Raw genomic sequence first — 144,179 nt, 5'->3', positions numbered from 1 at the left:
TCACCTTACCAACTCCTCAGCCAATCCTGTTTCCTCAGATGGGAAGCCTCTGAGTCCTCACCCAAAAGTGTCTCCACTGAACTGCTTAAGAGCCCCTAGTTTCTCATCCTCATGCCTTATATACCATGTATCTGTTTCCTGCCTTCACTTCATGGGATTAAAGGCATGTGTTCTTCCCAAGCAAACACATGAGATCTCACAAGCTGGCATTAAAGGTGTGTGCCACCACTTATGACTCTGTTCCCCGGGTGGCCTTGAACTCACAGAGATCCAGATGGATCTCTGCCTTCCAAGTGATAGGATTAAGGGTGTGGGCCACCACTGTCTGGCTTCTATGTCTAATCTAGCGGCTGTTCTGTTCTCTGATCCCCAGATAAGTTTTATTGGGGTGCATAATATATCAACCACAGCAGTCAGTGGTCTTAACCACTGAGCCACCTCTCCAGCCCCTTCGTCTCGCTCTTCATCACTGACTCTTCCTTTGTGAGCTTCCTCTTGCCTTCCCCTAATTCCACACATGTGTGCCCCTGTCTTCTTTGCACTATGAAGCCAACAATCTTCTTCATCTGAACTTACACAGTTATTCCATCCACACTGCTCACACTGTGATGCACCAAGACCTTTCAAGTTGTTGGGAATCCGAGGAGTTTGCAAACTCTGCCAAGGCCCTGCTGGGCCTGGGACAAGATGGATGTTCAGAACGGCAGTGGACAGTACCTAATCCCCAGACCTGAGGTCACCTCTATCAAAGTCTCTTTATTCACCTTACGAGGGAGCCTCTAGGGTTGTGAGATTCAGTGATATGCAAGCTAAAGAGTCCACTGGACTGTGGAACTGAGGAAAGACTTGGTGGGTTCCCTAATAATCAAAAGAGAAATCTTTCTGATGGTTAAAGGTGCCAGTCACCCTCTTGGGGAGCAGAGCTCTTGGCCCAAGGGCATTCAGTTGTTGGACCTGGACCCTGACATGGAACTTGGCAACTGATGTCAGTCATCTGACTTTTTGGCATCTCCCTCCCTTGGAGATTTATCTGGCCCACCTGTCTCCCTGAGCTTGATTCAGAGCTCAGGGTACTACCGGGGTGCAGGGTTTAGGTTCCCATGTGGTTGGAAGCTGTTGCTCAAATTATCAGCTTCCGTGTCCCTTCCTTCACGGTCATTTGGGATAGAGCAAGAGATGTGCTTATCTGCTGCAAAGAGCATCCAGTTAATGAGCACGCAATTAAATGAGGCACTCAGGTGCAGCACACGCAGCATTAGAGCCTCCTAACAGCACATTGTTTTTGTTCTCTCTTTCATGAGCGGGGACTTCAAAGCCACGTTATGTCATAACGAGCATGAAAGGGAGCTCTGTTCAGAAAGTGGGTTTCATTAGGAACTTCACCACGGGTAAGCCGAGTGCCAAGAGTAACATACCAGCTGAAGGTCCTGGTAACTCACTGTCCTTTAATATATGCCTAGAGCCCACCCTGCACGAAGAGATGGCGAGAACACACACGCAGCCCCTTCCCAACTGGACACTGTGGCCAAAACTGGCAAGGTCCACATCTCGTGTGTGTTTTCCACCGGAGTATAAAAATACCCTCATAACAAAAGTAATTAGAGAAAAGAGGCCGTGAATTTTAAAGGAATTGGGAAGAGGGGACCCGGGAGGGGTTGGAGGGATGAGAGAGAGCAAGGAAGGTTCTGATTATAGTTTAATTTTTAAAATTGAAAAAGAAAGAGCCACGGTAGCATGGGCCCCTATAAACCTTAGTGTTTGGTAAGTGTAAGTTCTCACTACCTCTTCCTACTCTATGTTGAGACACTTCCTGGAGACTTAAAAAGGATGATTGTATTCTCCCTTCTGTCTCTCTGACAACTCAAAGACTGCTCCCCGGAAGTCTGTTCCACAGCAAACGCTCTGCTGGGCAGAGAGAGAAATGTATGGAGCACACTCTGAATAGTGTCCATTGGAAGGGAAGGGAGGAGGGACAAGAGCACAAGGGGGACCAGGTATGGTGCCGCACACCTTTAATCTCAGAATTCCGGAGGCAGAGGCAGGTAGAACTTGGTGGGTTTGAAACCAGCCTAGTCTACATAGTGAGTTCCAGGACAGCCAGGGCTGTGTCGAGAGACGCTGTCTCAAAAAAAAAAAAAAAAAAAAAAGTAAATGACCTGTGTCCAGCTGATCAGGAGCTGTATCATAAAGGGAGCATCAACATTTTGGATGCTGCACACAACAGAGGTATTCTAAAGGAAATAGGTGGGAAGGGAGGATGTTGGCAGTGGCCTGTTTGTAAAGGAGGAAAATGGACCAACTTGTCAGCAGAGATGAAAGCTCGAGGACCAGGTGGGGAATGGATCAGAAGAACTAATGTAGAGGCACGGCAAACAGGAATGGATGTTGCGACGGCCCAAGCCGAAGTTGAGAGGGTTGAACTCAAAGAGATGGGGATGTGAACCCTGGTGGCTTTGACTCCTTCGACCTCTCTCTGAACTCAGTCTGCCTGGTTTTGAGTTGGTTCTTGTGTAAAGAATGATGCATGGGCCAGGGTTCAAATGCATTCAGAGGGACATCTAATTGGACCAATACAGTTGGTAGGAACATGGTTTCTTAAGTGGAGGTGATAAGTTCTGACACTCGTACCTGAGTCTTATTATAGAGCATCATGAGTGACGCGTCAATCTGCTAATGCTAGTGTTCCCGATGTGCCTGAAATCATATGTCTGTCTGCCAAGCTTTTAGATTATGATGACACACTTTGGGGAAAAGCGTGATGGTGTTGGGGGATTATATCAGTTTTCAGACACATATTAGGGGCTACATAAGCAATGTGAACGTCTAGGCTGTGTGGGGGAAATGTTTGCCTGCCATAGAAGCAAAAGGAATAGAGTTTGTACCTCTCGAACCCACATAACTGTCTAGTGGCTGCCATTACTCAAGGATAATTCCAGCCTTAGAAGGCAAGGCCCAATCAGAAGATGCTTCAAGCAAGCTGGCTAGTGAGATCAGCCATATAGGCAAGCTCTGTGGTTTATTGAGAGGCCAACCCCCAAAGAATGTGGTGAAGAGTGAGGAATATTCTTAACACAGGCCTTAAGCTTCCCCCCACACACACATATGAACACACACATGCTCATGTGTAACCCCCCCACACACACACATAAAAAAGAAAGAAAGGAAGGAAGAAAGAAAGAAAGAAAGAAAGAAAGAAAGAAAGAAAGAAAGAAAGAAAGAAAGAAAGAAAGAAAGAAAAATATATATAGATCAGTCTTCAGCATTGGTAGGAGAAATAGAAAGGGATTTACTACAAAATTCTTGTCCTCCTGAAGTTAATACTTTGGCATCAGTAGAAAGAAGAGTTCAGGAAAGAAATAAATGACTAATTTGCCTGCCTTTAATTTTGACACTCAGGAGCTAGAGTCAGGCACATCTTTGTGAGTTCAAGGCCAGGAAGAGTGCCTTCTCTGGCTAAAAGCACAGCTGAAAATAGCCTGGAACCCTAATAAAAGTATTTACTGGGCCTAGGGAGATGGCTCAGTAAGAGCAATGGCTTACGGGAGCATGGGGACCTGAGTTCCAGTCCCCAGCATCCATGTCAAAGCCAGGCATGGCTACAGGTGTCTAACTCCAGCACTGGGAGGTGAGGAGAGGCCGATCCTGGGAGCTCTCTGACCAGCCAGTCTAGCAGAGACAGTAGACCTTGGGTTCCGTGAGAGACTGTCGTCACAAGGAAAGGTAGAGAAGACATCTGAATAGCTCTTCTGTCTTCCAAATGTGTGCGCATAGATACATGCACACATGCACATATCACACACCTACAACACACACCATATGCACACATGCCAAATTAACTGTTACACTTTATTTACTTACTTAATATTTCTTTCTTGATGCACCATTGCATGAAGTATATAAAACCCCACACAGTCATTTCTAGAAATAGTCACTTTCGTGGTTTTCCAAGTTTCAGTTATCAGTTATAAGTTTTGTTCATTACAATATCAGACATAAACATGGACAAGACAACCTATAGAAACTTACCTTTGGCATCCAGGGACTTCAAGAGAGAAGAAGAGTTCATGAGTGTTACCCATGTAGTGATATGCATGGAAAATGGCCTGTCTGTGGCTTGATCTGTCACTACTGTCCTGGACAACATTCTTTTCCACGCGGCCTCCTGAAGAGACACCTCCATTCCTTGGGTCCTGCTCTGGGCCTCCCTGCCTAGCAGCCATGCCTCTGAAATGTTTCTCCCCTTTGATATTTTCCATATCACTACTAGACTGAATTGTGAGTGCCCTCCACCCTTGGCCCCAATGCTTTGCCAGATGTGGCTGGACCTACTAGAGCCTCTAAGGATTTCCCTGTTAAATCATACGGTCCGTACTGCACACATGTAGTTCCTTCCTAAGGAACTAAGTCACGGGACCATTTGTTTTAAGACCACAAAATCTGTCATGGACAGTGTTATTCCCACCGAGAGAGGAGGGCCATTCTCCAGGTCTTCTAACATGGGGTCTCCCAGGATGTCCTACGGGTGTGGCTCAGCATATATTGTGTTCAGACAGGTTCTGGGTTCAAATATTCTTCCACTTTTTAAATGCACGCTCCTGAATCATCCCCCCCCCCCTTTTTTTCTCTCCCATCCCAACCTCAGGTGAGGGTACATTTATCTTGTAGAGTGGGGGATGGGGTGAGTTACGGCAGTTTGCCCTATCTCTTAAGGTGCCTAACGTAGTTGAAAGATCACAGGGCTTTGAGCTCTGTAGGCAGACTGTCTGAGCTCCCTCTGGACATCCCTCCTTTTTTCCAGACAATGCCTGGATCTGCTCTCGGCCCATCTGGCAGGGACACGGCAATGGAGGGAGATGGGAACCCCTCGTCGATACTTCACATGTTCCTCGACTACATGAATTTTATCCAACATACACCCTGGGTATGACCTACAATGTGCCAGTTTCTATTAAAACTTGCCTGCCTCCCGGTCTGATTGCTTCTGGCCCGGAGTCATCTTCCAGACACGGTGTTGTGGACACAAGCTATCTGAGCACATTAAAGCTGCCACAGAGGCAGCAGGCACAGGCCACACACCCCTGGCCTGAGGCGAGCTACTTAGCTCCCCTAGAGTCTCAGAAACCCAAATCTCCCTACACAGCAGGGGAGCAAGGATGGAGAGTGAGAGCAGGCGGTTGGTCTCCCCGTGGCCTGTCCACATCAGGATGGAAACCGGCCAGGATCAACAGTGTGGCTCCTGGCAAAGCCCTGCTGAGTTCCCTCAGCACTGTGGTCACCAAGGGCTTGTGTTTTTTTTCTGAAGTGTGGGTTTAAAACCCGATCTCCTGAGGCCTGGCACGCAGCTGGAGTTCTTACAGGATGAGAGAGACTCCACTGGAAGCTGAAGCGTCTCTACTAGGGGGCTAAGAAAACAGAGCAGCCATTGTTCCTGGGAAGGATCCTGGGACAGCCCACATACCTCAGCACCTACCTCCACGGGACCACTCAAGAGCCAGTGACATGGAATTGAGTCTTGGGAATGTCCCACAAAGGACCCAAAAACTACTGAATCTGAACTTTCACTCTACAAGACAGGAAAGCCAATCAGAATGCTGCCAGGCACCAGCCCTAGAGAGGCCCACCTTTCTGTTCATCATTTTTTTTGTGTATTTTGCTTCCTTCTAAAGCTAGAAAAGACATTTGGGATAGGATTTATCTAAGCCTAGAAAATCTAAATAATAAATAATTTCAGTCTATCAGACCTGTCAGAAATACATGCACTGAATCTCGCTTAGCCGATGTAAATCAGTTTTCATGTATTTTATCGCAATAGTTTGAGTTTACAGTTAGTTGTTCAGTAATTATATCATAAATATTGTTGTGGGAGAGAGCTGGAGAGACAGCTCAGGGGTGTTGCTTTTGTAGGAGGTCCAAGTTTCATTCACAGCGCTCATATCAGGATGCCTCAACCACCTGTAATCCCCACTCCGGGGGATCTGATGGCCCCTCTGGCTTCCACTGACATAGGAAGGCCACACGTTTGTGGGTGCCAACCTGTACCCACAGGTGCACACACACACACACATACACACACATACATACACACATACACACACATACACACATACACACACATACATACACACATACACACACATACACACACATACACACACATACACACATACACACACATACACACACATACACACACACACATACACACACATACACACACATACACACACACATACACACACACACATACACACACATACACACACATACATACACACATACACACATACACACATACACACATACACACACACATACACACATACACACACATACACACACATACACATACACACACACATACACACATACACATACACACACATACACATACACACACACATACACACATACACATACACATACACACACATATACACACATACACACACATACACACACACATACACACACATACACACACATACACACATACACACACATACACACATACACACACACATACACACACATACACACACATACACATACACATACACACATACACACATACACACATACACATACACACACATATACACACATACACACACACACACACACACACACATAACAACTTTTTACATCTAAGTGCTGGAGAGACGCCTCAGTAGTTCGGAGCACATATTGCTCTTCCAGAGGACCCGAGTTTGGTTCCCAGTACCCACATGGTGGCTCAGAACCACCTGTAACTGCAGTTCTAAGAGCTCTGACACTCTCTTCTGGGCTCCAAGAGCGCTGCATGAACCTGGTGCAGAGACGTCCATGCAGGCAAAACACCCAAACACACAAAATAAAAATAAAGGTTGACTTTTAAAATTTGTTTTAAGCCTTTAAAAAGGATTTAGATAGAATTGACCAAAGAGAAGGCTAGCAAACCACAGGCCTTCGTGGCTTGCTTCTCTCGGGTCTGGATTAGACTCTGCTACCTTGGGCAGGCATGCTTAGGAAGAAAGATCCTTAAACAGGGTACAGGAGAGGTAAGTGGACAGTCGTCCCTGTTGTGGTGGATTTAAGGGTGCCAGCTCCTAACCACCATCTGCATCAGGGGGCTTGTGGGACCAGGAAACATTTTGTGATCCGATAATGAGTTTCACACTGGGTCAAGTTATCCAACCGTGGCCATGTTCAGACAGGTTTGCCCATGAGCCACAGCGGGTAGAGATAGGGTGTGCTGCAAGAAAGGCACTGAAACCTTAGATGGAGGGGTCGCGGCCCTCTGATTATGAGAATGAACAATTCCAGAAGCGTCCTGGGTCCAGTTGGTTCAGCTGAGGAGTGTGATAGGCCACTGTGTTCTTCAGAAGAAGACAAACTCTGTATAATGGAAAAGGGTCTCAAACGTGTGACCTTCCTGCCTCAACTTTCTGAGCACTGCGATTAAAAGGTGTACCCCCACTCCCAGCTCTAGTTTCTTCTCCCTACTACATGTACCTAAGAGATAACCCCATCACTACTGAATCTCACCATCCCCAAATCAAAATTCCAGTGTGACTGTAACTCATGTTTCCAATAACCCAAACATTCACATCTGTAGCATCAGAGTTTTGCTTTATGATAATGTCAGTCTCCCTAAATGACCACACAATTTTCTTCTAACACGCCAGACCCACAGTTCAGGGTTCTGTTTGCCGGGGCCTGAGCCAATGTGCTCTAGTTCTATCCCCTCTCCCTCACCTCTGTGGAGGAATGTGCTCTCTGCTCCTTTCTCAGCCTTCCTGTCCTGTTCCTCCAGCTGTCTCCTGTTGTGACCTCCCGCTTTACAGACAAGCCAAGTTTTAAAGACACTTTGAAATTTTATAGACATTTGAGCCTCCAAAGAGGACCCTAGCCAAGCCTGTGTTCTTTGTGCTGGGCCCTGGCCAGCCTCAGCTGTCTCCCTCTCTGTGGAATGGAAATTCTGCAGGGTTAAAAGAACTTGACCCCTCCCCCAAGAAACTTCACCCTCTTTCCATCCAAATATGATCATGCTGTCCCTCCCTGTGATGGTCTTGTAGGCAGCTTACGGGGTCTACACTTTCTTCTTCACGGGGTCACAAAGCTGTTATATTAACCCCAGCTTTGGTGTTGAGGAAGCAAAGCATAGGCATATGGAACTGGAAATCCCCACAAATGCTCCTGTGGCTTCTTGAGCAACCAGGAGTCTGTATTTTTTTTGTATGTCAATGCTCTGCAGTAGAACCCTGAAGGCTCCAGGAATCCAGATTCCTTCCAACCCATTAAGAAAGTATACTTGTTGACCTTAGAAAGCAGGGCATTTCCCCCACTCAGTATTCATTCGCGTTTTAGCTTGATTTATAACTTTAAAAGAAAGAAGTATTGAGGAGAGCCTCTCCTTGCCACTGGTACCCAGAGCTTCGCACACAAGGGGATAGGTAACCTGAGGCTGAGTACCACATTGGGAGTTTTGTTCACCTAGATTTGTCCACTCTTTTCTTATAAAGACACGTGAACCCCTCAAAGATAAACTTGACTGGCTTGGAGTTGAGAGTTCAAGTGTAAGCCAGCTTTCACGGGGCAATAGCCCTGTGGGTTTGTTCTGCCTCTTCTGTTCTTCGAACCCAAGTTCTTGAGATGTTTGCAGACCTCTTCTATGTCCATCAAACCCAAGGTCTAGAGCCAACAAAACTCAAATGCTTCTCAGGGCCTCCTTTAATCCTTCCCTCCCTGCTCAGATCTGAAGTGTAACTAACTTCAAAGTGTGTGCTTGAGGAATTCCTGGCCTATTGACAGCGAGGGAGGAGGGAGGTTGGCTTCCCTGAGTTCCCTTGATTTCCAAAGGAGACATCTGGCTGAGCTTCCTTGTACGGCCAGCCTTCCATTTCCCGTGGAAGGGGAGCCTGCTGGTGTCTAGTGGTCCACACCACTATGGACTCGCAATAAAAAGTGATTTGCCAGCAAGCAAAAGCTGCTACAGGAGGAGTGCTTCTCAGACATGAATTTACACTTAACAAAAGTGTAGTTGAGCAACACGTGGCAGTGACCTTGGCGGGCCTGAGGTGGGAGGAGCAGTTGATCTCATGAGTTTAAGAGCAGCCTGGAAGAATAGTCAAGAAAATGACTATTAATTCTCATGAGGTAGAAGTTTCTGAGAACTAATTTCCATGTTGCAAAGATGCTTTGAATTTATAATAACATCCTTGAAAGATAGACCATACAATTTATACACCACAATTGTAAAATTGTTCATGCGCGCGCGCGCGCGCGCACACACACACACACACACACACACTCCTTTGATATATTGTTTTGGGGAGGGTATAGAAGGCCTACTTCTTCCTTGTTTGTGAGATTCAAGTGTCTCATACCTAGATTCTGAAATGATGAACTGCCTTTGCTATGACTGGCTTTAGAAAAATGTAATAAATTATCTTTATAGTCTGGGGGCAGTAAACAGTCCAGCCATTGGCTGAAACCTCAGACGAAGTGTTTGAACTTTCTGAAAGCCAATGACCTCACGTGTGAAATGGGGGTGATGGTTCCCACTACATGATGCCAGGCATGGGGACCTCTGGGCACAGAGCCTGGTTCATCAGACACACAAAAGTGAAGGGTGCATCCACAGTGTACTGACGTTGCTTTTTGATTATTAGTTTCCTAAATTTGCTACTGTTGAAATGTTATCAACTCTGCACTTGTTCTGTTTTTCTTTTCTTTTTCTTTTTTCAAAAGCAGTATCTGGAGTAATTTTTCAAAACAAGTGTTTAGTTTCATAGACCTTAGTTGACTCTTCCTGCCTCCTCGGTTGAGTTCATTAGATAGAGCAAATGATTTTGGGTAGCACGCGATTCTTCAACAGCCTCAACACTACAGAAAAGCGGGAGCGGGGGCTCATGAGAAGTGGAGGCAGATTCCTCTGTTTCCAGTAGGATACAGTATGATTATTTCCAATCCAGTAGAATGGCCATTTAGGCTCCAGTGGCTGTTTCCCCAAAGACAGGAACAACACTGCCATCTAGTGTTCACATTCTCAATCGCCGAGCAGAAACTGCTCTTAAAGCGGAGACCTTGGAAAGTTCTGATTTTTTTTTTTCCCACCTTATAAAACCAACAATTCCATTTCTATTTGTCTTCCAGAATAAGTCTTGTTGTACACAATTTCAGTGTTTGAGAATTCTCAGGAGGGTCCTAAACTGGCTCCAGAATGGGCATGCACCCTGATTACATTTAGTCAAATATCTCCCAAATTGTCTAGCGTGCAACTAACCTCAAATTTTCGCCCGTAACTTAGGTCCATTTATAAAGAGAGGCAATTTGTATGTATTTTACTGCCTCCACTCTGCAAGTTGGAGAGTCGGGGAGGGCAGGGAGAGTGAGAAATACTGAGAAGCAAATACTGGCGGTCTCTGCTCAAAAGGAAGTTGTCTTTGCTTGATAGAAATAAACACGAGCCTACAAACAGACTCAGCTCCCTGACTCAGTCCCTGGGATCCCTGTCACATCTACCTGACAGCAGTATCATCAGCTAGAATGTTTTCCTTTGTCTTTGGGGTGACTTATATTGTACCCTAACAACCAGCGGGTGCTGGACTTTCTCATTTTTTATTGAAGCAGGTCCCCATGTATCTCAGGCTGACCTCCATCATGCTGTGCAGCCTAGGATGACTTCAAACTTCTAATCCTCCTTTGTCCATCTCCCAAGGAATCGGGATTACAGGTGTGGCCCCATACACCCATTTTATGTGGTGCTAAGGATTGAACCCAGGGCTTCACGCAGTCAGGAGAAGCAGTCGTCCAAACTGAGCTACGTTCCCAGCCCCAAGCCGAGCTTTTTATTAAGTGTAAAGTGGTTTTGGAAGCGGTTTTCATGAAAGGCACTTTGCAAAGTCAAGTGCTGCACAAATCAGCGAGGAGGCTCCATTCTGTATCGGTCTGTGTACATACTTGTCCGGCATTTTATTTTTCCATCGCCTCACTCCACACAGGAAAGTACCTTTCATCTTGTTATGGCTCCCTTCCACGTGTCAGTGCTAGATGGGTCCTTAGTGGGCTGTTCTGGCTGCAGGGTGTGTTCCTCATACACTAAGCAAAACTATAAGAATCCTGTGCAATCCGGGAGGCGTCAGCTCATTTTGCACAGACAATAAAATAATATAAAGTGCCTTTACCTCATTCTGGAATGGACCCACAAAGAACAAGGCCGCTTTTCATACCACAGGTAGGAAGCAAGGTGGCTTCCACAGAGTGGGAGTTCTCACATCTCTGAAACTGTGTTTGTCTCCACCACAGGACCAGATGGCAGCCCTTCGAAATTTCAGCTCCCTTTCGGGGTCATTTCCCCTCAGGAATCAAGATCAAAGTGGTCGGAGTACAGGGCCAGGCTGCAGTACACTCTCCGGAGAGGTGGTTTGGTTTACTTTAGACCCACACGAGGGACTTTCCAAAACCAGAATTACTAGGGAAAGCAGGAAGGGGAATGTTTGGGGAAAGTGCTGTTAACACCTGATGCATGCATTTTTTCCTCCTCCGCGGCTGCTCATAATCACTCACAGACGTGGGCTGTGTGGGAATGCAGGGGATGCTCGGACTCACGTAGTCCGGGAACACAAAACCACAGAAGCTTCAGCCAGACCCTGCATTTAGTGTAGTGAGAATTATATATTTAAATTTGGGGAACTAATTTAAATTGAAGTCAAACACAATCCTACCAGTATTTTCTTCTCTGTGTGTTTCTTTGCAAGTTTCTCTTTTTCTACTAATAACAAAAGGAGGTCTGTTAAAAAAAAAAAAAAAAACAAACAAACAAGAAAAACTAATGTTGTAGGGCTGTAGACAGAGCTCAGTCAGAGTGCTGGGAAAGGCTTTGTGCTCTATTCTGTCCCCAATAACATCCCAAATAGTCTTAGCAAACTATCCATATGTCAGGGGATTAATATCTAGAAGATATAAAGAACTCCAAAAAGTAAACACCTAAACCTATCCACTCAATAAATGGTTATCAAAAGAAGAAATACAGTTTGTTGGGGAAAAGGCTAAAGATTCTTAGCTATCAGGGAAATAAATGTAAGTTTAAACTTCTCTGAGATGCAGGAGAGATGCCTCAATGGTTGAGAACAGTTTCAATTCCAGCACCCACATGGTAACTCACAATCATCTGTAATCCCAATCCCAGGGGATCAGATGCCCTCTTTTGACCTCCATGGGCACTGCCTGCACACATGTGATTCACAGACTTTTACATGCAGACAAAATATCTGTATACATAAAATTAAAGAAATTAAATTAAGTAAATAAATTAATTTAATTAAAATTAACTTTCTTAAAAACAACAGCAACAACCACACACTTCTTTGAGATTCCATCTTACCCAATCAGAATGGCTAACATCAGGAAAATAAGAGAAAACAAATGCTGTCCAAAACACAGGCAAAGAGAAACACACACACACACACACACACACACACACACACACACACACACACATACACTTACACATACATATGCCGATGACCTCATTGTGAACTGGTGCAGTCCCTTTGGAAATTAGTGTGATGATTTTTCAAAAAACAGAAAATAGAAAGGCAGGCAGATAGATCTCTCTGAGTTCCAGGCCAACCAGGACTACAAAGAGACCCTGTGTCAAAAAAAAAAAAAAAAAAGGAGGAAAAGAAGGAAGGAAGGAAGGAAGGAAGGAAGGAAGGAAGAAGGAAGGAAGGAAGGAAGGAAGGAAAGAAAACAGAGCCATCACATGACAGAGCTACGCCACTCCTGGCACATACAGGAAGGGCTCTGGGTCACATTGCCACACATGTACCTGCATATCTGGTTATATGCTCATTGAACTATTAACAGCAACCGAGACAAATAATCAACCCAGATGGCCATCAGTAGATGAGTGGCGATGAAGATGCGGAATGCATACACACCAGGGTTTTTTTACTCAGCTAGAAAGAAGAATAAAATGAAGTTATTTGTAGGGAAATGGATAGAGAACGTGAAAAAGAATGATAAACAAACTAAGCAGGCTCAAATATCATGGTTTTTTTTCTCAGTTGTGAAATTTAGATACACACACACACACACACACACACACACATATAGCATGAAAGTTGACGGGAGACTATGAGGGAACAGAAAGATTTACAAGTCGGGGAGGGGACAAGAGAGGTCATTAAGGAAGAAAGACAAGTGATCACATTTTCTCTCATAGGTGAAATATGGATTTAAATATATATGTATGAATATACATTTACATATATGACAGGAATTTACAATAGGACATATATCGGGGTAGGAAAGAACTAGAGAGAGGGTGGTAGGAGGAACAGGTCATGATTCCATAAAGGAGCACATATGAGAAATATACAATGATGTATGCATTAAAATGCTATAATGAAACCAATTATTCCATGTGTCGACTAACTATTAAGAAAAATTTCAAACCTCTGCTATAGTTTTAGTGGCTGTCTATGTTAGCAATTAGGTCTGTAGGCCTTTACTTATTTGCTTAGAAACTATGTTATTTAATGCAGGTAAATTCCGTTTATTTCCTTATTTATGTAGTTATTTCTCTCATGGAACGTTTATTTTCCAGCTTCCAAGAGGGATGATTGACATCTGAAACTCCACTGTGCATAATGGGATGCTTCTGATATATATATATATATCCTCCTCCTTCTTCGGATCATCAATCTCTCCCCCTCTCCAGTTTTCTCCTCTCCAGTTTTCTCCTTCTATTTATTCTCTCTGCCTGCCAACACCACCTATCCTTTCTCCTGACTCGCTATTGGCCATTCAGCTCTTTTTTAGACCATCAGGTGTTTTAGACAGGCACAGTAATACAGCTTCACAGAGGTAAACAAATACAACATAAACAGAAGTAGTACACCTTAAAATATTCTACCACACCCATCAAATGCCTGTGTGTTTGTACACTTTGCCAGATGCTTCTCTAGTTCCCTGACTTTTGCATTCTGGGCGTCACCATTTTGCTTACTTGTAAATTCCACATATAAGTTAGAGAATACAATATTGATCATTTTTGTCTGATTTATTTCAGCTAGCACAATGCCCTCAAGTTTTACCCAGGTTGTCACAAACGACTTTCTTCTTAAACGTCTGAATGTTTCATTGTGTATGCCACAGTTTCTTTGCCCATTCATGTGTCAACAAACACCCAGAGAGTGTTCGTATCCTGACCACTGTGAACAGTGCTGCTGTGAATGGCACTGTTGCGCTTTGAATGTTTGGTATTTGTGAGTACTTTGAATCGTCTCTCCTTATACAATAGATGGTTGAGGCTTTGCTTATTCTAGCCGACATATATTCTTCTATTAGCTGGAGTACAGATTTCCTTGAAGATACTGTTTGCTTTGGAGATGCATTCGTTATTAAGTGCATGGAAAGTTCAAGAATGCTAGATGTTGTATAAAATCGAATCTATTAAGATCAAGTTGCTTAGCTATTTAATCAGGCTTCTTGCGGGAAAGCTTTGACATCTGATAGTAACAGAGTTATAGGACCCCTTTTTCTTTAGTCTCCTGAGCTACGCATTCCCATCCTTTTGCTTTCAGCACCTTCTGTTGTAACGATTCACATTAATATCTCTCTCTGTCTCTCTCTCTCTCTCTCTCTCTCTCTCTCTCTCTCTCTCTCTCTCTCATCTCTAAGATTTATTTATTTATTATGTATCCAGTGTTCTGTCTGCATGTCTGCCTGCAGGCCAGAAGAGGGCGCCAGATCTCATTACAGAGGGTTGTGAGCCACCATGTGGTTGCTGGGAATTGAACTCAGGACCTTTGGAAGAGCAGCCAGTGCTCTTAACCTCTGAGTCATCTCTCCAGCCCAGTTTGTCTCTTGTTACACAACACTTCCTTAAGGTGTTCTTCTTCTAGTTTCGTTTTTGTTTTTTCTTTTTTTTTTTTGTTCTGACTGGAGGATTCTTTTTTATAGAGAAGTTTCTTTGTATTTATTCTTTGTGTCTTTCACATCATGCATCGGGATCCCATTCATTTCCTGTCCCTTTGTATCTGCTCTCTGCCCTTGCAAATCCCCCCCCACCCCCGTCGCCAACAAAATAAAATAAAATTTTTTTAAAATATTTTTATTTTAAAATTAATTTAATTTTACATATCAGACACAGATTCCCCTGTCCTCCCTCCTCCCACCCCCAAACTTCACCCTCAATCCACCCCCCATTCCCACCTCTTCCAAGGCAAGGTCTCCCCTGGGGCGTCAGCCCAGCTTGGTGGATTCAGTTGAGGCAGGTTCAGTCCCCTCCTCCCTACACCAAGGCTGAGCAAAGTGTCTCAGCATAGGCCCTAGGTTCTAAAAAGCCAGCTTATGCATCAAGGACAGGTCCCAGTCCCACTGCCTGGGGGCCTCCTAAACAGTTCAAGCTAGTCAACTGTCTCACTTATCCAGAGGGCCTTGTCCAGTTCCACGGTGGTTCCTCTGCCATTGATTCACAGTTCATGTGTTTCCACTAGTTTGGCTATTTGTCCCTGTGCTTTTTCCAATCATGGTCTCAATATCTCTTGCTCATATAATCAATCCCTCCTCTCTCTCACCAATTGGACTCCTGTAGCTCCACCTGGGGCTTGGCCCTGGATCTCTACATCTGCTTCCATCAGTCACTGGATGAGTTCTATCATGACAATTTGGGTGTTAGGCCATCTGATCACCAGACCAGGTCTGCTCAGGCACTTTCTCGACCATTGCCAGTCGTCTATAGTGGAGGTATCTTTGTGGATTTCTGGGGTCCTCTCTAGCACTCTGCTTCTTCCTATTCCCATGGGTCTTCATTTATCATGGTCTCTCTTTCCTTGTTCTCCCACTCCGTTCCTGATCCAGCTGGGACCTCCCACTCCCCTAAGCTCTTGCCCTCCATTACTTCCCCACCCCCAGTTTACTCATGTAGATCTCATCCATTTCTCTATCACTGGACGATCCCTGTGTCTTTCTTAGGGTCCTCTTTACTAGGTAGCCTCCCTGGAGTTGTGAGTTGCAGTCTGGTTATCCTTTGCTTTACATCTAGCATCCACTTCTGAGTGAGTACATACCATGTTTGTCTTTCTTGTCATGGAAGCTGCAGTGTGACACAGTGAGACACGCAGTGAACTCCTTTGTCCATATATCTTTACTTGCAAGTATTCATTGCAGAGTCATTGGTCTGTTTGAGCCTCTGGTTTCTGCTACACTATCGATGCTGGGCCCTCACTGGGACTCTTCTTGGATATCCTGTTGTCCTGTGTTGTGGAGATCCTGCAGCTTTGGGTCTGCAGGACTGACCTCTTAGATGGGGTGGTTGTTGGGGTGGGCCAACTCCTAACCCTGGTTCTGAGCCTGGGTAGTTGCAGGGCTGGTCAGTCTGACAGCTTTCCCTTGTCCTCACCACTAGGGGGAGCTCTCTAGCATTGCCCTGGCTAGTGCACCCTTGCAACAATGAGCATGGGGTGTGGCCAGCTCTCCTGCTTTCATGCCCTCAGGGTCAGCTTTCCCACACCTACTGCTTCAGAGCCAGCTTTACCATGCTGCCCAGGAGAGGTGTGGGGGCCTCTCTCCTAAGTGTTGTAGCTGGTAAGGGGCAGGAACAGCGGTTCTTACTTCTGCCTTGAATACACTCCACAAATTTCTTTTGTGAAGTCTGCTGGTCTGTGCTGCCACTGGAAGCCATGTTGATGTCCACGATCCTTGCTGCTGCCGAGGACTATGTGTATGAGTCTGTGGTCATGCTGTGCTGTGCTGATGTCTGTGGCCCATATTATCAGCAAAGGCCATGCAGATGTCCATGATCTGTGCCACCACCTGAAGCCATGTTGATGTCCATAGTCAATACTACCACTGGAGACCATGCTGAGGTCCATGGCATGTGCTGATGCCAGAGACCATGTGCATGTCTGCAGTTGGAGCTATCACTGGAAACTGTAGCTAGAGTTTTCCTGCCTGGCCCACAGTCAGGACAAATCTTTGTCACCTGCCAGTCCCATAGCCGCTCAGACCCAACCAAGTAAACACAGAGACTTACATTGTTTATAAACTGTATGGCCGTGGCAGGCTTCTTGCTAACTGTTTTTATAGCTTAAATTAACCCATTTCCATAAATCTATACCTTGCCACGTGGCTCGTGGCTTACCAGCATCTTCACATGCTGCTTGTCATGGTGGCAGCTGGCAGTGATTCCTTCTGCCTTCCTGTTCTTTCTTTTCTCCTCTCTGTTAGTCCCACCGATACTTCCTGCCTAGCCACTGGCCAATCAGTGTTTTATTTATTGACCAATCAGAGCAACACATTTGCCATACAGAACATCCACAGCAGGAAACCATGTGGAACTCCATGATCCATGCTCTTGCTGACTGTAAAAGGCAAGAAAGCTACTTTTTCAGTGGCATCAATGACTGCAGATTCACAGTGGAGAAAGGGGACATAGAAGGCTTTGGTGACAACCCCACCTCCAAAAAAGCAACAGCCTAAACAAGAAACCACCAAAGGGAACTCTTAATAAATTGTGACAAGGATGATGAAGTGCAGCTCTCCACAATTCAGGGCTTCTGGCAGGGTGGGGGTGGGGAAGGAGTCAATTTTCTTTAAGGGGTTGGCTACCAGGAATTTGACCATGCTTCAGTGATTATATAGGCAACACAAATTGCAATTATGAGCTTCTTCTTCTTCTTCTTCTTCTTCTTCTTCTTCTTCTTCTTCTTCTTCTTCTTCTTCTTCTTCTTCTCCTTCTTCTTCTTCTTCTTCCTTTTCCCCTTCTTCCTCCTCCCCCTCCCCCTCTTCTTCTTCTGGAGGTCACAAGGATTGGAGGCAGACCTGAGAGGACTTAGTGTGTGTGATCAGTTAGTGTGATCAGGCTGACATGATGATGTGAAATTTCCAAATAATCATTTGAGCGGGAAGGTGGGAAGACTGATGGACGTTTTTCTTTTCTTTTTCCTGTTAGTGCCTGTACTTCATCCCCATCCTTAAAAGGTATTTTGGCTATGTATAGATTCCAGGTCAGCACTTACATGTTTCTTCACACATTCAATGCCTTCTATTATATGCTTCCATGGCAGCTGTTGAAAAGATGTCTGTGATACTATTGTCCCCTTCTAGGTCATCTCTCTTCCTCCATGGCCCCCACTGATGCTTCCTTCATCCTTTTCTCTCTCTTTTTTCCCTCTCCCTTTACCTCCATCCCCTTTCATTGTCCTCCTTTAAAAAAAAGCCTTTCTAAATTATTTCCTTATTCTGCTTTGCATTTTTGAATGCCGAGGGTCTTTGCTGAACCCTCCACCAGCCCCCTTTTCTCACAGCCCCTTTCCTGCTGTCTCCAACCCCTGACAAGTGTGTCTGGCTTCCCCTTCTCCCCTTGCAGTCTTTGTTGCTGTTTCCATCTCTTGTCTGTGCCCTGGCTCTGCCTCAGTGTTTCCCAGTCTCCCCCATCTCTGTTGGATCTGAGGTTACACCTACCATGCTACTTAAAAGTCTAAAGCATTTTATGACTTCAAGAAGCTCAGTTCTTTCTTGGTCTTCTTTTCTTATAGTTTTCTCTTCCCTCGAGGTTTCTCTAGGTTATCTTTTTTGTTCAAAAAAGTAACAAAGATTCCTAGTCTGAGTCTGAGAACTCCTGCAGGAGGCTCTCCTGGGGTTCTATGTGCTTTTGTTTCTACAAGTTCTGGATGGTGAGTCTAGTTATTTTTAGTGTCCTGAGAGATCCACAGGTGGGGAATCCGTGGAGCAGTAGAACTGAACATCCTCCAGGAAGAATAGTGTTGCTTTTTCCTAACACTCGAGGCATCAATATTCTTAAGCCATTGTGAACTAAGTTCATAGATAGATGGAGATTTTTAGACCACATAGATACTGAACATTTGGATTGTAAAGCCTTGTCAAGATGGCTTTCTGGTTGCCGTTTGGATTTTGCTGGTTTCCCTTTTCACCATGTTCAGGCAATCATCCATCATTCACTTTCCACGGTTAACAGTTGGGTAAACTTCCTTCTGACCCGCTCTTACCTGACAGTTTGGCTGAGACCTAAGCGGTCTGTACACAAGACTCCTGTCTGTCATGTGCCCTGAGCTGCATCCACCATCCTATGTCCTGTCTGGGGCTCTGACAGCTGTGCTCTGGCTGACTTTATGCTTTTCCTATAGATAAGCAAGTACATCCACAAACAGTGTGCACCACTGCTGAGCACTTAGAGTCTTTCTTAAGTGTAATCACAATGTGTACAGGGCTTTCTAACCTCATTTTATAAACTTGGCTACATTGACGCACGGAATTTGAGTTCTCTAATCACACATCGCAGTTTGCCTCTTCTTTTGAGACATTTGGTTTTATTTTTAAATTAAAAATAGATTTTTTTTCATGCAATATAATCTGATTATGATTCCCCCCAGCTTCTCCCAGCTCCTACCCATTTCCCCACACACCTAAATCCATATCCTCTCTTTGTTTCTCTCATTAGAAAGCAAACAGACAAGTTAAAAAAGAAACAGACAAAGCATTGTGAGAAACACTCCCCACCACAAAACGAAACCCTCCATTGAGTTGATCATGTGTTGGCCATCTGCTGCTGAGCATGGCCTTTGGAATGGTTTGTATACCAATGAGACTCTGTTGGAGAAAACTAATTTTTCATTTGCAAGTGGTTATCAGAGATAACAAATGGTTGGAGATAGTTCTGGGTTAGGGTTGGGGGCTTATGTCCACTTCCCCTCTCAACACTGGGACCCCCTCTGGCTTAGACCTGAGCAGGCCCTGTGCATGCTGCGACCATTTCTGAGAATTCGTATGTGTGTAGGTCCTGCATGTCTAGAAGGTCTTGTTTTCTTGGTATTCACCATCGTCTCTGCCTCTTAGAATCTTCCTGATTCTTCTTGCGTGGGTTTTCCTGAGCCCTGGGGGGATGAATTTGATAGATTCATTCCATTTAGGACCAGCTGTTCTAAGGTCTCTCCCTCTCTGCACACTGTCCACCTGCGGGTCTTTGTGTTTGTTCTCATACTGCAAGAGGGAGTTTCTCTGAGGAAGGCTGAGCGGGACACTGACTTACGAGTACAGCAGAACGTCCTTAGCGGCCATTTTATTGCTATGCTCCTTTGGCAGAACCGCAGTTTGAGATGTTTGTAATGGGAAGATTTTCAGATGAGTAAGTTAGCACAATTGCCAGGAGCGGAAGCCCTCAGCATCTTTACTTATAATTTTTAACTTCTTTTGCACATTGGCCTTCAGAAAAGAAAAATCTCTGAAACAGATTATAAGATAGTAACTTTCGTTGGTACGCAGGGCCAATGTTTACATGGTGGAACTTGGCTACACCCTTTAGCACACACAATTAGCATTGTCATATTGACCTCAAGACAGCTCAACAAATAAATCAGATTCAGTAGAAGAATGTTAGCATATATTATTTTCATGTTGAGATTTTTTTCCTAACTTACTTGTGAATAACATATTCAATTTGATTTCTTTTTCTTTGAATTTGTGCCAGGGAGTATATTTTTTCCTGGATAAACATTTGTGTTTGCTTACTTACATGAACTAGCATTTAATTCTCTAAAGATAGCTCTAAATTGACTCAATCTTTGGTGTGATTTCTCAAGAAAATCGCCATTCTTATTTGCAAGGAGCATTTCACAATAGTCAAATAAATTCCTAATGAAATACCAGGGATGGGGCTACACAAGGCAAGAAATGACCTTGTCCTTGTTTTCAGAAGCCAAAGAGGGGTGTGAACAGTTACATGAAGGACACCACAAACCTGCTTTTTCTACATCATGAAACGGGATCAAGTATGTGAAGTCAGATTTGGGGTTTAATTCACAACAGTGAAATTAACTGAGAATTATCAGAAAATAATGCAGGAAGCAAGGAGCTTGCACTCTTGGAGCTGCATCAGGAAAGATGGAGGATTACCTCCCTAAAATGGTCTTTCCAGGTGTGTCCCAGTTCCACGGGACAAATGATAGGGGGGAAAGGGGCGCCGCACAACAACAGCTTTTCACCTACGTGCAGCTAGTTGCCTGCCCCGGGAGTGGTGAAGGCATGAATTCCCTTGGGTGGCTGGTGGCTATCAGTTGTTCTTGAACCCGACTCAGCAGTAGGGCTGCTTGCCACAGAACGGCCCTCCAAGATGAGCTGAGGGAGTCCGGTTCCTTGGTGAACGAGATGGAGAAACTGCAGCCCTTTTTCCTTCTAAGTCGAGCAAGTGCTGCATCCTACACTGAACATATTGTCCTAGCCTGACGGTCCTGTGAAAACATGGCTCAGACAGTATTTAGGTCCAAAGATATGATGACCTACAGCAGAGAGCAATTACAAGGGAGTTTTTCAACACTCTGAGCCAAAAAAAAAAAAAAATAAAAAAAATAAAATAAAATAAAATAAAATAAAATAAAATAAAATAAAATAGACCTCCCTCCCTGGCCTTAACTCCTGAACTTAGGTACATGCCAAGGATGGTGCACAAAAAGTGTTCAGGTTCCTTTGACTCAGAATATAAATAATACAAATAATTATATTTAAAATACAATCCCGGGGGCTGGAGAGATTGCTCTGTGCTTAAGAGCACTGCTTGCTTTCTCAGAGGATCTGGGTTCAATTCCCAGCACCCAGATGGCAGTTCACAGCTGTCTGTAACTACAGTTTCAGGGGATCCAACACCCTCACACAGACATATGTGCAGGTAAAACATCAATGCACATCAAAATAAAAGTAACTTTTAAAAAAAAGCAATATCAAAGTGGGCTTCTCAGCTGGGCTGGGGGGCTGCCAATCTATCATCACCATGGCTGCTTGTCTTACCTTGTGATTGTGGCTTCCAATTCATGCTCTCTTTGGGATCACAATTGGAGCTGTGGACTACCTAAGATTTTCCTGTGTGTTGCCTTTCTGTTCCTCTGGTTTTCAGTTGTCTTAACACTTCCTTATTCTCAGGGCTCTTCCTCTTTGTCTCCTGAGAACACAGTCCCCTTACTGATCTCAACTCTTCCCATTTGCAGAGACAGAAAAGGAGGAAGCTTCATTCACCACCTCAGCTTCTAGCCATGGTCATTATTTCTTCGGGTTCAAATGCAAATTCTAAAACTTAAAGAAAAATAAAACAGCCCCAGAAGTGACTTAGCTGCCAAGCCTGATAGTCTGAGTCTGGTCTCTGAGGCCCCCATGGTAGAAAAAGAGAACCCACTCCTTCAAGGGTCCACACTCAGCCACGGCACACACATGCCCCCCCTGAAACCCCCACACAAATCAATACATATAAACACAGATAAAATATTCGCTGTGCACATCTCCCACGTGAAAGCTCTTTGTCAACACAACTGAATGCTTTTCCCCATTCTTAGTTTGGATGAAGCCATTCATGACACAGTCCAGTATTGTTTAGCATTCTTACAATCCCCAAACCATGAATCAGCAGAAGTAAGGGAAAGGAAGATTGGGTAGTTCTACAAATACTCACTTGTGTATGTGTTTGTGTGTGTGTATTCATAGCCAAGCTTGTACCGCTTGGCACCAAGTGTCCGTTCCCTCATCTGTATCTCTCCCCCTCCACTCACTTGAATGGTAAAGAGTAGCCAGGCGTCCTACGGTGCTTCTGCCCCCAACTGTCTTCCAAGCTGGAGGATGTCTCTTGAAGTTAGGTGACATTAGAGAAAACTGAAAAGCTCTTCTACTCCTAGGAAGACAGAGGCGTTAGGGCTAAGGAGGAATGGGGGTGACAAGAAGGGACATAAGAAGGAAGAGAAGAAAGACAGAGAGAGAGGAAAGTGGGAGGGATCAGTAACAGAGAGAGGAGGAGAGACAGAGGAGAAGGAGAGGGGGTAAGGAGCAGAAAGAAGAGAGAAAAAAGAGGGAAGGAGAGAGGTATGTAGAAAGAGGGATGGGATGAGAGGGAGAAAGAGAGGAGTAGAAGAGACCTAGGAAGGGAGAGACAGAGGGATGGAGGAAGGGAAGTAGGGAAGAGATTGAACCATTATGTCTTCTGTTTGTACTGAGGTATGTATGTCCCTTGGTCCCCTAGTCAGCATCCAAGATGCAGAGTTAATATCTGCTGGCACCACACGGGGGCGCACCCTGGCAGTGATTCTGAGCCCTTGGTCCTGCAAACTGGTGAGCGAAAGATTTGCATTCCAGGGAGCTTTAGCGACCTGTGGGTCAAGTCTTCTCTCCACAAGCTGCATTCAGTCAAACTGAAGACAAAATAGGAAAGGAAGATGCTTTTTAAAAAGTTGAAATAAGGGGCTGAAAAGATGCCTCAGTGATTAATAGTGAGTCCTGTTCTTCCAGAGGACTGAAATTCTGTACCTAGCACCCACATCCAGCAGGTCGCAGCTTCCTATAACTCCAGCTCCCAGGGATCTGACACTCCCTTCTGGACTCTGCAGACATCAGCACTCACATGCACATACCCACATGTAAACACACATCCATACTGAAGAGTTAAAATGAAAAACTAATTTTTAGAAGTAATTAAAAATAAAATTTTAAACATTTTTCAAGTCACACCATGCCCTCAAAACACATTCCTGTGTCCCAAACCATGAAATATCAAACAGAAGACAGAAGGGAATAATTTAGAATTGCAGCTACAGTAACCCCTAAAGAAGAACGGGAACAGAGTGGGAAGGGAAGGATGGAGGAGAGGACAGAGAAAGGAAGGGAACAGGGTGGGAGCAGAGGAGACACATTTTACTGGCGTGAACCTTAGTAGGGGGGCAACCGCAGTTTTAGCAAACTGTCCCGGTTCTGTTTAGAACTGTGGGGTTCTGTCAAATCTCAGTGTCAGCTGCCTCAGCAGGGGACTCCTTGAAAAAACGGCAGGTGCCCAGCCTCAATAGAAGGGCTTTTGTCTTGTCATATTGTATCTTGGTTTGTCCTGTTGTCTCTCGGGGACAAGCTCTTTTCTGAAGAAAAAAAAAATGGAGGCAGGGAATCTGAGGGAGAGGAGAGCTTAGGGGAAGCTGAGAAAAGTAGAGGAAGGGAAAACAGTGGTTGGGGTGTATTGTATGAGAGAAGAATCTGTTTTCAATGATAATAATAAATAAAAAGATGGCAGGTTGAACAGCAACTGAGGATTTACTTCCATTCGACTGCTTTGTAATGCAAAGTTTTCTCAAAACAGTAGGCACCTGTAGGGCTGGATTATCCAATAATCCTCAAAGAACAAAAGGCACCAAGAAGCCTTTGAAGGTGCCCAAACTTGGACAAGCAGGTAGCTAATTCCTTAAGCAAACACTCAGGCACCTAGCTAAATACTACCTCCCTTCCTTCTTGACTTGAGGCATTTCAAACCAAGTCCCAGTGTTCCTGGAGTTTGGGGAGGCAAAACCCTGACTTTGACAACCCCAATAAGCAAGGTCCCTCTGCTAAGTCCCTAAGGCACCGATTAAAGAGAAAGAAATATTGAAAAGCACAAGGAGATATATACAATGAGAATACATACACTGGGAAGAGAAACGAGGAGGCCCAGTGATTCCCCCCAAGTCTGTTTTGGGGTACCAACAGGAAGTTTGTGTTTAACTAAAGGGCAAGAGATATGCATATCTCAACAGTCCTGGTTCAGGACCTACCAGTCACTGAGCAGCCATTGTCTCAATCCCGGGTGCTCCTGAAAAGTGGTTTCAGTGGTCGGAACTGTGTTAAATCTTTCCCAGAGGACAGTTCCTCCTCTGACTGAAGACTTCGGGCTTTTCCTTCCCCTCAACAAGGGACTCCAGGGGAATGTACAGTTGTCCAGGGTCCATTGATTCAACAGTCTGGTGGCTATAGAGGGCTGTGAGTGTCTCTTTAGAAGATCTAGTCTCCTGCCCAAGTGGTTACATCTACACCTTCACTTGCTGGGGTCCTTGGGGTCCTGGGGACACCTAGGCCAGTACAACTGTGAAAAGGTTGTCTTTACGGAAGCCTGTGGCCTGGCTCCCTGCCCCAGATGCCCCCACCCAGATGCCCCTGCCCCAGATGCCCCCATCCAGCCTCCTCCTCCCGATTTTCTCAGCCTCTCTTCTGTAGTCCCTCAGTTCCCGTGGCCTCTACCCCTCCTCTGTTCCCTCCACCGCTCCCCTCTCCTTTCTCCTATCCAGGCAGCTCTGTGACTGCTCTCCTCACCTCGCTGCCTCTCCACCTCTCTACCCTACTTTTCTTCTAGTCTTTGAGACTGGACAGGGAAAGAGATTCAAGGCCATCCCCATCTTTTGTTTTGTTTTGGTTTTTTGTTGTAATTTTTTTTGTTTAAGATGGGGTTTCACTATATAGCTCTGACTGTTCTCATGTGCTATGAAGACAAGGCTAGCCTTGAACTCACAGAGATTCCTCTGCCTCCTTACGATTGGGATTAAAGGCATCCATCCATCAACACTCTTGGCTCCACCCCTATCTCTTAATGTGAAGACTACACACTTTGCCCTGGCACAACTGGTCTCAGGGTTGGGCAGTCCCAGCCTGTCCTCAAGCCTAGATCCTGAGGAATCTGGATGCAAGACATCCACAGCTAGGCCCCGGTGGAGCGCCAGGAGTCTAATTAGCGAGAAAGAGGAGGGTTTATATGAGTGAGAATTGTTGAAACCAAGGTTGGATAAAGCACAGGGACAAATAGCCAAATGAATGGAAACACATGAACTATGAACCAAAGGCTGAGGGGCCCCCAACAGGATCAGGCCCTCTGAATAGGTGAGACAGTTGATTGGCTTGATCTGTTTGGGCAGAATCTAGGCAGTGGTACCAGGTCCTGGGCTCATTGCATGAGTTGGCTGTTTGAAACCTGGGACTTATGCAGGGACGCTTGGCTCAATCTGGGAGGAGGGGACTGGACCTGCCTGGACTGAGTCTATCAGGTCAATTCCAGTCCTCAGGGGAGACCTTGATCTGGAGGAGGTGGGAATGGCGGGTGGGCTGGGGGGGAAGGGGAGGGGGGCAGGAAGGGGGAGAACAAGGGAATTTGTGGCTGTTATGTAGAACTGAATAGTATTGTAAAATAAAATAAAATTAAAAAAAAAAAACCTAGATCCTCAAGCACTCTCTTGCAAGAGGTGTTCCCAAGCCTGCAGCACCAGAACTGAGGTGCCTAGAAGCATGCCACCCTCATTTTCCCCTGAGATGGGAATAAGGGCCATCACCGATTCTGGAAGCTGCTTTCCCTGTGTGAAACTGGGCAGTAACACAGTAATGGGAACTTGGAGGTCAGGGGTTTCTGTGAAATAGTACATGGGCACAGTAGCTGGCTGTTCCTGGGTCCCTGTGTCCGTGTCTAGCAGCCCACTGGACTTTGTGTCCCCAGTTTGTGAACCTGGTAAACAGAAAAGGTAACCTGAATTCCTGAGGTCTGTGCGTACCTCTCAAAGCCAAGTGTTCTGACCTTTTCTTCCAACAAGTGTTTTTCTACAAAAACCTTACTTTTGCTGTGCTTGGGTGTTGACATCAGCTGCAGCTATTTATAGCAGGAGGTTGTGACTTTCTCAAAGTTAGGACAGTGGCCTCTTCCTTTCCATTCTGTAGCAACTGACATGGCATTTGTCATGTGGTGGTTCAATAAATCTTTGCAATATTAATTAAGTTGATTATTTACATAGGTCATACACATTGTTGTGCGGTATTCGTACACTGTGATTGTTAGGATTTTGCCACTCCAGCTGCATGATCACACATGCACAGTTCAGTAGCTAAGCAAGGTTTTTTGTTTGTTTGTTTGTTTGTTTGTTTTGAGACAGGGTTTCTCTGTGTAGCTTTGCGCCTTTCCTGGATCTTGCTCTGTAGTCCAGGCTGGCCTCAAACTCACAAAGATCTGCCTGCCTCTGCCCCCCACCCCACCCCCACCCCGAGTGCTAGGATTAAAGGCATGCACCGCCACTGCCCGGCTAAGTAAGGAGTCTTAAGGAGTCTTACGTCCTACATCAGTGTGCTGCATGATTGTGCAAATGCATGAGGCATGGTCATGCAATCAACGCATGCATGGCATGTCTCCGTAAGCCCACCTGCACATGTGCAGCGGAATCCTTAAAAAGCTGGACACAGACTCCTACCCTCTCTTCTCTCTGTTCTCTCCTTCCCCCACCTCTCTCTCTCTTTCTGCATGTGTGTCTCCCCCAGGCCTGGTTACTCTCTTCTGTCCTCCCCCCACCCTGTTTCCTCCTAATAAAGCTCTGATACTGGGTTTTGTCATGTCTCATGACCTTTTTGCCCAGTAACAGCACCCCTATATTTTTAAAACAACCGTGATGACGTATTGCTGTGGTTGGTGTAATAAAAAGACGAATGGCCAATAGCTAGGCAGAAGAGATAGGTGGACTTCCAGGCAGAAAGAGAATGCTGGGAAGAAGAAAGTGAGTCACCAGCCAGATGTTGAGGAAGCAGGGTGGGCAGTGCAGAGTAAGGTAACCAAGCCATGTAAAAGAACATAGACTAAAAGATATGGGTTAATTTAAGTTATAAGAACTAGCTAGGAACAAGCCTAAGCTAAAGCTGTGCTTTGGTGATTAATAAGTCTCTGTGTTGGCTGGTTTTACATATCATCTTGATACAGCTTAGAGTCATCATAGGAAGGAACCTCAGTTGAGGAAATGCCTCCATGAGACCCAGATGTAGGGCATTTTCTCAATTAATGATCAGTGCGGGAGGGCCCAGCCCACGGTGTGTGGTGCCATCTCTGGGCTGCTGGTCCTGGGTTCTATAAGAAGGTAGGCTGCTAAAGCCATAGCAAGCCAGTAAACAGCAACCCTCCATGGCCTCTGCATCAGCTCCTGCCTCCAGGATCCTGCCCTGTTTGAGTTCCTGTCCTGACTTCCTTCAGTAATGAAAGACAATGCCAAAGTGTAAGTAAAACAAACCCTTTCCTCCCCAACTTGCCTTTTGGTCTTGGTGTTTTGTTGCAGTAATGGAAACCCTAACTAAGACAAATTTGGTACTGGCAAGAGTGGGGTATTGCTGTGACAGACCTGACCATGTTTTAGGGGAGATTGGGGAAGGACTTTGGAACACTGGGCTAGAAATGCCATTAAGTGTTACAACCTCAGTGGGGTGATCTATGAGAGCTTGGAAGATAAGAATATTGAGAGAGGTGCAGAGGATGGAGGCCTGGCTTGTGAAGTTCAGAGGGAAGTTATCAGGTGCACACCTTTAATCCCAGCACTTGGGAGACAGAGCCAGGCAGATCTCTTTGAGTTCAAGGCCAGCCTGGTCTACAGAGTGAGATCCAGGACAGGCACCAAAACTACACAGAGAAACTCTGTCTCAAAAAAAAAAAAAAAAAAAAAAAAAAGAAAGAAAGAAAAGAAAAGAAAAAAAGAAAGAAAACTCTATCAGGACCATTTGCTATGGGAGGGCCTTTCTGTATGCTGTGAATATGTGTTGCTACCATTGGTTAATAAAGAAGCTGCCTTGGCCTATAGCAAGATGGGTTACAGCCAGGCGGGAAATCCAAGAGAGATACAGGAGAAGAAAGGCAGGGTCAGAGGAGATGCTGTGAGCCACTGCCTGAGAAACAAAATGTAGTAGAACTCAGGTAAAGCCACGAGATATGTGGCAATACATACAGTAACAGAAATGGGTTCATTTAAGATGAGTGAGCTCATTAGTAATAAGGCTGGGCCATAGACCAAACAGCTTGTAATTAATATAAGCCTCTGTGTGTTTATTTGGGACCAAACAGCTGTGGGACACAGAAAAACTTTCATCTACAGATTTAAGATCCTGTGATTCCAGTTAGCTGGGACTGAAGAATCGACTGTGATTAACAAGATACCTGAACTAATGCAGTGAAATCTTTACGTTACTGGGACAACTGATGTTGGTCGGCTAGAGCTAAGAAATTGGTGATGATTAAGTAGAAACCAGCGTCACTGAGGTGAAATCTTCTGGGAAGTGTTTCTTGAGAGCACAGAGAAGCTGTGTTCCAGAGGTGGCCAAGGTTGTACCTTGTGCTGGCAGCTAGACTTGGTAATGCATAAGAGTCACCCAGGTGGTACTTGTTTTGAAGGCATGAAGGGGTCATGGAGAGCAGCTGAGGCTTGACACTGTGAGAGACCAGGAGAGGCCATTGGTGAAGGTGCAGTCTCAGTGGCAGTTGAAGGGCCAGGACTGAAGGAGTCATACAAAGAAGTTAAGGCTTGGCACCATGAAGAGAGCCTATGAGAGCCTATTGGTGAAAGTGCAGCCCAGTTGCAGCTGAAGATCCCAGAGTTTTGGAGATGCCGGTGCCATGGCTGACCACCAAGAACAGCAGCAGCAGAGGTGGAGCCTGCCTGAACTTAGAAGACAAGTTGTGTGTGCTGCAGAGGGCAGAGCTGGTGAAGTGACCCAAACCTTTTGGAGGAGTCCAGAAGGGCGCAAATGGATCCCAGATATTGGATGGTTGGAATTTCGTTTTGCTTTGATTTGATTGTGACGGTGCCCTGATTCTTCTCTTTTGAAGTAAGAGTGTAATTTACTGGATCCCACAGTTGAGAGACTTTGAATTTTAAAAAACTTTGGATTTTAAAGGAGATTGGTTAACAAGAGACTGAAGTGTTAATGTGTTTGAGTTTGTAAAGACTGTGAGACTTTTAACACCACTTCGGATCTTGGGGATGAATAAGGAAGGAAGGGTTGTGGCATAATAGTGATGTGTCTGACAGGGGGTCAGCATGCTGGCTGGTTTTGTGTGTGTCAACTTGACACAAGTTAGAGTCATCAGAAGGAAGGAGCCTTAGTTTCATTGCAGCAATTGAAAGCCAAACTAAGACCGTCTCTGTGTCGTTCATTATTTGTGAGCTGGCAGCCCAAGGAAAAATCCATTTACAATACATAGTGACGTACCCTATGCGCAGAATGAGAACCTGCAAATGGAGTATGAGGAGCCCTGACAGAAAGCCAGTGCCTAGCCCAGCACCCTACCTCTTTGAGCTCCTTGTCCAAAAGCCAAGAGCTGATGGGAAATGAGGTAAAGGAGATGCTTCTGGCTTAGATGGTGTATTAGCTCTTGTTCAGACTCATGTGGACTAGTGTAGTAAATCGGCTTCTATTTTTAAATGAGTTGATTTTGTTTATTTGCTCAAAAAAATGTTTATGGAGTGCCTAGTATGTAGCAGATATTGTACGAAGTGGTAGGCATGTTAGACCAGTACATATTCATTAGATCACAGTTTATTAAATAACCCCTTCTTGAAATAGTAGTATCCTAGCAAGAAGCTAAAATAAGTGGCACATGCTGTATTAGATACTTTAAACTCAATACTTTGAAGGCAGGCCAATAAAGGCATCTATCAAATTAGGATCCTTAATTAACCAGATCAGAACAAACAAATGGATTTTCAATCAAGCTAAGGAAAGTCCAGAGCCTGATTCAAATGGGTCCATGAAGGCACCTGCCTTCCATTCAGGTGATTACCTCTGTTAAAATATGGGGGAGCAATCCAATCTCATGTGCCTCACCCTGACTTAGTGTAGGACAGTTCCGAATGGGTAGTGGGAGGAAACAGATTCATTAGAATCTTTTTTACTCACATGAGAAAATATTGAAATTGGTCAATCTACAAATCCCCAATCAGAATTGGAGTACTAAAATGATTTATGCTTAGTTTCTTAGACCCGTGCTTAAGTTTGCTGAGAAACCAGCAAAGGAGCACTGAGGAGGAGCCACAGAATAACACCAGGTTGGCACACAGCTCTGAATTCTCCTGGGTACACTGCCGTGGACAAGGCAGATGGGTGGAAGGCTCTAGGGAAAGAGGAGCCGTGGCTTAGCCAGTCCCTGGGCTGGATATCTGATATGAAGGCATAGCCAAAAGGATGGATAAAGGGAAGGAGGGAGAAGAAAACAACAGGATCCGGTAAGGGACCACTCCTGGCTGTAAACTAGAAGTTGGAGTCTGTGGTCAAGAACTCCACTGATTCCCTAGGATTCCAGAGACATGGGAAGCAGGGAGAGCTCATAGAAATTACTAGTGACTGTGCCAGCCCCGTTGGCCTATTGAAGCCTCTTAGAATCTCCTCTGATGGGGAGATAGCATCCTCATGCTAGACTTGAAGAGTTCACAAAGGCCAAGGAACATGCCCCTGGCCATGGGGACTAGTGAGGTCAGCATGAGACTGAGGTCAGTTTCCTGTAAAGCCTCTCTCTTCTCTCCCAGGTGGGATTTGGGGTATTTTAATGCCCCACCTCTTACTGTCTTCAGAGGAAGATGAATGGCCTTGGGTTGCAAAAGAAAGTAATGCTGCCTTCTTACACAGGTCTAGGCTGCTGCATTCTATCTCCTCACTCTTTAAATGTTCAGGAGAAAACCGATCATTAGCTCGTCTGGGTCAAGCACGTCCAACGGAACATGTGAACTCTCAGTGTGATCTGAGCCTAAGCAGCTAACTTGTCCCATCCTTTTAGAAACAGACTTACTTTGATGTTGTGAAATGGTTAAGCCTGTTTAAGATGTAAGGTCAGCTCCACTGATACCACAGATCATGATGTGCAAGACAGTGAGGACTTGGGGAAAGCCATGGTTATCTCCAGGGACCTCTCTTAATGTTCAGGCATGGACTTTTTCTGGGATCGAGTTGAATAAAAAATATCCCATGTAATTTGCATAATTTCTAATAAGCGGGGAACTCAGTTGAAAGTCTCTGTCAATTTCATCAGCCATCACGACTGAGAAAAGCAGGGTTCAGTACAAAATCATCTCTTTCAGAAAACAGAAACAAATCTAAGTAATAAATGTAAAAATGGGGAAATGAATAGGCATCAGGTATGCGGAAACATGAAACCACAGTGTCTAAGACAGCATGCTCTGCTCAATTGCTTCACGGTTTAACTTTTGGAAAATTCCATTTTGACACTGGAGCTAAACATTGGAACCAGTGCTCCTACTCCTTCACATCCCGACTAACCTCACCAGACCCTTTTCTTCTACAATCCAGTGATAATCAGGTGATGTTTTCTTTTGTCTTCCTTTTTCTAGTTCCTCCCAACTCCACAACAGTCTACTCTACCATTAATCCTGTTTTTTTTTTTCCCTTATCAAAAGTTTGGTGATCAACACAAGGGCCTCTGGCCCAATGCCTCCCTCACCTGTGTGTGTGGTATGTCAGAACTACAGGAGGGTAACTCACCAGTGTCCAGAGGGGCCCTGCACAGAGATGCATCATTTGACCACAGACCTCCACTTATGAGGGAAATGCTGAGCAGACTGTAATCATCTTGTCCTGTATAAGCTACTGGATTCAGCCTGGGAGAGATGGCCCTCTTTGAACTACACTCCCTTCAAGAACCTGCTCTTAGTGAGAAAGCTATTTCCACTGTGGCAGCTTGGGTAGTTGGCCTCCATGGTAACAGCATACTTTTGGCTATTCTGGTGATCCTACCAGTTTTCTGTAAGCACAGGTGGATGTTGGCTTTTGTGAAGGACAAAGGGCAAAATGTGGTTTTGCCAAGAGCTCTCCAGCTAGCAAACATAATTAGATATCAAACAAAAGGTTTTCGGTATTTAAAACCCCAGTGGTCAGTTGTGAGCCAAAGAAGTAAAGAGTGGAAATTCAAAACATAGGCAGATTCAGGAGGTGCCTGAGGCCAGGACTCCTGGCCATCTCAACCTCAGTGTGTCCTGTTCTGCACACCCCTCTGACCAAAGCAGTGTGGTCTGGTTGTAACAAGTGTGGACTGGATTGAGGCACAGATGTTCTGCTGGAAGACAATGGTGATGTTGGTGATGAGCACAAGGCCGAGAAGAAAATGGCAGCAGAAACTCTGTAGAGATTCCATTGTCCTGAAGGAAGAGATGGGAAGAGCCAAGCCTTCAAATCCTCCAGGGGTGTGGGATTCTCACAGTGGAACGCCAGGGTTTATGTGTCATTTGAACAATAGGCTTCCAAAGTGAGCATGCAGGCAAAAAACATCAGTCTTGTCTCAAGAGGAATAACAGATGGTTTATTCTAGAGCCAAATATGAATGACCAGGGCTGGGACATGGGCTCTGTTCTCAGCACCCATGTGATGGTTCACATCCATCTGTAACTCCATCTTCAGCAGATCCAACATCTTCTTCTGACCTCTAAGGACACCCACACTGATAGGCACAAACACTACCAACCATAATTTTAAAATTATTTGTGTATGTGTGTGTGTGTGTGTGTTTGTGTATGTGTGTGTGTGTGTATGAGCACGTATGGGTATATGCCTCCAAAAGAGGACATCAGATATGTTATAAAAATTTTTAAATTAGTGTGTGTATGATCAGAAAATATTAAAAGTCCTCTTTTCCCATTATACAACCGCAGTGTTTCTACTGAACAGAAAACTTTGTATGTACACTAAAAACAGTAAATTTTTAACGCTCAATAGTCTTGAATCTGAGCCACACTGCTTCTGGCAGTATTTCTTGGCATCATGCAGCATGATGGCATGCACAATGCAAAGTACATGCTGTGTGTTCAGAACCAAGACTGCGGGGCAGTGAGACACAACCCTGGTGCTGCTAGACACTCCTTGGAGTCTTGTGTGTGCGAGGAGCTAGTCTTCAGTTGTTGCTTGTTCAGAAATCGTTTACTGTTGCCGAATTGCCCGTGGCATTCCGTTACCAGGAATGAGACTCAGTTTCTGAGGCAAGGCACTGCAGAACAGGTCTCTTGTGGAGGACAGAGCACACAGCTAAGTCCTTGGAGCTCTGATCTACTACTGCGTGCCCTTCACCAACTAATTCTGCTAGACATTTACTTTGGCACTAAGCATAGCAGTTTGGGTTTTAGCTATTATATAGTCAGATATATTAAAATTATTTTTATAGTTGATTTTTACTTTATCTGTAAACTTCTACAGGTTCTTTTTTAACATTACATTTTGGCTGGTGTTTTGTGTTGGTTGGTGGGTTGGTTTGGTTTGGTTTGGTATTGGTTTTTTTGAGACAGGGTCTCTCTACATAGCTCCAGCTGTCCTAGAACTCACTATGTAGAACAGGCTGGCCTTGAACTTGCATAGAGCCACCTGCCTCTGCCTCCTAAGTGCTGGGATTAAAGGTGTGTGCTACTATTTTTGAGTGTCCTTAAAGACACTTTATGCTGGGTTTTATTGATATGGGTTTATTCTGTTTACCACCCCCAACAGTGGTACATACTAAGCCAACTTCCACTTAGCTGCTTCTTCCTCATACTGCTGGTGAGGGGCTGAGGGCTGTGTTTGATCTACCAGGGAATGCTCTGATGCCTGCTTCCTCCTTCTGACCTTCAAGAGCTGTGAGGCATTCTTTCTGGCATATGGCAGTTTGCATGTAGAATCGTACTAGAAATTCGTCAAAATGCCAGGACCAAATCTATAGCTAACGGAATTATTAAAAAACAAACAAACAAAACACACCTAGGCCTTTCCCATGCCTAGTTTTATGTACTCAGCTATGTTAGCTATATGGGGAAAGTTAAATATACTTTGTGTGAGTCAGGATAAAACCTGCTTCAAATTGAAGTTGTAATTAAGTTTAAAAAAAATCGCATCTAGAGAAAACACCCTTGGAGAAAAAAGAAAAAAGATGCTATGTTTAAATGCTAGATTAGTGTGGGAAATCTTTTCAGTAACTCCTCAAGGAAAAATAAAAAGTTTTAGCCGACAAGCTTGGAGATATACAAAGCTTTTGAGTTTTCAAAGATGGTTTAATTATGAGTTAGGCTGAAATCTGTTGCTGGTTGATGTTGTACTTTAATTTCCTATTTATGGAATTATCCTCAACTAATAGATATGTTTTTCTGGTCTTAGGGGTTTGGCAAGAATAAAAGCCTATGTATTATAGTAATATACAAGTTTATTAGTGATGCATTTAAAGATGTGAGGAAATGTGGTAGGGAGTGTAGAGCTGGTTTGTAAAACCTAATGCATCTGTGTATGAAGATGTATGTGTGTGTGTGCACATTACATATATGTAGTATTGTGTAGATGATGTGCCTTGTAAAACTGTGTTGTCTATCAAACATGGATGGATTAGCATGTAACTTCTTGAATATTCAACTACAAGTTCAGCTACAGGGTAATTGACAGCATCAAAACCTTGATAATGATGCTGGATCCTAGCATCCCCTGAATTATGTGGTAATACTCACATAGTGCATGAAAACAACTCACGTGCTTTAAGTAGAAGACTCACAGAATACCTGAAGATGCATTAAGTTTTGGAGAGGCTGTGGGCTTCCTCCTTGGCTCACCTACAGAAGTTATTTCTCCATTTTGGTTAGTAATACCACAGTATTAGCATTACCAAACTTGGGCTCTACTAGTTACATTTCCATTCCTATGATAGAACACCATGACCAAGGCAACTTAGAGAAGAGTTTATTTGGGTTCCTGGTCCCAGAGTGGTCATCATCATGACAGGAACCAGCAGGTATGGCAGCTGTAATAGCAACCTGAGAGCTCCCATTTGAACCTCAAGCAGGAAGTGGAGAGCGTTAACTAGAAACAGTGCCTCCAGCCAGTCAACAGGTGTTGCCATTGGGTCGGTCTTGTTTAGGCGACCATAGCTTTGAGATTTCATGGGTACAGCTCCCCTGTCCTACAGTAGTATCTCACAGCAAACACACTGCTTCTCTGGCTGTTAGAATCTTTCTGTCCCCTTTCCATGCTACTTAGCCTCAGGTCTGAGAGCAGTGGTGTGGGGTTATTATCAGATGGGGTTGGGGAATCCCATGGTCAGTGGTTCTCTGCCTTTTGACCAGTTTGGATTTCTGTAATGGGCTCCATCTGCTGTAAGAAGAGGCTCCTTTGGTGAAGAGTGAGGGTGACATGCATCTGTGGGCAAATGGGTGTTTGGGATGCACTTAGAAATTATGCTGCTTTAGGAAAGTAGCAGTAATAGGTTCTCCTCTGGGTCCATGAACTCCATCAGTGTCTGTAATGCGGTTGTCTAAATTGCTACAGAAGTGTCTGTTGGCCATGAGTGTGGCCACATTGTCAACCAATCAATATCTTTTATCTGGAAAAAAAAAAAAGTTGAAACAGTTTTGTTCACAGTAACTAGGATCAGTATAGAGATAACGAATATAAATATTTAATGAATTGGTAAATTTTTGAAGTATATGTGTCACACAAAACTAAGATTGATCAAATGACTTAAGAGCAATGGGTATAGACGTTACTGAAAACTAGTCTAGCTTGACAAAAAGTTAAACCGAGTCTGGATGGCTAGTCACTGCCAGTTAGAAGTAATGATTTCAAGACCTGAATGGGAATTAGACTGGAATCAGAGTAAAGGCAGAAATGTATTAGATGGAGGGTCTCAGGCAGTGAAAATAAGGAATTGCTATGTAAGTTATTAATGGTTACTATGATAGGCAATGTTAGAATAAACAGTAGGAAAGAAGAATGGTTATTGCTTTTATTTGGAGCAATGTCAAGGTTTGGGTTCCTAAAACCAATGGATTATTTCTTTCCTTGGAAAACTAGAAAAAGACAGGTTAATAAATATGGAAACATTAATTAACAGCTATTACATACTTTCTCAGTAAATAAGAAACTTTAAGCTTCTGTTAGATTTACAGTCTAAAGACTTATTAAGTTATATTTATGAGCCAAGTGGTAGTGGCACACGCCTTTAATCCTAGCACTTGGAAGGCAGAGCCAGGCGGATCTCTGTGAGTTCGAAGCCAGCCTGGTCTACACAGCAAGATCCAGGACAGGCTCCAAAACTACACAGAGAAACCCTGTCTCAAAAAACCAAAAAAAAAAAAAAAGTTATATTTATGGTATAGAGGCCCTAAAATACTTTCTGATTGATAGGCAAGGTACACATATAAGGGCATTTTCTAAAGTGAAAAATTGACTTAATACAGTTTCCTCATAGCATTGTAATTAGCATATAAAGTGGTTCCAGAGCCATGTTAAAGGTGGTGTTTAATATGTTATAGGCATGTAAAACACTATTGGCAATGTGGATCGGGAGATCTTCCAGATCTGCCCAGATGTGACCAAAGGACTCAAGGTGTCAATGTGAGTCAGTGGCTCTGGGGTTTGGTGTCTCACGCCAGTGATAATTAAACACATGGACTTGAGGGAGAATGCGAAGGGAAAGCAAAGCTTTGAAAGGAAAAGTGAGAAACCAGGGAAAGGAGAAAACCCAAGAGGAAGGACATAAGCTGCATGTCCCTGGGGCTTTTTATAAAACTCAAGTCAGAAACTGGCCGAAGACTAATTTCTAGTGGGACTGGGCTCATCACAGGGTGTGCCAATTAGACAGTCTGTGCAGGCTCTTCTGGCTCAGCCATGGAGATGATGGTATGCTGCCAGTGCCCAGCTTCTGTTGGCTGCTGACTGTGACTATCTGCTAGCCACTGGTGCTGGCCAGGGTTGCCACTGATGACCTTGCAAGTGCCTTGCCAGTTGTTAAACTACGTCCTTCATTCTCACATTTTTGTGGCCAGTTCATCCAGTTCATATATTGAGCTCCTGCCTCATTAGATATTTGAGAAATGTTAAATCAAGAATCTTGACTTCAGGGGCTGGAGAGATGGCTCAATAGTTAAGAGCATACACTGCTCTTCCAGAGGACTAGAGTTCAATGCCCAGCACCCACATCAAGCAGCTCACAACCACCTGTAATTTCAACTCCAGGGGATCCAAGTCCTGAGGCCTGCAGGGATATCTGTGCTCGGGTTGGCACGCACGCGCGCGCGCGCGCACACACACACACACACACACACACACACACACAATTTAAGCAATAAAATTAGAAAGGGTCTGGCTTCAGTTGTTGGCGTTGCCCTGCAATTCCCAAAAGCTAGGGTCTGGAAAAGTCAAGAGTATGGCTGACCAGAAAACGACTGGCCTGGGACTGAGCAGCTGGGACTGAGCAGCTGGGACTTCCTCAGAGCCGTCCTCTACCCCTGGCTCACCCCTGGCTTACAGGAGCAGCCACAGGGAACCCACATTCACACAGATATGAAAGACAAGAATGAGAAGGTGGAACGAACAGGCACAGCCAGCCACGGACTCATATGAAAGGCAATTTTTCCTCTTTTTTTTTTACCATAACTTCACAATAGCATGTGAGCTGGGAGCAGGGTGGCTGAGAATTAAGAGCACAGGGTTCAGCTACACTGCCTTTATCTGGGTTCTAGGGTACTTTACCCACGGCCAAGACTCAAAACCAGATCACGCCTGTTAAAGACTAAATGAGGAAAAACATGTCAACCATCTGATACATCACCGTCAGCCCTCATCAGGCCCATTAGAGGGAAAGTATCATTTAGCCATTCAGTTTGCTCTGTTATAATGAGCCACATTCAGAAGTGAACGTCATAAATACTCTACATTCAGATAAGTCCTGGTAACTAGACTCCCAAACAGCTGGTGACTCAGGTTCTCTCATACTCAGCCGAAGCAGGACCATTATGATTTAAAGCAGTCCCAAGAGGTCACAGGCCACACAATCTACTGTGTAATCTTTCCAGTCCCTCTCCTTCCTCACTTGTACAGAGGACCCGCTACAGGTCAGGCAGGTGTACGATTCACGTCTACCCAATGCTACGGCCAAGTCAGAGGGACCACACTTGCTAAGCAGAGCTCACTGATGCTCTTCTCTCCTCCTCTCACTGCCCTCGTGGTTAAGCAGCCGGGACTCAGTGGGGCTTTTCCCCAGAAGCCCTCTCACATAATGTAGCGAATAACTTGGCTGCATTCCTGGACTTCCTTTCCTATTAGCAACTTTTAGTTTTTGATCTGGCCACAGACAAAACAAACAAACAAATAAAAAAACTAATAAAAGTTTCAATAATTTAATACACAGCTGCTATTAAAAGGGAGATACTCGGAGTCCAGGTAGTCGTGGCACATGCCTTTATTCCCAGCACTCAGGAGGCAGAGGCAGGCGGATCTCTGTGAGTTTGAGGCCAGCCTGGTCTACAGAGCGAGTTCCAGGACAGGCTCCGAAGCTACAGAGAAACCCTGTCTCAGAAAACAAAACAAAACAAAAAGAGGGTGGGGTGGGTAAGTCGGAATGACTGTATCTCATAGAAAAAGTGACAAAGACAATTCCACACGAGGGCGCGCTCTATGAAGGAAGAATGCGGAGACCTTTGTTTTGGATAGCCATGATGCACCAGGAATGAAGTATGATTATGGGTGGTGCTGGGCATAAACTACTTTGCCCACGCTAGGCTGGTAGCTTAAGTGAACTTGACTGAACCCTCTGGTAGATTCTGGTGTAAGCTAAGCGGTGACAGCTTGAGAACCACTCATCAGTATTTCAAAACACAACACACCTGTGCTTTTCCACGATCAGCTTTCTGAGGGGAAAAAGTCAACTGTGAAGTTTATGTCAACACTCACCTCCCAGGTGTATGAACATAAGCAAAGATTACCTTCACAGATGCATCCAGGAAGCGGGCCACTGGCACAATGTGGGCTATCATTGTGAGACTGGGATCGAGTCACTAACAGGAAATGATCAACACTTTTTTCAAACAAAAAATCAGGGAATAAAATGACCTCCATTCTTTACAATTTACTATTTTCCAAAGGAAAATAGAATTCTGACAGTTTAAAATTTTTTTAAAGGCAAATCTTTGAGTCCATGAACTTCTTGGTGCCAGACTTCCCATCCAAGGCCATCGGTGTCCTTTCCCATTCTCAAATCGTCCTTATCGTCTTCTAAATATCTGAGTAGAGCATCTTAGGAACTCAAGGTGTACTTACTCATGGCTTAAGCAGAACAATTGTAGACCGGCAAGTTCTCAGTGTCACTTCCGGCTGGGGATTCCACCCAGATTCAGGGGCACTTGAGCTCCTGCTGGCAGCCTGTCTCCGCCTTCCCTGCCAGCTCCTCTCTTTCTTTGTGTCATCCACCAAGGCTCAGGAACACTTCCTACCAGGGAAGCCCCAGTGCCCATCCTTGGCGATAAGGCAAGTGATTTACACTGTCCTTCCTGGAGGCATTCTGATCTCACCACAGTCCTGTTACAGCTGCTTGCAGGAGCCTTCCTCTCACCTCACCTTTATTCTCCGGGGACTCGGTCTCTTGGTGCAGACCTACGATCTCCCTCTCTATTCCCCGCTGCCCTTCTCAGCCTTTCCTGCAAGCCCAGCTCCATTCCTTTCTGTCATGTGCTGACCCACACAAATACTCTCTACCAGGGACTTCTTCATAGCCACCACACCTGCCTAGATCCAGAGTGGGTAACAGCAACCCAGACAAACACCCACCCAATAAAGAGAAGACCAGCTATCTACATGGAGAAATAATTCAAACACTGTAACTCTAGATGCCTAGATCCCAGTGCAAAAGCACAAACATGAACATCTAAGACAATATGCATCCTCTGGAAGCCAGCAACCCTATTGCAGTAAGAGGCCCGGAGAAAAGTAATTCAGTTGAAGCCTAAGACAAACACTTGAAAAGAGTTGATTATTAATACATTCAAGAACCTTAAAGATGATATGAATAGATGCCTTAATGAAGACCACGAAAACACAGCTGAGGGAAATAATGAAAACAACTGAAGACATGAAAATGAGATTTAACAAAGAAACAGAATCACGAAAGAAAACCCACACTGAAATAAAACTAGAAAAACTCAGGATGTCAAACAAAAACCTCAGAGATAAGCCTCACCAACTGATTAAAAGGCATGGAGGGAAAGACAGCATCTTTAACAAATGGTGTTGGCCAAACTGGATGGCTTCATGTCAAATAATGGAAATAGATCTGCATCTATCACCCTGAACAAAATTCCAAATTAATCAAGAGCCTCAACAATAAAGACAGGTACCCTGAATCTGATAGAAGACAAAGTATGGAGTAGGCTTGAACTCACTGGCACAGGAATGGACTTTCTGAACAGAACACCAATAACACAGGCACTGAGATCAACAATTAATAAATGAGACTTCATGAGTCTGAAAAGCATCTACATGGCTAAGGACACTATTATTTGGGCAAAGCAGCAGCCTACAGAATGGGAAAAGATCTTTACCAATTATACAGCTGGTAAAAGGTTAGTATCTAAAATATATAGAGAACTAAAATATCTGGATATCAAGAAAACAACCCAATTAAAAAATGAGGTACAGGACTAAACAGAGTTCTCAAAAGATGAAACACAAATGGTTGAAAAACACTTCAGGAAATGTTCAACACCCTTGATGATCATGGAAATGCCAATCAAAACTACTTTGAGATTTCATTCGACCCAGTCAGAATGACCAAGATCAAGAAAACAAATGATAGGTGAGGATGTGGGGAAGGGGATGCTTACTCATTGCCGGTGGGAGTGTGCAGCGGTACAGCCACTATGGAAATTGGTATGGTCTTTCCTCCGGAAGCTGACAATGAATCTACCTCAAGATCCAGCTGTGCCATTCATGAGCATATACCTGAAGATTCCACATCTTACTACAGAGACACTCGCTCAACCATGTTCATAGAAATTGGAAACAGCCAAGATGTGCATCAACTATTGAATGGATATTGAAAATATAGCACTTTACACATCTGCTCCTAAGAAAATTAAAATTTATAAGAGGATGAAGCTAGAAAAAAATCATCCTGAGGGGGGTAAATCAGATCCCCAAATGCTGTGGATATTGCTCTATATAAATAAAACACTGATGGCCAGTGACCAGGCAGGAAGTAGGTTGCCAGGCAGGAAGTAGGTGGGACAAGGAGAGAGGAGAATTCTGGGAAGCGGAAGGCTGAGTGGGGAGACACTGCAGTCACCGGCAGGACAATCAGTATGTAAAGACTCTGGTAAGCCACCAGCCATGTGGTAAGGTATAGATTTATAAAAATGGGTTAATTTAAGATAAAAGAACAGTTAGCAAGAAGCCTGCCATGGCCATACAGTTTATAAGTGATATAAGTGTCTGAGTGATTATTTTATATGTGGATTATGGGACTGCGGTGCTTGGGCAACCTGGAGAGAAGCCCTCCAGCAACACCCAAAGACAATTTTTGCAGTTTCTCTTGTATGTGGATGTTGGCTTTTAAGTTTTCCATATGTGTGCTATAATCTGAATAGCCACAGATACTAGGTACCCAGTAAGGGACAAGGGAGGTGGGGAGAGTCTTCCAAGGAAGGGGAAATAGAATATAGTGTTATAAAGATACAAGGAGGGAACTAGAAGAGGTGGATTAAATGGGGAGGGAATGGAAGGGTAAAAGAGTGAACACGGGGAGTGACAGCTACAAATCTCATTTGAAACAAACACCATATGGAAACCTAATACTACAGAAGCTTGTTAAAATACATACATAGATGAAGGAGTCACCAATAACAGGGGAGGCAATGCCTCAACTCTCTTATGCCATAAGTAACAACTACCGTGCAAGGAACGAGTTACATCTTGAGTAGTTGACCAAAGGGATCCCAAGGAACCCCCAAACATCACGTTACTGTCAAAGCTATTAGTTGCTCTCCGGAACCTGATGTTAAGGGCCTCTTGCTGAAAACAACACTATGTCATCAAACACAAAACTGGTGCCTAAAAAAAGCTCCACCCCTACTGACCAGCACTCATGGTGTTGGAAGGAACTCTTCCCACTACTGGAGAATGATTACCAGTATCACCCAGCTGACAGATCCTGAGACCTACATAAGCAACCTACCTGCAAGATATACTGGTGTAATAGTGGCCCAAATATTATGGGAGTGATCAATCAGTTGGACTTAAGGCCCACTCCCTGAGATGAGATCCATATATGACACTGGTAAAGTGGCCAAGAACCTGAGACTACATAGGTCATGAGCCTAGAGGAAAACTTTTACTCTGCTAAAGGAATAAAGCAATAAAATGACTCCTAATGACATACTGCCTTGTCTACAGGTTAATTATCTGCCCTCCAGCCTCATCAGTGAAGTGTCTTCTTGCAGTAGATAAAAAAAAAAAAAAAATACAGAGACCCCTAACTGGACCATGTGCAGAGAATGGGAGACTCTGGAGCAATCAACCCGAAATGAGATCATACCCTACCCCTCAGGAGTCAGGGGTCTATGCAGAAGAGAAGATGGAAAGATTTTAATGCCAGAAGTGATGGGTGACCCCAAAGAAACAGCATCTTCCAAACACAATGGGACTGGGGTGCTTATGAACTTACAGAGCCCGTGGTTGCACACACAAGCCATGTACAGGTTCAAGCCAGAGGGGATCTCAGCACTGAAAGGGAGAAGCAGACACTAGGGTCCCATCTCTAACAAAGAAACTATATGCAATTGATACCTGTCGGCAAAGAGACCAGTTTCCTCCACTGGAGGATCACTGGATATACCAACCACACTCTAGGGCAGGCCCCATGTCCAGGAGTTGTTGACACAAAACACACATTTTGGATTTTTTTTTTGTTTTATTTATTCAACTATTTGTCTTATTGGTCGGTTGCTTGTCTTTATAGGCTTATTTTTGCTTTGAAACAGGAAAAGAATATAAAGTTGGGTAGATAGAAATGTGTGGGGAATCTAGAAGTTGGAGGAGGGCAAAAACATCAAAATACACTGTGTGAAAACAATTTTAATTAAAAGAAGAACCTAGGTTCTCAACCTTCCTAATGCTACAACCCTGTAACAGAGTTCCTCATGTGGGGATTCCCCCAACCATAACACGATTTTCATTGTTACTTCCTCATTTTGCTACTGTTATAAATCATAATGTAAATATCTGATGTGACCCCACATGAAAGGGCCATTCTTCCATGGTTGAGAACCACTGCCCTAAACATTGCTTGTTTTCAAAATAGAATTCCTGCCTTTACAATTGGTTTCATTGGATTTAAAATGTAGACTGGCAAGCATACCCTGTTCATTTTATCTTTTTCCATGTAGCTCTGTAAATATGAAATACTTCCTTCTTAACTTTAATATTATCTTTGTGTATTTCTGTTACTAGAGATGAGAAAGGTGAATCGAAGCTAGCCTATGAAATGTTTTTCTTTAGACTAAATTATATCTTCTTCTAGGGCAAAATCTTAACAGTTCTCTAACAAATGCTTCAGCAATATTTTGATACAATTTTACCAAGAAATGAGTCAGGCTCTTAATCCAAGATCCAAGGATCATTCACCCTACTTCATGGATCAAAAGAAGTTAAGTTTAGTTTTTAATTGTGGGCAGAACATACTAGACAATTGTCTTCATATGCAAACAGCAGTGCAGATGCTGTGTGTTGACTGGACTGGGATATGGGTCCCTGGTGTGTGAGGACAGCTGCAAAGGTAAATCTATTATTCACCAGGAGGTGGCAAGTCACATTTTCTTTAGAATGATGACTCTAAATTCTTATCTTGCCACCATAGTTATAAAAAAAATTAAACTGATTCATATAACACCCCCAATGCTTAGCACATTAACACATCTTATGTATTTACTATGTGAACTACTGCAGCAAGATAAAATTTGCTACAGAGTGCCTCCGAGGATTGCACTATCTTCACCATGGGTTTCTTCAGGTTCGAAAATTACCTTGTTGGTACATATTAACAACTGCCTATCAACTGTAACTTTTCCCTCAGCTGAAATGATTAACAAAACCCTCCTGGTTTCTGTTTAAAATCAAAATGTCATAGTAACTTTTGAATTCCTTACTCAGCTCCCAAAGAGTAAAGTGGCAGGAACAGCAGCTTATTTGAGAATGAAAACAAAGAGCACAAGTGGACTTGGTTTCAGATCTATGATGTCGATCTGGAGTAAGTATTTACTTGCAGCTGTAATATGAATATGGGGCAGACTTGCAGAGCAGGGTGGGAGGGGAACACAAATGCGTGCTCCACCTCAGTGGCCCTGCAGAGCAGCACTGTGCACGCAGGACAAATTGCTGGCTTTGGCCAATGTCCTCAGCAATTTCCATGACCTTTAGCAAACTTCCTAACCTCTCTAAGCTGCTTTCTCAAGAGTAAACGCAATGTAAGTAACAGTCCAGCACATGAAAAACACCCAGCAAAGGCTCCAAATGAGAAAGGGAAAATGCTTTGTAAAACTGCAGATCAGCTTGTCAAAACGAAAACAAACCAACCAACCCCAGGAGCCAAGGATCAACCTATGTTCAGGGAATATGAATCGTTCTTAATCTTTTAGTTTCCCCTGAGAAGTCTGGCCTGAAATTAAGAATTAGAAAATCTCAATCAGTTTAAAAACAACCAGACTGTGCTGTATGTACTTTGCTCAGTCAAGTCAGTACCAATCGTCACTCTGGGGAGACTAGAGGTGGTGAGCAATTCACTCAGTTTCCCCAAAGCCACTTCAAAGCCACAGGCACTAGGGAGTATTCGCCACTGACATGGGATGAGACTGCAAAGCTGGCAGAAAACAGGTAAAATGAAGAGTAGATGGTAAAGTTTGAATGACTCCACTTCCTTTATTGCAGCAACTGCAATACTCAGGGTTAAAACATCACAAAAGCATTTGTGACAGGTACAGTACAGTATTATCAAAATATTACATTTTCAAACTGAGCAGATAATCACCCACCAGAGCTCAACTCTTTCAATTATTTTCATAGTCTTAAAAAAACACGTATGTCAGAAAGCAATATGAAAAGAGTGTAAAGGAAAACCTAAAGCACAAAGGAAACATTGCAACAAATAAATATTTGATTTAGTAACTGTTAATAATCAACACCAACATTCTCTCTGAACCCACTGAATTTTTTACCTATCATAACAATGAATTCAAATGCCACTGCATAATTATTTTCAAGTTATTATCAATGATTAGGACTAAAAATAATTTGGCATCAAAATAATCAAAATTCAGCGTAAAATAAAAATAGCTTTAATACTAGCTAGCATCTCTAAGAATTGTTGAAATTTTTCAGTTTAGAGTACTATTGCAACCTTGAAAATGTCTGACCTGGTATCTAGTGTTAAGTGAACGTAATGTTTTTAAAAGTGGAAAGCTTCTTACATTATTTCACAAACAATATTACCCTCCCTAGTATGTGTATTGAGATCCACTGTATGTACTTTATACACAAATGTATGGTGTATGACATTTAGTTTCTGTAGTACAGGTCACAATGAAGTTTTCCTGAATGGGGAAAAAAAACCTCTAGAAATAAAAGGCAAGTGTACCTGTGCACATGTCAAGATAGCAGCATTCAGCCCATGCCCTATTATCCATTCAGAAAACTCAAGCATGATATGGTTTATGGAATATGGCATTTCTATATTGCCTTCAAACTCTGTAGAATTTAAAGTAAATGGAACAATATTGAATTTTAATGTAGGAAAAACTTAGAAAAATCATTTTTCATTTTCTTAATATTCTGAATGGAAACAACCAGATATCCAGCTGGTATTAATTTAGGTCATATTCATGCAGAAATATTGCATCACTGAAAATGCTTATCTAACATTTCCCTAAGATGATGGAAGTCTGTGTCTGTTTTCCACCACTGAAACTCACTAATCAACTGCTCAACAGCACTGTACCTAACTGGATAACTGGACCAAGTTTCACTATAATCTTCAAATTGTCTTTGTCCTCCATGACACCTGTAACCTCTTGATCTGACTTGAATATTTATTGAAACAAAACAAAACAAAAAAATGTAATCTACTCAACTGTGACCACTTTAAAATCTGAAACACCAGCAACCGAAATTTCTTTACATATACACATATGCACCTGTGTATGCATAACATACACACATACAGACATGTAGACACGAATCCCTTGAAATGTGTTTAGGAAGTCCTTCCTTGAAAAATGAGAAACTTCACATTAGAAACTGTATATAAAGCTTTCAGGACAGCACATCTGCACTGTCAAGTGCACGAGTAGACGACAAGGTCAAACGCACAAACTGGCAGTTTTCTTTAACACAAAAGTTTTAAAGTATTAAGAATGGATTAAATTTTAATGTTCAGAATAATCTGTTCAAACCTGAGTGTATTAAGACTAAATGTACTTGATACTTGAATAAATTAAGCCTAAAACCATTTCCACTAAGAAAACAGTGGTCCATTTAACCATTGATAAAATTTTAATGATTTTTTTTTTTTAAATAAAGGATGGCGTAGGATAGTGAAAGTCCCATAGTGTTTATTGAAATGTTCTATTAAATGGCATTTCTTTGTCTAAATTTCCTCCAAAACCACCTGTTACCATGTCTTAAAAGTCCCTCACATTTGAGAGGAATTCTAAATTAGAACAGATCTTTTAGAAATAATACAAATGATCTCGGGTTTTGCTTGAAAAGGACATGTGATTTTTCAGCATCATATAAGTAGTGCTGGGTAGATCTTCACCCTTTTCTAAGATTTATAAGAAATAATACATAATTTCAATTGAGAGTTAAAAATGGTGTTTGGGCCTCTATTTCCTTGCTCTACATGTACATATACTCACATAAACCTAACCTTGGGCTCCATTTTTTGGTATTTTCCCCCATATATTTTATTAGTTTGTCCTAATCATCTTGAGTATCTAACAGATACTTTTACAAAAGTAATACAAAACACACAGTACTCCAGACTGACTGGTCAATGGAAGATGAAAAGGAGTGTCCACTGAAGGTGACAGATTAGAAATGAAAACATCTGAAGGCAAAGTTTACCATTCTATAAATTTACAAAAGACGATAGCTGTATGGATGAAATTTGGTTAATTTCAGAAGGCACCTCAAGGCTAAAGGCTTTTGTACTCCTCTCATCAATCAAAAAATAACGCACTCTTATTGCTTCCAAGTAGCAAAGGACAACTTTACTCTCATGAACTCCAGTCCAACAAGAAAGAATTACCAGTCACTGATATGGAGTTGACCAAAACTGAAGTCTCCATCTATCTATCAATGGAGCAACTTTTTCATGTGCTTTCAAATAAATGAAGTACTGAAACAAAGTCCCAGTTCACCACCGTGATATCTGGTGTTACTGACGATTTCAGTCGCTTTCACTAGGCACTGAAGTACCATTCCTGGAGGGCAGTCCATGGTGCAGAATAATTAAGAATAGAAGGTAAGGACGCTCTGATGATTCCCACGAACTAGGAGGATTGGTGGCAGGTCCTTAGATAGAGCGTCTAACCAAGCCATATACAGAGCACTGGACACAGCACCTTTCCGTGCGACTGGGAGACTCCTAGGATCAGAATGAGAAGACAATGAGCAATGCTTTGGAGAAGAAAATGAAACAGCAATTATTAATTAGGTCCCAATTCTCATGATAAAACCTGAATGGAGGGAAATTCTGCATAGATACAACAGTAACTACTATACATACTCTCATTTCATCATCCCCAGATTTTTAGGTTTCAACCAATATTTAAACATTTGTCCATAAGAGTAAGTATTCCTGTGAACTTCAATACATATAATTTATATTTATTATTAATAATATTAATATTTAGTCAAACTAGTCCTTCAATAAGGATAGGATTCTTTAGAAGAAAAAATGTATTTGTATTAGAACCCAGACAGTAGTTATAGATGGAAAATAAAGTATAATTAACTGTGTATTAATTTTACCTTCTCTTGTGAATTTTAGTTTCTATTTATAGAGCATGGTAGTGACCTCTTGACCTCTAAGGATTCATTCTAAATTTCTGTGGCTTAGCGTCTTTCGTTCTAGAAGTTTGCCCACCATCAGCACAAACTGAAAACGCTGTGTTTGGTGTTACCCTGACAGTTCTTTATGTCCCCACATTTCATTATCTGTCTTGGTTTCTGGGTGCCTGAGCTTTTCTTATCTGTTAGGGACACAGGATTCAGAACTAAAAACATCCAGGTTCACATTATCTCTAATAACATGGCTCACAGAGGAGAGGCTCAGGTGGGACCAGTAACTGAGTCTAATTCAAAGACAGCATGTGCGCATAGAACTACATCTAATTCAAAGACAGCATGTGCACACAGAACTACATCTAATTCAAAGACAGCATGTGCACATAGAACTACATCTAATTCAAAGACAGCATGTGCGCATAGAACTACATCTAATTCAAAGACAGCATGTGCGCATAGAACTACATCTAATTCAAAGACAGCATGTGCGCACGGTACACAGCTGCAGGAGAAACGGGGTGGGTTCAGACAGGAACTGCTGGACCAGGTCAATATTCTATGCAGCCTTTACACTTAGCTTTATGAGAAAGCTGTCTGGAAGCCAAATTCTACTGTGAACCCCCCTATGCCTCACACACCTGTGGCCCTGCTAGAAACTTTTGAAAAGGTGAAAAGGAAATTAAAGAATATGAACATAAAAGTTCAGAATAACTTATCAAAAGAAATTAATTAGAGGGATACACGGGTATATAGTGTATCTCTTGTTCATGCCTAAATGCTAGCTCCACATGTTGAAGGCAACCATATTTTAGAGTGTGAGTTTCCTGTTTATAGATAATGTCCTTCTGATAAACTTTTTAAGCACTTATTAGCCAGGCCTTGTAGTATAGGACTGAAATCCCAGCACTTGGCAGACAGAGGCAGAGAACTGCTCCAAGTTTAAGATCAGCCTGGGCTATAGATTAAAAACAAAACAAAAAAGCACCCCAATGGTGGTGTGACTGTTACAGTGGAACCCCTGCATTTTGACTGCATCGGAGGCAGGCCTGCTCTGCAGGAAGGAAATTATGGCTGCTACTGTGAACAGGGTCAAAAGCTCATGGCTGGGATGGCAGTGGTCCTAGGGGTTACTTCTATGATTTTGTTAAATGATCATGGACTCAGACTGTCTTCTAAATGTTCACACCCGTGTTTACAAGTGCTCGCCCTCAACGTTGCTCTGAGAAGCTTATAGCAGAGGGCAGTGGTTAATGCAGAGACTCATAACTTATCAAAATATTGAGTACGTGATTGAGTTCTTGGCTGTGAATGGGCATCTCTTATCACACATGTACCGTCCACCCCCAACCAAGGCTCAGAGAGCACTGAGGAAGAGGGGACATAAAGACGGTAAGAGCCAGGAATGCTGGGAAAGAGAGGGGTGGAGTCACAGTCACCAGCCAGATGCAGAGAAAGCAAGATGAGAATGCCATACTGAGAAAAGGTGCCAAGCCACATGGCTAAACAAAGATAAGAACTATGGGTTAATTTAAATTGTAAGAGCTAGTTAGTAATAAGCTTGGGCCATCGGCCAAACATTTATAATTAGTCTAAGCCTCTGAGTGATTATTTTATAAGTGGACAGGATGCAGAAAAGCCTCTGGCTACAGGAACCTTCATGAAAACAGCCCAAACCTTCTTCCAATAATACTTACATGACAATAATATTAGATGTGCTTGAGTGCTCCTTTAATAACTCGTTTAGCCTGATCTGCCGGTATGTCTGAAATGGAAAAGGATAGAATTAGAATTGTAAGGCAGATTGTAGCTCAGTATACAGTGTGTAAGCCCATGCAGCCATGCACTAGATCTTCAGCACTACCAAAGAAAAAGGAGAAGGGGGAAGGAGGAAGAATAGGAGGAAGAAGAACAAGACGAAGTGGAAGCTACCATGGTTTTTAAAACAAGTAGCAAAAACAAATTTTGTATAATAAAATACCATTTAGAAAAATATTAGATGGCTGCTTCCCACCATTCAAATATAAAATGACCCTTAAGGGAAGTTTAATTTACATAACAGTTTCCCCCTGTATCAAATCACAGTGCTTGGTACTTACAGCATCAGTAATTCTATTAAATCACATGTAAGACTACTGAAAAAAAGAGAAGGGAAGAGTACCTTAGTCTTATAAAGCTCAAGCTCATTATCTGTTATTCGCCAAGGCTCATCTTCCTTCATTTTATCTGCAATGTCCTGTTCTTTATCATCCTCATGAAGTCTGTATGGCTCAATCATGTCATCAAAAGCGACAATACTTTAAAAGAACAGAAAGAATACTTTCAATCTTGTTTTGAATTATGTATTAGGAACATCTTTAAGTAGAAATTATAACTTGTTACAAACTTGTAATCATTTTTATAATTTAGTTAGAAAACTAATTTCTAGTCTCTCGAACTGCACAGATGATAACAAAGTTGGAGCTAAAGTCTGTCACACTGTAATCTGCCCTTACCTGTGTCAACTCTCAAACTAAAGAGTATCACATTAGCCAAAATGATTCCTGAGCATGAGTAAAATACATCTTTGCTCAAATAGCAAATCTTTTCCAACTCAATGTAAAATGATCTTTATCCCAGCTCTCTAACTCACTTAACACATGCCTAAAAATAACTAGTTATTCCTGACAAAATACACACAGACAGTAACTGCCTCTCGGTGCTATTTTCAAGAAAACTATTCCAAAAATAGAAACTGTGAGTAAGAGACTCTTGACTGCAACTATTATCGGGAAATTCAGATTTTCACTATAAAAGTGAAGTAATACGTATGTATGGAAGTAATACGTATGTAAAGTCAGGATCAAATGCTTTTAGTGACTGTGGGTAGGAAATATCTGGAATTTAAAACCTATCTGCAATTTCTGTAGCACTAACAATTTTCAGAAAGCATGTCTAAAGAGTGAAATCCCTTCTGAAAACTCAAAATTCTTTAAGCTTACTTCAGTATCACTGGCAAGCCAATCACCATGTGGTTTCACATAACTCGGGGCAGAGAAACAGCTCTGGTAATCATTTCAAGTTAAATTATCTATGTCTGCACAGGCCAAAAGAGTTGGAAATTTATATAGAGTAATTTATCCAGCAACTTACTTTTCTTTTTTTGGTTTGGTGTTGATATCTCCTAGGACCATGATATCAGAGAAATCTATTCGGAATTTACTAAGTAAAGTAGCCATCCTATGACAAAAAGAACAAACAGTATTCAGACATGCAAAGGATGTTAAGTATTCTTATTCACTACATATGTGATAAGATGATCTAAACGGAAAGTCTATCAGTTGCTACACAAATTTCCTGAATTGGCCCATACTCTCCTTTAAAAAAGAAAACACTGAAATTGCCTGGGTAGAGATGACTATCATCTAACCCTCTCTATCCCTGCTAAAATTTAAGAAAGTGATGTAAGTGGATTCAAATGTTAATTATTCAGGAAGAAAATGTGCTGGAGAGAGGAAAGGGGAGTACAGGGAGCCCAGCACTGTGAGAACTGAGCTGGGTTCAAAAGAATGCAGCATTTTGTTGTATAACAGTTTCCTCCAAGTTTGATATACTCCATCCTGCAAAGAAGCTCCTTAAGCAGGAAGATAAACAACACACAACAGCATCAGGAAGTTCCTGAAACTGACCATATTCACTGGGCTCCTCCCTCCCAGAGTAAACAGTAAGGCTGCTGAGAGTCACTCTCAGAGAAGCCAAGCTGCAAAGAAGCCTCAGACCAGACCAGCTGCCTGTAAGCAAAAGCCAGCCAAGCTGCCAGACAGAGGATTAGACCAGAGTCACTTGCAAAGTGCACAGACACTCTCCAACCAGTTGAGCTGCCTGCAGGCAGTGCAGTGAGCTCCAGGTTTCCAGCGTTCATGAGCTGACACCATGCTGGGGTGGGCCTTGGTGAGGCAGCTGTTTTTGAGTCATATCTGCTCCTTAAGTAACTCCTCAACCACACTCCTGTAAGTAAGCCCAGTAAAACTCACTGGTTCACTAAGTTGGACTTTGGTAGTATCCATGTAGTCTTGTCATAGGTTCCCTATCTGGGGTGAGTAGATGTGTGTGCTCGTCTCCCCAGGAAAGGTCTTGCCACACAACACATTTACATAGAGGAATGAGGCAAATGAAGAACTATGTATATAAGAGATAAAAAAGGTAGACCAAAAATGCCTGAAATCCCCAAAATGCGGACAGCATGCAGGACGTATCTGGAGTGGGGACAAGACAAGCACCAGAAACTTGACGCCCCACTGCAGCACTCACACTGTCTAGAAGTGGTTACAGGGCTGTGGGAGCATCAGTCAAAACCCTCAGACTTTCTACAGGAACCTGGAAGCAATGTGTGCAGTACCCTTCGGGGACAAGGCCAGGAGAGAAGCACCAGAAACCAGACTCATAGCAGTGCAGACGATAGTATGCTGATGTCTCCAAGTCCACACAATTTCTCTATATACGAAAAGGCCATTTCTATGTACTTTCTTTCAAAAGATTAAAGATCTGCTTCTAACACTTGACGGTACAGGTATTAATAAAGACTTTCTAAAATGCCAATGTGCTAAACTACCACATCTAAGAAAATTATGCATTTATAGTTTAAATATGGATGTCAAAAAATTAAAGAGGATAAGGTTCTATTTAATGAGGCTTCTGCAGTATGGTTAATACTTCAGAGTCTATTGTTTTTTTTTGTATCAAATCTCTATCATGAAAGGACTATTTGATTAATGGTCTCCAACTTAAAACAAACTTACGCTCTCCGGTCATGGTCTATTCTGTTTATTTTTCCACCAATGAATACTCGGATCTTACAATCTTTCCACTTTTTCTTGGTAGTCAGAAGGTAGGGTATCAACAAGGTCAAACCTGAATTATAAAAATATAAAGTCCTTTTTAAAATGCTAATATCTCAAACAAAAAAATTATTTTCAACTTGGTCTCAAAAAACACATTTATTATAACTCAATGTAAAGTAAAATTCGTCCTCCCTTGACAATTCCATCAAGGAGGGAGGTCCAAGAGTTGTGGTTCAGTCCCAGGATTGCAGTTCTTTAAGCGCCATAATTGGATGGTGGTGTAGGCAGTAGAAAATGTGTTGCCGACAGAAAGGGGAAGGAAATGAATGTAGCCTAATAGGAGCAAGTTTCACACTGAAATGGGAGAGATGAGAGGGAAAAGCTGACTGGCACTGGCTTTCAGGTTCTACATAGTACATCCATGCACACATACATATTATATATTCCCTAGCTTCATCCACTGAGGGGGCCTGGTAACCAAGAACTATCCAAGAAGCCGCAAGCATAGTGCTTCTAAGTACTACTCTTGACCAAAAGGACAAGGAGACCCTGGGTAAAAAGTCCTTTTCATAGCAAGGAAGAGATAAGTCTAGGAGACCATCTTATTTTAGGAAGCAACTTCCAAAATGAGTTCCCTCCATCAAATGAACACATTAAGTCACCCGAGGGAAGACCCTGGTGCTAGATGTGGACAATCTGAAAACGAAACAAACGATGACAGTAATAGGTGAGAGCCCTTTCGATAAACTAAGAAGCAATGCCTTAAAATGAAGAGACAAGCTCTCCTTTTAATAAAATGCCAGCCAATCACTGAGGAAGGAAGGATGGGGGTGAAAATGCATCATCCAGGACGACAACAGCCAACTGAGAACATGAGTGAGTGAATGTTAACCCAGGTGAAACAGTTGAGGAAGAACAGTATATCTGCAGAGCTGCCAAGAACCCCACTACATCTATAATCATAAAGAGGGGAAAGCGAGTTTTCAGCCAAAAGTCTGAAAAAATACACGTTACTCAACAGCTTACCCTACACCAATATGCCACTCTTGGTGAGATATAGACAGAAGAGCATAGTACCACTTCTGTGCTATTTTTGCTAAAGATTTAGAACATGAAACTGATTGTGACCAATATGACTGCATTCCAAATTGAGTCACATTACATAAACTAGTCATAGTTAATATAATGGCATTGTCACAAAGTTCAAGAAAGGACTACAGCAGCTTCTATAGGAAGAATCCTGAAGGGACATGATCACTATGTATGACTTTCACACTGATTCTCATGCTGTTTGAGCATGCTGGTAAAACCTGAATGTGGTAAACTGTATGCCATTTCTTAGCACTAGTCTTACATGTCAGCAAATTTCTAATTATTTGAAAAATACATTAAGGGCCTTACCTCCATCATCAAAAAGCCACCAGACATCAATAGTATTCTTTCCTTGTTTTTTCTGAAACTGTGTACTAGCTTCGAGAAGCTTTTGGTCGGCTACATTTAAAGGTGCAACAGGGCCTTTGGATTCTGAAGGATTAAGCAAAAAACTATGACATAAAGGAAGTAAATGTTAAATCTCCTTTTACTGTATTCCTAGACTTTCCTAGCATTTATAAATTCAGATATTTATATGCAGATAGCTGTATATGGCTTCCATTATAAGCCTGCAGTAGCTTATAACAGATATAATTTGAGTACAAAAAAAGTACTTTCTGTTTTACAATAGGTAAACTCATTCAAATTACCCTAGTGTCTAGTCTGAAGTATTCTGGTGAATGCACAGGAATCCTAAATACCAAACATTTACTGATAGAGTTTAATTTTCCTGGAGATCTATTTTAGGCTAACAAATCAAGCTTTACACTTGTTCTATGAGATTTCTTTTATTATCTGGTATCTCAATAATTTAGAATTCAAAGGTATTAAATAAAAAGCCATATTTGCAAGATGATTAGATTAACAGCAATACACTCTTGTCATTACCAGGGAAATGTGCTCATTGATCACTGTCCCCTCAATATGTGATGCCCAATTGTAAAGCCACATAACCACATCTTTCTCTGAATCATAGAAAGATGGTAGGAACTCCTTGGAAAGGGTACGGATATGCTGCAGGTCTGAAAGGAGTTCCCATTTACATTTCTAGGAATTAAAAAAAAAATCAGCATTGACTCTGTGAGCAAGCAAATGGCTATTATGAAATTCCACTACCACAATTTTAAAAACAGAAATTCACAGGAGGATCTCTGGTCATTTCCCAGAGGTCCGTCATTCACTTTCCATGCTGCCATGATGTAAGCAAATATGACAAATGATTTTGCATGATGAAATAATATGGCTACCAAACCACACTGCTCCATAACTCTCACCTCTATCTCCTTCTCATAAAACTCATGTACGCTGACATGACTGTGTATCTCCCAAACGCAGCACGACTGTGAGAAATATTGCAATTTTTGAAACGAAAAATATATTAGTATCAAAATCGAGAATTTGGTTGGGTACAACTGATGGTAAAGAGTGTAAGGGACACTGTAGAATCACCTGTTCCAGTGTCCCTACTTATCATCTAAACCATGCAGTTTAAATTAAGAAAAAGACCCAAAAAACAAAACACCTGCCTTTCCAGGTTTGTGTATTTCAGAAACACCATGACAATTCAAAAGACTGTGAAACAATAGCTTGTCCCAGTGAGACATAATGCTTAGTTGAAATAAAATTAATTTTGCTAATCTGCATTTAATAGATAACTGTAATATCACCTCACCATGGAAATAAAAACTAAATTAAAATAAAAGGAAAATAACAGGGTTGGAATTAAAGAGATAACAGTATGGAAAGGGGGATTAAAATAAAATGATGAACAATGCCTGCCTTTTTTCAACAGTGGCTGAGTTGGAGTCTTGCCATCCTCTTCCTCATCTAGATTATGTTTAAAAAACACAAAATATGAAGTTAATTGCCTTTATAATCATAAAGTAATGGAAATGTAAATAGAGCACATTATAAACAAGACAGTGTGAAGAAACAGCCCATGAGAAATGATTAATACTAAAAATTAATATTTTCTATACTGAGTGTTTAATATTTTTTAAAATCACATTTTTTTATAAAGACCATACAGAGTGAATGATGAACACCCACACTGAAATTTTATTTCTTTAAAATTATTCAAAAGAGCCAACAGATTTTGTAAACGTTAAGCTTTCAGACTTGAAATCAGCTGAGAATGTCACAGTACAGCGTGCAGAGTGGAAGCATGGCCCTTTGAGTAGCCATCTTTGCAGGTAACACAAAGCTTTAAACACGCCACTACATCACCACACAAGTGACTAAAGCACCTGGTATTTGCACAAGTCAATCAGAACTGGAAATATTAGGGAATTTGATCAGAGTAAAATGCCAGTTTATGAAAGAGTCATTTTCTTCAAATAAAGTATATGTACATATACATATGTGTGCATATATTCACCAGCTTATATTTAAATATTCACCAATTTGTTTTCTGGGGTAAGTAGTTTTTCTAACTCTTTTCCCCCATAGATGTAAATTTACTTAAGGCAAGCGAACTCGAGTTTAAAAAGAACATTCTGCAGTGGGATCCTAAGTAAGACTCCCAGGCTTTCACAGCATCTCTAACACTATCCTCGATGAGCTAGACCAGGTTAGTTGATGCCTTGCTTTCTCACTGGGAGAAATGCACCTACCTCTTAAGGCTCTGAAATTGCAGGCATTGCTGAAATGAGTTTAGGCTGGTGCAAACCAAGTACTTACAGAGCATTCTCTCTTTGTCCCCTTGTATATTTTATGCCTCAATAAGCAAGACAGATAAAACCAAATACTGTGACTATATAACTGTATTAGAATGTTCCTAATCCTGAAGGGTTTTTTTTTTTTTTTAAACAAAGTATCCATTTCTCTTATAGTATCTGTGCTGATTTTGAGAATTTGCCAAATAGAAAACAGACAGAAAAATCAAGCTATACAATTTTTACTTTTTATGCATGTTTTGGAAAAATAACTAATTAAAATTTAAATACTACTGTTATAAAGTAATACTTAATCTCTGCTTTTTGAACATACAGTGATTGGTAGTTTATATTCATTTAAAGGAGTTTAAATGTCAAAGACACAGTGGCATTTAAGATTATTTATAATATCACCTATCTTTGCAGGTGTATGAAAGTCAGAGGACAACTCATAGGAGTCAGTTCTCTCCTTCCCCTCTGTAGGTCCCAGGAATCAAATTCAAGTCCTAAGACTTAGCGGCAAATGCCTTTTCCCAACAGAGCCTTCTTACCCACCAAAATGACTCTTTAAATTAGGCTAAATGCACTTACAATTTTACAACTGAGTAGAAATATACTAATCTAGTTTCCTATTCTTTAAAACTATGAAGTTGTAGCACACATCACTGAGTTAATGTATGTGTTTGCATCTACTTAGATGTGAGTGCAGAGTAGCTTCTAGAAACGATCAATATGACTGCATGCATGGATTCCTCATAGACTAGACAGAAAGGGTCTGTCTCAGGCAAGAATGTGGGAAAGGGCAAAAGAATGTAGAAATAAATTAAAATAAATGCAAAAACAAATGAACAGAATCAGCATATGAAGTGTATGGACAACACAAACACAGAATAACAAAGCCACCAAGGCCCGGGAGGAGAACTGTGTGAAGCCACACTTTCTACTACTACACTAGGCAGGTTACACAGGAAAGGAGAGAATGAAGAGCAACATCAATGCTTTCAAATAATCTAAAAGATAAACTGTGCAGAGACAGGGTTTGCCCAAGGCTATCAGTTTCATACAGAAGATGGTGTCATCTTAGAGAAATCAAAAGTCCACTAAGGCTGGGTGATTTACAGTGCAGATTTCTTTCTCGTTGCGTTATCAGCTGGAACAGGACAGATGGAGATACGAGTCTGACCAGAGGTTGGAGAGTGAGGGTGGGAGAGTAAGATTTGGAAGTCATCCCTTGTCTTCTTACAGCATGACACACAGTGTGTGGATGAAATTATCTGTAAGCCTCGTGAAAAAGGACATGCTCTTCCCAAGTTTAAAGAAAAATATTTTGAAGCAAACTACTTAAAACTATGTTAGTCACTAAATAATTGGCATGACTTCTGTTTTAAGGAAAGCAACACTTTAAAATTGCAAACAATGTCTAGCTTAACAAAAGGAACTTTGTAATATGTATTATATTCAAAAGCCAATCCCCTCCAAATGAAAACAAACTGTTAAAAAAATCTTGTTTGAATGAAAATTACCTTTATGTGTAATAGACTTTTCACCAGATGATTTGCAAGTGTCTTGATCTGACTTTTTACTGTAGTCCACGTTTACTACCACATCCTTGGTACCAGGTGATTTTTCTTGTGAAGACAGTAATTCTTCTGTAGATATGAAAGTGAAAGTATTTAAAACAGTATCAAAATCATAATTTAACTATTCAAAGTATCATGGTTTACTAGTAAAACGATAACGAGTATCCCTTGTGAAATAGTAAGGTGTGAGGATTTCTTCTTTTCTTTTTTTTTTTTTTTTGATAAATGATTTAAGAAACAACCATGCTGTTTAAAATGACTATCTATGTAAATATGTCAGCTGCTAGGGGCTAAGCTGGGTTCTGGGGAGTAAGGAGTGAATGAGAAATCCACATAAAAACAATACAGTAGGCAAAACGATGATATGTAGGCTGTCAAGAAACTCTACTCTCAAAGGCAGTTTCAATATAAAAATATGTAAATGTGACAAATGTTCACATTCACATAGAGGACAAGTAACCCTAGAAAATTATTCCATAACTACAAAGCCAGTGTCAGAGGTACCACCTTTTCCTAACAAGTCGAGGGAAGGTACCAATTCCTCTTAAAGCATTTTCAGATTTGGCCAATACTTAATAAATACTGAAATTCAACTGTAAAACATATAGACACAATGCAATACAGAATTGGTAATCTGTCCCTAGTCCTCCTCACTGCTTTGTATGGATGGAGAAGGACAACAGAAGCTATGGGAGCCACGTCACAGCACTAAACTAAGGGTTAAAGCCCTGACCTCTTCACCGTTCAGGACAACCCTGAGGTACATCACTAGGCATTAACAGACAAGTAAACAGGCCCAGAAGCTACCCCTTGCCCAGGCTACAAAATTATGGGTAAAGGCTGCAAGTTTTAGAAGACATCTACCTGGGCCTAAGACCAGATCTTAGCAATGGGCAAAGCCTTCAAAAAAGCACTTCATAATAATCACAAACACATAGTACTTTTGAATGCTCCAGTCCCATTCAAACCCCGGTAAATAACAGAACTGAATAATCCACCATTCTCTTGGGTGACAGGGGCACCACTTCTAATCATGGAGTGTCAACGGGCGTGAGTCAGGCTCTCTAAACACGGTCTCAAGACTTCAGATGCGGTGCTGCCAGTCACTCCAGAAAAAGACAGTACATTTTCAGCGAGCTAAGCTTCTTTGTTTCAAGAGTTCAAATCATGAACAGATTACAAGTTTTTATATGCTTCTTGTCTATCTAACCTCAACTAATCTGATTTCATTAATTAACTGATAAGGGGAAATGGTAGCTATTCAATATTTTTAAATTAGCAAACCTTTTTGAAGGCTATGGAAATTTCCATTTTCATAAAATCAGCAAGAAAGTTATACCTTAAATTGGGTCCTAACCATCACTTTAAATGTATTCATTGTATTATTTAACTAACAGCTTAAGTAGTGATTTAAGTATCTTAGTAGTGGTTTAAATATTTTTTTCATCCTGTTTTTTAAAAAAAAAAATTGGTTGGCCAATTTATAATCATAACTAATGTCTGCCTTTCTTAAGGCTATGACTTATACTGAATTTTATCCTCCATTAATAATCATCAGCCATCCTTTAAGATGCAGACATTGGTGGCTTCCCAGGTGTATCTGATCCTAAGATGGGAAGCATGAAGATGGCAACATCCAAGCCAGTGAAGATCGTGTACCAATAGGCACAATTTTTTAACAAAGTAATTGACACTTTTAGAATAAAATCTCATCTGAGGAGCACTGACCTTGTCCTTGGAGGTGTGATATGTCCAATCCTTCCTTTAGGCGGATAACCACAACTCCATACTGGATGTCGAAAGCATCACTACGGCAGAGGAAGAGAAAAATCACAAAATTGTTTATGTTCTATATAAAAAGTGAAAGGACCCACGGATCTCTAAAATGACTTTCTGCTCTGTTTTCTTTAATATGTTTTGAAAGTCAGAGAGAAATGAATCACCTTAGTTCCTAATCCCACACTTCTACCATACCCTTGAAACTATGCAAGTTTATATTACAGTAATGTGCCACATGATGCTCTGGTCAGGAACATACCATATGCATGCCTTCACATGCTGTATAGCCTAGGCGTAGCCTAGTTTTCTGTACCTACTCTCAACAAAGCCAGCTCACAATGTACTTCCCAGAATTCACACCATCATCAAGCACCACGACAGACCCATGGAGCAGCTTTTTAGAGCAGGCACAGATTTGTTTGGTAACTGTTGCTGTTTGGCTATTTATTTATTTTTAGATTTTATTTTATTTTTCTTTATGTGTCAGTGTGGAGGCATGCACACTTAAGTGTCTATGAGAACAGAGGCCAGAAGGACTGGATCTCCCTCTAGCTGGAGTTACAGGCACCTGGAGTGGGCTCTGGGAATGGAACTTGGGTCCTCTGGAAGAGCTGAGTGGTCTTAACCACTGTACCATCTAGCCCCATCCAACAGTATTTTTATCTTGCAAGGCAATATGACAGAAAAGAACCATAACAGCAATCCTACTGCACTTAAACTTAGGTGTATTCCTTTGAAGCTAAGAGAAACATCTGAAGATGAAGAAATGGATCTTACTGAGAACAGCTTTTAGTGTACGAAGACATTTCTGAAAGGATACTATCTGTGAGTGTGTTCATGTATGTGTGTACAGGTACTTGTGCACATTTGCAGAATCCACAAAGTCCCCATCAAGTGTCTTCCTCAATCACTTCAACTGTCTGAGCCTGGAGCCTATCACGTCAGCTCAGGCTGGCCCACACAGCCCAGGCTGGCCCACACAGCCCAGGCTGGCCCACACAGCCCAGGCTGGCCCACACAGCCCAGGCACTCTCCTACCTTCAGTCTCCAAGGCTGAGGTTAGAGGCGTGCTGCTACGCCCAGGTTTTCACATGAGTGCTAGAGATCAAACTCAGGTCCCTACACCTTCTTAGCAAAGCACTTCATCGGCTGAGCCATCTCCATACTCTGAGGGTAGTATTTAAAGTATTTTTACATTTTAGAAGCTAGTCTCGCGTCTGATTTGAATCTGTGCGGGTTTGGGGTGTGCTGTCAGTCTCTCTGCGGCCTAGTCCTGCTGTGTGTCTGGAAGATGCTGCTTACTTGGAGTCACCCATCACCATGGCTCTTACACTCTTTCTGCCTCCGCTTCCACACAGATCCCTGAGCCTTGAGGGGAGGGTTTGATAACGACTTCTTTAGGGCTTCGTGCTCCAAGTCTCACTGTCAGCGTGCTGTACAGTGGTGAGTCTGTTAACCACCGTCTTCTGCAAGGACTTTCCAGTGAGGGTGGTGCAAAGCACTGGCTCCTGGCACAGCAGCACACCATCAGCAGTCATGCTATTGCTAGTTTCTTTAGCACAACATTAGTGGCAGGCTTTCCCCTGGGGCCCAGGACCTCTCTAGTCTAAGGTTTTCTACCATGCCCAGGGTTGGCTGGCCAACACAAAAATGGATTCCATGGTTTTGTTTTATTATTTTTGTGCAATCTGTGTCTGGTTGGGTGTTCTGGTTTTTCTTTTCCTTTTTGAGAGAGAGGGAGTGTCTTAGAGTTACTATTGCTGTGATAAAAGCAACATGACCCAGAAGGATTTATTTTAGCTTATGCTTTGTCACTTCCAGGTGACAGTCCATCACTGAAGAAGTCAGGGCAGGAACTCAAACAGGACAGGAACCTGGAGGCAGGAGCTGATGCAGAGGCCATGGAGGGGTGCTGCTCACTGGATTGTTCCACATGCCTTTGTTTTGTTTTGTTTTTCTTCTGAGACAGGGTTTCTCTGTGTTAATAGCCCTGACTGTCCTCAAACTCTCAAAGGTCTGCTGACTTCTGCCTGCCAGTGCTGAGATTAAAGGTATGTGCCACCTGCCTGGCTCAGCCTGCTTTCTTATAGAACCCGGGAACATGAGCCCAGGGATGGCACCATCAACAATGGGCTGGGCCCTCCCCAACACCAATTAAGACAATGTCCCATAGTCTTATGTAGAGCCTGATCTTATGGAGGCATTTTCTTAATTGAGGTTCCTTCCTCTCAGATGACTATAGCTTCTGTCATGTTGACACAAAACTAGCCAGTATAGGGAGAAAGAACATGAAGCTGGGTGGGAAGGGAGGCAGGAAGACTTGGGAGGAGTTGGGGGAGGTGGGAAAATAGGATCAAAATATAGTTTATCAAAAAATTTTAATCAAAGATAAAAAAAGCATTGCAAGGATGTATTTATATACACCAAAACCTTGAAGGTTCCTCTAAGCACATACTTAAAACTTTGTAAACTGGGGCTGAAGAGATAGCTCAGCTGTTAAGAGCACTTGCTGCTGTTACAAACAAAATGAAGACTGTTTAGGGTATAACAAAGTCAGTCAGTGAGTCAGTCTGCCTATGTATCTACCTATGTATCTATTTATCTATGGGGGTAGAGATTATTTAGTTTTGTTCTTGTAATTAGTTAACTAAGGTCAAAGAGTCATTGTAAAAAGAAATTTAATAGAGATTACTTTCTCAATTATATCTTGAAGGATCTAATTCTAAAGAAGTAACCAATTATTTTAAGTATATAGTAAATCAACAAAATCAACTGCCAATTTTCTTTAGAGAATGTCAGGAAATAAACTTCGAACTTACCATAGATAAAACACCTGTATGTTTTTGCTATAAATTATAGGAAATGTTTTGTTTCAGGTCTTACATGTTGCTAATAAAATATATAAAAGCATACTCAATTACACAAATATTTAAAACTGCACAGAAATCATTAAGGGATAATTATCTAAGACAAAGATTGAGCAGTAACATGCTTTAAAGCTGCCATTAGCTGGGTCTGGTAATACAGACCTGCAATCCTCGTTACTGGAGAAGCTGCGTCAGGAGGATAACAAAGTCAGGTGAGACTTGGCTGCTGACTGAGTTTAAAAGCAGCCTGAGCAACTTAGTGGCAGACCCTTTCTCCCCGCCCTCCCCTAAAAAAAATGAAAGGGTTGGGTGTGGTAGTAAACGCCATTTGTAATTCCAGCATTTGGGTGGTGAGGACTGATCAGCCTCAGTGACAGTGAGCTCGAAACCAGCCTGGATGGTTTTGCAGGGATGAGAGTACAACCCTCATAGCTCAGTGGCATATCATACATCCCTAGCATGTGCAGAATCCTAGCTTCAATTTCCAGCTCTACACAACAAACCATAAAAATAACACTGAGAGCCGGGAGGACGGCTTGCTCAGTAGGTATGGGCACTTGATGCCAAACCCAACAACCCTAATTCAATCCCTGGGACTCACATAGTAAGAGAAGAGAACTTATTCCTGCAAGTTGTCCTCAGACCGCCACACGAGTACCAGGCATACCCATGCACGTACACATGTAAGTAAGTGTAGTAACATTAACAACAAGGTCATTAACTTCTTTTTTTTTTGTTTTTTTGTTTTTGTTTTTTGTTTTTTTAATTTTTGTTTTGCTTTTGAACTCACTTACCCCCCTCCTCCAATCCCCTCTCTGCCTATGCTATTAAATCCACAGGCAGTCATTAACTTCTAATGGCTTTGAAAGCTAGAGAATATCCTTCCCTATCTGTCTGCAAGTGGCCAAATGATACACAACATACAGAGCAATGCTAACTTCCAAAGCATTAAGACAGACCCATCAGGACCATCATGATCAACTACAACTACTACTAATGTAGTTGGTGTGTAATAACCATTTTCCAAGTGCCGCTTCTCTATTTTCTAGGGTAATTACTCCATCTCACTGCTCTTGATCCTTGAGAGGAAAAGAGCATAACTCACCCACTTTGATAGCTCATGATTTAATCTTTATGTGTACTGTTTTTCTTTTCTGAGGCACCACATATACAAAGTAGAGAACTAGACAGCTACAGTGGGAGTCTGCTCCCCAGAAGGTCAGAAGGCACAAGCTCCACAGCCTTTGACCTTCCTGAAATCACCTAACAATGGAAGGGTTCTTGTGTGTCACCTGTGTGTATTACAAATCAACATGGACCTTTTCAAAGATCAACTATGACCTCTGATCATTTCCGGAAACTTTTCAAATAAGCTATGAAAAAAAGCTATTAGACAGACATAGCTGGAAATCAGTAAAGGAGATGACTCCAATGAGTCCCAAGTAACCCCTATCAGAATTCACAGGAAAATGGGCCTGTGAATTCCGTCTGAGAAGCACTTTGCTAAAGACAGAATTCTCTCACTGATGTTTGTTTTGAAAGATAACTGTTTATATGCAAGATAATATTGCATGATAATGGCACAGTGAGAATTGTTAGTGTAAATTAGACTTGTTGAACAAATCCCATAATACTAGGAAAAGGAAGTACTTTTCAAGTATTAACAAGCATATCTGGCAAAAACAAAAAAAAAATTCTTTCATTAAATAATTCAGTTCTACAAAGCACTGGTAAGATTAAATATATACACAAGTCTATGAACCAGAACAACAAAGTAGCGAGAGAATAAAAGGAACTCAGCAGACAAGCTGTAAGAAGTTAGAGTGATGTGAAACCACCAAGACAGAGGAAATGAGAACCAACCAGCAGCTCAGAACGTCACATGGAAAAGGCAAACAAGTAACTCAAGGGATGAACCAGAGACCAGCATGGGGACAAAAACCATCTCTGCAGCTGCTCAGTGCAGGACACATGAAGACCTTACAAAGCGATACTCCGCCATCTGACTGTTCAGCCACAGCAAAAGCACAGGAAGAAGCCGGCCAGCTTACACAGGAAGCAGGGTCTTGTACACACCATCCTTGTTCACATCTAACGCATGCATCTATGAAAGATTATTCAGCTCTTAAGAAAAATGAAATTATGAAATTCACAGGTAAACTGATGGAGTTAGAAACATTCATTCCGAATAAGGTAACCTAAATCTAGAAAGATAAACAGCGTATGTTGGCTCTCATTTCCGGATGTTACCTTTGAGTATTCAGATACATGTGCTCCAAGTGTAATACCCACAGAAGTCAGGAATTTATTTAAGGAGGCACTGGGGAGAAGTGGCCTTCAAGAATGTGGAGATAGAGCACAGTAGTATAAAATATTAAAAGGGGAACAATGGAATAAGACAGATTAAACAGACGGAAGATGGGAGGCAGAGTAGAGGAGAGAATATGGGGAGGAGGGGTAACTAATATTCAAGTCCTTTTTAAAAAAAAAAAAACGGAAACCTACTGACTGTAGACACTTCACAAAATATAGACATATATAAAGAGGTATAATGGTGTTAACCCTACAATGGGGAGGGGGGATATCAACTACTATCCCATTCTAACTAACACATTACCCCAGTACCAAGAATGGGTTACCATTTTTTGAGTTGTTGGGCAATGGGGTCACAGAGACCTCCAAGTATTACAAGCTAACCTCCTTAACTTGATGCTAAAAACCCGCTGAAGATACCACATACTTGAATTACAGATATGGAGACATCAAGTGGGTATTCACCTGCTAGCTTCATCCTTACTGGCCAGTGATCATGTGCTGGAAGAAGGTTCTATGCCCAGTGCTAGAGGAGAAACAGCAAGCCTCAATCTCACCCAGCTATGAAACCTTGCAAGCTAGAACAATGACTGAATGACAAGAAAATGCCCACTGGTATAAGAGCGGCACAGATGTCATGGGAGTAACCAACCACTTTCCGACTGAATTTAAGGCTTTATCTATGAGACAGAACTCATACATGGCACTATTAAAAGGACTAAGGAATCTGTAGTTTGATAGATCATTGGTCCCAGGGGTGAACCCAATACTAGTCTGTTAAACGGACAGAGAACTGAGTATTAAAACTACCGCTAATGACTGATTGCTGCACCCACAGATTGGAGCATCTTTTAACCCACCATCAGAAGCCTCTCCTGGCAGTAGATGGCAATTAACAGACTCAAAACTGGTGAATGCACAGAGAACAAAAAACTAGAATGCTTAGCTCGAAGTCAGACATTCATACCATACTCTTTACCCTGAGGCTCAGCAATCCTTGCCAAAGAGAGGATGAAAGACTGTAAGAGCTAATGGTGGTGGACAACTTCAAGGAAGTCTTCTAGAGAAAACAGGAAAGCCGCACATATGAACTCACAGTGAAATGACAACATGCACAAGCTCCAGCCAGAGGGAGGATAGTGGACTTGTAACCCTACCATTAGCTGAGGAGCTACTGGCATCTGGGAGCAGGTGAGAGAGCAAGTATTTCTTAATGGGATCCCTGGTAGGCTGACCACACACCAGCTGGGCACAGGAAAAGGAAAAAAGAAGTAATCTCAAAGGTGAGTGAGAAAGGATGATAGAAAGTGAAGAGTTTAAGGGGGTGAGTATGTCCCAGATACACTGAAATTATTAAAGAATTAATAAAAATACAATAAAAAGGTAAGGTCAACAAACTATTTTACACATATATAAGCTATTTTGTAGATGTATTTGCATCTTTACATATACATAAGTACTTGTATATATGTTTTGTGTAAAAAGAGATCAGTATTTTGCTAAAAGATCATTATTTTAAAACCCAGACAATTCATGGGGTTCTTTTTAATTTTTATGTACCTATTAAAGACAGACTACATAAAAAAAACCAAGGTAAAAAAATGAAGGAATACTTTCAAAATTAGCATTTTTTCTGCCAAGTACGTAACAATTTAGAGCATACTTACTGAAATAAGTTTATATACATATCCACATCCCTCATATCTGCTTGTAACCAGTCTTTCTTAAATCCAAGGACAAGCGTGTTCGGTTTCATTCGACCAAGACCAGCAGCCTAAAATATATAAACACAACTTAGAATACAGACTATTTCCGGAACTCAGCCAGGTACCTGGCCGTGGATCTCTGCATCTGCTTCATTCAGTCACTGGACAAAGGCTCTATGATGACAGCTAGGTTATTTGCTAGGCTGGTCACCAGAGTAGACCAGTCCAGGTACCCTCTGGACCACTGCCAGCAGACCAAGGTGAAGCCCATGAGCTGTGGACTGGTGGCTGTGGAGCCCCATGGGACTGGACCAGGCCCTCTGGATACGGAAGACGGTTGTTTGACTCGAACTGTTTGGGGGGCACCTAGGCAGGGGGATCAGGATCTGTTCCTGGTCTATGGGCAGGCTTCTGGGAATCCGGTGCCTGTGGTGTGATGCCTTGCACAGCCTTGGTGCAGTGGGAAGGGGCTTGGACCTGCCTAGGCTCAGTGTGGTGGGCTCTGCTGACTCCCCATGGGAGACCTCAATTTGGGGATGTGGGGATGTGGGGTGGCTTGGGAAAGAGGGCTAGGGGGTGGGAGGAGGGAGGAAGGGGGATTTGTGGATGGTATTTGGAGTAGAAAGTTTCTTAATAAAGAAAAATGAAAAAAAACAAAAAAAACAAACAAAAAAGAATACAGACTATTTAATAAAAGAATTTTTTAAAAGATGATGTATTTCCAAATTGATAGTTTTTTTGTAAATTATATGTATGAAATTCACCCCAAATTATTTATACTAAACACAAATAAAAATGTTACAATAAAATACTTGAAAACTACTCAATTCATTATTATATCTTGATGACACAACCATTTTGTACTTTTACTAACCAAAATAACGTATTTAATTAAAAAAGTTGTATTCTCCACCTCCATGATGTATTTTAATAATTGTCACTAATGCCTAGATATAAGTCTGATGTCTGGAGTTCTGAATTCCACCAACAGGAAACTGAATTATTTTAATCACACTAATGTTCTTTTTGAAATCTGTGTGGGATCCCACAATAGTTCAAGTATTCTGCAATCTCACCAAGAGCTACAATGCAGGCCAAGTATAAGAGTTTGAAACCAGCCTGGTCTATATACAGTGTGTGTCATGGGCTACATAATATCGGAGGCAGATAGGAAGATCCTGTCTTAAAACACGTAACAGACACAAAAATTTGCAATTGAACATAATTAACAATTATCCCTCAAAGTCCAATAAAATCTGTTTTCTAAGGTTTTGTTTGTTTTTTTTTAAGTACTGAGAGATTATATCCTGGGACTGCAACAACACCTAAGTTTGGGGAGGAGGCTGTGACTTTTTAAAAATTGTGGTAAGGGCTGAGGAGACAGTTTACACGAAGACCTTAGTTCAATCCTAGAACCCAGTAAAAACCCAGGCCTTGTTTTTATAGCACACTCTTGTAACACCAGTGATAGAGCTAGAGACAGGCAGACCTCTGGGGCGCACTGGCCAGCCCAGCTGGACCAACTGGCTGGTTCCAGGTAGAGTCAAAGACCCTGTCTCAAAACAACAAAACAAGAGGTGGATGACATCCACAAGAATGGCAACTGAGGGTGGCCCCTGTGTTGTTCAAATCTTAGATGGTCTTTTAGTAAAATCCCAGATCCAGATATCAGGGTGAAAGCTGAAAGATCAGAGAAGCAGAGCAGCCAGCCACTAGTTCTTACCTCTACGAAATCCTCAGACTAAAGAGAGAGAGTTCCTGTTTCCTCAAGCCTTATATACCTTTTTCTGCCCTGTCATATTACTCCCTGGGATTAAAGGCGTGTGTGCTTCCCAAGCAGAGGCATGAGATCTCAAGTGCTGGGATTAAAGTGTGTGCCACCACTGCCTGACCTCTATGTCTAATCTAGTGGCTGGCTCTGATCCTCAGGCAAGTTTATTAGGGTACACAATATATCACCACACCTCTGGCCTAGATATACAAGTCCACACACATGAACACACACACACATGAACACACACACACACACACACACACACACACACACACACAAATGAATTATGGTATAAAGTTAAGAAAGTTACCATGTCAAGTAGTATTTATTATGTCCATAATACTGCCAAGTAATAACCCACTATTTCCAAAACTCTTTTATCACTCCAATCAGATATCCCACAACTGCTATGTAGTAGCTATTCATAGCTATTCATGCTCTCCCTTATGACATGTAATATACTTCTACCTAGTTATTTCATGAACAAAACCCCAAAACTCTGGTGTTTAGCTTACTTCACTTAGTAGGCCGTCTCCTAGGTTAACGCAAAAATGAGTACAGCTTTATTCCTTTGGACAGACAAACAGCCTTTTATTGTATCTACACCTCCATGTGTCACAGCTGCTTATCCGTCTATTTGATGAGGAACACTTCGGCGGCTGTTTATACTTTGTACCTTGTGGCTACTGTGCATGATGGTGCAGTGTCAAATATCTGCATAAAAAACTAACTCTGTTCCTTCAGTTTCTAGGGATAAATGTCAAAGAATGTGACACAACTGATAGTCATAAAGTCGCTTTTAATTTATACTTTTTTGAGGAACAATAACTTAATTTTATAACATCTATATCACTTTATACTTACAATCAGCAAAGTACAGGCTCTCATTTTTCTACAATCCCACTAATACTTTCTATTTCTAAAATTATAGCTATCCCAATATATTGACCTAGTATCTCATTGTGGTTTTTATTTTATTTACAATTCCTCTATAATTAATGATGTTGAAAATCTTTTCATGTTTACTGGAGACATATATAATTTTTTTCTTTACCCAAGTGCAGTGGGATATTCTGTATGTGCTGTGGGAGCCCGTTCTTGGGTTCCTCGTGGCTTTACCCAGCAGGTCCGCATAGAGGATGATTAGGACCATGGGCCTGAGTGCAGGTGTCTGAGATGGTCTGCACTTGGCTGTGCTGGGGGATGGTCTGTATGGCAAATGTGTTGCTCTGATTGGTCAATAAATAAAACCTGATCGGCCATGGCTAGGCAGGAAGTTTAGGCGGGACTAACAGGGAGGAGAAAAAAAAGAACAGGAAGGCAGAAGTCACTGCCTGCAGCAGCCGCCAGGACAAGGAAGATGTAAAGTACCGGTAAGCCACGAGCCACGTGGTAAGGTATAGATTTATAGAAATGAATTAATTTAAGCTATAAGAACAGTCAGTAAGAAGCCTGCCACGGCCATACAGTTTGTAAGCAAAATAAGTCTCTGTGTTTACTTGGTTGGGTCTGAGCAGCTGTGGAACTGGCGGGTGACAGAGATTTGTCCTGACTGTGGGCAAGGCAGGAAAACTCTAGCTACAAGTGTAACAATTCTGTTGTTTTGGTTATTACTTTCAGATGTTTTTAAATATACATTATAGATATCAAAACCTGTGGTGGTTTGAATGAGAATGGCCTCCATAGGCTCATATATATGAATGCTTTATCCCAATGATAACTGTGATGATGAACTGTTTGGGAAGGATTAAGAGGGGTGGCTTTGTTGAGGTGTGTCACTGGGGGGTGGCCCACCAGACCCAGTAAGCTCTTTCTCTGCCTTGTGCTTGTGGGTCAGGATATGAGGTCTCGGCTACTGCTACATCTCTCTGCCTGCCTGCCGCTGCCGGCCACCATATTCACTGCCATGATGGTCATAAACTCACCCTCTAAAACTATAAACCCACAATAAACTCTTTCTTCTATAAATTACCTTGATCATAGTGTCTCATCACAACAACAGTTACTAAGTTATTTAGTCTCTAAGACAAAACCCTTTATCGGATTCATTGACATATTCTCCCATTCAGTAAGTTCCTTTCACTTTCCTTATAAAGTCCTCTGCAGAGGGCATCTTAACTCTGGAAATGTCCAGTTTACTTCTGTTTAAGGTTCATGCTTTTGGTGTCATAACTGACTCCACTGCCAGATCCAAGGTCATGGAAAACTGAGCTCTGTTTTCTTTAAGTTTTATGGCTTTAGCTCTCATTTATGTTGGAGATACATTCTAGTTTGCTTTTGTCTATGGTTCTAAGTGACAACTTTAAATCATTTTTTTTCAAAACATGAATTCAAATATTTATCAGAGGCCTGGCCATGTGCCACCACCCTAAGCATTTCAGTAATTAAGGAGTAGGAAGTAAGCTACCCTGCAAGCATGCATTCATCACTCTCATGTACAAATTTAAGAGATCAAGATTTTACTCAGGATTTAAAACATCCTTTCCCCTAAATGGACCACCAAGAATATCCCACCTTCTTCTAAAAGCAAAACTATTTGCTGGGTGGTGTAACCACGACAGTCCCACTCTTTTTTTTCAGGGTAGAAGTGGAGTCAAAGGTGTTGAACAGAACCAAGCATTATCTTAAAGTACAACAGCTGTTTAACAGAGTTAAGTCACAAAACAGCCAGGAACTTGTTGATGGTACAAAATACTATCAAGGTCATTTTCTTGGGAGAAAAAACCATCATGTCACAATCCTACTATAATGAAAATGGCTTGTTTGTTTTGGTGAGAGGGATTAAGCTCAGGGTCTCACACAAACTAAGGATGCAAGCCACCACTTAGCTCCAATTTTATAAAATAAGGAATAAAGAGCTGTGAGACCCTCTGTGTACTCAGGCTTTCAATGGCATTACTGCAGTAACTCTCCCTAGGATTACTCAAATTTTTTTTTAATTTCCACATGTATCTCTTTCACCTTTAAAGCCTCTACTCAGTGTAGCCATTACAAAAGAGGTATTATTTCAACATTCCATGAAGCAGTAGGCATTTAAGAAGACAGTTTACTATTGAAAAAAAATCTTTCCAGAAAACACCTCATTAGTGTTTGACAAAAAAACAGTCTGCAGATTCGGACACAAGAGGATCACGTACCGTGACTCAAGGCCAGATGGGTTAACACAGTGAGGTCCAAGACAGAACAGTGACGTAACAAAAACTGCCACCGCCATTACCCACTGGTTCCAGCATATGACCAAGGAAGCGTAAGAACATTTTGAAGACACCACATAAGATAATTCTAGGCTGAAATTCTAAGTAAGCAATTGATGTGATGAGCCATCATGATGTAATTTGGAATGTTCATTAAGAACAATATCATTTTGCTATATAAAATATAGATTTAAAAATGGTTTTAGAATAGATGTCTACTGCCTTTTTAAAAAGAAAAAAGAAAATCCAAAACATAAATGAAGAAATGAACCATGCTAATGTCTCACTGTTAAAGTTCTCATTAGCAAACTAGAGATTAAAATTCTGTAATGAAGGCTGATGTCCTCATGCTGGTTTAATGATCACTTCTGATGGTCAAGACTAGCTAGACAGAAAGGAAGGAGAGGAATCAGAAGTATAGAGCGTAATTTCTATTGAAGAATCAATTATTTAAAACCACATCGCTAGAATACAAGGCAGTGAAGAAAAACAAGTACTTAACACTTCCTGACAATGATTTCAAAAAACAAAAACCAAGATAAACCTATCACATAAGTGACAGGCTTCCACACAGAAAGGGAACCAACACTCGCAGTGACAATACTCTGACTTCCGAACTCTGCAGAAGCAGTCAGCAGCACATTCTTAACAACAGCTACCGCCTGGCTGGGCCCTCCCTTCCAGAGGGGCAGTGCTGCGGCTGCGGCTGCGGGGCACCCCGGGCAATCACAAGAGATGATACTGCTCTGCTTCTCCTGCCTTCGCCCCACACTGAGGAACTCTCATGATCCAGGGAGGCATTCGAGTTGAGCATGGTCTGCACACTCAGGAGAAAGGGAGACTCTTGGGCCTTACCACAAACCTGCTTCCCTGTGAGAGGAAAACAAGAATCTGCTCTAGTGAGTGTTCTTTCATAAAAAGGATTACATATGTAAGTGGTTATCAAAATGTTTCTGTAAGTTTCACAAAAGCCAGCAGGATTAACTCATCACAAACAACCTGGATGACACCTCAAGTACTAAAATGTTACAAACTACAAAAGCTATACAGCACACAGCAACAAGCACACAGTTCAGACAGACAACAGAAACACACATGAAGACTGCATGTGTCTTCACATGCACTTTTCACATCTATTAGCAATTCTATTATCTAGGGACATATCCAGGGAACATTTTGCAATTTTTAAAAATTCAACCTCCATTTTTCATACACTTTTTAAGAGTTGCTATTTTTAACTCTGAGATTTACCCACAGGGATATGTGCAGTTCTTTTCACCTGTATGCAGAATTCTATACAATGATAGATGTCACATTTAAAGTATCTCATGTTTGCTGAAATTAATTATAATTGTGTTTAGCCATTACAAATGCTGCTGCCAAGTGGCAATAATGGATTCTTTCCTAAGGTCCATGACCTCACTAGCCTGGGTAAGCCGGCTAGGTTTCCAGTACCAGGGATGATTTCCCTCCTGATGAGTAGACCTTCTATCTAATTATGCATACCTTGCCATGCTGGTAAACTGTCATGTTTCACAGATGTTGCAGTTGTGTTCACTATTTAATAGCTTCCCTCCCTTAGCATCTGACATAGTATTTTCTGGAACTATGGAAGCTGGACTGCAGGAAAAGAGGCTTTGGGGTCAGACCCAGATCGAATCATCTAAGTCTCACACGTCCTAAGGGTATGGTGTCATCAGGAATAAAGGCCAACCCTCAATCCCTGAGAGACAGCCAAGGGCTCCATCACTATTCTGTTTGGGGACCTGCTTAGACAGCCTGTCCAACCACTCAAAAGGAGGTTTCTTGTGCCTGGAACTTAAAACTGTACAGAGTCTTCTTTACATGTGAAGAGGGGTCTGCATGAAGCCTAGTCTTGTTCTCCAGTGTTACCAAAAAAAAAAAAAAAAAAAAAAAAAGCCCTCCAAATTGCCAGGCTCTTGTCTATTAGTGATGACGGCACGGACTTCTCTTTACCTGACAGAAATGACCCTGGTCACCATGGGCGCAGAACTGGTTTTCACTTATTCCTGTCACCTATCTTTCCTCTGTGAATTGTCTTTCACCTTTCTTCATCCCTGTTACTGACTTAACAGTACTTCAGGATACACTCTGCACTTCAGGATTATTATGTTCCCAGAATCTGGGACTTTTTCTTCATTTTTATGTTTCCTTTAAAATCTCAAAACTTTCAACTTCCAAAAGAATACTGACATTCTTCACAGTTCTGTTTTCTGGGCTTCACTTAGGAAATTATTCTCTGAATATTTTATATAATCTCCTACTTTTTAAAATTTGCATTTTATCTCTAGGCCTTTAATCTATGTTAAAAATAATGGTTTTATTTCGATTTTACTTAAGACAAGGTCTCACTATGTAATCCTGGCTGGCCTGAAACGCACTGTGTAGACCAAGCTAGCCAAAAGCATGGGATAGTCCCCAGCCTCCAAAGTCCTGAGACTGCAGCTGTGCACCACCACATCTGGCTCTTTCTGTTTTGCAGCCATGGAAGGCCTGATCTTAGCATGTACCCCAAGCTGGTCTTCAACTAACGGCAAGCATCAGCCTCTTGCTCTGGGATTATATAGGCACACACCAAACCTTGCTTCAAAATGATTTCTGCATAATCTTTGTAAGGATTTCATTCCGTTTCCACTGACAGCCGTTATTAACTGACAACCTTCTCAAAGCCACTTATACAGTAAACTGTCTATAAGTGGCCTCTATTCCTTCCATTTGCTGTCACCATTGAATCACAGCTGCTTCATATAATAACGTCATAATTATTTAGCGACCTACTCACTGCTTGCCCTTCCTACAGACTGTGTGGGTTATTCCTAAATTCTAAGAAGCACGCGGCAGGATGGGCTCAGGACAGTGCTGGGAGCCTCACCTCACCTTTAACAGCTCCAGTCAGAGCCGTTTTTACTTTTAATGTGTGTTTGATTGGTTTTGAAGATTAAGCTGGTAAACACTGTCTCAATTTATATCTCCCTATTGCCTTCATGACAGGGAGGATAGAGTTCAGAAGTTAAGTAAATAGTCTGGTCCAAAATCCATAGTAAGACAGCAACAGCACTAACATTTAAGGCTGGGACTGATTCCAGATTTCCTATGTGGTGCCTATAAAATACCTAAAGCCTAAACTTAGAACTAGCAAATAAACAGAAACACAAAAGACAAGACTTTCTGAAAAGACAAAATAAAGATGGCTATGACTCAACCTTTTAAAAACAAACCCAGTGGGTAGAGGAGGTGAGAAATAGCTAACTGAAGGATGAGATGATTTTCCAACGGGCCTTGTGTCACCTGAAGGCACAAAATGTCTCCAGAGTTCTAAACTACAAAACAGTTAGTGGTTCCTTAAAGGTACAAGAAATAATATACATATACACTGCCATAATAATTCAGTAGCGAGCAAAAGCTTTAACCAAATGCAACAACTGAAGGACTCGTCACCTGCATCAAGTACTGTGCCCCTTCCCTCAAGTCATCGGCATGAACCGGGGCATAGAAAGCCTTCATTTTGTTCTTAATGAGCCATCGCTGGTATTTGGCTTGATCAATGGACATCTCTTTCATAGCTTGTCTTCGAGGGCCCTTTAAAATAAAATAGTATCCAAACTGTTATTTGAAGCACAGCCTTTTACAACCTTAGAAGAGGTATCCTCTCACACTGCTTTGAAAGAATGTGCTTAAATGCTGATGTGGGAGAGGTGCAATAACAGTCTTTCATTCCCCCTGAGTGAGCTCTCTCTAATACTAAGATCACACAAACAGGCAGGGCACTGCTGGGCCTGGAGAAGGGAGGAAAAAAGATTTGAAAACAAAGTATTTCAATCCTAAATTAATGAGAGAAAATTGCAATGACTGAAAATGGAAAAGAGATTAAACAATGCAAAATAAAGCCTTCTATTTCTCTACAGAAAGTTCCCTACTTTGCTTTCTGTTTGGTCTAAATGTCTGGGTTATTAAGTCACAGTAACTTGAGAATATCAGTGAAAATCAAAGTAAGAAATGTATTTCTGCTGTAAGATGAAGGAAACAAGCTTTGCTAACTCAAAATTCCATTTTGATACCTTTATGCAACATATCTTAAAAATAAGTATGCCGGGGGCTGGAGAGATGGCTCAGTGGTTAAGAGCACTGGCTGCTCTTCCAGAGGACCTGGGTTTAATTCTCAGCAGCCATGTGGCAGCTCACAACTGTGTGTAGTTCCAGGGGATCTGACATCTTTATACAGACATACATGGAGGCAAAACACCAATGCACATAAAATAAAAATAAATAAATTATAAAAAAAATAAGTATGTAGAGAAAAAATATCTTTCCTAAGAATGGCAATTACCTTCTTTCTAGCATCTTGTGCTCAAGACATTGACTTCAGGGGATCAGCTAGAGACAAACTGGAAGGCTCCATGTACCCTAAGTGGGGTCAATGCTGACAAGCCCTCTACACACAGGCCCATGGATGTGCACATGGATATTTGTGGCCTTGACTTTGCAACTACACAGGAAGAGCAACTGTCACAAGAGTTCCGATACAATGCACAGCACACACTCTGGCAACTACATAATGGAGCAGAGTTTGAGGAAAAACAAATATGACACTCTAGTTTTTCTTTTTTACCCTCCCCTCAGGGCCTATCATTTATTTGTTACACTTAAAACTTATTTTTAACTGGACTCAGATTTATAAGTAGAAATTCTCAGCGAGGACAGCCTACATCTCTTGGCAATCTGTTCCTGGCATTTTTCTTTGGCGTCCCTTCATTCTCTTAGCCAAATGTTTAGCATATTCTGCAGCCTCCTCATTTTCTCATGGTATTGTTTCTTCGGAGGAGTACATTGGCATCTGTGTTGCAGGATGCGTGGAGTAACATGATGCTGAATGTTGGCTGCTTTGGTCCTTGGCTTCCTACCTTCTTAAGGGCTTTTTGACAACATGCTGGCAGACATCATCTTTAGAGAGACAGAAAAGTTTTCAGGTCCTGCTAGCTCTTTTGGGCCCCAGCTGCTGAGGCACAGTAGTTATTGTCCAGGAATATCTTCCTCTCTTTTTACAGTAACCAAGTAGAGAACCCTCAGGATGGCATCCATGATGCATCTCAAACAGACTTGTGCTTCTCTCCAAAATCCTCCTTGATCTATAACAGGAATGTGCTCACTCAGTAGCAGGCACACTCTGCTGTGGATCAAAATATCTTGCATAATGGGAAAATTCTATCAATCCCACCGACTTGGACCACAAAACTCTTCTGGAACATCAGCAGCTGCCTTGGTGACCGTGTGCCCCTCAAACAAAGTACTAAGTTAGTTGTCCACGTCAATGAGTTTCCAACAGCCAATGGCTGGGAAGGAGGTATTCAGCTTCATCTGGATACAGCTGGCCAAGAGGTGCCAGGCCACAAAAAAGGGCCACCTTAATTTCTTATGCAGAACAGGTAAGACATCATTTCACAATTATCTTCAAGATCCAAAATGTTTTTAAAAAGCATTACTTTTTTGGGTGAAAACTTATTTTTATTAGTTTAGGTATTTTTGTTACTCCTGGTTAAAATCACAACAGTTCAAAATATCTAGATCTTTTTAAAAAAATGTTACTTTGCAACTGTCTAAAGAAAAAAGTATTTTAAAGAAAACATCTCAAAAAAAATCCAAATTTTTCCAATGATTTCTAATCTATAAAGTCTATAACTTACAATCCGTTTGATGAGTGAAAAAAATGTTTTACTATAGAAAACAAAACTGATACATACCATATGCACATGGCCACAGATCATCAAACCAACATTTTTCGTGAAGTCATGAACAAGATGAAGTAAAGCAGGGCGTGAGTTTGGAGAACCTGTCATAACAAGACACTGTGGCCTAATTTAAGATTAAAAAAATAAAATAAAATTAGAACAGTTTGAAATCTGTATGTGGTTTCTGTAAAAACAAAGCTACAGAAGAACTCTAAGAAGATGAGGGTTACTTGGGGCTGGAAAGACGGCTCAGCAATGAACAGTGCTTGCTGCTCGCCCAGAGGACCCCAGTCAGTGCGCAGCAGCCATGGGAGGCAGTTCCAGACCTCTCGTAACCCCAGGTGGCCATCAAGGGCCCCCATAGATACAGGGACATTTGTACAGACAAATACACATGAATTACACCAAGTGTTTAAAAGTAACAAATACCATACCAGATGCCCCTCTCAAACAACAGGCAATTCTAAACACTGAGTTTCTAGGATGCTAAAGAAATCACCACCTTGTTTAAGAATGATGTAACAATTTTTTTTTTATCTTCAAAGGTAATAAATGTTCCAGTCATTTCACAGATCCTGAGCACAACTAATCCATAATATAAACAGGCGAGTTCCATCTCACCACAATGACATCTACTTCACATATCAACCCTGTCTAATATAGCTTACAGAAGACTGTTGTGATGTAAGTAAAACCAAATACAGCAGTTTGAACTACATGTTCTATTGGACTAAAATCTTTTAATTCTAGTTAATAATGATAAGTGCCAAAACTGCACTCAAGCGTCTCTGTAAACATGAGAAGGTGACAAAATATTTAGCTGTTTTAAACTGTTGACACTCGGCTGGCCTCAGTGGCACACACCTTTAATTCCAGCACATGGGAAGCAGAGGCAGGCCTCTGCCTCTGAGAGATCTCTGTGAGTTTGAGACCAACCCGATCTACATAGCAAGTTCCAAGACAGCCAGGAGTACAGAGGGAGACTCTGTCTTGAAAATTAAAAATTGATTTTCACTAACTATAAGAGGAAATCAGTCTTATTTATTTAATATCCAGGTATCCATTTTACCGATCAAAACAGATTAGCAAAGTTCCTTAAATTAGCAACATCTATAGTTAAACCAAAGTAAAGAGCTGACTGGATTCCTAAGGTAAGGACTGGAGAGATGCTCAGTGGGTAAGAACACTTCCTGTTCTTGCAGAGGACCAGGGCAGGGTTTCCAGCACCCACGTAACAACTAACAACAGTCTATAACTCATTTCAGAGGACCAGATGCCCTCTTTTCTGATTTGTAGACATACATGTAGGCAAAGACACAAATATACATAAAATAAAACTAAGTAAATCTTTATTTTTTCTTTAATTCTAACTTAAAACACTTTTAGACTAGTTCCTAAAATAATAAAAATATTAACAAAGACTTTTCAAAATATTGGTTTATTTAGAATTTTAGTGAAGTAGCTCTAAATCAGTTCTACTGATTGAGAAAGAGCTGTTTGGAGCAATCAAATGTAACGTTATGGCCCAGGGCGCAGACTATTTAGTGCCCTCTTCTGACTATCTTGTCGCTTTTCAGCTTCTGCAGGTGGCACGATTCTCCGGCTATAGAACGTCCTGTCCACCTTCCTAGAATAAAGTAACTGTGAGTATCCTACAATGCTGAAGGTGTTCCTCTTCCAGGCCATGCTACTTAAAAGTGTTCCTTTCCTTCCTGTGAGCTTACAGCAGAATGGAATAAAGAGCCAAGTGACCAGATCTGCCTACCTGCTTTGAACCATCCAGGTCTGAACATCTACCAACACCTTCCATGTTTAAAAGTTATAAAACCACGAAATCCACAGGACAGTAAACAGTAACAGCACTAAACTACTGAAAGCTCTAGGCAAGCAGCAGGGCGAAGGCGCTGGCCATCGGGAAAGTAAATGAACAGGAATGCTGCGAAACTCTTGATTCTCTACCTCAAGCGCAGCAACAACGCTGAGTTCACAGCTCTGGAGACAGCGGTGATGCCGTTCGAGAACCTGAATCAAGACATGGGTCTCACCACACATGAGAAGCAATAGGAAGAGCTAAGTCATTTCCAGCACTAGGGCTGCTTGCTAAAGAGATCTCTGTGGTCCAGACACTGAAAATAGCGAGGGGCAGAAGTCGGCAATCTAAAATAGAGGGCCTAGAAGATTGCTGATGGGCTGAAACCTCCACCTTTCTTCCCTACCTTGCTCTCAGAATTCTGGTAACAAAGACATACAGACAGCTTAAACTATTCCTTTCTGAGAAATCTAATCAGATCAAAAAGAAAGCCCTTAAGATGACTTAAATTCCCTGAAGAATGGCAAAGCCACATTAATCTACATTAAGGACTTGACTGGCAAGGAAGGACTTGACCACCAGTGCAGAACTTCCTTGTCAAGGAGCACAGACACTGCACTTTAGATGGAGTTAAAGTCCAGAGCCCAAACTAAAGAAGAAGGAAACGATGAGAAAGAAACTTCAAGTAACTCTAACTTTTGGCAACTGAGGCTGAGATAAATACAAAAAATTAAATATGGAAAAAAGAATTACTAGTTTTAATAAAACAAAAAAAAGCCAAGAAAAAGAAATTAATACTCTGCTGACCCTGTTTAACATCATAAAAATATAAATATTAAATATGAATTAAACAAAGTAACATCATAAAATGTATTGGAAATATGGGAAGAGCACATCCATGCACTGACTGTAGCCAGAAAGAGGCCAAGCAAAAATCAGAATGCACAGCAAGACAAGCATATCTTCATGAAGTCAAAACAAACAGGTAACAAGGCAGCCAAATGCAGAACCTGCTGCCTGTGGTACAGGAAAAGAACACAGAGCATTGGTTTTCATGCAAAATTCTACAAATTCTCCTCTTTGTGCTGTGTTTATTTTAATTTTCATAAAAAATTAAAATGCACATGCCTATAATCTCAGGACTTGGTTGAGGGGCAGAGGCAGGAGTATTCTGAGTTACAGAATAGTTGGGCTATACCAATAAATTAATAAATAGCAATAAACCAAACTGGTATAAAAAGAACTTTAAAAAAAATCCTTCCAATTATAAAAATAGTAAGTCCACCGGGCAGTGGTGGCGCACGCCTTTAATCCCAGTACTCGGGAGGCAGAGCCAGGCGGATCTCTGTGAGTTCGAGGCCAGCCTGGGCTACCAAGTGAGCTCCAGGAAAGGCGCAAAGCTACACAGAGAAACCCTGTCTCGAAAAACCAAAAAAAAAAAAAAAGTAAGTCCAAGCAATTTTTTGCTGATTTAAAATTAACTGTGACTTTTGTTGATATCTTCATTTATGTCACACAACCCACAAAAGAATAATTTACAATTTCTCTCATACTTAATATCAACGACCCAAACTATGCTAAACATTTAAGCTTTTCTACCAGGGCTCTCATTCCTCCCCCCCACTTGCAAAGTGTGGTCTCTGGGAACTTTTCATTCTACAGAAAAGGGATAGTGGGTGGGCAGGTGCCCAAAGGAGCAGCATAAAGAACACACACAAATCCTCCTCCTACAGAGAGCGATTCTCTCCTGAAACGTATCTCTTCTTCAAAGATGTTTTCTGGAACAACTCTGTCTGTGGTACAGAAGCCAATGAAAGGGGATGACTCATTACCAGAGTCACCTCTTCACAGCTAAACAATCTGATCAATTTAAAAAATATTATTTTATGGAAATATTAAGTACAACTAAGCTAAAATTTCCTGGACTTTATATACATAAATAATATTCCTGAATGTGGAAAAGCCAGCTCTCAACAGCGCTTTAGTAACTGGATCTACTCCATTATTAGCAGTATATTGCAGAAGTCTCACTGATGACTAATAGACCAAATGATAAAGTCGTTTGCTGAGGGAAGTACAATGCAAGAACTCCTTAAAGCAGAGTCTTATCACTGCAAGTGGTTTCCAGTTAGCTGCTGAAAAATGTGAATAACTCAGTATCAATAGTAAAATCACAAAACTAGGTGTATCCAAGCAAGCCAATGCAGGCATGGTTGTGCCTGCCCCACACAAGCGGCAGAGGTAGGCAGATCTGTGAGTTCAAGGACAGCGTGGTCTACACAAAGCGAGTCCCCAGCCAGCTGGAGCTATACAGTGAAACCCTGTCTCAAACAAATAAACAAAATACCTCTTCTGTGGGTCAATTCCCAACACCTCACATACCAGTTCACCACTGTCTGTGACTCCAGCTCCAGGAGTCTAATGCTCTTCTCTGGCCTCTGCAGGCACCAGGCATGAAAGTGGTGCAGACACAGATGCAGGCAAAACATCCACACATAAAAAATTTTAAAAAACTTATAAATAGGTATACAACATTAATGGTTATAAAGAGAAAAAAAAAATATTTCTCTTCAAATGACAGTTCCAAAACTTTCATAATCTTTTTTTGAAGGGAGGTAATTTTTTTTTTTTATGATTTGGTTTTGAATGATTAACTGTCCAAGACCAGCCAAACAAAACAGCGTATTTTGTACTATTCCATATAGAATGTTACTGAAGAATGAATAGTTTAGAATTGACGGACTAGCGAGCAGAGGATGCCTCCCTCTGTGGTGCCTCGTCTCTTACCTGAAGTTTTTCACATGGTCTTCTACCCCAGAAAGACGAATTGAGTGCTGTAGTGCACTCAGGTAAGTCAGGGCTTGTGTAGACGATCCCCAGTTCACATCTATAAGGAAACAGGGTCATGTAGTATAACACCATTGCAGCCGATTCAAACCACTGAGACTGATAGCAAACTGGGCAGTTTTTTTTTTTTTTTTCCGAGACAGGGTTTCTCTTGTGTAGCTTTGCACCTTTCCTGGAACTCACTTGGTAGCCCAGGCTGGCCTCGAACTCACAGAGATCCGCCTGCCTCTGCCTCCTGAGTGCTGGGATTAAAGGCGTGTGCCACCACCGCCCGGCTTCAGTTTTTTATGTTTGTAAGTCAAGCGCTAAAATAAACTACTATTCTGTAACTTTGCGCAGTTCCAGTATATAGAAGCACATTGAGACTATCATCATTCATGTCCATCACTGCCCTTGAAAAAAGGCCTGGCTTAACACAGGCATGTTGATGGCACTGCTCACATGTTCACCTAACTTGAAACAATCTCTCAACAAAACATTTAAAATTATTTGTTCTATAGCCAAAGACCTGAAGGGCACATTATAAATATAGCAAATACATTCAAGCTATTTAATCATGAAAATGTCCTCTACCATTGTATTAAAAAGGATGGGCCCTGAGTGATTTTAAACACATTAATGTATGCTTAATAGGTATATTAGAAGAATTGCTCCTAAAAGTTAAAAATACAGGTCTTTTGTCCATTCATTTCTAAAGCCACCATCTGAATCCAAAACTCATCATCACATCCAGATCAAAAATGTTTCATCATTACCCTCATCACTTACATGGAGACCTACCTAGACAACATCAATGTGGAAGATGATAATCACTAATCATTTCTCAGCTAAGAACATTTATATTAGCTGGGTGGTGGTGGCACACGCCTTTAATCCCAGCACTCAAGAGATAAGAGGCAAGCAGATCTCTGTGAGTTTGAGACCTGATCTACAAAGTGAGTCCCAGGACAGCTAGGACTATACAGAGAAATCCTGTCTCAAAACAAACAAACATAAAAATTATATTTACATATTTTGGGAAAGATACATCTTTCCAGTGCTTAAATTCCCTGACTACAGCAGTTCTAAGATGATGACAAGAGACAATATAGACACATACTTGGCTAGTAGTTACTATAGTGCTGCAAATTTTAAAACATTTAAATACAACAGAATGTTAGTTTATTATTTTTCTTAAAATGACATTAGTCATATTTAATTTATGGGTGAAAATAAAATTTTACAGGAATAAAACATTTTAAAATAGTTCATTGAAACTAAATGTACTTCAAAAACAAACAAAAAAAACTTATTTGGAAAGAAGGTATTGAAAGTTTTACATGTGACACCTTGCCAAATATACAAAAGATGTTTGAATAAAAAGTAACAAAAATTTGTCAACATTTTCTAACTTGAAATACTAAACAGAAAAGACTACTGACCTGGTTTTTTGTAGGTAACATAAATGTACAGTCCAAGAACTATCACGTACGTGAGCAAGGCAGCCCACCAGTTAATGACAAACATCACTATGCAACACAGAATTGCTCCAATGAGGGATATCCACATGTTGTAGTATTTGAACGCAGGACGCCATCCTAACAATGACACACAGAAACGCCACTCAGACTTTCATCTGCTGTATACAGTGGTATGTAATTACATATAAAATGGCTTCCACACTCAGATGACTTTAAAATATAAAGTACAAGGCTAATATCTAACAGTAAAGTCAATGGCTGTTATTGATCACAATTAGTTTTGATAATTCTTAATGACTGTGAAGATAATATTTTCCTATTACTGCATCTTCTCAGACTTTCAGTCAATACAATCCTTTAAATTTTAAATCAACCCAACAGAGTGAAAACAGATAAGCATCACACAACAGAAAGGCTTCAGATTTTCTCCTCAGTGAGGCAGCTTTACCCTCCGGTATTCAGCATGAGACATCCATGTTCTAATGACTATATAAAACACTTCAAGCAACCTACCCAGGTAACAAAATCTTGGTGTGAAATCAAGAAATTCATACCTTTCCATTAGTATGTATGAATTAAAACTACTCAAAATACTAAAAAGACCATGTTTTAAACTTGTCACTAATAATCAAAAATAGTTTTTAATTACTTCAATAAAAGTTTGTTTTGAAAGTAAAACTGAAGCTAAAACATATGTGTTCATATGTCCTTTTCCTTTGAAAACCCCACATGTTATGTGTCCTGTTCTGAGAAACTTGAATTCCTCCGTACTTTCCATTGTTTGCCCGATTTTCAACCCCTCGTCCACTTTTAACAAAAGCCCCATGGTACTTCTTCTTCAGTTCATAGGGCCCCTCATGTCCGAACTCCACAGAACTCATTGTGTAAAAACCACGATGGGGGCTGGCACTTAGGCTCCATAGGAAAATGTGTGCTTATCATGTTTGAAGCACCAGATTCAATTCTCAGCACCAAAAAGAACAAATTGGAAAGCTTATTAAATAATGACAATGTTATGAGAACTGAATTAGGTAAGCAAATGGTAAAGAAATTTTAAAAATAAGAAATAATACTTTAATGTGACAAATGCTATTTTTAATGTTTTGTAAAGAAACAGCTTATTATCAGTGTACTTCATAATAAAGAGCTCTTTGAATTTGACATAACTATAAAAGAAAATAACTTTAATGAAATAAACTCACAAACATCACATTTTAGAAAAGTGGAAATTTTGTTTCCTCTGAAATCAAAGCCATTAGTACATATAAATTTTTAAAATGTAAATCACCTGGAGATTTTGCAAGTGATGCATGGAATACTGAAAAATTGATTAATGCATACGATGCAAGGAAGAAATTGGAGATAATTGGAGCAATAACATTCAATTCAGCTGCAAAAGAAAAAAAGAAATAAGTTTAATGATACTTAAAACTTCAAATTTTGAAATATTCCTAATTTTTGAATAGCATAATAAATACCAATAAATCTACCACAGACTGATACTTATATCTTGCCATTACAATTGATGGTATAATGAGACTTTCAGTCAACTAATTTGAGGATCTAGACAAAATTCTTTAGAAAGTCTAAAGTTACCTTTAGCAGTGAAGAATCCACAGCTTTACATATGATCAGACAGAGGTATCACCTTCCTGGGATACACTAATGTCCTTTTCCTTACATCATATATATTTTAGGAAAAGGGCATGGTAGTACATGCCTATAATCCTAGTCCTTGGGAAAGAGAGGCAGGACCATCAGGAATTCAGGATTATCTCTGGATACAATTGTGAATAATAAAAGGCCAGCCTGGGCTACATGAGTCTTTAAAAAAATGTAATCTCTTCTATCCCTAATTTTATGTAATAGCAATAATTTTAATAATTTATACCGGACACTATTATTTGTAGTATTTTACTTACTCCTTTGTTTGATTAGAAGTTAATTTAGTATACTAAAGCAAGGCACATTTTGTTAACAATTTAATATTCATGATTATAGGTAAAACTATATTATTTGGTATAAACATACCAAAACCTACATGATAGACCATTCAAAGAACTAACCAATTAAGATGAATCCAAGTGCAATTAAGAATGTTAAGATGTAACCACGGAGAGGTTCATTATTTTTCCCATAACCTTTGGCAAACATCTGGAAAGCTGGGTAGATATTGTCCTTACATAGAGCCTAATCAAAAAAATAAATAAATAAAATGAAATACATGAAAATTAAAATACACAAATCTCCTAACAGTTGAAAGCCAGTTAATAAAGAATGGAGCTCGAGTCTCTCATTTCTGATCTTCTTTGTTTTCTACCTCACAATACTTCACCTACAGACTATAAAGGATATATAAACAGTTCAAATAGCAGAAGGGTGGTTGGTTTATAACACTGTTTAAGATTTTATTTGTCTTACATCACCCATGTTGAAACTCCACTTATGAAGAACCAGTGGAGGAGACATTCAAGTAATAATACAATAAAAAAGAAACTTGGAAGTTAGTAAGTATAATATACCCATGGCTTTAAGAAAACTAAGTCCAAATCTGCAACTTACAAGCAGATTAAAAGCCCCAAATATAAAGTTTAACCACTTTTCTTCAAATCTTAATAGATGCTGCCTTAAAAAGCATATTCTACACCATTACTATACTTTTTGGCTACCAATATTAAGAATAAGGCAGAAAACCAATATTTTATCTGACTTGGTAATTAAAAATGATATCCTAATCATTATTATCTGCTTAATGGTCACTACAGGAAGTTAATGCTCATTCTCGTTATCAATGCACCTACTACAATTAATGTAATGCTAGCCATATAAACCACTGAAGTTGGCGTCCTGCTAACTGAAACCATTATTCATACTTCTGATTAGTCTTAGATCACACTCCTAATACTTGAAAAGAAAAGAACCCTAGACTTTTATGCTAAGTATATCAAGAAGCAAAACCCATCATTTTTACCCCTAAAATATTTATGTTTGTCATTTTTAATTATGTATATGTCTAGAGTCACAGGTAGTTAGGAGCCACCCAATGTACATGCTGGGAACTGAATTTGGATCCTCTGCATGAGCCCAATACAGCTGAGCCATATTTCTAGACCCCCAAATCATCCTTTCTAAGCATGTACCTTGACATTAGAAAAATGCACAAATGTTTGTATGGATCTGTATAGCATTTATGTACATAAAATTTATACCAATTTTGATATACATATATGCAAACATATCAAACGTGAGGTTGATAAAGGTAACCTATTTGAATAAAACAACAATACAAAATTTGAAATATCTTAACACCCCCCTCAATACAAATTATAAGATGAAAACATTTACCTGAAATATTTTGGGGGCACTCACGAGAGAGGCTAGCGCTGACGAAAGTGTGGCTGAAAAGATACCTGCCGAGATTAAGGGTGCGAACCCCGACACCATGCTCATCACCTTAAATGAAGTGTCAAAATTGGAAAGCAAGTCATAAAAATGGTTTGAAAAAGAGTAAAGTATTGAACAGTCACAATTTGATGATTCTAATAAAGGAAACTAATACTGGAATAATCTGACAGGCATTTGGTAAATAGCAATGATAAGAAAATTACAAATTATTAAAACAGATTTACCACTAAAAAATGCTTTTCTCTTGTAAATTTCCAAATGAACATATGTCAGAAAAAAGATGATAATGAACCACCAACTACCTGTCACTAGGTTTCAACCATGGACAACTTCGGCCAATCCCACGTCACTTCCAAGCCTAGATTTTTAATGCAAAGGTTCAGCTTGTGTCTGTGAACAGGCAGACATTTGGAAGCTGTAGCCAAAGGCCCTGGCCCAGCTCCATGATCTGGCCATCTCTTCACAGCATCACACATCTAGTCAGCAACCAAACAGCTTCAACTGCTCCGTTTTCTTGGTCATTTTAAAACAGGTTCTTGGGTTTTTCTTCAACCAGCTCTCAAAAGTGATTAGTATATTTGGTTGATTCAGTTTTTCAGTATTTTTAATATATAGTTTCATATTTTTTCAACTTCTTTAATTTTTTCCTGCCATTCTCTGGAGCTTTTGTCCTGTATCCTGCAATGTGCTGACCGCATTTCTGTTATGGAAAACCCACTCCTCTCATCCTAGTTTCTAGAAAATTGATTATTAGATCTAGCCAAAGTCAGGCTGAGGTTGAGGCTCCTGTCAAAGTGTACCACATTAAGATGGTTGCTTTTTTATGGGGTTGCAATAGGATTGTGGGTATGGAGTTTTCTTAAGTAAAAATACATCTAGCCAAAAGGCTGTGATACAAATTCCACTTTTGTTTCTAAAAAACCTGTGATATAAGAAGTTATAAACAAAACACAATTAACCACACACTGAGAAATTGATGAAGGAAGTTCACTGTGTCCAAACACTGACTATGAGGGCCCATGAGGGTGTGTACATGTGCACTCCTCCAGAATAAACGTCAAAACCTCAGACACATTCTCTGGTTGCACTGTCCTTTGCACAGATCAGCATCCACGTCCTATGCTTAGTAATGGGAATACTGCAGGGAAAGCCAACGAGACTTCTGGCTTTCCAGTTTAATATTTACCCAAACTCCAGCATGTCTTAACATTTAATGGTGAACCAGGAGTATTTGGACAGAGTGACACTGAATGAAAACAGTGCCGACATCAGTGTGGTCCACGACATACAGCAGCCCAGACGAAAGGCAAGACGGCGCTCCAAAGGAAGCACTGAGTGGAGGTAAGGAATGGTAGCATGTGTGCACACACTTGCAAAAACACAGTGACCCAGCACAGGACAAACAGGGTTGTCACAGATCAGGTATGAGAAGCTTTGGCTGGCAAAAACAAAAACAAAAACAAAAAACCCTCACATTTTGTACATCATGCAATACGCTAAGTCAAAAGTTTCAGAGGATATCAAAATAATGTAATGGGACAAAACACATATATAATTCAAATTTTAAAACCAGTAAGACATCCTAAATGCCTCTACTCTCTTAAGCATAAAACCATTTATATATATAAAAGAGCATTATAAAGTGGGGCCTGTGTGGATTTTATAATAGTCATCTGTTGTGGTTTAAATGAGAATGGGCCCCATATGCTTAAATATTTGCATGCTTAGTCCCCAGTTAATAAACTGTTTGGAAGGACTAGGAGATATGTCCTTGTTGGAAGAGGTGTATTACTGGCGGTGAGCTCTGAGGTTTCAAAAGCCCACACCAGGCCCAATGTGCTGTGGAATAGAGTATTTGTTTAACTATGTAAAGATATGCTGCTGTTTCACCTTGCCTAAGGCACCTGACTGATCTAATAAAAAGCTAAACAGCCAACAGCTAGGCAGAAGAGGGATAGGCAGGGCTGACAGAGAAAAAAGGAGGAGCCAGGCAGCCAGATGCAGAGGAAGCAGGAAAGCAGAATGGACAGTACATAAATAAGGTAAATGAACCTTGGGGCAGCACAGAGATGAATAGAAATGAGTTAAGTTTAAAAAAATAAGCTAGGTAGAAACAAGCCTAAGCTAAGACTGAGCATTCATAATTAATAGTAAGACTCTGTGTCATGATTTGTTGGCTGGCAGTCCAAGAAAGCTTGCTATACCAGTGTCTGTTTCTCTCTCCACCTACAGTCGGAGGATCAGAAATTAAAGCTCTCATCTACTTCTCTAGAAACACGTCTGCCTGCATGCCACCATGCTCTTCACCACAATGATAATGGACTAAGCCTCTGAAACTGTAAGCAAGCCCCAAGTTGAACGTTTTCCTGTATAAGAGTTGTCTTGATCACAGTGTCTCTTCACAGCAGCAGAGCACTAACTCAGTATGTAACTTACATATTGTTTAGTATTCTACTGACCATGCTTTCTTCTCTAACACAGGATTTATACAGGATTCCCCCATTACCACCATTTTGTATTTCTTCCCATGGCAATAAAAGTCTTACTTATTTAAATTAAAACAAAGCTATACTCAAAAGAGACTGTAAGAGAGATCATAAAGAACACAGTGTATTTCCAGAAACACACAAAAATCAGACTAGCATTCTCCATCACTGGGCAGAGATCAATGTTTGTACCTTTTATACACAATATCAATGTCAGAACTGGAGTGAATCATTAGCTTAGCATGAATACTGTCATTTCTACAATTTTGTCTAATCCTGTGACTAGAAAACACAAACGTGTTTCACATAATTGAATCTAACACAATTACTACAAATAAACTGCTTGAAACTATACAATTGAAAATAAAATGCCATTAAAATTTTTGTTCAGAAAGTTGTTGTAGAATATTATTTTTAAATGCGTTACATTTGCTTATGCTGTGGAATATCTGTTTAATGATGCAAAGATGTGTTGTGTTCCTTTATGTTGCATTTGTTTAACCTGTGAAGCTGTTACTTTGCCTGTCTAAAATACCTGACTGGTCTAATAAAGAGCTGAACGGTCAATAGCGAGATAGGAGAAAAGATAGGCTGGGCTGGCAGGTGAGAGAATAAATAGAAGAAATCTGGGAGGAAAACAAGAAAGATCAAGGAACAAGAGATGGAGGAGGAGGGCTTCAGTGGCTAGCCACGCAGCTACCCAGCCAGACACAGAGTAAGAAGGAAAGAAAAGTTATACAGGAATAGAGAAAGATTAAAAACCCCAAGGCAAAAGGTAGACAGGATAATTTAAGAAAAGCTGGCTAGAAACAAGTCAAGATAAGGCCAGGCATTTATAATTAAGAATAAACCTTCATTCGTGATTTGGGAGCTGGGTAGCAGACCCCCAAAAGAACAAAAAATACCAACAAGTTGTATCATGAAATATTTACATATTGTAAATAGCAATAGTGAGCTCCAAAAATATTCAGATTTTCACTACTCTGTTAATTATGTTTTGGTAACAAAAATTCTATTTTCCTACTTGGGATCAACAAAAATCCATATTCTATAAAATTACTATTTTGTATTGACCTCCGAAGTCCACACGTGTATGTTTTTGTTTTGGTCATCTTTGCAATTCTGACACACTAAAAGCTCACTTCATTGCCACCATCGTTTTGTTATGCGTGCGTATGTGCATGAACATGTGAGCGTGCTCATAGGAAGGGGAAAGGACAGCCTTGGGTGCCACTCCTCAGGTACTGCCCAGCTTTTCCTGAGACAATCTCAAAACTGGCCTAAATTTGCACCAGGAGGCCTGGGCTTTCGGCCAGTGAGCTGAGCATTTCGTCACCTCCACCTCCTTGGCTCTGGGATGGCAAGCACATACCACTACACCCAGCTTTTAACACCTGGCTTCTGGGGACCAAACTCATGTCCATGTGCTCCAACTAAGCTGTTTCCTCAGCCACTTGCATTTAAAATCTTAACAGAGGTAAATAATAAACAACCAAGAATTAAGTCTCCAAAAACCTAAGAACTAATACTGATCTTTATACAGTTCACATGTTTTAAACATTTTCTAACTTTTAAGCATCTATTCATAATTTAATTCTCTTGTTCATGGTGGTTTGGTAAAGCACAAACCTACACAGACCACACCTAATTAACTAGCATTACTATTCATATCAATCAATATAGATGTTGAAAAAGGTATCATGTAGTTCAAGTTGATCTCAAACTTGCAACATAGTGAAGGATGACCTGGAGCTGACCCTCCTGCTATACCTCTCAAACGCTGGGGATTACAGGAATGTGCTACTTCACCCTGTGCGTGTGGTCTGAGGACTGAGCCAGGCTTTGCACATGCTAAGCAAAAGCACCTATCAATTAAGCCACAAACACAGCTCTATCGCTCGGTATACATTAATAGCGCATTCATCCATAAAGTAGCAATGAGGGTACCACTAATTACTAAGAAGCTAAAATTGCTAGAACTTTTTTAGAAGAGGGAGTTAATCTGACTTTAAGAATTATTATATAATAGCTATGTGAATCGGGACTGATACTCATGAACAGACAAACCCAAAGCTCAATGGAACAGAGCAGACAGAACCCAGAAACAGACCACCACAAGTGACTTTTACAAAAGATGCTTGTTCCCTGGTTTTCTGAAATAGTATATCCATACTCTACATGTATATACACTATGCCCTCTATTAGAAAAGTATAACTCTCAAAGGCTTTGTTTTCTTCATGAATCATCTCAGAGTTTATTCTCTCTTTCATGCTTTCCATTTGCCTACTTAGTGATGATATGATACAATTTAGTAGGAGGGGCACAAAGTATCAACTGCCCCCCCCCCCTCTAATGTACAGCTACATTCTGAATGGCCAGATTTCATAGTGGTTTACTGTTAGGTAAATACAGAATGTCTATAGAACATGAACGCAATGCTCACCTGAAAGTTGTTCATTAGCCCATAAGAACAGGGATTGCTTTCACAGTAGGAAAAGTCAAAGTTCAGTTTGCAGGCTGCAGATGTGCAGTTTGTGAACTCTGTTGTAATGGTGTCATTCACATTCCCAGTGGCATCCCGAACCACGCAAGAACCTGAAGCACAAGCAACAATCAGAGTAACTCATCCATGCATTCCCCTTACAATCCACTCATAAAGAAGTCAAGTGTTGTCTAGGTGCACATTCATAACATCACACACTGCATGTATACTGAACTTTACTCTCAATGAAGTATGAGAAGCTTTGTGGTCACTAAAATTTAAGCAATGAAACTGAACCTTCTATTAAAAAAAGTGTTACATTTCCAGCATTACATAAATACTGGAAAACCTTGTATAAATATTTCAAAGATTAGACAGACTACATAGTACTTTGCTGGTTGCTTTTTTTTCTCTACCTTTTGACTGTTTCCAAAAGCATCTCTCCCTCTAAATGCACCTCTGAACTCTTAGCGGACTGGAGAGAGAGGAAAGAACACTTAGGACTCCAATCAGCCTGAAAGCAGCCACGGTTCATGTCCTGTCAGTCACTGTGCAGTGCGGCCTGGGCACACTGACAAGGAAAACCCTGAGCACCAGGATCACACTCGTGTGCTGTACCAGACAGTTTGGGGGATAAAGGGCTTGTTGCTTTGAATTTCCCAGCCCACTCCTGAACCCAGAAAGAAAGGGGCAGTCCCACTGCTCACTGAGGACAACAGAATGAAGTCAATACAAGGTCTAGCAACACCAGAGGGCCAGACCAAAGCAGAAATCTACCAATGGCAACAAAAAATTTTAAAAGTTGGAACATAATCAGTTATGCCATAAGTTAAATTAAAAACAAATTTTATTTAGCTAGGCTATATGTTATATAAGCATATTTGAAAGTTTTAGGAAAAAACACTTGGTTTTCTCAAATGAATTTCATTATTATGTATTAAAAAAATTAAATCCAAAACCATTTTAAAAAGGCAATTTGGCCCATCATGATACAATCAGCATTTCTAACTTTTGTTCAGTCAAATTTCAAAATTACCCTGAGAAATAGCTACAAAATTTGGAAATAGAGTTCTGTCAGTATTTCTGCACAAAACAAAGAAAACATGTGGTAAAACTGAAGTGTTCACAGTAAAATATACATGGAAATCTCTTACTATGAAAGAAATAAATTCAGAGCTTATAATTTTGTATGCAAATGAACAGATGCATGCATAACAGTATGCAAGGATTGCCTGGGCCTCCCAAATCTTTATAACTTTAAGAGTAAAATTTACTTCCATGTGTGAACATACCTCATATATCCAAATAAAGTGTGAGTTTATAGGTTTTCCATATATTTCTAATTTACTATAATAAATAAATGCTAGATATGAACCAACAAAGCACTTGGTAGTTTTATGTCTCTCTGTAAGTCACCACTAGTTTTCCTCAACTAGTTTTGGATTAAAACAGGCAACTAATTCTATGCCTTTTTACCTAACGTATTTTGGAATGTTAAAGTCAGAAAAATGCTAAACTACTACTTATGCTATGAACATCACAAATTTCTAAGGCATTGAAGAAATGAAGGCTCTTTACCTACGGACACTGCAATTCCTATGTAAACCACTGTAGTAATTAAAATGGCTAAGAGTGTTCCTTTGGGTATGGCTGACTGAGGATCCTAGAAGACAAGAAGGTTTTTTTAGTCTATAAAAATAAATGCACGGATAGCATTTTAACACATCAGTACTAATACAGTACTTTACAATACTTACTGCAAGATCACCTGAGATGTTTGCTCCAGCTAGAATACCAGTTGCAGCAGGGAAGAAAATGGCAAATACAGAAAAGAAAGTCTCTTCCTCTCGAAAATCCGGTCCAAAGTTTTCATTAAATATTTCAGCTACAGAGGACAAAATATGTTGGCAATTACTGGATAGCAAATGAGAGCAAAATAATTTAAGTCAAGAGTAGTTAGTATATAGTCTCTACACAATTGGTCATTCTTATGTAATGCTGATTCAGTATCTATGCATGAAGGAATGGTTTGCTATCAAAATGGTGATCTAATCTAGGATATATCCTACCTTTTGGTACCTCTTACCAGTAATTGTTTAAGAATCTCCAAACTTAATTATCACTAACTCAAACAAAAATCACAAGTATAGATTACTGACCACACTTTCCCCCACATCAAAATAAAAAACACAGAAAAGTAGGAAAACAAAAGAAACACACTGATCTGGAGCCAACCCTACCCTGCTCTCCAATACCCACTTCCATTACTACCTATTTAGACTTTTAAAATAGCTTTCCTTAGTTCCTGAGCCAGATAATTTTAGCGAGCTAAAGACTAAAAGAAATGGTCTAAAAGAGCAATTAAAAAACAAAAACAAGATAATCTCCTGAAGTTACTTTGAACTATAAGCTAGATCACACCAAAATAAAGAACAGAGTTGGGAGGGCCAGGACCATGGTGAACACAACTGTGTGCATGAGAACAAAAGAGTGTGCCACCACAAACAGCCTTGGTACAATGGGAAGGGGCTTGGACCTGTCTAGGCTCAGCGCGCTGGGCCCTGCTGACTCCTCATGGGAGACCTCGGTTTGGGGGATGTGGGGATGTAGGGTGGCTTGGGAAAGAGGGCTGGGGGGTAGGAGGAGGGAGGGGGGGCCTGTGGATAGCATGAGGAGTGAGTAGAAAATTACTTAATAAAGAAAAAATAAATAAATAAGAAGGAAAAAATACAAGAGAGAGAGAGAGCGAGAGCGAGAGAGAGAGAGAGAGAGAGAGAGAGAGAGAAAGAGAGAGAGTGTGTGTGAGTGTGTGAGTGTGTGAGTGTGAGTGTGTGTGTGTGTGTGTGTGTGTGTGTGTGTGTGTGTGTGTGTGCAGGATAGTTTTGTTAACCTGAGTCAGGCAGAGCATCAACTGGTCGGCCAACAAGGAGAGCCTTCCAGAACGGAGAAGACTAACGAAGGAAGACAAAACCATCTATGCTGGTCCACGTCATTGGGACATGACAGGAGCCCGCCGAAGGACTACTAATAAAACCATTTGGAAGTCACATGGAGGCACGGCTGTGCACTGTCTCCAAGTGTCACTTATTAACTGACAATGAATGGCAACTTCCCAACAAAGACGCCTTCGTCATCACCTTAATAAAGAGATGAAAACTCACATCATCCAAGTGGGGAAAGCTGAGACCATCTGGACCCTCAATTCTGGGTGCTGAGACACATTGGTTATAATGTAAACAACACATACACATACACACACACACACACACACACACACACACACACACACACACACACACACACATCTGTAATCCTGAAAACTGTCAGCATCACAGAAGACAAAAAAGCCTTATGAGACTGAAGATTACGTGAGTCAGTTTTGTTTTGTTTTAAAAAGGAAAGTGAACAACTTAATGTGACTTATGCTAGACAAGGAAACCTGAAGTTGCTATTAGGATCCTCATGAAGACTTGAAAAACATCTATGTATCATCTGTGCATCGTGCCAAAGATAAATTTCCTGATGCCCTCTTTCTTAGTAGATATAAGCTGAAGTATTTAGAGGTAAAAAGTCATATTTTTGCAACTTCAATCTGCTTTCAAATCCATAGCACTTTAAAATTGTTATGTTTAAAAAGTCACATGTCAAGTAGCATTTTAGTCAAGGATGGGCAATATACGTAACGGGTTGTGAGCTCTGATGACATCATAGACATTATAGTCTAGGTAAGTGTCCCCTCAGATGTTTGTACAACAATAAAATCACCTAAAGGCACATCTCTCACCTTCCTATCACCAAGAAACACATAACTGGACATATAATGAGAGCCATGCAGGCACCTTCTTCTCCTTAGTAAACTGGCTTCTCTACACTCACCCACCTGTTCTTGCTGTCATTGAAAAACAGAAGATGGAAATGAAAGCAATTTTACTCTAGTTGTACAGCCTACATAAAGAGGACAAAACTGAATTATGAATTAGTGTGAATCACCAGACCAAACTTAATTACAATTAAAATACCTAAAATGTGCTAAATGTAGTTAACAGCAGAGTGTTGTAATTTGCAGAAATATTCCATTCTTTGTACTTACATTTATAGCCAAAGAACCCCTTGGGCTTCTTGCTCTCCAGTGAGATGAACGTTCCTATGACGAAGTCAGCGATGGCCAGAAGAAGAATCACCAGGAGGACGATCTGAGCCTATGGTTCAAACCCTGAAAGTCACAGTCTGTCTCCACTCTCCTCCATTACAGTCAGTCTGTCTCCACACTCTCCTCCATTACAGTCTGTCTCCACACTCTCCTCCATTACAGACAGTCCTGTCTCCACACTCTCTTCCATTACAGACAGTCTGTCTCATTTTGCCTTTCTGTCATATGTCTTAAAGCATTCAGCAGGTACTCAATAAATGCTGTTAACATGAATAACAACTCTTAAAGACCTGTCTTAAAGCCTGAAGTTCCCGCTTGTCAGGAAGCTGAGGCAGAAGGACCACAAGTCTGAGACTATTCTGAGCTCTGAGTTAGTAAGATCCTGACTCAACCAAAACTATTTGAGAATATTCAATTATGGGTAGAATCATGCTACACATTTCTAAAATGAGTCCAAATGATGGGTCTATCCATCCCCACCCACAGCACAGGCTTTCCATTCTATACATCTCTCCCCTACCTGTCTGCCGAGACTAGAGTCTTGAAGGGAGACTATGCCTGTGCCCAGTCAAGTTTCAGATCAGTTCCAAACACCGAGGTGTGTATGCCTGCAACTGCTCTGTGTACCAAGTGGGCACTCAGGGCAGCGACACAGGGAGGGCAGAGAGCCCGAGAGATCACCAGCCCTTCTCCAACTTCAGCTGCTCAAAACAACTGGGGAAACACTATGTGCAGACAAAATGTTTACAAAGCATTTTAAAATAGGATTCCTATGGGAAGGGAGCCATAGGTACTGCGGTGATGTGTGGATCTCAGGGGACAACTTTTGGGTGTTGTTGGGTCGCTCTTTCCACCTTTCTGTGGCTTCCAGGAATCCAATCAGGCCATAGGGCATCTGTAGCAAGCACCTTTACCTACTTGGCTATCTTGCTGGCCCAGCAGGAATTCTTATACATTAACTATGGCCCAAGTAGGATGCAATTATAATCTTCTCAATACAATCAATGTGTTGCATACATAAATGAATGAATGAAGGACCGGATGTACTCAGTGGGAGACATAAAGCCTACTATGCAAGGGGCCTTAGACTCAATTCTTAAGCACTCAAAAACAGCATATAAATGAGGAAGGTAGTCTTCTACTGGATTTAAAATGGATTATCTTCAAATATATCATTTTAAATGCCAAATAACCTATACATATCATAAACTTCTATAAAAATGGCCACTTTTCCACTAGATTCTGAAAGTCTGTTTAGTTTCCCCTAAGATTGGGGTTGTGGACTAAACGTTGTAGATGCTCTGTCACGACTTACCTTTGCTTCCCACTCCATTCCAGCTACTGAAATACCCAGAAGAATCACTACTGTAATGGCTCCAATAATTCGGATATCATTGATTTCATCTATCATAAGTATGGAATGTTCCTACACAAGAGAAATACAATGAACAGCTCCTTAGATATAGACATTCAATCAATGCTTATTAAAGGAATGGACAGAGATAAGTATGGTGGTGCATGCCTGTGTTCCCAAAACTTGGGAGTCAGAGGCAGAAGGACTATCAAAATTTCAAAATTTATACTACAAGTTCCCAGCTAGCCACAAGCAAGACCCTGTCTCAAAATCAAGGAAAAAAAACCTAATTACTATTAATTGTCATTCAGTTACCTTATATATCTAATGTCTTATTAAATTACAAATACTGGTATATCTGATATGGACCCAATAAGTCAAAAACAAGAATTACTAACCAAGCAAATTATAATCTGGCTGGTACTGTTAGGTTTTATAAAGTGGCACAATAGAAATGTATTCTATGTTTGGTGTGATTAATGAACTCGTTTTAATGGTCTTTTATGATACAAAAGGGAAAGAGAACAAACCTTCATGCTATTATCAAAACCACACAGTTCCTACTCCATAAGCAACATTAGTTGTAAGATTTAATCATGTTGGTAGCATTTTTTGAAGTTCACATACAGGTTAAGATGTGTGTGTGTGTGTGTGTGTGTGTGTGTGTATCCTGTCAGGAAGACTTGACAAGTGAATGACGAGGTCCATTACCTTAAGCAGCTCCACCACCGTTTCTGCAAACCCAACCACATACATAGCAACCGCCACTGCATTGGCAAAGGCAAAGATCAAGCCAATGGCGCCGCCGAACTCGGGCCCCAGACTTCTAGAGATCAAGTAATATGCTCCCCCTAAGAGAAAGAAAGGAAGGTTAGGCTTTTAAATTGCAACAATTCTGTTCATGACACCAAGGAATTCACAAAGCAGGTTCAGCCAAGTGGGTGAGTGTATTTTCAGAAAGAAATACCCCTAAGACTCGTATCTGAGCTGCTCATGTTTACAGGAAGTATTGTAGCAAAAACTGCATTAATAAAACAGGAATTTCAGAACTACCTTTTTAGCTTCTACAAATACTTCATTGACCTGAAAGTTATAATATGAAGGAATTTATCTATCACAGGAAAGAACTATGGAGTTTCTTTTCTTTCTTTTTTTTTTTTTTTTTTTTTGGTTTTTCGAGACAGGGTTTCTCTGTGTAGCTTTGAGCCTTTCCTGGGACTCACTTGGTAGTCCAGGCTGGCCTCGAACTCACAGAGATCCGCCTGCCTCTGCCTCCTGAGTGCTGGGATTAAAGGCGTGCGCCACCACCGCCCAGCCAAACTACGGAGTTTCTTGCTTGGTAATACTAGTGATCCATAGTTAGTGGATTTAAAGACAAAAAACTTGACCTCCAATGATAGCATGATTTTACTAAGAGTGTTTTTAGTCACATATAAGAAAATGTTAAGATTTCCTCAATTTCAATGTTTTGGCTTTACCGATACAAAAATGAGGAGGCTTTCAATTATTTCAGAAAAAAAATTTTTTTAGACATTTGAGACCAAGCTGCATAATCTCCATCAAGTTTCAATTTTTAATAAAACATGACTATGATTGTTTCATTTCTGGTCTCATTAGTCATACAAAAGATGAAAGTAATAAACAGCAATGTGGCATTCATCAAGATAATATATGTCAAAACCACGGTATCACTCCCAGCCCTTAGATTTCCAGCAATGACTATTATTGTATGATCTTACGTCCTTAGAAAACTGGATCTTGCCTGACACTGTTGCAAACCCAGCACGTGCCACAAGGTGATCAACAATTTTCTGATTGACTGAAGTACAAGTCAAATACAGTTCACCGAACCACAGAATAGGCGAATGCATACTCATTTCAGAGGTAAGCTCAAATAAAATCTACAGTGTTCATCTTAAAGGTGCCTGTGGTGGTTGTCTACTCTTTCAGTCTGTATTCAGCTGTACACGGGAAGAGCCTGGTCTGTGCAATGCAGGAATGCAGGTCTGAGTGACGGGACTGAGATGCAGATTATCTGAGGGCACAATCAACAGGACTCAAGCTCTCAGGAGCACAGATTCCATTTGTAGACAGGAAAGGTTCTAGGCAGAAGCAGCTACGGTAACTTCAAAGGCATGACCGTGTCCTTCATACAGGGCCTGTGCCAGCCGGGCTCACCTCCTCTTACGAAGCCATTGGTGGCTATTGCTGAAGTAGACAGTCCCGTGATCGTCGTCACGACAGTGGCCATCGCTATTACAAGGACGGAGAGACCTTGAAGGAAGAGAAAGAAGCTAAGAACCATATCCTCCTAAACCTGCCATTACCTAGAACTAGCAGGGCTCAGCACTGAACTGGACTGTGGTGTTTTGAATGAGAATGGCCCCCCGATGCTCACGTAGTTGAATATTTGGTTTCTAGTTGGTGAACTGTTTGGGAAGGGTTAGAAGTGTGGGCTTCTTAGAGGAGGTGTAAAAGCCCACCCCAGGCCCAGGCTCTCTCTCTCTGCCTCCTGCTTGTGGGTCAGAGGTGAGTTCTCTCGGCTACTGCTCCAGTGTCAGCCCGCCCTGCCTGCTGCCATGCTGCTGCCCACTATGACGACCACAGGCTCTCTCTGAAACTGTAGGCAAGCCCTCAATTACATGCTTTCTTTTACCAGTGGCTTTGGTCATGGCATTTCTTTACAGAAATAGGTTTAGTAACTAAGATATAGGCCATAAATTACCTAATGCTAATCTCATTTTTGAGAAATAAAGTCAAAATTACGGAAGTCAATTACAGTAGCAATCTATATAATGAAGACAACACAGCTTAGTCAGCACCTGCAGAAAGACACGGGTATTCTAACACATAGATCAAGGGGTGTAAAACGTCACTTACCTATTCCAGCTTGACCCACAATCCACGACAATCTAATAAAGAGCATCACACCCCAAATGTTCAACATACAACGTACCTAGGAGGGAAAAAGAGGTCACATCACAGATAAAGAAATGTAATTAAAATGATACAGCAATAAAAATTAAACAAGCCAAAAGATAAAAATGTGCTTGAAACTATGGAAGCACTTTGAAATCTATCTCCTTTTCCTGAAGTTTGTCCAAGGGGCTTCCTGGGAGCTTACATTATCTGAGGTAAATAAGTACCATATAAGTATGTTTGAAAGTAAATGTGCTCACCAGGAGTGCCAGAAACACAACAGCAGATTATTTTTAAGACTTTGAGTCCTTTTGGTTTTTTGAAGACAGAGTTTTTCTGTGTAGGCCTGGCTATTCTGGAACTCACTACAGAGTGTAGGCTGGCCTTGAACTCCAAGATCCACCTGCCTCTGCCTCCTGAGTGCTGGAACTAAAGACCTGTGCCATCACACCTGGCTAAGACTTCTAAACAAAGTTACAATCTGTCTTTATCATATAAGTTTTGCCTGTGCATTCATAACATCGGTCATGAATGGTTAAGGCAGAGTTAAGTATTGTATGGATACCAACACAAATGTCAATGGATCACACCATTTTTGAAAACTTTAAACTAAATATGATACTGCTACAACTTGGGCATATATTAATTTTTTATTCTGTGTTCCTCTTTGGGTATTGTTACAACTGATTCAGCACTAGGGAGGCAGATGTAAAACAATGACAAGATCAAGGCCAGCCAGGTGTACTTTGGAAGTTCTAGGCCAACCGGGGCTATATAGAAAGGACCTCTCTACCAAAAATAAAAATTTGTGAGTTTCCAATTTTATCAAGACGATGTGTATAATAATAAACATTTCTTCCCTAATGAATATAATGTCACAAAAGAAAGAACATACAAGTCATTAACTGAGTCCCCATAGTACTCACAAATAGTTAAAAGCAGAAAAACAGTAATTATCTTGAGAACATCAGCTAGGTTTTCTAGTCAGGACTATAACCATCATATAGAATCTATGCATACATACTAATACGCCCTTGATCCATCCAAACTTTACAACTCCTTTACTTTCGGCAGTATAGGTAACCACAGCATCCCTGGTTGGAGTACTTTCTTCTCCATTTGCAAAGCCATCCTCAAAAGGCTCCTGGTTACAGAAAGAAATATGAATGCAAATTAAGAATTAGATCATCTTAAATTACTTGATACAAACAAACATGATGAAAGATGGTTAACCATACTTAGGAGGACAAAAACTTCCAAGAATGAAATGTAATAATTTACACAGTTTATTTCCTATATAGCTTCATGAATTGGGAGTTTGGTCCCCAGTATAGTGGTACTGGGGGTGTGAAACCACAAAAAGAGAGGCCTAGTTCAAGGTCTCTGCATCACCAGGGAAGCCACCCTGCAAGCATGTCTCCTGGATGTGGATGCGGGTGATGTAATGCTCTCACTTGTACATGCTCTTCTACTGGATTGCACTATTAGGTGGCACAGTCAAGGGGAAGCCCTGACCAAGGCCTACAACATGCCATGTGGGCTTTCAGCACTAACAACTGTGAGCTAATAAATAAGTCTTTCTTTCTAAATAACCTGACTAAAGTATTTCAATATAAAAATAAGTCCCTTAATATTTTTCCTTAGGGAAAAAAAAAATCAAAGCAATAAAGTAAAGGAAACCTAAAACTAGGTGTCACTCTGACATAAACCCATTTTAATGATCCCAACTTTTTAAATGGGCCTAGTGGTACAAACTTATACTCTGAGACTCAGAAGGCAGAGACTGATTGTTTGAGTTCAAAATCTGGACACCAATAAGGCAACACAGCACAATCCAGTCTGAACTAATAATGAAAAGGATAATGTTTTTATACTCTGGTGGTATCTGAAGTATGCAGTGACTACTGCCTGCCAGGTTTAATCTAGATGGGTCAATAAATTCAGAGCTGTTGCTAGGCATATGGTAAGATGGGCCTGTAATCCCAACACTCTCAGGACACTAAGGACTGTGAGTTCAAGGCCAGAACTCAGAGGTCCATCTGCTTCTGTCTCCTGAGTGCTGGGATTAAAGGTGTGTACTACCACATCAACCAATACAGAAGATTCCCGAATTTCCTAAGATTCATTCAACACCCCATCTCTATACTGACTCTACATGTTCTTAGTCATTCGGTTCTAATGACTTCTGCACAGACCACAGTGCTTTCTCCATATTATTCTGTCTTTCTTAGGTAAAGTTTCATGTCTAATTCTGTAACTCTATTTTTTTTATTCTCTACTTTCTGTTCTCAATAGTTCTCACTACCTGTTCAGTCCTTATTGGGACACAAGGTATGACATCTCCAAACTAGTATTACAAAGACTTAATGAAAACACGAAGGATAGAAGAAAATGGCAAGGAAGATAGACGCTCTAAGTCTAAAGATACGTCCTTCCCACCATCACCATGGTTCTTAATCCATACTCTCACCACCAGGGAATAAAGCACAGCTATATTTTGAGCACTAAATCTTTATATGTACAAAGTCCAATTTTTAAAACTGATTTTAGTGCTTCAACATCTGAACTTCTGAATATTATAATTAAAAGAAAAGAGTTATGGAAAGTTATGTGTAACCAGAGCCAAATTGATTCTCATCCAATCTTCACTTGCCTATTATTGTTCTCCTCTTTATGTAGAAGCTGGTGTAAACATGGCAACAAGCAGTCATTAACCTTAACAGAAATGTGTAGAAATAGCTTTTTCTTCAACATGACCAGATGTCAGGGCATCACAACCCCAGTCAGGCTTTACCCCACTGTTCAATGTTTCCTACACAGCAGAGGGTCAATGCTGATTCCAAACAGTAAACAGAGACTCTTCATCCAGATTTCACCAATCCACTCAGCTGCTCAATTAGTCAGATAAACCCACAAGGAGAAACAAGCCTGTCAACGTATTAATCTTTAAGCAAAAAATCCTTAGTTTTCACACTGCAATAGAAAGTCTATGATATACCCAGAAAAGGCATCTCATTCCATCTCTGTTATAAGAAACTGAATATGTATGTCCCTAATCAGCTACTTTTCCCAAGGCTAAACAGCAATGTGGGTGTCTTCTGAACAATGCAAAAGTATGCAGGCATCCTAAAATTTTTGCTGTGGGTGCTTATCAGAATTTCAGATCAAAGCTGAAGAGCTGGCAATTACACTTGTTTGTACCATAGTGTGAACACTGTGGATGACCGTTCAAGAAGCAAGTATTTTCTAGTTTATATGAAATATTACTTTAGAAAACTAATGATTTGATCACAGAAAACAAAAAATTACCTTTGCAGTCATCCTCTAGCAAATCTCCTTTAAAAAGTTTTATTATTAATCTCCAAAATACATCTAAAACTTGATGCAATGGTGCATACCTATAACCTCAGCATTCATTAAGATGACATGGGAAGGTTGCTATGAGTCTGAGACATGTACAATGAGCTCCCCCAAGGCTAGAAGACCAACCCTAATGTTTGATGTTGCAACCAAACATCAAAAGTTAATCAAATAAGTGTGCTATTTGTGGCTGAATAAATGGACTTAAGTGTGATGAAACTGGGGTTGGAACTAAATTTCCTGAAATAAAAAGAAACCAGAGTTTATTTTGGTGATATTGGGTATCCAACTCTACTACTACTGAGCAACATCCTCAGCTTACAGTTGTCTAATGTATGGGTTTCCAAGAACAAGGAAACTCTCAAGAATGACACTCTATCCACCTCAAAAAATTTACATAAAAACCTAACAAATAAAAATTCAAATACAAATTTACGTATTTAGGCAAAGACAAAGGTACAAAATTAACAATGTTCAATACTTACTACTTTTTCCACAATAGTAAGTAAAAGTAAAACTATTTAGTGGAATATTAATGAGGTAGACAAAATTAATTTAGCATTATTCTAGGAAATAAAGCTCTCAAAGAAGTAGCACTGTGATTCTGAGTTTGGGGTTGCAATGGAAATAAACTCAGAAGAGAGGGAGAGACAGGAAATAATGGAAGACATACATAAGTTACACCTACTGTAACAGGAAGGATTCCTCATAAAAGAAACAGACCTACTAATGAATCATATTAAACTAAAAACTAAAAAAGAATATGTCAGCATGCCTGTAATTCTAGTACTCAGGTTACAGGAAGATTATTAATGTAAGTCCAGCCTGGGCTACAAAGCAAGATTCTGTCTAAAGGGACATTGGAAAAGATACAAATGGAGTGTGTAGAAGGAGGGACCAGGAAACAAGAGAGTAGATCAGGCAGCTTCAAATTCATGAATGGCACTTAGAAGAGGGGCCAGGGATGTCAGTGGGTGACTGTATGGAAACAGAGACAAACAGAAAACATGGGCAGGTGAGTGTTTTTCTAAGGACAGAGAAAATACGAGAATGGAAGAATTCTAGCTCCCATGGTTATTATTTCTTTGTGGGAAGTAGAAAAAGGAAGAATTTTTTATAGACTGGGTGCTGTCTTTTGTTTTTCTTGAGGATTCAAAGCTCCCCTTCAACCATGGACAAAAGTCAGAGGACAAACTGGGGTATCTGGATGCTGGTCCCTAGCTTCTGCCTTGAGACAGGGTCCCTTTGTTTGCTACTTCACAGGAAGCACCCAGCTGGCTCACAAGCCTCCAGGGACTGCCTCTGCCTCCCATCTCACCTGTTTAAGGAGCATGAGTATCACAGACATGTCACCGTGCCTGGTTGGAAGGGGGACTCTGGTCGTCAAGTTCAAATGGTCAAACTCAACCATCCCTCTACTGAAGCCTCCCATGTGCTGGATTATAGAAATGTATAACCACGTTCATCCACCAAAACTATTTCTGTCTCATGCCCCCTCCCTGCACCAGGGAAGGCATTAAGACTGAGGAGAACAGCCCCTTAGTACAGTGGGAACACTATTAAATCAGATTTCAGGCAATGTTTATTAGCATAGATTCATTTTTAGTACAAATTTATTGTGCTTTTTGTACAAAGTATACTTGGTGACTTTAGGCAAAGATAATAAACTATATACTTTTGTAACTTAGGAAGAGGATGTTAGGGTTGTCTTAAAGAACAGTGGGGCGAAGCTGTATCCAAGTGTCTCTCTGGGGCTCGGGAAGCTACCACAGCATTATCTCCAGAGTAATTTAAAGCCACCTGAATATCAATACCTCTTAAGCAGGGAAAGGGCCAGTCCCTTAATGGTGCCAATGTGCAACAAGAGTCAGTCCCAGTAACTCAGGTTCTTCCACCCTGTGCAGATTTTGCACTTGCAAAAGCAGTTTCTGGGCATAAATAATAACCATACCCTCTCACTCACTCATTCATTGGGCACACAGATATTAACACACTATCAGTCTCTATGCTAGGTACCTCCCAGCCTGCTTAAAAGTGTGATTTTTTTTTTTTTCCAATAGAGACTAGCTTTTTTTTTTCAATAGCCTTCTACTCACTAGGACCCTTTCCATATTCAATGTAGCCTCCAGTAAATATTTAGCTCTGTCAACAATAAACTACATGCCTTTTTTTCAGTAATACCCCCACTTTACTTTTCATATTACAACCCCTCTCGGAGAACTGGTTTCCTCATCTAAATGGAGATAATTCCTGTCCACCAACACCATATCCTGGAAGGCTGTGGGCTCTCTAGCTAATACACAGGCATATATAAAGCAGGTGAGTTGTCTATTTTGGCCACTGAGCTGACACATCATGATTATAAAACTATAATTGAAGTGTTAATGTCATATTTCATGTGTGACAGTTTTTAAGTCAAATCTATAGCTAGACTTTGGTATTTTTTTTAGTCAGCAATCAGTGGGAGAATTGTCCTTAGGTGACCTGCCTTTTCAATCCCTGGCAACTCTTCAGAAGGAGAAAGTTTACCCAGCTGACCCTATGTGAGCGAAGAAGCAGCTTCCTGGACTACAGGTACTGGCGCTGGTCAGTTCTGCTCATGCTATGCCTGCTTAGAAGCTCTGGCTCATCTAATGAGGAGGATCAAAAGCAGGACACCCAGTACTCTCCCCTCCGCTCGCAGATGACCACAGCCGAAATACACAATGATCAATCCTTGATCAGTTTTGTGGACAACAAACAAGCCTGCTTTTAGGCAAAGAGATACTTATTTAAGAGGAACAAGTTTTCCTTTCAGCATCCTCTATGAAAAATGAACCGTAAACTAATGTATCACTTTCCATAGTGAGTAGGGAGGCCATAAAGGGCATTCATTGAGCAAATACATAAGGATGGCTGTTTATTAGAGATGAAAAATACTGGTAAGGAAGTTGGATATAGAAGGTTTTTAGTTTTTCACTAAGTCAAAATTATATATACTGGGAAGCATATGGTGCATTGTCCTGACATGACAGATATATTCAATACCCCCTTCCCCTAATAAAAGATGACAAGGGAATTATTACACTGAACGCCTTTCTCATGCTTTATCCATGAAATAAGTCTCAATTTTGGTCACAATTTTATTGATGCCCTTTTATATGGTAAATCAAAGTTTATAAACAGTAACTTAAAGAGGCAGCAAAGAAACTTGAACAGAGACAAAAATGGAGAACAGAACACTCAGGAGATGGATGAATACAGGATAGTACCTATAATGGAGGAAAAAAAGAAATTTCGAAGTCAAAACCATACCCTTATTCAGGTTATCCCTTTGCAGATTATTCTGGAGATCAAACTATCTGAATGATAAACACTTCAGGCAACTGTAAATCACCAAAAAACAAAACAAAACAAAAAAACTCTAACAGTAAAGAGGAATACACATAAATAAAACAAAATGATCCTTTCTTGAGTTAAGCTTTAAATGATATCACAAGTTACAACTCGTGCACCAAGTAAGAACAAGATGGAAAAGTAGTGAACCGTGCTGGCTTCCCAGCTCTACACAACCCCATCTGTTTCTCAAGTCCTCCACTACAGCCTCCATCCACCAAGCTCCTGGAAAGGACAGTGGGAATCAGCGGCTTTCTCCATTAGTGTTCCAAGACTTCAACAGTGGTAAAAGCTGGTTTCTAGGCTGAGGAATAATCTGGCTCTTCCAAATCTGGGGAGCAGACTCTGGCAGAGACTCCAACCCAAAGCACCTCAGGTTTCCTGTGGTAAACACTAGATCTTCTGTGCCTCACACAGCAAGACACAGACAGTTTTTGTTGTTGCTGTTGTGTTACCACTAAGCAACAAGACACAATGACTGCAGACAGCTGCATCCCAGCACCTTCAGAGATGGAACTGTTATCTGTCCAGATGTATTCCATTCAGGAAGGGACATCAAAAGTGTAGCAGGAAACAGGTGTGTGCGTTAACTTTCCAAGTTTATGTGGAGGCTATTTTGGTAGGTGGAGGTCAGTTCAACTGGCCGGTCATTCAGTGTCTGGGCTGTAACGAGCCACTCAAACCTGCTACCTCCTTCCAATCACTGTTCCTGGTCACACTGTATTCCTAGTCTCTCGCACACTTTCCCATCACAAGCCTGGCCCCAGGGCCCAACGTGTCCGTGCCTTTCCCAGAAGGCTGGGAAAATAAAGTATCCATATTGAATTCTTTGAATTTGTCAATTTTTTAAATAAATAATATCTGACATGATTAAAGATAAACATTAGACTGCTAACAGGAGGGAAATTCTCACTTTTTCTATTGAGCACACACACTTTCTTTTTAGGAATGAAGGGAAATATTAACTTTGAGACTTTCTCTAGTCAAGCCTACAAAACCATGACTTTGAATTTTTTTCAGTGTCTTCAGAGTTTACTGCCCAGTGAGACAAGCAGAAGTGAACATAAAATCACACACACACACAACATTTACAAAGCAAAGAAAGTCCTCATATTTTTCGAACCCAAGGCAGCTCTAATTTCTAATTTTCTTAGACACTCCTCCCCTGCCAATTCTTATGTTTCAAATTAAAAATTATTGCAAGTTCAAATCAAATACTTAACTGATGCAATTTTACTTTAGCTGAAAAGTTAGGTTTTTGTTTGTTTAACGAGAAGTAGTCTCACTAGGTACAGTGGGCTGGCCTTGAACTCCGAGCTGTGCATGTGTCCGTGTCTGGAGTGCAGGGATTAAAGGCCCAGGCCACCACTCCCAACCTGAAAAGTTGGTTTTAAACTATTTCTCCTAAGGGACTTTCAGCTTGAACTTCCCTGCTTACAATTTATCTTAAAGGGACCTAGCACTTTCGCAACCCAAACCCTAGAGTAAACCCAGCCTCACTGACTGGGTCAGTCCCACCCTACAGATGCTTTTGTAGCTCCTTCATGGCATACATCATATGCAGCAGTCCTCTTTAAGGACAGTATTCAGATTTTATGATCCACGCACTCACCTCAACTCTCCCAGAATGTCTGAAACAGACACTTTTCCTGTCATTTTAACTAAAATAGAGTTAAGCCCACATTAAGCTTTTATGGTAAATCTGTTCTCTAAATGATACCTTGAAATAATACCCTGAAGTGAAAAGGTTAACTCTCCAGTCAGCTCTGTTCAAATCCTAGCGCTGCTACTCATGACCTCTACAATTAACCCTGAGTTTGGTCTCCACACCTGTGAGATGGGATACCTATCACAAGTTGTTTGAAAAGACAAAATGAAAAATGTGATGATTTTATACAACATAAAAGCTCTCATACCAACTAAAAAAATAACTTCAAGAGGGAAAAGCTGTTATTATTTTCAAGTTGTGTCTCAGGATTTCATCATGAAAGCTTGGGCTGGCCTTGAACTCACAGCCTCTGAGTACTGGGTTATTATTGCTTTAAATAAATCCAAACTAATATATTAAAAATGTGAATGTTCATCAAAAAGCTATTTAAATCTTAAAAATAATTCTGAGTTAAAATACTGATAAAAATCCTTAAAACAGCAATAGTTCTCATGCCATTTAATAGCAGCTGCTAAGTCTAAGCCAAAATGTTACATTAAAACAGCTTACTTAGCATTTAAAATATAAAATATTGTATATATGCATGTATATGTAGCATATATATATATATATATATAATATATGCAAACTTAGATGCCAAAGTGAAGGGCTTATCTAATCATTGTTCTGATTTTTTTAGCAAGTACTAGCTAATTGTATCATCCCAAAGCCACCAAGACTTCCTATCCGTGCCGTCGGTGATTGGTGTATTCAGTGTAATGCTCCCCACACAGACTACGCTTTCAAAACAAAGTATTGTTTTACACAAATCCAATTTGCTTCAGTTAACAATGCTCTATTAATATCCAGTGGCATTAATGCAAGCTCAAAACTCAAGTGCCACAGATAAAAGTGGTCAGTGTGACCATGTGACTTCACAATGAACCAAGTCAGAACTGCTGACCCAAGTCAAAGAATTCAGTACTAGAACTAGCTCTGCATGTTCTTTACCAAAACTTCAAGACTGAGTTACAAAAGAATGTTTCACAAATAATAACACAGGCGTTACTTCAAATCCCACACAACTAGCGAATGTCAACAAAGAGCTTGAAATATTTTTAAATAAAATTCCCAGGAAACATACACCTTCTGTTAACAAGAAGCAGTAGCCCTGTGCAACTTTTATTTCTAAAGCCCAAAATTAAGAAGAACCTGGAGAAACCTAACAAGCAGATCAGAACCAAGTCAACACTGAAAAGCAATCTGCATGGAAACCCAGGAGTGGACAGACTGCACTGGGTGTGCCATGGGATTCTCTCAGGATTGGATGCTATCTTCTGCCATCTCTCCCATTTTCAGTTCAGAACTCAGAGTCAGAGATGACTTATCCTTTTTCTGAAGATGTATTAAGTGGGATGATCCAGATTTAACCAATGGTCAAGAACTGCCCACTTGTTCACAGACAAGAACCCAGAGAAAGAGGAAGACAGTACAGACCAGACGGAAACAGACCTATGGACCTGCACTAGAGAAAGCAGGAGTCTGCTTCTTTTCCACTCATCTTCTCAAACTGGCTGTGGCTTACACTGGTAACAGAGAAGCCACGCCAGTCTGAAATAACAGAACAGAGCCCCAAATCAGCAGAGGAACTGGGAAATTCACTTGAATTTCTAGAAAAAGAAGAATAACAGTAAGGGTAGGTCCCCATATCTGAGCTGGCCGGGGGCCAAACAACAGCTGTTGGCAGAGGCAGGTATAGAACAGAGATAGCAGTTACTGCAGTCTGTGCCCAGCAAGGCGGAACACACCTGTAAGCCTAGCCTGCGCGGCATAATACATCCCAGGCCAGTGTAAAATACACAGTGAGACACTGTCTCAACAAAGAAAAGGGAAATCGATTCCAGAATATTAAAAATATTAAAAATAACAATTCAAGGTCACCACAATGTATTATCTCCTCAAATTAGTAGATGTACAAACGAGAAAATGTTCCCCATTCAAGTGTTTGTGGCAGGAACCAAATGTTCTTTTCAGGACACAAACACTTCAAAATGACTATAAAAGAAGTCAAAGGTAAATCTGATTACCCACAGCATCCAAAAGAGAAATGAAAGCTTCATTGGAAACTTCAGAAATCCTAGATGTTGGTATATTTTAAAGAAAAGCACAATATTTGAAATGATAAATTCACTGAATGGACTTCAGGTCAGAGTGGAGATGACAGAAAAGAGAAAATAGATAAAATAACTAATTTACAGATGCAAGAAACTAAAAAACCTAGAAAAGACACACACAGAGGAAAGTACCCGTCACTACAAACTGCGGGAGGTTAAAGGTCATGAGAAAACCTTCAGTCCTAGAGATGTTTCCCATCCTCTGCTGTTGGCTGACTTCTTCCCAGCAACAATGAAGGCCAGAGACACTGGAAGAGTGTCCTCAAAGGGCTAAGAGAGAACCTCTCCACCAAGGCTACATCTGCAAAACTATCAAGTGTGGATGAAAGCCATCTTAAATGAAAACAGTATGTGTTGGTAGCTTGCTCCTATGACACAAAGTTCTCAAGGAAGGGATGTAACGTTAAATGGAAGAACGCATTTCTAAACGGAGTTATTCTGGCCTCAGTTTTTATAAAGCTGTATGTTAAAAACGAAGAGTGCAGCAATGCATTGTTGATTTACCATTGATCTGACCATGACAAAGGCAAGGGAAGTATTCTCTCAAGATTCCTCTATTTCAGCTGAATAATTCACTATACCTAGTAGAGCAAGTACCACTAGTCCCATGCATGGTACACACCTTAGAACCTCAGTGCCTTTTCTTCAGAGGTGGAAAGTCTTACAAACAGCTACAATGTGAAACTGTTCAAGTTCTAATTAATTAGTAGCTGCCATTTTCTAGGATTTGCCCCACTGTAGAACAGATTTACAGAATTATATATCCATCTGAATCCACCTAGCCCTGCTCTTCCCAGTGCTTGCCTGCCTCCATAAATAGTAATTCCATTCTAAAAACCATAATGTTTCTCTTTCCATATACATTTCATCCAAACTCCAGCAAAGGCCCTATAATCCTCCCTTAATAACACTTGCATCTGGGGGCTGGAGAGATAGCTCAGTGGTTAAGAGCACTGACTGTTCTTGCAGAGGTCCTGAGTTCAATTCCCAGCAACCACATGGTAGCTCACAACCATCTGTAAATAAGATCTGACACCCTCTTCTGGCAGGCAAGCAGAACACTGTATACATAATAAATAAATCTTAAAAAAAACACACTTGCATCTGAACCTCTGTTCTACCGAACAGCTCACCTTTGTAAAATCATGTTCGGCTTCTGCTGTCCTGAGTCCCACCCTTAAGCCCTATAGCATATTCTCCACATGGTAATCAGTCATAGTTTTAAGTCCTAAGTGTAATCCCATCAAAGCTGAGCTCAAAGCCCCCCCAATGTCTCCACTATGCTACTCAGAGTAAAACCCCAAGTCTCTGTCACGTTCCACAGGGTTCAACACCAACCTCTAACTTCTTCTGTCACTGTCTTCTCACGGCAGTCTTGACCTCCCTGGTCTCTAAGTCACACCATCACATTCCCACCTCAGTCTCAGACACCTGCCATTTCTGAGTCTAGAGCAGTCATCCTGGTATTTGCATGGGGTGATCCCTTTCCTCTTGGCTAGTGTCTTTTATTAATTAAGACCTCCCCCCAACTACTCTAAAAGGGCAACTAGGCCACCAATTTCTCTTCCTGCTTTAGTTCCTTCACAGTAGTATATCTGACCTATTTGCATATTGTCTCCTGCAACTAGAAAGTCCTGTGACTTTATTTTGCTTACTGGCTGCTATATCCCCCACACTTAGAACAGTGATGCTGCTGATGTTCAGTAAGGATTTGGTGGATAACTGAATGTATGCCCATGTCACTCAGCAAGGAACTAACTCAACTGGTATTATGAACTTCCCAAACATATGCAAACTACAAGGAAAAGTCACTGCAAGCAAAAATACCAAATCTGAGAACCAAGAAATTCAACTTGTATCTCTCAGGTTCTAGTTTCACAGGATAGGCATGACCATAAATATACATAGATACTGCCTCAAATTTGACTAGTAATGTACATATTTTTTTTCCTTTGCCTCATTTTAGATTCCCAAATTTATCTTTGTTTGGTAGTCAGTTGCTAGCTACATCTACTTGGAGAATGAATACGGAAGCCAGACTACAGTAGCCAGTAACATGGATTTAGCAAGTTGGGGCCCCAGCAAAACTGAAATCTGACTTTGCTATATGCAAATGTTTATTAGGGTCACACTTTTACTCACATCTGGAAACTATTCACAGATACCACCCAAGCTGTGACCTATTCTTGTTCTTTCAGGTTGACTTTCAAGGAACCAAGCTATATCCTGAAATAATTACCAGGGTGTAGAAGCAGCTCAGTGTTAGAGGCAATACTGCAATTGTTCAGTGTTTTACTTAAAGCCCTTGTTAAGTGACAGGAACTGCCAGCCCTGATACATCCAGTGAACAGATCTGTTCTAAGTACCTAATCACTGTATGAAAATTAATGAGACCAAAAGCTCTGATTCTGGTGAAGGATTAATTAACAATTGCATCATCCAGAGCATCCTCCCTCCTTATTCTCAGGATGTCAACAGGCTCAAGCGATGATGGCAAAGTCTCCTTTCCAGCAGCTCCAGCATCTTACAGGTCTGAGAGATAGCCGAGATACGTGATACAGAGAAAGACCCTGGAAAATATTCTAGCATCAGACAGGGAAGCAAGTATAAAGTCTAGCTCTATAGTTTAAATGGCTAATAAACCATTTTCAGTTTCTATGAGACCATTTTATTACTAGTAAATGTGTAAAAGACTTTTTAGGAATTAAATGAAAAAAAAAAGCTCAGTGGTAAAATCCTGTTGCTTCCTTACTCCCTTCCTCTTTTATTAATGAGAAAGAAAGGCAATGGCATCCCATGACTTCATAACATTAGCAAAATGATTCTAAACCTGGGTCTAAAAACAACTGCAAAGGTGATGTTATTTTTAAAAGAGGAAAAGAACAGGTGGGGTGAAGTCTGGCTTAGTCAGTAAAACAGTTAGGTGTGCAAACCTATGCTTGTAATCCCAGAGCAGGGGCTCAGTGGCCAGCTAGCCTAGAGCCTCATCTGTGAGCCTAGGTCAGCCCAGGTAAATGGCTTCCGATGAACAATACCTGAGGTTGACACACACTTGCAGACTACAATGTGTGCCATCACAGTGGTAGCCCCGCTCCATCCAAACACTTTCCTATGGTTCTAACTGTAGTTACAAAATATGGTGATTGATGAGGACGAGGATGCTGATGCTGAGTCCACCCCACACTTGGTAACTGTGCTCCCAATCGCACGTGTTAAACCTTTAACATCCATCTTCTTTTTCATACTCCAATTTCTATTTCTTCCTATAGGAGAAATCGATACTTTGATGGGGGGTGGAGGGGCAAGTTTTTTAAAATCAACTCCTAACATCAATTTTTAGAGCTTCTACCCCTTTGAGAGAGTTTCGCTATTTAACTCAGTCTGGCCTAGAACCATCTAAACAGCCATGGCTGGCCTCTCCCCAAAAGGTGCTCCTGCCTCAACCTCCCAGAGCTGCAGCAGGCGCCACTGTGCCTGGCTTAGTTTAGTGTCTGCCTTCTTTAAACTCTTTTCTGCCCTTCCAGGATACTGCTTTCCAGGCTACTAAAGGTCCCCAACACAACTTTAGATGACCTCCAGGCCCAATCCTGGACCATGCTTTCTGTTCCTTGATCAACCCAAACGTTCACTCATAACTAAGGTACTTCATCCACTTACACGCACGCATGCACGCACGCACACAAACTTTCTGCCACACTCCGTGACTCTCAGAGTAAGGTGTCTTACAAAGAATACAACTAGAAATCTCTTCATCACACCAAATCCATTCCACTTTCCGTCTTTTCCAAGTCAGGGAGCAGAACCCCAGCCCACTATTCAATTACTCAAGTCCAAAACCTGGGAGTTGGTCTTTCTCATTTCTAATCTGTTCTGTACAAATCCTTAGAATCTCTAAGTCAGGCCAACAGTTTAAGATTTCATTTCCAGTCACACCTTAGAACACCTTCTAGGGACAGCAAAGGTGTTCAAAAAAAAGAGACCGTGTACTCTATCACACAGAATCCCTCAATAGCTTCCCACTATATTTACAGTAAAATATTCTGGCCTTCAATGTTTGCTACATGAACATAGCACTTTTCTCCTCACTACCTTTATAAATACAGTCTTTGTTCTGGAATGTCATTCTACCCATCGACTTATCATTCAGGTCTCAGCCTCAATGCCACATTTATTTCCTCCCAAAGCCCAGTTAAAAGTGGGTTTTTATATCCTGATTGGTGATGTTTCCTTTCATTGCACTGGAAAAGACAAACAAACTATTATTTGTTATGTTAGTAATAACTTTCATTTGTTTTATGTCTGTGCAAGCAGACACAGCATCTGACTTGCCCTCACTCATCATCCATCATCCCAGAGTTCCAGAGCACTGTGGACAACAGTCACCCTCACCCAGCCAACAGTTCCTAACTGGAAAGCCACCAGCCTTCTTTCTAGAAGGGCCCCTAACACAGCAAGGGTATTATTATTTATTCTCCTGCAGTTGGATGTTTGGGGAAACAGTCTGAAAAGGCCAGGGACCAAAAGACGGCCTCGTCCTTTTCCCAGGAAGTTTGCAGAGCATCTCCCCTCTCATCTCCCTCTCATCCTCCATCAACCTGAGCACCCGTTCCTTAGACCTGCCTTAGACACTTCATGGATAGTACAGCACTCGGCCACCAGAGCACACACAGCATATGACAATCAAATACGAGAGCGTCACAGAAATTCTAGGTCTCATTATTAACTAAGGGCTAACAGCACTCAAGTTTCTGTCAATCCCTATGGATGAGGATCAACTTGTGGAGATCTAGACGGAGAACCCCGTCGTCATGATGTGTGTTACACCTTTGCCTGCGCCTCCTACAGCACTGAGCAGCTTTTCTGTACTATTCAACATGGCAGGTATTTAACCCACTTGCTGCAATTATCTTCATATTTGCTAATTAGTTAGTTAACACCATCAAAGACTTCTGGTCACTATACGGAATTTGAGTAGAGGCCGGGGCCCACCTCAGTGAATAGCATCTCTCTAGCATGTGCTATGGAAGATAAAACTGAAGAATTCATTACGATACTCATTGCACAATTGCAACTCTGAATCGAGCATTTTATAAACTTATGCATCTGGTGATGTAATTAAGAGAGTCTAAAACTGAAATCTGAGAAGTTTAGCCTTGTACCTTGAGGAGTCAATGCAAGATAAAATAAGAACCACAATAGCAATATTCCAAGAACTTAGCACAGCCATGGTCCAATATATCTGTTGCATTTCTTCTTTAATTTTTACAATAATCTTGAAAGCTGAGGAAGCTGAGGTTGAGGGATTAGGTGACTTTTTCAACTACCACATAACTGATAATCTGTCTATTTTTTAGATGCTCTAAACTGGGCAAAAACACCAGAACCCAAGCTACAAGCCACACACAAACCAAACTCAGCCTTAGGGGACTTGAAGTGTACTATTACTCACAAAATGAGAAACAACAAAAATTTTCAAAAATGTGACACCTTTCAACTTAAATTCTACAACTTATAGGTATACTGCTAAATTTGGCTTTACTGAAATAAATCTGAAATGTGTTTGTATAAAAATTATGAATACTAAAAATGCTCCAATAAAATATTGTTCATCAACTCCATTTCTACTTGAGCCTACAAAGAAAAAAAGAATGGATATGAAGGAAAAAAAAAAAAACACCTAACTGTGAATAAATGTTTCAGGAAGTGTTTAGCTTCTGATATGACAAAATACAACAACAGAAGGGAAGTAGTATTATCTAAGGCTAAATGACGCCAGTCTTTTAAACAATCCATAAGCTTGTAAGGATTGGGACCTACGCACTTACTTCAAACGGTGATGGTTACTTTATCAAACACTGGGACAAGTGCAATCTTGGAAGACACGAATGTATGAGATCAAACCATCACAGTCAAAACAAATCACATAAACTTCTTCACACTGATCCTCTCGACCTGTGTGGTACCAACTCTGAAGTCATAAAATTCCATTATAGACTTGCTGAGGCAGATGTCAAGTAATTCGACTCATAAAAAAGTTAAATATTAATCAGCTCTCAAAAGCATCAATGTTATCTTCAAATAATTATCTGAACCCCGAGGAAATAAAAGCCTTATGAGGCCATAAAAAACAGAAGGAAAAGCCAGTAAGAATGTACGAGAAGGGTTTTTTGTTTACAAAGGAAAAGGCTTGCACAAAAAGACTCCAGACTATTTTTCTGGACATCCTCAAGGGGGAGAAAATAAAATAAAATTCCTGTGTTTCCTTTTTTTCTCTAAAGACTCATCCACGACATTTTTTAGAAATACAACCCTCTTGTAAATATTCTATGTGTATGAATGTTTTGCCTGCATGCCTGGACATACACCACATGCATGCTTGGTGCCTATCAAGGTCAGAAGGCATAGAATTTCCCTGGAAGTGGAGTTACAGGATGTGGGTGCTGCAAATTGAACCCTCCCTGTTCGCCCCAAGAGCAACAAGTGTTCTTCACTTCTGAGCCATCTCTCTATCACCACCCAGCAATGACGGAGCCCTCTTTCAAAAAAGTTTACATTACAAACAAACAAACAAAAAGGATGATGCTCTTATCAGGCACAACTTTTCCCAAGATCTGAGATTTCTATAGTCTCCAGGCATGCTGGCAAATTAATCCTAGCGCTGGAAAGCAGGTGGATCTCTGTGAGTTCAAGGCCAGCCTGGCAATAAAGCAAGCTCTAGGACAATTAGGGCTATACACAGAGACCCTATCTTTAAAAAAAAAAAAAAGAAAGAAAGAAAGAAAAAAAAGGAAGAAAAGAACCAAAGATTTCTATAGTCCTCTGCATACTCAAGATTGCAAAAACTGGGCTTTAATAATTAATAGACTACAAATACATGCTATTAAGATTTTCCTTCAAACACCAACCTTTCCACTCTGGATCCCTAATGGATATACATAAGCCATACACTACAATCTAAAAAGGACCCAGATGGTAGTAGGTTCTCTCCACCCTGTCCCAAGAGAGAACCTCTTCTAAACCTCCTCCACACTCCTTTCTCTGGGCTCTAAACACATGCGTAACTCAGAGAGGTGACACACTGTCAAGACGGGGTGAAAAAAGACAGGGCACACAAGCCATATAACTGGATGGAAAGGCTGCTAAGTGCTGCCTCTGCTGTATCGCGTAGCCAGCCTAACCCGCTGCAAACTTTTGAAGGATTAAGTTACATTCCGCTGCAATTCCACACTTGACAGCTGAATCCAGAGATGCCAGCGAGTCGCTCCTCGGGTCCAGTGCTGCCACCTCACCAGGGAGAGTCAGCGGCTGCATCCTGAGGCCAGCACGCACCAGGGCATGGGAAGGGAGGAGGGTCTGGGCGAGCTCACCTTTTCCAGCTCATCGTGGAGCTCTGCCAGGCTGGGCCGGAGCAGCTTCTCGCCCAGTTGCGCGGCCGTGTGCCGATAGTGGTCGATCCTGGGCACCGCGTCCATGGTGTTGTGGCCGAAGGTGCGCAGGTAGTAGGTGTTGGTGTGGGTGTCATAGTAGTACTGCTGATGGTGTCCACTGCCGCCGCCCGAGTGCAAGCTGCTGCCTTCGCTCAGCACCGTGTCCCCGCCGTTCTGGAAGCTCACGTTGGGCCCGTCGCCTCCGACCCCCGCCGCATCCGACAGGCTATCGTCCGCGGACGACGAGGCAGCCGGGTCCACGAAGTTCACGCGGAAGCGGCCCTTGGCTTCCTCGCTGCCCTTGGCAGTGCCGCTCTCACCACCGGCTTTCCCGGCCGCCGGGGTCTCCTTGTCCGCCGCCCCGGCTGCAGCCGCAGCCGCTGCCGCTGCCGCCGCCGCCGCGGCCCGCCCGGCGTTCTCGGAAACCAGGTCCACCTGGAAGCGGCTCTGGCTGGGGGTGGGCCCCAGAGGTCTGCCCAGCCCATCGCCCCCCGCCGCCGCTCCCTCTCCGCGCACCCCGCCGGCCTGACTCCCAGCCGGAGCATCCTCTCGACCGGAGGGCACGGCAGTGCCGGGCAGGTCCACCCCGGCGGCGGCGGCAGCCAGCGGCGCGTCCCCATCCCGGGCGGGCCTCGGTGCGCCAGACGAGGGCGCCGCGGGCCGGGGCTCCATCGCCGCCCGACGCTCGGGGGGAAAACCTGCGGAGCGAGCCGGTGAACGCTTGCCAACAGCGCGGCTCGGGTCCTTTGGCCCCGCGATCCCGTTTAAGGAGCCGGATGCGAGAGTCGCAGCGCCGCTGCTGCTGCTGCCGCTGTCGCTGCCGCTGCTGCCACTAGCCCGCGCGCGGCACGCTCGCCGCCAGCCGCCGAGTGCCCGCGAGCGCGGCCGGCCCGCGGTTTAAAGGCGCGGCGGGGCCGCGGCGCTCGGTGCAGCACGCGGGAGGCGGGGCCGCTCAGCCCGCCCCCTCGGCCCGCCCCGAGCCCTGCGCCGGGCCAGCCTCGCGCGCCGACCCTGGAGAGCGCCCGGCCTCCGCGGCGCAGCGAGCAGGCGCGGCCGCACGCGCCTCCGCGCCGCCGACCTGCGCACCGCCGCCCCTTCCGCCGCCGCGGCCGCCGCCCGCTCCACCTTCTCCTCCGTGCGCCCGCCCGCCCGCTCGCCCGCCCGCCCGGGCCCCGGTGCCAGCCGCCGCCGCTGATGCTCGCCCCCCACCCCCGGCAGCACCGGCTCTGCGGACTCCTTTCGCTTTTTGCGTTTTTTTTTTTTTTTTAAGTTCTAAACTCGCAGTACTTGGGGCGAGCCAGGCGAGATCTCGCGAGATGCTGCCGCCCGGGCCTGTGGGCGGTTTCCCTTAGGGCGCGTGGTACCCAGGCCCGCGGCGCTCTTGGCTGCGGGGGTGATGCTGGGGGGCTTTCCTGTTGGACCCCGCGCGCGCGCGCGCTGGCCATGCGCGCTCCCGGCGGGGGCTCCCGGCGGGGGCCTGTGAGCGCGCTCGCGCATTCGGAGCGGGCGAGCGCCCAGCTGGTCTCGGGTACCCGGCGCCAGCGTTTTAGATTTGCATAACCAAAGAGTAATTCCAGCCGCGATGCGGTGGGTGTGTCCACGCTGGGGTGACACCTTGATTTTTTTTTTTTTTTTTTTTTTTTTTTTTTTAAAAAGCCGGGGTTTGAAGGCGGCCAGGGAACCTCGTTCCGAGGTTGGAAGACAATTTTTAACTTCGCTGTTAGGAAACGCAGCTCTCTCGGAATAAAGTGACGGCAGCAACCGATGCTACAATTTCAAGGGGGTTTTCCGTTTGGCTGCGGTGGGGAAGAATTCCTCAGGTTGAACACAAAAAGCCACTCCTGCTCTGCAGGCTTGCTTTCTCCGAAAATGTAGAGGAGGAACACCTGTCTTAGTCGCAGTATTCGCCTTTAACTTACCACCTCTCCAAAGCCCTAAGAGAAAGTGAGTCACTGCAAGTAGTTTCCTGGGCTCATTGTCTGCTATGTATGTGTTTACTCCATGCTTAGAGAATTGTAGGAATAAACACCACCTCTTGCCGAATACTTTAAGCAAGATCAAAGTATCAAAGACCTCAGAGCCTAGGTTTGCAAAAACGAAAAGATGGAAAACGCAGCCAAAGTTTTAAAAACCTTCAGCTGCGATCTTAATTGCCCTTGACAATTTATCAGCTTATTACCATTATCTGTATTTTAAAGATGGAAATCAAAAAGCACAGATCTTGGCTCTTGCACTCGGGCTTCTAAAACCCCCTTGAACTTTTCTAGTATTAACGGAAAACCAGAAGAGGCCAGAAAAATCACGTGTTCTTTCAAGCAGTATAATTTTCTACTAGGGAACGCTGTCCTAGTAACAGCTCTGTATTGAGCCTTTCAGCCTAAAGCTAATTTATGGCTGTTAGAATGCAACATTAATTTGTTGAACAAATGTTGAAACACCTGCTATGAGCTTCCCTGTGCTCTCAGGAAAATCCGTGAAAAAGAGCTAAATCCATCTCATGGGCATTATGAGAATGGTTAAGGTAAAGAGATAAGATGCAACGCCTGTCTATCAGAAGCAAATGCTAAGGAAAAGGGGTAGAGGGGATGGGATTGGCATGGTAAATCTTCCTTAGGATGACACCATCGAGGTGACCTTTGAGCGAGAAAGAATATTATGCAAGTAGTTTGGACCGATCTAAAGAGAGAAAGCAAAGGCCCCCTAAGTGGGAGTAGGCCTGGCATGGAATTGCATGCAGGGCACTCTGACTGGAACTTAAGGGGCGGGAAGAATCAAAGGCAATGGCGGTCAGTGTTTGAGGACATGGGAAATGCGTCAAGCCTCTGGCTGTTGGATATACTTTGGCTTTAACTCTGAGTGGAATGGCAGTTCAGGCTTCCGTAGTAAAATACCATAGACTGGATGGCTTAAGAAACAGAAAATACTGTTTTTTGTTCCTCATAGTTCTGGGGCTCTCTGAGTCTGAGATCGGGGTCCTGGCATGCTTAGGTTCAGGTGAGGACTCTGATGACAGACAGCTGCCTCCTCACTGCGGCCTTACACAGTGGAGCGACCAGTCTGCTGCTGCCCCCTTTTCTCATAAAGGCACATGGTATTGACCCCAGCTTCATCTCCATGAGCTCATTTAGCCTTAAGGTAACTGTTGAAAAACCTCCTTTCCAATTCAATCATATGGGGGTGGGGGTGGAGGTATCTTCAACTACAAATGTTTGGGCTGCACAGTTTAGTCCATAGCAGCTGTCGAATCCCTGAAGAGTTCCAGGAAGGAAGAACATCTTACATACAGAAATCATGTCCGCTTAGTGATGGTTCAGGAAACCTGTCACTTAATGTCATGACGGAGCTGAAAAATCCATATCCCTATGTTAGTGTACTTTTTTCTGTTTGGATACACACGTAGTATTATATTAAGCATGCAGTGTTCAGATCGCTAAGGTTGTGCAAGTTTTGTTGCCTAAGAGAAGCTGGCCCGCATCGTGCGTGTATGGTGTAAACTATGTACCATGTAGGTTTGAGTACATACATTCTACAGTGATCAGTCAAAATTACCAAACAACACATTTGTCGCTCTAGGCAGCCAACACAGAGGACCAATGTAATTGCTCTGTAGGCAGGGAGGTCAGTGGCAGAGAAAGATCAAGATGTGTGAAAGTGTACTAGAACAATCCCAAATGGACAGTGTGGCTTTGGCCATGGTGGTTAGTAGTAGAAAGTGAGGTAAGTGGTGGGGTGGGGCAGTAAGTGGTTGGTCGGGGAAGCAGTAGCACTTGCAGATAGAAACTGTGAGTGTGGAGTAAGAACCCAAGGCTCTGGGTCCGAGCAACTGAAACAATAGTGGAGTTTCTGAGATGAGAAGAGAAGGAAAGGAATAGGTTTGAGTGAGACATCTAACAGGAGCTTAGAGATGTCAAAAATAAATATATGGGAATTGTAAATAATCACTTGTGCAAGCCTGTGCTGCAAACTGAAGTGCTAACAGAGAATGCAAAAGAGAGCGGCCAGACTTGGGAGGAAGTGACTTTTCAGAAGAAATCTGAAAGATGCCCAGAAGTCAACTAGCTCAGAGTATTTCAAACAAGGGAAACAGTGTGGACCAGAGCCCTCCTGGAGTGAACATGGCCCAGGGACCTTGAAGTCTGTTTGATAAAAAGCATCAGAGAGGCAAGAGTGGCAGAGGATGAGACTGTCTTTTTTCTAAAAGCCCCATGAAACCATGACTGGGTTTCCAGAAATATACAGGGGCACATGACAAGACTCTCAACAGAGTGGAGGAGGAAGAATCAACAATAGAACGCAGGCCTTCATCAACCTACTCGAGGAGGAGTAGCACGACTTTAGAAGAATGTATGTCTGGGATACCGTACTAAATTCTTTACATCATAATCTTAATGGCACAATACTATGAGGAATAAAATGCCATTAACCTCATTATATATGAAAAGCTTAGTTCAGTAGAAAAATGAGTAATTCCAAAACTCAATGACTAAGGATAGAAAAGGCAGGAGGAATAAGGGACCTAAAAGATGAGAAGAAAACCAGCTAAAGTCATTTGGAAGCAGGACAGAGAAGAGTTGAATATATTGAATTATGTAACAGTATTGGCCAGGGGAATGGGAGTTGGTATAGTTCCGGGAGAAACAATCGAAATATGCACATGAAACATGTAGAAACACTGTGGGGGGGTGTGTGTGTGAGGAGGCCAGCTCCCACCTTTTCAAGGGTTCCTATGAGGAGAGAGGAATAAGAACCTTTTAGATAGAAGGACAGTGGAGACCAGACAGACAGAAACACAGGATAGCTTTGGGAGGACCTGGATCAGGGGAGGGGCAAAAGACCTCCCCCTGTTAGATCAAAGCACACTGTACAGCCAAGTGCAGACTCTTCCAAACACCTGGCAACCATGCCCATGGTCAAATCATCCCCTTATGCAGGTCTGCTGGGTAAAGCAAGCTTAGATTCTCTGACCCTGAGTAATTTGGGCCTCCATGTGTGTGTGTGTGGGTGGGGCGGGGCGGGGGGGGGGGTCTCCCTTAGTTAACTGTCAGTCATGTGGCTGTCAGATTTGCCAGGTGCCAACTAAGGGACTGGCCATAAAAACAGATTCATCTTCAGTGACATAGAGGAGGACGTTGCACTATTTTGTTCGTTTATCCACCTTTGGCTAATAGCCCAGACCCAGGCCAATGTAGTATCAACAAATTTAGCAGTTTGTACCAAATGCAATTAGACTTGGAGGCTAGATAGGTCTTAGGTTGTTATATCAAACTTCTCACTTTACAAATGTTAAGTGTCCTGGTGAGTTTCTATTGTCAACTTGCTACAACCTAGAGTCACCTGGAAAGAAAGAACCCCACTTGAAGAATTGCCTAGATCAGATTAGCCTATAAGCTTGTCTGTAGGGCATTGTCTTGATGCCTAATTGATACAGAGGGTCCAGCCCACTGTGAGCAGTAAGTATGGTGCTTGACTGTGTAAGAAAACTTAGCTGAGCATTACCTTCCCTGGTGGGAGTCAATGCTGCACGAAATATCAAGCAGTCTTACTGTCTTGCCCCTGGCTTGAGTTCCTCGTCCTGACTTCTCTCAATGGATCATGACTGGGAAGTCTAAATCACATGAACCCTTTGCTCCCTAAGTCGCTTTTGGTGAGACTGTTTTTATCCCAGCTGAGGAAAGGAAGCTAGAACACTAAGGTACTCTAACTGGAGGCATAAATTCTGGTTATACTCTATAGCTCTGCATCTGCAGTGTGAGAATAAGTGAGATTCAAAACCACGTGGAACCTGTCAGTGGTCTGGTTTTGAGACTGGGTTTCACGGGAGCCCAGGCTGGCCTGGAACTCACTCCACAGGTCAAGTTGTCCTCAGAGGTACATCAGTTCTCCTGCCTCAGCCTCCTAAGTGCTAGGGTTAAAAGCATAAGCCGCCACCTGAGTTAATGTGGAACCTTTAAAATCACACATGCATGCACACACACAGACACACAAAAGCATGCACACACAGACACACAAAAGCATGCACACACACAGACACACACACACACAAAAGCATGCACACACACACAGACACACACAGACACACACGCACACAAAAGCATGCACCCACCCACACAAACACACACGCACATGCACGCACACCCCAAGCCAGTGAGTTCAGTTAGACAAACTGCCATTCTACCTGCTTGTGGTTCTCTGTTTTCACTAGCTGGCATTAAGCACACGGATGAAGTCAACAGTATCTCCCTTGAGAAAGAAAGTGATTATCCTATCATGGAAAAAAGCAAGCAGTTGCCCTAGAGAAGCTTGTTCATGCTGTACTTGTTATTTTGTTTTCTTCCCAAAGTCCTATTCACATTCTTCTTTCTTTAAAAATATTGTAAATATTTTCAAGTCTGTATTCAACATTAATCCAAACCTTATTATCCATTTTCAAAGCACAATATTTAAATTCATGTTTATAAGTTATCCCTTTTAAAATATATAATGGATAACCTAACGCTATCCATCTGTCTGTCTGTCTGTCTATCTATCTATCATCTATCTATGTGCCTCTGTGTATGTCTCTCTGTCTGTCTGTCTCTCTCTGTCTCTCTGTCTCTCTGTCTCTCTCTCTCTCTCTCTCTCTGTGTGTGTGTGTGTGTGTGTGTGTGTAATGGTACAACCTCAGCTGTCCTTTCTCAGGAGCGGTCTAACTTGTTTTTTGAGAGAGTCTCTTAACTGGGCCCTTGGGTTCATTGATTAGACCATGCTGGCTGGCCAGCAGACCCCAGGGATTTGCCTGTCTCCACCCCACCCCACCAAATGGGGATAACAAATCACTCCATCATGCCTGGCCTTATACATGGGTACTAGGGATCAAATGCAGGCCTTCACGCTTATGGGGTACACACTGTACTGATCTTCCCAGCCCCGTGTTTTTTTTTTTTTTGTTTTTGTTTTTTTTTTTTAATTTTATGTTGCTCTTATCCAAATTGTAAATTCAAAGCTAGGCCTAGTGGCCCACACCTTTAATTCCAGCACCAGGAGGCAGAGGTAGGCAGGTCTCTGTGAGCTCAAGGCCAGCCTGGTCTACAAAGAGAGTTCCAGGACAGCCAGAGATACGCACAAAACAGAACAAAACAAAACAACAACAAAAATTAGTTGATATTTTAATCAGAGAAATGGCCATGAAGTAAGTCTTTTAAGTGATGTCTTTGGTCTCTCTGTGTGTGAGGGTATAATGAGGCTTTCTCTGTCCCACCAGCCAGCTCCCAAATAATGACATGGAGACTTATTATTAATTATGAAAACTTGGCTTTAGCTTAGGCTTGTCCCACTAGCTCTTATAACTTAAATTAATCCATTTATATTAATCTACATTCTGTCACACACAGCCCATCCTGCTTCTTCTGTGTCTCCTGCTTGCTTGCGCTCTCTCCCTCTCTCTCTCTCTCTCTCTCTCTCTCTCTCTCTCTCTCTCTCTCTCTCTCCTCTCTTTTACTCAGTCTTTGTCTCTCTCTGATGTAGATTCCTCTTCCTACTTCTTCTCTGTGTGGAAGTCTTGCCTAGTCTCCCTGCGTAGCTATTGGCTGTTTACCTTTTTATTAAACCAATCACAGTGACATATCTTTACACAGTGTATTCAAATATCTCATAACATGGTGGGAGAGGGGGTCTCTTTAATTTTTTTCCTTTTGCTTTTTAGGAGTATTTAAGCATTTTTTTTAATTACAACATAAATGCTGTTTTGATGCATTTTTTATTTGTGAATTCTGATAATAAATTTTTTGTAATGAATTTTTAAAAGCAGTTCATAACTGTCATTATTCAGCTACTTCATGTGGAAGTTCAAGCAGCATCCACATTGTACATGATTCTTTATTTTCTTTCAGACCATTTTCAAATCTTTTCACTATTCTCTTTAAGACTAATAGGTGCTGACTCTGAGGCCAAAGAATTGAGTTCAAGGACTACCTGGCAAACACAGTGAGACCTTGACTTAAAACAAAACAGAGCTTAATGGGTACTAATACACTTACAGAGGCCTAATATATAATTGCACTACACTATAGAATCTAATGTACTGCAGAATAAACCACATTCCCTGAATTGCACTAGAGTTTCAAAAACAGTTATAATACATACATTGACACTTACAACACCTGTAATAAATTTTAAATTGCATTTATTTTTCATAGGTGTGTGGGTATGAATGTATGAGGTGTGCATGCATGCATTAAGGGGTCAGAGGACAACTTGTGGGAGTTGGTTCTCTTCTTTCACAGTGCAAACATGAACCTCTTTTTTAAAATGATAAAATGAATATATCTTTAATGTATTATAATTTCAAAAATTCTCATACAATATATTCTGATCATGCTTCTCTCCAGCCCAATTCTTTTCAGATCTTCCTCACCTCTCCGTCCACCCAACTCCACACCCTTTTTCTCTCTCTCCTCTCTCTTTAAAAATAAACAATAAACACACACACACAACCACACAAAACCAGAAACCAAAATATACAAACAAAAGACCAAAGACCACATGACTGAAAAAAAAAATGCCTAAACAAAGCAAAATGAGAAGAAGAAAAAAAATAGTCTACAAAAATACCATTGAGTTCTTTTTGTGTTGGCCGAATACTCCTATGCATGGTGCCTGCTCTAAAGAGTGGCTAATATACTCATTGAGACTCCATTGGAGAACACTAATTTTTCCTTTGTCAGTGGGAATCAATTGCAATAGCTTCTGGCTTAAGGATGGGAGCTCATGGCAACTTCTCCCTCTCAGTCATGGGACCCCATCTAGCTGAAACCTGTGCATGCTGCCATGGTCTCTATGAGTTCCTGTGTTTCAGTCCTGCTGTGTCTGGAAGGCACTGTTTCCTTGGTGTCTTCCATACCCACTGGGTCTTTCAATCTTCCTGCCTCCTCTTTTGTAGCATTTCATGATCCTTGAGGGGAGGGATTTGATGGAGACATCCCATAAGGACTGAGTGCTCCAAAGTCTCTCACACTTTTTTACATTGTCAAGTGGCGGATCCCTGTAGAGTTCCCATCTACTGAAGAAGTTTTTCCGGTGATGGCTAAGTGAGGTCTGGTCTATGTGTACAGCAGAATGTCATTAGGATTCATTGTGTTACTATGTTCTCTGAGCACAACAGTCATTTTTGGTTTTTCCCCTAGGCCCATGGCCTATCCAGGTTCAGACTCTTGTCTACCCCAGCATGGATTCTGTCTCATGGAGTGGGCCTTAAATCCAGAGAGTGGTTGGTTACTTCCACAACGTTTGTACTCTTACTGCACCAAGATATGTCGCAAGCAAGTCACGATTGTGGGTCACAGCATTTGTCACTGGACTGGTGATTACCTTTCTCCTCTGGTAGAATGCAGAGTCCATTATAGTACTATGAAAGCTAGTCAGTAGAGGTACAACCTCTAGTTCGGCCAGACTTCTCCAAAACACACACCTCTTAATAACTACTTTACCCTTTCCCTGCTTTATGGACTGAATAATGCAATACATTCCCTCACTGAGCTGCATACCTACAGGTCTTCCAACATTAATGAGAAAAATCTTTAATAGTTTAATCTTCTAGTGCATTCCTTAATGATTAATCCATTTGTCACTTTCAAGAAGCCATGAATGCAATTCAGATATATTTTTATAAATGTTTTAAGATGTGGAAAGTATTTTTCTTTTAAATGCTGGAGCTCAAGCACAGGTCCTGACCTATGCTAGACAAGCGTTTACCACTAAGTTACAACTTCAGACCTCGGAAAGGATCTTAAATGGGTATGAGTAAGCACTTACCTTTAAAAAAAAAAAAAGCTGGGCATGAAGGCACAAGCCTTTAATCCCTGCACTGGGGGCAGAGGCAGGCAGATCTCTGTTGAGTCAGAAGTCAACCCTCTCTACACAGTGAGTTCCAAGATAGCCAGGGCTATGTAGAGAGAGACCCTGTCTAAATAGATGAATGAAGAAGTAAAAATAAATAAATAAAAAAGAAAAGAAGAATTTGACTTGGAAAGATGGCTCAACAATTAAGGGTACCTGGGATGCTCTTCCAGAGGACCCGGGTTCAATTCCCAGCACCCACAGGGCAGCTCACGACTGTCTGTTTTTCCAGTCCCAGGAGATCAGATTTACTCTTCTAGCCTCCGCTGTGCATTTCATGCATGTGGTATACAGACATATATACAGGCAAAACACCTATGCACATAAAAATAATAAATAGATGGATAAAACGTTCAAAAATAATAAGATTTTTAGCTTGACATAGTGGCACACGCTTTTAATCCCAGCACTCCGGAGGCAGAGACAGGTGGATCCCTGTGAGGTCCAAGCCAGCCTGCTCTACGGAGCCAGTTCCAGGGCAGCTACATAGTAAGACCCTGTCTGGAAACAAAACAAAAATTCTACATTTAACACTTCAAAGGGATGACTTTTTTCTGTAGTAACACACTAAAACACATTGGTTTTTTAACCATTGAATATGTAAGTCACTTCAGTATATCTTTAATAGGGTCTTCTTCCTCGTGGCTAACCCAAGTTATTAGAACAAACAATTAATATTTTTTCTTTCTTACTGTGTTCAAATATTATGGTAAACAAACAAACAAAAAACTTCATTTCCAGTTTTATTTTCTGAATTTCTCCTGTGTGTCCTTATGGAGCACAGTTTCTAAGCAAGTGATTTTTTTTTATCATTTGCTTCTGTATTTTCCAAGTAATTCAATGTTTCATTAAACGTAAGGCAAAACTATTAGGTTTGATATTCCAGTTTTTAAAATGCAAGCCAAAAAAAAAAAAAACCCCACTAATGATTGTAAAGCTTTTATAGTTCAAGTAATTGTTTTCATTTAAAATTAAGCTCTCTTGGACAGGGAGATGGCAGAGTGCATAGAGACAGTTTGTCACCAACCCTAATGACCTGATCAAGCCCTAAAACCCATAAAGTAGGAAAAGAGCACTGACTCCTGCAATTTGTTCTCTGGCCTACATACGTGGCATATATGTGGACACACACACACACACACACACACACACACACACACACATACACACACACGTAAAAAATTCCATAGTGGGCTCTCGGGTTGATGTTGTAGCTTGGTGGTAAAGGATTTGCCTAGCATCCATAAGGCCCTGGGTTCAATCTGCTACGTGGAAAAATGGGAAGCAGGAAACAAAACAACCCAAACTTTAAATTATACTGAACTATATCAGCTGACTTCCAGTATGTCCCTGAGCATCAACTCTTCAATTGGTCAAAAAAACCTTGCAAGCTCACCATGAAGAATCACATCTAACTCTTCCACTTGGGAAGCTGAAGTGAACTGCCACAAGCACCAGGCTAGTTTGTACTATGCAGTTCCAAGACAGACTCAACTAGCTATGGCATGAGAGCCTGTCTCAAAGAAAACCACAAAAACATCCACCGCAAGCTGTGTGTGGAGTGTTGGCACGTGGGTAAAATCCTAGTTGTTCAGGAGGCGGACACTGAAGGATGGTAAGTTTTAGGTAAGCCAGAGTGTAGCCATTGGAATAAGAATGCTCCCCAGAGGCTCATAGATTTGAATGCTTATTCACCAGGGAGTGGAGCTTGTTGATAGGCTTAGAAGGACGGGGGGGTGGGGTGGGGGGGGTGACCTTGTTGGAGCAAATGTGTGGTCATTGGAGGTGAGCTTTGAGGTCTCAAAAGCCCAATCCACGCCCTGTGTCACTTCTCTCTCAGCCTGTGAACCAGGATATTATTCTCAGGTTCAATTCCCAGTGTTGTTACAAAACAGTGGGCGGGCGAGAGCAGACAGACACACCATGCCACAGGGCTCACGCGGAGGGTTTATGAAAGGGGGAGACAACAGTTGAGGCGAGAAGAAGGGAGAAAGAGAGGGAGGGATTAAAAGGGAGAGGTGCAAAGGCCTGCCTGCCTGCCTCTGGGAGGAGCCGTGGGAAAAGAGAGTGAGGAATGGGTGGAGCTTGCCTTTAAAGGTGTGTATGGGGGGGGGTGTAGATCCTAAAGCATGGGCATGCGTATACAGGCTTATGCAGCCATGCAGCACATGCACATAGATTACGTGACATACTGCCATAAGACCCTGGGTGCTGGTTAGGCATTTGCCTGAAATCCTAACACCCAGCACCCCACATGGCAGCTCACAGATGTCTGTAACTTCAGTTCTAGGGGATCCGACACCCTCATACAGACATATATGAAGGCAAAACACCAATGCACTAAAATAAATTTTAAAAAATCCACCTTTATTATAATCAGTTTCTAAAATAGGAAATTATAGAATATATGTATATGTATATATAGTATTTCATTTAAGATCCCAAGTAATTAGGTATTTGTTACTTATCATTTTACAATTATAAACATGATACAGGGTGATATTTGCACTTTGCTTTGCAGTGCTGGGAATTGAACCCACAGCTTCATGCATGGTAGGCACGTACTCTACTGCTAAACTCTTTCTTTAGCCCACAATATAGTTATAAAATAGACATAGGAAAACAAAATGAAAGTAATACTTGCAATGTCACCTAAATGTAACACCTTTTGGTTTTGATATTAAAAAAAAAACTTCTTATACGTTTTTCTAGTTTTTAAAATTTGCCGATGAAATGGTCACTTTTCCACGTGGAAAGCTGAGTGTCTTACAATTGCATGCTTTCTGCCGGCTTCATAATATTGCATCATTTGGATTTACCACAATCCACTAAATCTGTCGTGTTTGGACATTTATTTCCTTTGTAAGTAATATGAAGAAAAGTTGCATGTAATGCCTTTGTGTGCGTGCCCTGCCTGCCCTATTTCTTTATGCCTGCCTTTTTTGGCCATGATCCTTCTGCCTCAGGCAGACTCCACTTTGGGCTTTTATAACTTTCTCCCTGATTGATTTTCCCTAAGGATAAATTCCTAGAAATAAAATTATAGGATGTGTACATTCTAAAACTTGACACACAGTTCAAAAACGGATTGTCTGTCACTCTGTTGGCATTGTATCTGTCTCCTGTTTTCTGTTACTTTATAATGTCTGGAGATGACCCCCTCCTCAGCCCATGGCAACCTCATCACCAAAAGATAATTTAATCTCTGACTTGGTAGTCTAAAGATGTACTTTTAAAAATTTATTAGCCTGACTCCCACCCCGAAGTGGTGCATACCTGAGTTTCAGCTACTCAAGTGAGGTGGGGTCTTCAGAGTTCAGGGCCATTCAGGACAGCAGAGTGAGACTTGGTCTCCGGAACCACCCCTCCCCCAAAGAACAGCCTTTAGTAATCATTTGTCTGCCTTTACTTCTGAGTCGCCTGCGGACACCTGGAGTAGACATTTGCTGGGTCCTGAAAGCCTGCCTTCCATGCTGTCTTGATGTGGACATAGAAATGCTTTTTGATCCTTATTCTTGTTTAAATACCCCCTCCCCCACATACTCACACACTTATTTATTAGGGTGGATGATTGCCTCTGTGTACAGTTTTGGAAAAACAAAATTAGGACCTTGCCTGCTCCAGCCAAATTGTGAGCACATCACCAAAATGTGCCAGCCTGGCTCTTTCATGTTCTGAAGTCCGGGTGGTATGATGCAAAATAAGAAAATAAGTCGATTTGCTATAACTGTTACCTCGTCCTAACTCCCTGCCTCCTCATTAGGGAACTGCTGCGCCCGGGGTAGTCCACTGTGAGTGACTGACAGGCTGGCTGAGAATACAAAAGCCTTGGCTGCCTGGGACAACTGTAAAAGGATCCAGCACAGAGCAGCGGATGGGAGTGGCTGAGGCCTCAGCACCCTCCTACTTTTAGACTGACCCTCTGCAAATCCTGCCTTGCTATTTTCTTTTGAGATACATCGCCTGAGACCCAGAAAGCTCTCTCCTCCCCTCTCTGTCTCAGTCTGCTTCCAGGGATTGTCCATCTGGTTCTGGTGACAGCATTCGGAGGACTGCACAGTTGTCCCTGCAAGACCTTCTAGAACAGCTTCTCTTGTCCCCTTCACACCTGGCTCTTTCTTTTTAGCTTTCCTGCAGCAATATCCATCCAGCGATTTAGCCCGTTTTAATTAAACACTGTTGGCTTGCAACCAAGAATCAGCACATATGCAGTGCTTTTGATTTTTATGGATTCTGGCTACAAACCTTACACTCAATTGGTTTTCTCTAGTTTGTTTCTTACATTGTAGTTTTTACTTATCATGCTGTTAACCTTCAGTTGTTAGTGAGATCAGTAGGTTTTGGCTGCTTTTGAATGCTTGGAAAAATCCTTTGCTGTCAAAAATCATATGAATAAAATGAGTCACAAGAGCATATAATTATAAATAAATTATATGTGTGTGTATATATATATATATATATATATATATATATATTATATATAAAGTTTTGCTTTTTACCCCTATTATTGGAGTGATTTTTATTTTAATACACAGCACTAATGTAACAATCCACAGGACATATTTTGAGTCTTTAGATTTTTATGTTTTGCTCTAAGAGTAGTCTCAGCTCAGATTTCAGTGCTGACATTCTGCTCAGACAACAGTCAATCCAGAACCGGCTCTCTGAAGGAGGCCAGGCCTCCTTTTCACCAGGAGACTCTATTGCTATTTTCCAACCCGGGAGAAGAGGGTAGAGAACAATTGCCCCCCCCCAGCCCCACCCCCAGCACAGCTCCCACTTGTCTCAACACTTTACATAGCAGATTGAGAAAATGGGATTTTCATTTTTTTGTTGTTGAGGTGTTTATGTGAGCACACATGCATTAGAGGTTACCTGGCAGTCATATGGCCAGCAAAGCACACAGATTTCTGGAATCCTTCTACAATGAGGAGTCCTGCAGGTAAAAACCTGTTTTAAGGGGTTAGGACACATTTGCTTAATGTTTACATGTTTATTGTCAAAATGATAATTATGATGAATATGGAATTGAAAATGTGCTTACAACTGTAAAGTGAAAAAGATATAGCTAACATTTTCTAAGGCTTCTTCTCAAGACTTGAAAAATGTGTGTGTGTGTGCGCGGAAGGGTAAGAATTCTAAACATTTTGTTCCTCTCCTTTTCTATCAGGAGTACTATATACAGTTCTTTATACCTTTGCATAAGGAGCATGATTTTAGAGGCGCTTTTTCATATGCTGATGGCTACTTCATATATTTGTGCCTTTTCCTTTTCCTCTGTTTTCTGGGGGTTGACCCTATGAGCACACTAGCTAGGAAGGTTTCTGCCACTCAGCTAAGTCCCTGGTCCTTTATTTGTTTGCCTGGTTTTAGTTTAAGATAGGGTCTCCATGTTGTCTAGGTTGCCCTTGAACTTCTCATACAGCACAGATGGCCTTGAACTTATGATTTTCCTATTTTGGCCTCATAAGTAGCTGGGTCACAGGCTTATACTACCAGATCCAAGTGCTTATACTTTTCAACTCCCAGGTCCTTTAGGTGCAAGCTAGATACATGGTCCTGGTGGTAGAAAAGGAGAAGAAAGGAAAGTTTACAATTCATGCATACACACAACACACACACACACACACACACACACACACACACACACACACACACACATTCCATCAGGACAAATTATTATAAAATGTTAGGTGCATATTTTCACTTTACAGTTATAAATATATTTTCAGTTCATTGTTCAACATAATTATTATGATAGACTATGTTAGTATGATTAATTAGAGAACCTGACAATTTATGAGATAAATTTATCATGAAATGTAATGTCCTTGAAAAAGATTGTCCTGTGTCTAATTTAGGAATGAATATTAGAAATCTAGTCCTGAAAGAGGAATTAGAAATTCTATCTTCTAATCTAAATATAACCCCTCTTCTTGGGACTAGAGTGTACCTTTGCTGTGGTGATTTGCACATGGTTCCATATTTAGCCTCTCTATGCTTTATTTTTGGATTATTAATGTGTAAACTTTGGGATTCTTCCTGCAAGCTTATGCGTGACTCCATACACCAGCATAAGACAGTTCTTGGAATTGTAGACTACTAGTCTACAGGTCTTTGACTATAGTATGTTCATTGAGTGGTTAGTATAGGTTTTTGTTTGTTTGTTTTTTATTTTACTTTTGTATTTTGTTGGGTTTTTGTTTTGATATTATTGGGGAAGCTGTCTAGTGCTGTTGGAGATTAAACCAAGGCCTTGAACATGCTAGACCCATACGCTGCTGTTGAACTATATTCTCTCCCCTATTTTATCTTGGTTTTGTTGATATTCTTGCAATATGGTTTCACTATGTAGCCCAGACAACCTTGAGCTCTGGATTGTCTTACCTTTTCTCCCTGGTGGGCAGGTTAAGGTATGTTCCACTGCACTGGGATATTTTTTATGACATGCAAAACATATAAACAGAGAAGTGTTTCAACATGAATGTGCATTTTGATTAAAATTATATAAAAAAAAAAACCTATGTAAGTCACCATATAGCCTTGAGACATATTTCCAGGTGTCCCAAAGTCCAAGTGTGTCCCTTCAAGATCATACCTTTCCTTTACTCCCAGAAGATAATCATTTTCTCAGTTTTACTATCATAATCCTCAGACACCATGAATGCATTTGTACTGTATGCTTTGTGTTTCTCCTCAGAACATTATATTGTTCTTGTTTTCTCTCTTAGTGATTTGTAAAACTGATAAATTAAAGAAACTAGCTTTTTAAGTTTGCTTTTTTTATGGCAAATATTTTTCTAATTTCAAAGTTAATTTTTTCACATTTTGTTTTGTAACCTTTTTGTACTTGTTAATATTCTTTTTATTATTTCAGTTACATATAACATTCAAATTGCTTAGAAGCCAATTTTATGAGTCGTCATGTAATAATGACATGAATTGAATTATAAATTAGTCCTCCAACTTTTTCAAGGTCCGTGAGAACATTCCTAGAAAGAAACCCTGCAGATGCATGAGTGTTGTGAGTTCGAGTCATCAAAACAAAAATATATTCAACATTTAAGCAACTTTTGCTTCCTTCCTTTAAGCACCATAAAAGCCAATAGATAGCAAAATTTTATTACAAAAAAATATTATCAAACATTATCTGGTCAAAATAAGAATACCCTGTCCAGCTTCCCTTCTAACCAACAGCCCTCACCTTACTGAAGACATCATATCACGGGCCAGAAGTACTCACTTTATCCACGGCTAACTATTGGCTTGCTGGAATGAAATTAAGCAGATTCATCTGGACCTGTCTATGGTTTGAGTTTGGTGGTTCAAACCTGTGACCCCAGCTTGTGAAAGGCAGAGGCCAATGGATTGAAGCAAGTTTGGGGCCAGCCTATTGAGGCTTTGCCTTAAAACAAACAAAAACCCTATGTCAGTTTTATAGAATACTTGAAATATAATCTAAACAAAACACTAAGGTGTCTAAATGAATTGGTATTTTACTATATAAAAACAATCTGGGTGACACACTCCATGTGTACCTAGCCCCCACTTAGTTCTCGGCAAAAATGACTTCAAGTTTAACCCACTGAAACACACTGGACAAATCAAAATAGTAACACTAAGGGATCATAGAGAGCAGCCAACCATGTGAGTCTTTCTTAGTTTATTAATATGTCCTTGTTTCCTATGTGTTGTGAAGCTGTTTACAAATGACCAAGTAAGATTAACTAATGAAACATCAAACTATTTCTGCAGCTCTGCTTCAGCGGGCTGAGAACTGAAAAGTATAGAGCAGACTTGGTTGGCTGTCACCGTCAAAGTGACCTGGCCTCTCCAGCGTTGTACGGGTAGCAGCATGATGACATTTGGACGGGATCCTTTCATATTAGAATAAGAGAATTCTGGTGCCCACCTCCTATTTTATGTCAAAAGATGATCTACATTTACAATGCTTATTGTTTTCAATAAAAGAAAACTCATTAAACATTTAATTAAATGCTGTATATAGAGTTGAAAAACTATAGAATTTTAAAAACTGTCTCAGTCTTTATAGACACTCTTCATTTATAATGCTTTGAGAAAACTGCTTATCCTATTCTGCTTCTAGAAATTAGATGGTAATTATAACACTTCTTAAGACATTCTATTAAGAATTCTGCTTACAGGGTTTAACCCTCTTTCTCCAACCTAGGAATTTTTCATTATTTCTTCTGAAAATGGAGACTATGAACTGAGCATGGCATCCATCACTCTCTTCCTTGATGGCGGATGCCACGTGATCAGCAGCTTTAAGCTGTTGCCACTTCGACTTCTCTGGCATAACTCTTAAACTGTGAACTGAAATAAACTCCTCTCCCTTCAGGTGCTTATATCATGATATTTTAATCACAGCAACCGGAAAAGAAACTAAGATCGCTACGTTTCTCCATCTCCTCATGGGCTTCTGTATGTCTCACAAACAGACCTGACTGGTAGTCCAAACTATCTGTTCTTAAATGTATAGGCCAAAGCCCCAGGAGACTGAGATAAGATCTCCCTGCTGGTACAAAGCAGGTGTGTTGACGGCCCTTTATGAATGCTTCAGAGTCTCTGAGCTCAGGATTCCTTTCCTTCTGTGCAAGCAGGTGTCTGTCTCATGGATCTCTCCATGTCCCTCTTTGGGAATCTGCATGTAAGTAACTGCAGCAGATGGCTGCTCTGCCTGGAAACTAGTCCATAGTTGCTGACCCTGGAGTCTTCTCTCTCCTGCTAGACCCTTGAAACTGCAGCGATGCATCTCGTTAGCTTGTAAGATAAAAATCTCAGGACTTTCCATCGCTATGACCAAATGACAGGGAGCAGGCATGACATTCTTCTGCAGAGAGACAGACAGATAATAGGCGGCCTCTTAGGTGAGCATCTTTGATTTTTGTTGTTGTGTCCCTTGAAAATGTAAAACCCATTCTGAGCTTGCAGGTCCTACAAAAGCAGTTTGAGGGACAGATTTGGCCCATGGGCTGTAGGTTACTGGCCTCCACTGTGCATGCCCTGGCCAGAGGGCTGTTCTGCTGTCCCAGGCATTTCCCAGAGCTTTGAGTCACGATAGCTTCTCTTCTCTTAAAAAAAATCTTTGATTTGTTCTTTGACAATTTCACACATGTTTGCATTGATCATGTCCACCCCAACTCCCCATACCCACTCCTCTCAGACACACCCTAATATGTCTCCTTCCCAGTTCCATATCCTCTCCTTTTTGGTTTTCTTTTTCAAAAACAATTTTCCTATGACTCAACACATATGTCCTGTAACTCAGTATAATACAATGAATGCAGCACAGCTATCCATCTCCTTGGAAGTAGAATGTGATTATTATCTAAGAACTAGATTATGAACAGAAACCACCACATCTTCCCAAATTTTCTTCCAGCTATGAGTCCTGGAAATCCATTAACCTGTGGAGCAGATAGCTCTGATTCAGGCTACAGGCAGCCTTTGTTATATCCACTCTGTAACATAACACTATCAATAGTAACTGACGCTGAGTTTTATTGGAGAGTTTATCTCAATATAATATTTTTCTCAAAACAAGGTCACATTTTCATCTGTGAGATTCTTATAATTTGTGTGAACAAAATTTCTCAGACAATAAACATTGGGTCAATAGTATTGTTGGGTTAAACTGTTTTTAATCAATTTTCCTTCCGAAAACACTCAAGATGTCTTTTAAAAGTGTGAGGGTTGACTGGGTGTGGTAGCTCATACTTCTGTAAATTTGAGGCCAGCCTATAGTGAGCTTTAAGCTATATAGTGAGTCCCTGTTGGGAAAAAAAAAGGTGAACTCAGAAAACCTGGGAAGCTGGGCTGCTTTTTCCCTTGGAACACAATGGAAGAGCATGGTCCAGGGTTTCCTGCCTGCCCAAATGGTTAAAAGGACAGGTAGAGTTTCAGACCTGTCAGTCAAGAGCCAGGATGAACAACTGGCTAACTTTGAACACTGTGACCCAAGGGTTACAACTTAGAGGCAAAGGAGAAGCCCCTCGGGCACCGTTATCAGCTTTATAGCATCTCAGTGTCTGCAAGCACACAAGATCACAAGACCCTCCCCAGTACAGAGAGTCTAAGGCCGGACTCCCTGAAGCCTCTTTCCTCCCTAATTTCGGGTTTGTCAGTTTGAAGAAAAACAGGACGGATGGTTGACTCACAATTCTTGTGTACACATGTCATGATCTGGCCTCGACCTTGTCGTGCCATTCCATCAGTAGACGCTCCACAGGCAGGAGAAAAAGCCCACAGGGCCTTTGTTTTAAAACTCCAGGCTTTTGTCTCAGTTCAGGAGGGTGAGGAAGAAGCCATCTTGGAAGTCCACCGTCTTTATTACTCAGTCATTTTCCCTCTCTGTCTGTCTGCCTATCAGGGAATCTAACTCCCAGTCCCTCACCACCGCACATGGTCCAGAGGTGAAGGTGGGGGGGGGAGGTTAACATATTTATTGGTTTACAAAAAGAGGAAAATCACAGGGATGTGATTAGCATGTAGTCAACATCATTCAAAAACTTGCGTATCTTTTTGTATGGAAGGTAAGGTGCCTGTAGAGAATGTAGAGAGTTTGGAGGGACTGTAAGTAGACATTGAGAGGAATTAGAAGTTTGTAAAAAGATTGGAATCTGAACCTGGGACACAGGCATTAGCTTGAGATAGGGATTATCTGGAGCTAGACAATTTCCGAAGGAGATGGGAAATGGGATTTGCGTTGGGAAAGGAAGCAATTTCATTTCCTTTCTCGGTTTGGTCTTACTACAGATAAGAGAACTACAGAGCAATCCTGTTTCTACAACAGAAATGTGTGCTCGTGTGTGTGTGCGCGCGCGCGTGACCACCAACTTGGAAGTTTCAAATAAAAGTTGTGCATTTAGCATTGTGTGGCTGCACACACTTGTAACCCTCAGCATTCCTCCTGTCCAAGAACATTTTGAGTTCCTCATCAGCTTGGTCTAAGAGAGAAGATCCTGTCTCAAGAACAAACATCATCACAGTGCCATATTCCAATGAAAGATTTTTAAAAATAAAAGAGGATAGGCCTGCTGTTTTCTACTCCACAAGCCATAGACGAACACAGTACTTTAAGAGGCTCTTAATTTGCAAAGTAAATAATTGAGGCTAGTTGCGTGAACACATGAAGAGAATCAGCCTGTTTATAACTTCTCCAAATACCCAGGGGATGGGTTTTTTTCTGCATTTCCCAGATTTGAAACTGAAAACAGCATGTCATCAGCAATATGGGTGATGGATGATCTGAAAGGAATTCTCTAAAAGATGCGCAGAAGTTCCCCACACTCCTACGTTGTCATTACCTGTAACTGTATCTGTGATGCTATGCCTTGTGGTCAGGGTAGATAGGGCCCAGTGATAGAGTGCATCCTTAGTATGTACAAGGTTCCAGCACTGTACACACACACACACACACACACACACACACACACACACACACACACACACACACACACAGTTAAAGAAGAAAGACTCTCTTTGAAAAGCCAAAGCTCCCCTGTGGGGAATTCAAAACTCTGATTCCCTCTCATTCATGCAGGATTTCCATGCAACTTTGGGTAAATCAGTTTGCCCAGGGCAGCAGCCATTTCTACACTCTAACTTACCAACAGGTAGGTGTTGATAGTGTGGTAGCCCAGCATGGCTTCTGCTCAACGTTCTGTGTAGTCCAAATGGCATCCTCATTTTCATGGTTGGCATGACTGTATTTCTATAGGCCATAACATGGCAGGTTGAGTAGCAGTGAGTAGGACAGAGTGTTCTTGGAACTCAGCTCTGCTTGCTGTTTATCAGTGGTGTCTGGACAGGTCACCTTCTTGCTGCCTTAGTTTCTCTAACTGTAAAATAAGGACACGACCATGTTGACCATAGAAAAGGCAACTACCATTTTTTTTTCTGCCACACTATTCAAGAATCTCACAAAATTATGTAAGTAAAACATTAAGAATAAAAAATCATGAATTTAGCCTTTGTGGATCTTACACCTTCCTACCTAGTCATTGGTAACTACTAAGATCACTTTGGTGCATACTGAAATATGCAAATGTGTAGTTTTTTTTTTTTAAATTAATTCTTTGGGGGCCCACCACCTAGCTCCCAAATAAATACATGGAGACTTATTCTTACTTATGAATTCCTGGCCTTAGTTTGTCTTGTTTCTAGCCAGATTTTCTAACTTAAATTATCATGTTTCTCTTTAACTACATTTTGCCTCTGTGCTTTTAACCTTTCTTTCTTCTATATACCTTTCTTTTCTTCTTACTCCATGGCTGACTGGCTGGCTGGGTAGCTGGCTTCTGGCATCCTTCTCTTTTTCTCCTTTTCTCACTCTTTGCCCTCTTCCCTAGATTTCTCCTCCTATTTATTCTTTCTACCTGCCAGCCTCCTCCTATCATTTCTTCTGCCTAGCTATTGGCTGTTCAGCTCCTTATTAGACCAATCAGGTATTTTAGGCAGGCAAAGTAACGTAGCTTTACAGAGTTTAACAAATGCAACATAAAAGACTGTAACACATCTTTGCATCTAAACAAATATTCCACAGCATATTCAAATGTAACAAACCTTAAACTAATATTCCACAATATCCCCCCTTTTGTCTAAATAAAAATGAAAGATTTTAACTTTAACATAGTAAAACTATAAACAACAGGGGCTGGAGAGATGGCTCAGAGGTTAAGAGCACTGACTGCTCTTCCAGAGGTCCTGAGTTCAATTCCAAAAACCCACATGGTGGCTCACAACCACCTGTAATGAGATCTGGTGCCCTCTTCTGGGGTGTAGGAATATATGCAGACAGAATATTGTATACATGATAAATAAATAAATTTTTAAAAAAAACTATAAACAACAAAATCAGTTATCAAGTAAGAATTACATTTACAATATTCAGTCCATTTATATTTAGCAAATTCAGAGAAAATACTCCATTATCTATCTTGTCTTAGTGATTCCAAAGTTTTATACCTAATTTCCTGTCTATCATAACTAAGGAAAACCATAACTCTAAGTATTTAGTCCTTAACGCCATCAAAGACCCCAGAAGGATGTAATATTTTCTAACAACAGAGACATCTGCCTGCCTGGACAGTCACCCAAAGTTCTTTTGCAGCATTGGGGCATTGATTTTTGGCCTACAGGCCTAGAATATCTGGCAGACTTTTCAGTGAAGCAGGAAATTTGAAGGACTGTCTTGCCTTGTATTGGCAAAGTTTGTTAGTCTCTTTCCTCTGTGCCCTGGAGAATATCTGGCAGACTCTTTTGTAAAGCAAGAATCTCAAAGGACTTGCCTACCTTGTCTTGGCAAAGTTCAACAGTCATTTTTTCCTGTGCTCCACTTGTCCAGTCTGTACAGCATACTGTCAACAGTCAAGGCAAGAACAGTTTCTTGCCCAAATGGCTAGCCTTGCCACATTGAAAGTAAATTCCATATGGAGTTTCTTTGATGCCATCATCTTTTTATGAAGTAAATTGGTGCTGCCAGGAGCAGCTGTGTCTCATTGTCATGATAAACCTTAGGTTATTAAACATCTTAAATGTCATATTCTACATATCTTTGAAGTACTTGAAAACCATCTGTCTGTCTAAAATGTACCTGTTTAACCTTGAAAACATACCTAATGTGACTACAAGTTTGGTTATTATAGATTAACCACTAACCTCATTTTTTAATTATATATTGCATTTTTAAGTGAGCTGCATAAGCACAATACCCCAAACAAGAGTAGAAACATATATACAGTGTAATGAAAATAACTTTAGATTTGTATCAATATACCAAAATCCATGCCAATGCAAAGTATCTGAGATTAATAGTTGTCTTTTTAGTCTATATTCCCCTAAATGATAACAAACATCCGTAACCCACTAAATAATCAAAGACCACCCACGCCACCTCTTGGAATGTGGGAGTCATGTTCTCTTGACTTCTTCCTGTTGTCTGTGGGTGAAGGTATCTTTAGGGTCCCAGAGAGAAAATTTGAGATAATGGCCAAGTCCTGGCAAGACCAGCTGTAACCTTTGTTGATATATATCATCTGTCAAGATTCAGGAGATCTCCCCAATCAAACATGATCCATGTTAACCTAGAACAAATTCACAGCCTTTTGTTTCCTGTGGAAACAAAAGCATAACCTCTTCCCCAATGTAACTGTGGTGATATATTGTGTACCCTAATAAAATTTACCTGAAGATCAGAGAACAGAACAAGCCACTAGATTAAACATAGAGGCCAGACACTGGTGGCACACACCTTTAATGCCAGCACTTGAGATCTCATGCCTTTTCTTGGGAAGCACACATGCCTTTAAACCCAGAAAGTAAAATGGCAGGGCGGAGAAAGGTATATAAGGTATGAGGAAACATGAACTAAAGCCTTTTCAGCTGAGGAACCCCTTTTGGCTAGACAGTTTTTCAGGCTGAGGAGCTGGTGATGTAAGAGGTGGTGGCTATGGCTTGTTCCTTTGTCTCTCTGATCTTTCAGCATTTACCACAATATCTGGTTCAGGTTTTTTTTTTTTTTTTAATTATTAAAAGACCTTTTAAGATTCATGTTATGTTGGGTGCCAGAGGGTAACACGAATTGCTAACTGGTCTTATAATAAAAACCTGTAGCTAGATATTGGGGGTGAAAGCTGAAAGATCAAAAAAGCAGAGCAAGCCACAGCCGCCACCTCTTACCTCACCAACTCCTCAGCCTCAAAGAGCTCCACCGAAAGAACTCCTAGCTGAAAAGGACGCTTCTGCTGAAAAGCCCTTAGTTCCTGTCTCCTTATGCCTTATATACCTTTCTCCCCACAGCCATCACTTCCTGGGATTAAAGTGTGTGCCACCACTGCCTGGCTCTGCTTTCTGTCCTAGACTGAGTCAATCTCATGTAGTCCAGGGTGGCTTTGAACTCACAGAGATCCACTGCCTGGTCTCTGTGTTTAATCTAGTGGCTTGTTCTGTTGTCTGATCTTTGGGCAAATTTTATTAGGGTAAACAACATATCACCACATTTTCCCTTTGTTGTCTAAAATAATAAAAGAAGGTTATAATTAATATAAGAAAAACATACAATAAGTATATACAATATATACAGCAAAGAATTACATTAACAATGTCTAGTCCATAAACATTTGACAAATTCAGAGAAAATACTCCATTATCTATCCTATTTTGGTGAATCCAAAGTGTTGTGCCTAATTCATATTTTATCCTAGCTTGTATTACCAACTGAAAGCTATCTTTTGATGTCTTTCAAACTTATACACTTTACACCTCTTTAGGGAGTTTCTTTTCTGAATTTCTGAATTTGTCAACAAGGAAAACTATAACTATCTAGACTTCAACTCCCTCAGAGACCCAAGAAGAAAGTCAAATATGAACTCCCATCTGAATATGTTTTTTTCTAAACATATTCAAATAGACATTTGAATTGGAGTGTACTCAAACTTTTCTTCTTTTATTATAAGCCTCCTG

At 41.4% G+C, this 144,179-nt stretch overlaps 1 protein-coding gene across 2 annotated transcripts; it reads right to left on the bottom strand.

The window, feature by feature from the left end:
- Nucleotides 1-45,227: 45,227 nt before the first annotated feature.
- On the bottom strand, nt 45,228-119,682 carry Slc12a2 (solute carrier family 12 member 2). 2 transcript variants are annotated; one of them, XM_028891613.2, is made up of 27 exons: nt 118,761-119,682; nt 101,861-101,980; nt 100,798-100,873; nt 100,096-100,191; nt 98,629-98,768; nt 97,879-97,989; nt 96,504-96,612; nt 94,171-94,298; nt 93,992-94,076; nt 92,375-92,526; nt 87,385-87,492; nt 86,106-86,229; nt 85,328-85,429; nt 84,001-84,156; nt 82,520-82,619; nt 77,935-78,046; nt 75,635-75,775; nt 67,169-67,275; nt 60,271-60,350; nt 58,486-58,611; nt 56,088-56,135; nt 54,618-54,740; nt 53,175-53,286; nt 51,529-51,615; nt 50,558-50,693; nt 50,094-50,161; nt 45,228-47,977 (listed from the first exon to the last, which is right to left on the bottom strand). In XM_028891613.2, the coding sequence occupies exons 1-27, from the start codon at nt 119,490-119,492 to the stop codon at nt 47,842-47,844; spliced, it is 3,615 nt and encodes a 1,204-aa protein (XP_028747446.1). In that variant the 5' UTR covers nt 119,493-119,682; the 3' UTR covers nt 45,228-47,841. The 2 variants fall into 2 exon arrangements, with proteins under 2 accessions (XP_028747446.1, XP_028747447.1); XM_028891614.2 differs by lacking the exon at nt 56,088-56,135.
- Nucleotides 119,683-144,179: the final 24,497 nt, after the last annotated feature.

Source organism: Peromyscus leucopus, chromosome 19 (genome assembly GCF_004664715.2).
Source record: "Peromyscus leucopus breed LL Stock chromosome 19, UCI_PerLeu_2.1, whole genome shotgun sequence".
NCBI classification, from domain to species: Eukaryota; Metazoa; Chordata; class Mammalia; order Rodentia; family Cricetidae; genus Peromyscus; species Peromyscus leucopus.
The sequence above is the reverse complement of the archived record's forward strand: the minus strand, read 5'-3'. Positions and strand labels throughout refer to the sequence as shown.

What these genes read in the sequence shown, in the direction of transcription:
- Slc12a2 (XM_028891613.2), bottom strand. Translation starts at nt 119,492, where the DNA reads ATGGAGCCCCGGCCCGCGGCGCCCTCGTCTGGCGCACCGAGGCCCGCC. An exon ending in GGGGTTCTTTGGCTATAAAT is followed by an intron (nt 94,299 to 96,503) that starts GTAAGTACAAAG and finishes TGTCCTCTGTAG; the next exon opens with CTGAAATATTTAATGAAAAC. An exon ending in GTGGCTTTTTGATGATGGAG is followed by an intron (nt 53,287 to 54,617) that starts GTAAGGCCCTTA and finishes TTTATAATTCAG; the next exon opens with GTTTGACCTTGTTGATACCC.